This window comes from Muscardinus avellanarius, assembly GCF_963383645.1.
Source record: "Muscardinus avellanarius genome assembly, chromosome: 9".
NCBI classification, from domain to species: Eukaryota; Metazoa; Chordata; class Mammalia; order Rodentia; family Gliridae; genus Muscardinus; species Muscardinus avellanarius.
In genome coordinates this window covers 35,625,187-35,769,365 of record NC_137795.1, presented here as the reverse complement: position 1 = coordinate 35,769,365, position 144,179 = coordinate 35,625,187, and the positions used below count along the sequence as shown (strand labels likewise).

Here is a 144,179-nt window from a genome sequence, read left to right as displayed (position 1 = left end):
TGGTACTTTTCAGGGGTAGGAGTTGAAAATGAATGAGGAGTAATAACTCTGAATAAAAGGCTTTCTTTGGAATGATAGAATGTTGTGGTATTAAAGATAGTTGTTGAACTACATTGTAAATGTAATAAATGACAATGAATCATCTACTTTTTTTTTTAAAGAGGGAATTGTACCTAGGGACCTTCTACCTGCAAGCACTGCTTTATGACAAAATCTTGTTAAGTTGCTGAGGACCTTGCTACATTTCTGAGGCTGGCTCTCAAACCTACAATTCTCCTTTATCAGTTTCCCAGATACTGGGATTACCTGTGTGTGACATCAGGCCCTGCTGAATTATTAAATTAAAAAATAATAATTTACCAAGGTATAGTGGAACATGCCTATATTCCCAGTTTTTGGACAGGATAATTACAAGTTCTAGGCCAGGGCATGATAAATTAGCAAGACCCTTAAATGAAAATAAAATTTGCCTGGGAGTATAACTCAGAAGTTGAATGACACTGTACTAAAACTCCATTATCATAAAAATTAAGTATTTATTTTATGTTCTGTGAGATTTATGTTAATTTTAAAGGCATCTCTATCTATGAATATTAAAGTACAATTTATGCAGGTAGGTCTTGATAAACCAATATCCTGAGGAGAATAAAAGTGATCTAGCCATTTACTAACTTATCTATAAAAAACTGAATGCAGCCCGAAGCATCAAGTCAGAAACTACAGGACTGAGCTGAAAGAAATAATGAAAGAAAGAAAGAGAGAGAGTCTGAAACACAGCAGAACGTCCAATAATAGAGCAAAAGTTAGACTTCTGTTTTCAATAAAGAGGCCCAAATAGTTACATGCTGAAATAAGGAGAAACTAGAAGTACATCAGAGCCCAAATAAACTAGTACTCAGGTTCACATTTCTTCATTTCAATTGGATTAAGATTATATAACCTTCATCCTAAAAGAAAGTCAGAGGGAATTTAAATCCTTTCTGAAGTAAGATGAAATCATTCTGAAACTCCAATAACAATAAATGACTTGGGCATGATTGTCAGACTACAGATGGAGTCTAAAGACAAACTTAAAGTGAAATACCTGGGAGCAGCATGAGCATGAGGGCAGAGACTGAGGCAGCAGGAAGAGGCAATTTAGGTCCAAAAGTCTAACTTGGGCATCTAGAAGGATGGTAATGGCATAAACCAAATAGGATATAACATAGGTGGGAAGAGTGGGTTTAGGAAATGAAAGAGCTAATAAGTTTGGGTAGGGATTTATTAAACTTTGAAGTATCTATGGATTTATTCCAGGTGGAGATGTGTCCTGTTACAGAAAAAGTGTGTAGGAAAGTAATATTTTTTTATATGTCTGGACCTGCCTCTTTGCATTTGCCATCACTGGCAGCTTGAATACTTATAGTGTGAGTGTTTTGCCTCCTGTTACAGCTCAAATGACACAATTTTGTGGTGAAAGTCTAAAATACACAAATTGTCATGTTAGCAATAAGCTCTTCTAAGTGCAAAAAAGGCAAATTTATAAAAACAAAATGGAAGTATTGCTTCACATATCTGAAATAGAACTCATAAAATTTATAGTCAAGTTTCTAAAGCTCACAATAGCTTTCCCACTCAACTGGAAATTTGATGCTACTGAATCATCAGTATATCCTAGAAATATATTTGCCTATTTAGTTTATAATTGTACAGTAGACATTTCTATTTCATTTGTAGGCTACATACAATTATTTTAAATATTTAAAAACTAGATAACTATTGAGACATTTTCATTTGCTTGCTATCTTTAATCTAATTTATGAATATATTTATCTGAACATGCTAAATTCTATGCTATACTTCTCTCAGAATATTTATGTGAAGCTCTCCAAAAAATTTTATTATTTTCATGGAGAAAAAATAGTTTGTAAATTAGTCCTGGAACATATAAGAAAAAATTATGGAAAATGATTAATCTACTTAGAAATTGATTATCCAAGGTTAAATAGGCATATTTGTATTTAACACAAGTACATATCTTCTAAATATATTATTTTCTTGATTATAGTAAAGAAAGTATGACATAAATATAAAATAGTTTCTTTATTGAATCTACCCTTGAAGACTGAATTAAATGGGAAAAAGGAGTATATAAGTCATTCTATTACAGGATAAGTTTTCATTGTGGTTTTTGATAGAAAAACCAAATGTTCAATTTGTACATTCATTTTTTTCTTTATTGAATTATACCCACTTTTAGAAAAGTGGTGAAAGAGGATAAGAACCAATCCTATAACTATCCCAGCATCTGTTTTGTTCCTTGGACTTCATCTCCTGCTGAATACAGTATTGACTGCATTAATATATATAAATAATACATATTTTTTGACTTTAGTTGAGTATATTTATATAATGATAAAATACAGAATTTCTTTGCTTGGTGTGTTCTATATTTAGTGACTTGATTTTTACTGGCACCATGCTTAAATGTGAATTATTATTTGTACAACAATATTATTTCTTTTTATATTTCTAGAATTTGTGCTTCTGAAATGGCTATAAAACTTTAACTCATTAATCACAGCAGATATTTTAAATAATTATATAAGAATCTGAAAGCCTATAGTTGTGGATATGCATGTGTGAACATGATTACATGCGTTTTCTGCTAGCAAACGTAGTATTACCTGTTTCAAACTAAAATTTATTTTTGTTATATATAAATATATTTCCTCCACAGCTTTTAAAGCAATATATGCCTACTTCAGGCAAATATAGCTTTCTTGTGTCAGTTAAATGTAGTTATTAATTAAATGATCACCTAAATATACTATTTCCATTTTTAATTAATTTTATAGGTTTATTATAGTTATATATAATAGTGGAATATATACTCATATATTTATATATCTACAAATCATAATTTGTTCTATTTTATTCCCTGAACCTCCCTTTTCTTTCCCACCTTGTTTATTTTTTTCTAGTCTACTGGTCTCGATTTATTTTCATGAAGACCTCTTTATTTATTTATGTTTTCTCTGTAGCTAGCTTCCATATATGAGAGAAAATACATGACACTTGACTTCTTGACTCTTGCTAATCTCACTTAGCAGGATGTTTCTCAGTTCCATCCATTTCCCTATAAATTACATAATTTTGTTCTTCATGGAGTAAAACTCCATTATGTGTTTATGTCACATTTTTTTATCCATTCATTTGTTAATAGAAACCTTGGTTGGTTCCATAATTTGGCTATTGTGAATTGCGCTGCAATAAACATAGGTCTGCATGTGTCACTATAGTATACTGACACCAATTAGTGTTTTGGATAAATACTAATGAATGCTATAGCTGGGTGATATAATGGTTTTATTTCTATGCTTTTGAGAAACCTCCATGCTGACCTAATGCTTGTACAAATTTACAATCCTACTAAAAAGTATATAAGCATTCCTTTTTTTGCTGCATCCTTACCAACAATTATTATTTTTTATATTCTTAGTCATTGCCATTATATATGAAGTAAAATGGAATATCAGTAAAGTTTTCATTTGTATTTCCCTCATAGCTAAAATGTTGAGCAATTTTCATGTATTTTTTTTTTTTTTTTTTTTTTGCTTTGAGGTTTAGACCAACATTTTCAGTTATTTATTTACTTCTCTTTGCACTCATACTAACATATTTTATGACAGGTTTTTTAGTACCAAAATTCACATTTTAGAAATTCTCTCTTGGATATCTTAATGTTTTAATATAATATTCAATCACAATTCAAACTCAGTCAAGAATGCGAGCTAATACCAGCAAAAAATTTTTTTTAATTTTTTTTTCTTTTGTGTGTGTGTGTGTGTGTGTGTGTGTGTGTGTGTGTGTGTGTGAATCTGGGGATGGAACCCGGAGGCATTTGACCTCTGAACTACACCCCCTGCCCAAATTGTTATTCTTTATTTTGTTTTTTTTTTTTTGTTTTTTTTTAATTTATTTTTTATTGGTGCAATGTATTCATACATCATAGTGGTATAAAGAAAATACTTTTGTAGACATACATGCACATCTCGCCCAGTTAGCCCCTACCACGATCCCCACCCCATTCCCTCCCCATCCCTCCTTCCCACGCTTGGCTTACTGGTTGACATCTAGTATTATAGCAATTTATACAATATTAACATTGATAATCTCACATAACAGTTTCATTTGTCTGGTACCAAACTTTTGAAGACTTAAAGATAACATTTCAATATTTCTTTTTGCTTTCTTTCTTACCAGAGAATATTTTTTTCTTTTTTTTTTAGGTGAAACTATCATACATTTATTTATTTATTTTTCATAAAAAAATCTATCCTGATATGGAATATGGACTCTAGATACCCAAAACAGTCTCAAAGAAGAACAAAGCTAGAAGATGTATGTTTTCTGATTTCAAACCATATAAAGCTACAATAATTGAAACAGTGTAGTACTGTTCTAAAGGCAGATACATAAACCATTGGAGCTAAATAAAAGCCTAGAGATAAATTCTTCCATACATTGTCAAGTTATTTTTGACAAGGTTTCCATGAACTTTTGGTGGAGGAAATACTAGTCTTTTAACTAAATATTGTTGAAAAATAATAATAAATGAAAAAGAATAAAATTGGACCCTTACCTAACACATATACAAATATTAACTCAAAATAGATAAAAGACCTAAATATAAATCTTAATACTATAAGCTTTTAGAAGAAAATCTGGGTCATAAAACCTCACAACATTGAAATTGGAAGTGATTTCTTGGATATGATTTCAATGGCACAGGCAACAAAAGAGTAAATAAACTCCCTAAAAAATAAAAAAAATATTGTATATCCAAAGACAATGTAAACAGAGTTAAAAGTTACTGATCCTCTTCCAAGAGTTCCTCCTATGACCCATTTCTCCCTAACTCTCACATATTAGGGAAAGCATCTGATTTCTTATTTTTTGTGCCTGACTAATCTCACTTAGCATAATGTCCTCCAGTTCCATCCATTTCCCTGAAAATGATGTAATTGAGTTTTTTTTTTGATGGCTGAGTAAAATTCCATTGTGTACATATCCCACAGTTTTGTAATCCATTCATCTGTTGATGGACATCTTGGCTGGTTCCATAGTTTGGCTATGGTGAATTGTGCAGCTATGAACATAGATACACATGCATTAGTTTGGTAGTTTGGTTTCTTTTCTTTTGGGTAGATACCCAACAGTGGTATTGCTGGATCAAATGGAAGATTTGTTCCCATTCTTCTGAGGATTCTCCATACTGTTTTCCAAACTGGTTGCACTAATTTGCAATCCCACCAACAATGTCTTAGAGTTCCCACTTCTCCACATCCTCGCCAGCATCTGTTGTTGTTTGTGTTTTGAATGATGGCCATTCTAGTTGGAGTTAGGTGAAATCTCAGGGTAGTTTTGATTTGCATCTCTCTGATTGCCAGTGATGTTGAGCATTTTTTCATGCATTTATTGGCCATTTGAATTTCTTCTTTTGTGAAGTGTCTATTTAGTTCATTTGCCCATCTTGTTATTGGATGCTTTGTTTTCTTAGTGTTGAGTTTCTTGAGTTCTCTGTATATTCTAGATATTAGTCCTCTATCAGTGGTGTAGGTGGCAAAAATCTTCTCCCATTCTGTTGGCTCTCGATTGAGGTTCTTGATAGTTTCCTTTGCTGAACAGAAGCTCTTCAGTTTCATGCAATCCCATGTATTAATTCTCCTTTTAATTTGTTGTGCCTTTGGGGTCTTGTTGAGGAAATGTTTGTCTGTGCCTATGTGTTGTAGTGTTGGACCTATGCCCTCTTCAAGGAGCTTCAAGGTCTCTGGTTTAATTTCCAAGTCTTTGATCCATCGTGAGTTGACTTTTGTACAGGGTGAAAAAGTGGGATTAACATCCAATTTTCTGCATATGGTTAACCAGTTTTGCCAACACCATTTGTTGAAGAGGCTATCTTTTTTCCAGTGTATGTTTTTGGCCCCTTTGTCAAAAATCAATTGGCTGAAAGTGTGTGGACTTGTTTCTGGGTCTTCTATTCTGCTCCATTGGTCTATATATATATCTGTTCTTTTGCCAGTACCATGCTGTTTTTATTACAATGGCTTTGTAGTATAGTTTAAAGTCAGGTATTGTGATTCCTCCTGTGTGGTTTTTGTTGCTGAGAACTACCTTGGCTATTCTGGGCTTTTTGTTATTCCAGATAAATTTAAGGACCGATTTTTCTATGTCTGTGAGGAATGATCTTGGTAGTTTAATGGGCATTGCATTAAATCTATAGATCACTTTTGGGAGGATGGCCATTTTAATGATATTAATTCTGCCAATCCATGAACATGGAAGGTCTTTCCATCTTCTAAGATCTTCTTCGATTTCTTTTTTCAGTGTTTTATAATTTTCTTTGTAGAGATCTTTTACTTCCTTGGTCAAGTTTATTCCTAGGTATTTTATTTTTTTGTGGGAGATCCTGAGTGGAAGTGTTTTCTGAATTTCTTTTTCAGTGGATTTATGGTTGGTGTACAGGAAAGCTTCTGACTTTTTAAGATTGATTTTGTATCCAGATACCTTGCTGAATTTGTTGATCAGTTCTATAAGCCTTTTGGTTGAGTTTGTTGGGTTTTCTAAATATAGTATCATGTCATCTGCAAATAGTGAAAGCTTAAGTTCTTCTTTTCCTATTTGTACTCCTTTGATTTCCTTTTCTTGCCTTATTGCTCTGGCTAGAGTCTCTAGTACTATATTGAAGAGAAGTGGTGATAGTGGACATCCTTGTCTCGTTCCAGTTTTTAGGGGAAATTCTTGAAGTTTTTCCCCATTTAATATGATGTTGGCAGTGGGCTTATTGTAGATTGCCTTAATAATGTTGAGATATGTTCCTTCTATTCCAATTCTCTGCAGTGTTTTTATCATAAATGGATGTTGAATTTTATCAAATGCTTTTTCAGCATCTATTGAGATGATCATGTGGTTTTTGTCTTTGATTCTGTTTATATGATGAATTACATGGATTGTTTTTCGTATATTGAACCAGCCTTGCATCCCTGGGATGAACCCTACCTGGTCATGGTGAATGATTTTCTTGATGTGGTTTTGAATGCGTGTTGCTAGTATTTTGTTTAATAGTTTTGCATCCAAGTTCATCAGAGATATAGGCCTGTAGTTTTCCTTCCTTGAACTTTCTTTATTCGGTTTGGGTATTAGTGTGATGTTGGCTTCATAGAATGTATTTGGGAGAGTCCCGGTTTTTTCTATTTCCCGAAATAGTTTGAGTAGTATTGGGATTAGTTCTCCTATAAAGGTTTTATAGAATTCACTTGGGAAACCATCTGGTCCTGGGCTTTTCTTTGATGGTAAGCTCTTTATTGCTATTTCAATCTCTTTGATTGTTATTGGTTGGTTTAAGTGTTCTATATCTTCTTGACTCAGTTTAGGAAGGTTGTATTTATCTAGGAAGTTGTCAATTTCCTCCAGATTTTCCATTTTGTTGGAGTATAGTTTTTCAAAGTAGTTTCTGATAATCCTCTGGATTTCTACGCTGTCAGTAGTAATGTCTCCTTTTTCATCCCTTATCTTCATAATTTGGGTTGATTCTCTCTTTTTTTTTAGTTAGGTTGGCTAGTGGTTTATCAATCTTGTTAATTTTTTCAAGAAACCAGCTTTTGGTTTTGTTGATTTTCTAAAATTGTTTTTTTATTCTCTATTTCGTTAATTTCTGCTCTAATTTTAATAATTTCCCGTCTTCTGCTGGCTTTGGGGTTCAATTGTTCCTGCTTTTCAAGGGCTTTGAGGTGTGTCATAAGGCTATTTATTTGAAGATTTTTCTGTTTTTCTTATGTGAGCACTCAGTGCTATAAATTTTCCTCTTAATACTGCCTTCAAAGTGTCCCAGAGGTTTTGATACGTTGTTTCTTTATTTTCATTTGTTTCTAGAAATTTCTTGATTTCACCTCTTACATCTTCTATGACCCATTCTTCATTCAGAAGTGTGGTGTTCAGTCTCCACATGTTTATGTTGTTTCTCTGGGTCTTCTTATAGTTGATTTCTAGTTTCATTCCATTATGGTCTGAAATGACACAGGGAAGTATGTAACATTTTTTAAATTTGCTAGTGCTCATTTTGTGTCCCAGGATGTGATCTATTTTGGAGAAGGTTCCATGAGCAGCTGAGAAAAATGTAAACTCTGCTGTAGTTGGGTGAAATATTCTATATGTGTCCAACAGGTCCATTTGGCTAATGGTGTTCTTTAGTTCTGAGACATCTTTACTGACCCTTTGTCTGGAAGATCGGTCTAGTATTGTGAGAGGTGTGTTGAAGTCTCCCAGTATCATTGTGTTGGGATTTATGTGTGGCTTCATGTCACAAAGAGTTTGATTTATGAAAGTAGCTGCCCCTATGTTTGGGGCATAGATGTTGATTATTGTTATTTCCTCTTGCTGGACTATTCCTTTTACCAGTAAAATGTGACCTTCTTTGTCTCTTCTAATAAGTTTGGGTTTGAAGTCTAACTTGTCTGATATCATAGTTGCTACTCCTGCTTGTCTTCGAGTACCATTAGCATGGATTACCTTGCTCCAGCCCTTTACCTTGAGTTTGTTCCTATCTTTACTTGTGAGGTGTGTTGCTTGTAAGCAGCAGATGGATGGATTCTGGCTTTTAATCCATTTTGCCACTTTATGTCTTTTTATTGGGGAGTTGAGGTGTTTACATTCAGTGTGATTATAGAGAGATAATTTTTAATTCCCAACATGTTAAGATCTTATTTCTGTTTGAGATACTGTTTATTCTTCTTTGCTTAGTTGTCTGCTAGATGGGAATTCTTGTTTCTTTGGTTCTGGCATGAATTACCCATTTCCTCTTTGCAGTTAATCTCCTTGAGTATTTTCTCTAGCGCTGGTTTTGAAGACATAAATTCCTTCAGTTGCTGTTTGTCATGGAAGCTTCTTATTTCCCCATCTAATTTGATGGATAGTTTTGCTGGGTAGGAAATTTTTGGCTGGAAGTTGTTTTCTTTCAGAGTTTGGAATATGTTACTCCAAGCCCTTCTGGCTTTCATAACTTGGTTTGGGAAGTCTGGAGTGATTCTAATTGGTTTGCCTCTGTATGTCACATGGCCTTTTGTTTTTGTTGCCTTTAAGATTCTCTCCTTGGCTTCCACATTAGTCATTTTGACAATTATGTGGCGTGGGGATCCTCTTCTCTGATCCTGTCTAAAGGGAGTTCTATAAGTTTCCTGGACCTGTGTATCGACCTCTTGCTCTATGTTTGGAAAATTTTCTGCTATTACTTCCTTGAAGAGATTGTTGATCCCTTTGGTTTCACCTTCTTTTCCCTCCTCTATTCCAATTATTCTTAGGTTAGCTCTCTTGAAATGGGCCCATATTTCTTCAATGTCAGATTCCTGCTGTCGGGTATTTTTTTCTAAATTAGAAACTATTCGTTCATTTTTAGAATGATCATCTTCAAGAAGCGAGATTCTATTCTCCATGTGGTCTAATCTGTTGTTTATACTTTGAATTGAGGCCTTTACTTCATTAATTGCATCCTTTATCTCTTTTTGACTCTCTCTAAATTCTTTTCGAAAGTCCTCTATTATTTCTAAAGTTATTTTCCTAATTTGATCTTCTAGAGATCTTTGGGTTTCTGTGTTATCAGATTCTGATGTTGTGGTGTTGTTGGCATTCACTGCTCCATTGTTATTTCTCTTTCCCATGATTTTGGAAGTTTGTGCCTTCTCTGGGTTCTTCCCTGAGTCACTACGAGTTCACTTAAGATGCTCTGGATCTCTAGTCTATGGTATCTCAGTCACCACTACTCCTTTACTGTGTTGTATCACAAAGTCTCAGACCCAGGGAGTCAATCAAGGCTGCTTAGACCGTGGGGGGTGCCATGTTGGGCGTTCTCCAGTGGGGAGTTGTGACTATGGTATGATATCTCTGCCACTGCCACTCCCCCACTGGGCTGCACTGCTAAAATCTCCGACCCAGGGAGACTATCTGCGCAAGTCCCTGGGAGTGCAGTACTGGGATTTCTCCCCTAGGGGCCGCAATTTGACTCACAGTTGCTGAGTGCGCTGATGGAGCTGTAGTGAACTCGGTGGATTCGCTGCTGCCGCCACTGGCAATATGGCACCACTGCCACGCCCTCGGCCGTGATGCGGCGTATTTCTTCTCTGGTTTTGATCTCTGCTCTGAGTCCTTGCCAGTTGTGCTGCGCCCAGCCCTTGGGAGTTTTAGATGTTCCCTGCACCAACAAAACTGCTGACTGCCACCCGGCTGTTCAGCACCTGCTCACCTCGGCTTGCTGTCCACCCCTCCTCTCAGGCGCCTGGTGGCTGGTTGAGTGGGTTGGTCTAGGGCCGTCCGGTGAACTCGCCGCTGCCGCCAGCAGTAAGATGCTGCTTCTGCATCCTAGGCCGCGAGGCCAGAGTACCTCCTCTCTGGATTTGAGCTCTGTTTTGAGTCTCCCTCCTCTCTGGAGCCTGGTGTTGCTAGGGGAGATGTAGGCCGCGCCGCTCCGGCCGCTCTGCGCCGCGGCTCTGGCTGTTCCGCACCACGGTTCTGGCCGCTCTGGCTGCTCCGGCCGCTCTGCACCGCGGCTCTGGCTGCTCTGCACCGTGGGTCTGGCCACTCCGGCCGCTCCAGCCGTTCCGCGACGCGGCTCTGGCTGCTCCGGCTGTTCTGGCCGCTCCGCTCAGCTGTTCTGGCCACTCTGCTCCGGCTGCTCCGGCCGCTCCACTCTGCGGCTCCAGCCACTCCGCGCCGCCGCTCCAGCCAATCCGCGCTGCAGCTCTGACTGCTCCGGCTGTTCTGGCCACTCCGCTCGGCTGCTCTGGCTGCTCTGCTCAGCTGCTCGGAACCACGACTCCAGCTGCTCTGTACCGCGGGTCTGGCCACTCTGGCCGCTCCGGCCGTTCCGCACCGCGGCTCTGGCTGCTCCGGCTGCTCAGGCCGCTCCGCTCCGCGGCTCTCCCCAATCCGCGCTGCGGCTCTGGCCACTCCAGCTGCTCCGGCCACTCCGCGCCGCGTGGGCGCGGCACTTCGGGCTGGTTTTTTTCCGGTGACTTGTTTTTCCAGCCCTTTTTCTCTGTCCCTTGTATTTACCGTTTTTATTTCTTTGCTGTGGTGTTTTCTGGCTCTGAAAGGCGCTGGTTTTGAGGTAGTAGAGTTGGATTGTTAGCGGGACTTGTAAGTGCCGCTTTCCTCCATCGCCATCTTCCCGGAAGTCTATTTTTTTTTCTAATAGCAGTATTGGGAATTGAACCCAGGGGTGTCCTACTTCTGAGCTACACTCTCAGCCCTAATTTTTTTTTTTAATTCTTTACTTTGAAATGGGGTCTCACTTAGCTGTGGAGGGCCTCACTAAGTACTTGAGACTGGCCACAGGCCTGTAATCCTCTTGTCTCTGACTCCCAAGTACTGGGGTTTCCAGCGTGTGCTATGACACCCAGCTTTCATGTGTTTCTTGGTCATTTCTATTTCTTCTTTGAGAAGTATGTATTTAGTTCACTTACCATTAATTGGTTTTGTTATTTGGTCTTCTGGATGGTTTTATGAGTTCTTTTTTCTTGATATTCTCTGTCAAACGAGTGGCAGGCATGCTGGAGCCAGCCGGCAAGAGTACGGGTTCTGAAGAGAGGTGTGAGAATGAAGAATTTTTAATTCTAACGTGAGGGAGCCACCAGCCTACTATCTCTACTGGTCAACCCCTGTTCATGAGTCAATATTTTCTACTGGTCGACAACTACACCTGGATCAATATTCTCTATTGCGCCGATGCCGACTTTGTTTTTCCAGAGGTATTTATACACAGCTATAGGTCAATCAACATTCTCGTGCTACCACCACCAGAATACAATAAAGACCAATACAAAACACATACATTACAGATAGGCCTATCACTACCCTCTTGCCATCACCATCTGATCTTCTCCCCAAACCTTGTTGACTCTGGGCGAAGGACAGTCAGCTGAGTCAGAGACACTAATCTAGGGGAAAGCCTTAATGGCTCCCCACACAGGCAAAGACTTTCTCTCACTCTGTAGACTCTTTTTTCATGTCATTGATTGTTTCCTTTGCTGGGTAGAAGCTTTTCGATTTGATGCCTTGCCAATTTATTGATTCTTGGTTTATTTCTTAAGTTTCAGCAGTCTTATTAAGAAATTCGATGCCTGTGCCTATACGTTGGAACATTTACCCTGTGCTTTTTATTCTAGAAGTTATAAGGTTTCTAGGCTAATTCCTAGATCTTTTTAAAGTTTTTATTGATGCACTGTAGTCATACATTTTAATGGATTACAAGATGGTGGAGGCTTTTTGATTCACTTTGAGTTGACTTTTGTGCAGGGTTAAAGATAGACTTTTAGTTTTATTCTTCTACACATGGATATATCGTTTTACCAGCATCAATTATTCTTTATCATATCCTTTTAGAATGTTGCTCAAGATTCAAATGCCTATCTGTTTTTTTGTATCTCTAATTTCTTCCATATCCCATTGGTCTGCCTGTCTACTTTTATGCTATTGCCATAATGTTTTTGATACTTTAGCTTTGTAGTATAATTTGAAATCAGAAATTTTGATGCCTCTGCATTATTCTTATTTCTCAGATGTGTGCTGTCTATTCTGGGCCTTTTATTTCTCCATATGAATTTTAGGCTTTTTTCTAGTTCTGGGAAGAATTTTATTGGTATCTTTATGGGTATTGCATTGAATCTTTATATTGCTTTTGGTAATAAAGACATTTTAATAATATTAAATTTGCTTATCCAAGAACATGGAAGATCTTTCCATCATATTCTTCAAATTTTTCTTCAGTGTTCTATAATTTTTATTGTAGAGGTCTGTTTTAGTTTAAAATAAAATGTCCCTCAGAGTAGCTCATGCATTAGGTTATGCAGCCAGATTCAGAGCTTGGGTGTGGCTTGAAGCAGTGAATCAGTGCAGGTGTGGCCTTTGGGACTTTATCTGAAATTTTGAGAACTATGAACAAATAAATCCTTCTTTCTCTAAGTAATGATCATCAAGTATTTTAGGTCACAGTGTTATAAAGTCATATTAGGCCTTAGCTTGAGAAAGACTATGATGGTACTTTAGATTACCCCAAAGCCTGAGAACTAATGTTCCTCACCAGGTACCTTGCTAGTCACACCTAACTGCCTATTTGACTTCAGTAACTCTTGCTTAGCTTGCACCTGCAGAAAAACAAAGGCCATTAGGAACTTTTTTATTCTTAACACAATCAAAAGGTGAACAAGAGAAGGGATCAATGTGGGTTTTTGAGCTCCACCACAATGCTCTTCCTGGTTACTGTACTTTTCACTTGACTTGCACACATACACACACTGAAAGAAACTTTTTTGGAATTGTTCATATCTGTGAAAACCTAAACTCCTCACTTTTGACCTTGTGATTTTGATGTATAAAAGGAACCCTGAGAAATGGCTCGGGGCTGCACTCAGGGCTAAACACCCTGCAGTGTAGTTGTCTGCTGGCTAGTAAAGACTTTCTATTTGGCTTAAAATAAGTCTGAGTGGTCTTTTATTGTGGTTTCTCTGTAACAACAGAGTGAAAATGCTGACTAAAACAGATAGATTTGGTGATTATAGCAATCTTGGTTGACAGTTATTTTCATTTAGAATTTGGATTACATCCTTTCAAGATCTCCTGAGTATTTTAGTTTGTGCTAAGAAATCGGAAGTTATTTTTACTGGACTACATCTAAATGTGACTTGATGGTCTTCCCTTGAAGCCTTTAAGATTCTAACTATCCTCTCTATGTCAGGCATTTTAATTATATTGTGCTGAGCAGAGGTTCTCTTTTGCTCTTGTCTACTTGGGTTCCTAAACATTTCCTGTATCTATATGGCCATTTTATTCTCAAGGTTTGGAAAATATTTTGATAGTTTTTCAATGACAGGAGTTCCCATACCCTTAGCTTGTATCTCAAATTACTCTTCAGTTCTCATTACTCTAATTTTTATTTTATTGATGTTGTCCATTCTTTAAATATTGTGATTAGAGTCCCTCCTTTCCTCCTCCTTCTTCCATTAATGACAGTGTTCAGGATCATGTATCCTGTGTCTGAGGCCTGAAATCTGTTCTCTATATGGTCTAATTGATTGGTGATACTTTCTACAGAACTTATTATTGTATTTATTATCTTTTATTTCCAGGAGTTCTATTTGGTCCATTTTCCAAATCTCCATCCCATTGTTTATATGATTTATCCTCCAGTATTTTCTGTCTTGGTTCATTTCTTAAGTCTTTTGTATTCTTATTCATTTTAAACATCAAGATTTTTACTTCTTTGTTCATGATTTAATCCCTAGCAACATATGTGGGTTCAGTTATTGGGTGTGTTATAGATTTTTTGAGACATTTGGCTTGTTTTTTGAGGTTCTGTTTTTGCCCATCTATTGAACTTAATTCTTCTTTTCCTTTTATGTGGGAAACTTTTAGTGAGTTGTTATCTCTTTATAATAAGCCCTGATCTTAGAGTATGTCTTCCTGTGGCTTAGTGTCATCATGTCCAATCAGTTTATTTGCAGTGCCAAGTTCAGCTTTCAGAGCCACTTTGAGGCGAAGTATCTACCTGCCATTTACAGTGATAATGTAAACAAAACCATAAATCAACATATATTTAAAACACTTATTGTGACAGAACTTGGGATTAAGTCAAGTGTTGTAATTTAGTGAGAATCTGTTTTGAAATAAAATGAAAAAGATAAAACAGGGCTGGAGGCTTATCTCAGAGGTAGAATGCTCATGGGTTCAGTCCTCAGTGCCAAAAAAAAGGCAAACAAAACAAAAATTTATTGTTAGTATTCTCTATAAGCCCACTAACTAATGAAAAATAATATGGAAGAGGCTGAACAGTTGATCATTAATGATAATATACTTATTACTAAATTATACTGGAAGAAGTAGCAAAAATATAGAAAAGGAAAAAAGAAGGTGAGTGAGATGGAAGAAAATTGGGAGAAAAGAAAAAGGGAGGAAAATGGAGGTGAGGAAGAAGAAAAGTGGTATTAAGAAACTGAATTAATTATATTATATAAAATTAGTTGGACCCATGAGAAGCAAAAAAAAAAAACCTTATTATGAGGAAGAACAATAAAAATTTCATTACACAAAATAATTATTCCAAAAGAATTATAAAAAAGATTGTTTCTCCTTGCGGTGATATTTTCAAGTGGGGCTCAGAGTTGTGTTGGGGGGCACAATGGCATCAAGGGCGTGGCAGCTACTGATGCTGGTGGCAGATAGGCATGCTACTCCCCAAGCTTTGCCCTCCCTGTCATAAGAAGCCCATGGCAGGTGCATGCAGCTACCTGGGCTCTCTCTCCATTTCTTAGGTGCTCAAGGTATTGAAGGTATCAGAGGTATGAGCTACCTATTTTGTTGCCCACTTCCTTTGGCATGTGTGACATTTTTCATGCTCTACCCTATCTGAAAGAGACTGCAGGCAGTCAAGATGCAAGCTATCCTTAATCTCCACCCTCCATAGTAAGGCACTCTGTGTGTGTGTGGGGGGGGGGGGGGCTGGTCTCCAGCAGTGGCATATGCAGATTACTAGGTTTGGAACTCAGTGTAAAACAAACTCCCATTGACTGATGTTGGTCCGGGACTATGTAGGGATAAAGAGAGCCATGCACCAACAGGATATTAAAAAAATATATTAAAAGAATTTAGCATAGCCGGGCATTGTGTCGCACACTTGTAATCCCAGAGCTTGAGAGGCTGAGACAGGAGGATCGCACAGGTTCGAAGCCAGCCTCAGCTACTTAGTGAGACTCTCAGCAACTTAGTGAGACCCTGTTTACAAATAAAGTATAAAATAGGTCTGGGAGGATAGCCCAGAAGTAGAAAATTCCTGGGTTCCACCCCCAGTACCACCCCCCCAAAAAAAATTAGCATAAAACAAAAAGTACCAGCTAGCTGGGACTACAGACTCTTGAGCCAATTGTTAGAGCTGTGCATCCTTCCAGTCAGCCAAGCCCTTTTTTTATAAAGGAAAAACCATAAAACCCTTAACTATATTTGATATTTTTCCTTATTGGCTAAGCCCCCTTAAATGAGACAGCTATCAGTTTTTGGTTGGCTAGCCACCTCTTATGACCATATCTGGAAACCAGTCTGTCTTCTTTAGGTTTCCCCAGGGGAGGGTGGAACTTTGTACTGAGCAGTTTACCTGCAGAAGAGGAAGAGGGGTGATTACATTCAAGGGGTGGGCAAAGCATAGGTTAAATGGTTACAATTTTAGGAATACAGTGCAGAGGTTAAACAGGATTCCAGAGTAACAGCACTGAGTTGTAACAAAATGGAGTCTATACAAGATGGAGTCATGTTGGCCCTTCAACTGCCAGCATCAGAGGTGCATGCTGCTTTCTCTGCATCTCCCTCCTTGTCAGAGGTGCTAGTGGAGGTGCTCTTTAGTTCTAACACTCAACCATTCCTGCCACAGGTGCTGAGCAGTAGCAGCAGACATGCCTGCTGCTCCCTGGCTGCCATCCTTCCTGGAAGTGTCATGCATTTTCTGCCCCACGCCTCTCTCACAGCAGGTCATGGAAGGGGGCAGAGCTTGTCAGTGTCCATCCAGCTCAGATTTCTGGACCAGCCCACTTCAAAAGCATTACCTATAATAATAACTGGTATCTCCTGCAGAGATGAAACTGTAGAGATTTAACTGCTTCCTGAACAATAAGCTTAGGCAGGGTTTACTCTGAGATGGCTGACCAGCACAGTTATATACCAGGAAATTAAGAAAAGCAGAACATTCTCAGTCAGCACGTGGTATAGCAGCTTCTGTGTCCCAGCTTAATTCAATTTGATTTTCTCTTCCACGGCAGTGGCTGAAGTAAGCCTCTTCGTGCAGGTGTTGGTTCTGGGTTATTATGGTCTGGATTTAAGAGGTCCTGCAGATTCCTGTAGTAGAGAAGGCAGCCATGTTGGAGGTGGGACTTACTTTCTGAGGAGGGGTTCTTGGGGGCATGGCCAGGAACAGTGTTTCCTAGGCTGGCTGCTGAGGCTTCCAGCACTTTCCTCCATAAGCTGACACAAGCTCTTTCTTCCTCCTTCTGGTCCCCTATTGTGATGCTCTAAGGATCTTCAGCCTTGGCTCCCTAAAATGGATTAAAACATGTTTTGTGGTACTGAGGACTGAACCCAGGAGCATTCTACCTCCCAGCTACATCCCAGCTTGATTTTTTTTTAAGGGTCTCACTAGATTGATAAGAGTCTCACTACTTGCTGAGGCTATCCTTAACCTGTAATCTTCCTGTCTCAGGCTCCCAGATACTGAGATCACAGGCATACACCACCAGTCAGGCTAATTATAACCTCTGAAGTCTCCAGAATCATTAGCAAATAATTTTTTCTTTCTCTAAATTGTGGCTGTCTTGTATTCTGGGTCATAGTGGTATGCAAGGTAAGACACTGGTTAACAAATTCTTTCCTATTGTGTTTTCTGGTAACCAAAATTACTGAGTCCCTCCAAATTTCTGAGTTTCCAGTATTGTATGTGCTACCTTCTGTCACCCACCTCTTTGATCAGCTGTTCTCTCTTTTATTCCAACCTGAGAAGAAATTGAGATTTGTCCCCAACCTCCTCTCTACTATCTTGTATCTTTTTTCTAAATTTCAACTATGTGACTTCAGATAATTAAAGCATATGAGAAAGCTGGCCTCAATATATTAATATTTTAGAAATAGGCTTTTTCACTACCTAAATTAAGAAGGCTACCTTATGGGAGCTCTCAAAATTAATTATAAATTTAACATTTGTTTCTTTTTTTTGTTTGTTTTGGTTTTTTTTTTTTGGTGGTGGTATTGGGGTTCCTGGAAGCCCTTCTACATCCGGGCTACACTTCCAGACCTATTTTATTTTTGGAAATAGGGTCTCTTAAGCCAGCACGGCTTACTTCGAACCTGTGAGATCCTCCTGTCTCTGCCTCCCAAGAGTGGGTATTACAAGCGTGCGGCAATACACCCGGCTAAAGTTATTTTTAATATTGAACAATGCTCAAAATTTATTATTATGTCTTGACAATTTAAAAAAACAACAACTTGGTTTTGGAAAATCACTATTTTTTTTAGTAGTATCAGATTTTGAACTCATTTCCAGGGCTTTAGATTGAGGTCTGGGGTGAAGCCTGAGAATTTGCATCTCTAAAAACTTTCCACTGCAGTCAATTATTCAATCTATACATCATAATAAAACAAATCATCTTACACTGCTGTAATACAGATAATTTTTATGTCAATGCGAGTAGCTAAAATTATTTTCATTATTGTTCTCTATTCCCCATGGATATTTAATCTGCCAGTTCTTCTGTTCATATTCCTGTGCTCAACAGCAAAACCTTCCCACTTCTTATCTGGTATCTCTATTCACTTCAAAAATAAGCCTCCTCATTTGAGGAAGGTCATGTGGTACTTTTTCTTTTTTGGTGGTGGTACTGGGGTTCCTGGAAACACTTTAAACTCCAGGCTACACTCCCAGACCTAATTTTTATACTTTTTTATTTGGAAACAGGGTCTCTTAAGCCAGCACGGCTGACTCTGAACCTGTGTGATCCTCCTGTCTCTGCCTCCCAAGCACGGGGATTACAAGCATGCACCACCACACCCGGCTGTGATGGACTCATTTTATTTAACCTAATAGTCTCCAGTTTTATTCATGCTGACACAAATAGTAGGATTTCATTTGTCTATATGACTGAATAGCATTCCATTGTGTATATATACTAATTTAAAAAATGCATACACATATTAGTGGGCACTTTAGAGTGGGCTGATTTCATGTCTTTATTATCACAATTAATGTTACAAGAAACCTGGAAGTGCAGGTATCTCTTTGACATACTGACTTAGTTTCTTAGTGTTCATTTAGATTGTTTTAGTTTTCCATAATTATAAGTAAAATTTCTGTTGCAATTAACTTGTAAGAATAAAAGGCTATTTTGGCTCACAGCTTTGAAGGTTCCAGTGCATGACTGAGTTGACCTGTAGCCAGGGATCTGTGATGAAGCACCACACCATGGCAGGAGCTCGTGGTGGAGCAAAACTGCTCCCCTACTGACCAAAAAACAAAGGAAAGAATGAAGAGTCGGCCAGAGTCCCACAGCCCCTTTGAGGGTATGCCCCATGACCCAAGCACCTCTCATGGGACCCCACCTCGCAAAGGTTCAACTACCTCCTCCTACCACCTCTCTAAGGACCAAGATTTAACACATGGACCAATAGGAGATGTCCAACAACTGACCTATAGCAGGTATATACCCAGAAATGGAATCTACGGATCATATTGTAGTACTATTTTTAATTTTTTGAGGAGGTGGTAAAAGGGGAAATTAGTCAAGAGGTATAAAATTATAGTTATATAAAAGGATCCATTTCTGATGTTTGTTACACGGGAGAGTGACCAGAGTTAATAATAATGGATTATGTATTTCACAAAAAGCAAGAAGAAGGAATTTTTAATTTTTTTCATCTCAGATAATGATGTTTGAAGTGAGAGTTACACTGATTGACTAGACTTAATTATTATACAATGTATACAATGTATAGAGACATCACACTCTACCTCTAATCTTGCACAGTTACTACAGGTCCAGTAAAAAATAAATTCAACTTAACCAGAAAAAACAAGACTCTTAATGTAAGTCTCTCACATGCACGATGAAAGAGGGGATTTTAAATTTCCTGTCAGGGCCAGGTGTGGTGGTGCACACTTGTTATTCCCATGCTTGGGAGGTGGAGACAGGAGGATCGCGCAGGTTCGAAGTCAAGAGACCCTGTTTCCAAATAAAAAAAACGTATAAAAATAGGTCTGGGAGTGTAACCCGCAGATAGAAGGGTTTCCAGGAACCCCAGTACCACCAAAAATAAATAAATAAATAAATAAATAAATAAATAAATAAATGTCCTATCTGTCATTATCTGCCTTTCCAAAAGTGGCTGAATTATTGAATATAAGAAAGTGATAAGTAAATTATAATCATTTATTATGATAATGACTTTTCCTTTGAGATTAGATGAACTAGTAAGGAAAATACTTCACCTTATTTGCTTGTTTGGGGAAGAAGATTTTTCTGCATTAATCAGACACAAACTTTAAGGGTCACTAAATATAGAGATATAGCGCTGTCATTTACTGGTATATGTAAGATGCTTCAATTTAATAAACTTCAAAAATATTGCCGGGCATGGTGGCGCACGTTTGTAATCCCCGCACTTGGGAGGCAGAGACAGGAGAATCACGCAGGTTCAAAGCCAGCCTTGCTGGCTTAAGAAACCCTGTTTCCAAATAAAAATATAAAAATATGTCTGGGAGTGTAGCCCTAAAGTAGAAGGGCTTCCAGGAACCCCAGTACCCCCCCACACCATATATATATATCACCCGAAGCCTGGGGCAATACTGAAACCTAATTTACAGAGTTGCTGAAAGGATTAAATAATGTATTAACCATATTGCAAATAACAAATAGGTTGCACATAATGAACAATATTAAATTTAAATTCTCATAATAATGAGAACCTTTTATTATAATAGCTATATGTATACATATAGAGATATACATATATATGTATACACACACATACACACATATATTCTTTGATAGTGCATGGTAACACACTTGTAATACCAGAACTTGGGAGGCTGAGACAGGAGAATCACATGTTCCAGGCTACCCTCCTCAACTTAGCAAGACCTTCTTTCAAAATAAAAAATAAAAGGAGCTGGAGGTTTAGCTCAGAAGCAAAATGCCCTTGGGTTCAATCTGTAGTGCCATAAAACAAAAACAGAAAAGCATACTTTGAAATTTTTCTACAATACATTTTATGAATTACTTTATCAATTAGAAGTATCAAATAAATTATGATATGTATCTTGTAAAATTGAGATAGAATATTACATTCTAATAATTAAAATCAATTAGAAATGTCAAATAAATCATCATATGTATCTTGTAAAATTGAGATAGAATATTACATTCTAATAATTAAAATATTTAAAGAAATAAATTGGTCAGTTTTGCTCTGCAAGGAACTAAGAAATTCTATTGGTGTCTATTCTACTATATAATGCATTCCAATTAATAACTATGGAAGATTAATTTTGACTATTTAAAATGAATTCACACCTTTTAAAATGGATCATCATACTTTTCGGCTCACTGTTTCTTCATCAGCTTTTTAAAAATATGAAGATATGATTGTGAATATATTTTAGTGAAGAAGTATATAACTTTGGTCTAGCCTACCGCCTTGATTCCAAGTAAAGTTTTCCTTTCTTGATGGTGGGAGTAGTTTGAAAGTTTTACAGTTTGCTATGCAATCTGACCTTCACAGCACCCCCAGAAATGGAAATGTTTACATGCTATGCTTAAGTTCTACTTTAGAATATGGTATAGCATTCTTTCTCAGCCTAACATAGTCATTTCAGGCAATTGTAAGCTTGACACCTGATTTCACTTTAACAGCGCCTGCCCAGAACATAATTAGCAGTCCATTTAAAAAAAAAAAAAAAGGACTTCCATACTGTACAGATGGTATTCACCATCCCAGACAAGCAACAATATATGTTGGAAACCAGCCAACCTGTCTGCAAAACATTGTGAGAATTTCAAGACAGGCACCTGAATGGAAGAAATTTTTCCCTTTGCCTCCAACCATATATGAACATCTGTTAAAACCTGGTCTTAGCTTTTGTATCTACCTTTTCTCTTCTGACTTTAGCACAATTTCAAAATCAAGAACCAGATTTTTATTTGGGTTTGTGATAGATATACTTAAAAAAGATGTTTAGGGACCTTTTTCAGCTATAGTAATTTAGATTTACAGATATGTGTTTGGATGTAGCTCGTATCATTCCTTTCATGCAATTATTCAAAATATGTATTAATTACTGTAAACTGTCCAATTTTTTTTTTTTTTTGCGGGTTTGAGGAGGGGACCCAGGGGCATTTGACTTCCAAGCTACACCATCTGCCCTATCTTTTACTCTTTATTTTGAAACAGGGTCTCACTTAGTTGCGGAGCGCCTCACTAAGTAGCTGAGGCTGTCTACGAACCGCGATCCTCTAGTCTCAGCCTCCCGAATGCTGGGATTACAAGTGTGCGCCACCACACCCGGCTTAAACTGTCCAATTTAGTTAGTACAAATTATGCACTGCACACCTCCAAGAAGTGGAATTTGCTTGACAATCACCATTTATGATGATGATATCCAGGCCATGATAATTCAGTATTTTGAGGCAATACTGTGCCCTTTCCTAATTCGTACAAATTCAGATTGTTGATAGGTGCTGGGAAAATTAGGGTCCTTTAAAAGTGTTAGAGATATAGAAATGAAAATAACAGACAAAGTTCTTGCTCTCATGGAACCTATATTCAATAAGGGAAAGAAATCAGTAGATACCTATTTAATGATCAAGATGAAAGCCAATAGGACTTTTAAAAGGGTAGAATATGACAGTTGGTGCCCTTTTATTTAAGAAGATAAAGGCTTGTCTCTAATAATGAGGAAACTCGAAAGAAATGAGAAAATAAGTCAACACAGATGTGATGGGAGAGAACTCCAGGCACCCAGAATAAGGAATTCCAGGCCTGCAAGTAAGGAGTGAATTCAGTGTAGAGAAGCTAAGCAGGAGGCCAGGAGTGTAGAGGGCTGAGGACATTCAAGCAAAGTGTCCCCATATTGTATGACCAGTGTGTGGGCAGATTCTAGAGTGTCTTAGGGAATTCTACGTCATTGAAGTATTTTGTGTAGAGAAGGGATATGGTTTCATATTTCTAAATATATACACATTTTTCATTGTTAGCCTGTCACTTAGAATTTTAGAATTTTACATTTGCAAAAGCTACCAGAAACCATTTATTAATTAATCTGACTTTTAGAATGACCACTCTGGCTGTAGTGGGTGTAGAGAATGGATTATGTACTGCAGCAGATGAAATGAAGACAGGGAAAACATCTTTTTTATGTATTAAATTTTCTTAGTTTGCAAAGTATAGTACAAGGTCAGTGCATTCTTTTGTCCTGCTCAGGGAACCACTTACAACTTCCATTACCACTTGAAAAACAATCATAGTCTTACACACTTTAATAATAAAATCCTTTTATAAATTGCTATGGAATTTTTAAAAAATTTTGAACATTTTCATTAAAATATTGAATATATTTGCCATGTTTGCATAATTGAATATAATCAGATTATTGATTTGATGGATCAATACAGGGAGCTATTATATGCTAATTCCTAAAGCAACTTATGAGAAACAAACTTTTTGTGTGCTCTAATAACATTTTAAATATTAATCCAAAGGACTTTTAGTATATAAATATATATTCAAAGAAAGCAATGTCAAAAAATAGAAAACTAATAATCAAAATTAATTTAAAATATGGATCAGAAGTCATCACAATCCTATTCTGTTTTGCCACAGTATCTTGATAATTTGTTAAAAGAAATGTAATGATAGTTGTCGGGCATGGTGGCGCACGCTTGTAATCCCCGCACTTGGAGGTGGAGACAGGAGGATCGCTCAGATTCGAAGCCAGCTGCACTGGCTTAAGAGACCCTGTTTCCAAATAAAAAAGTATAAAAATTGGTCTGGTAGTGTAGCCCATAGGTAGAAGGGTTTCCAGGAACCCCAGTACCACAAAAAATAAAAATAAAAAAGAAGAAGAAATGTAATGATAGTTGCACATGCATAAAAGATGAGACAAATGTCAGCCAGCCTATGTCAACTGCTCCTTTACTGAAAGGTGCCCAACTATTGTTCCCACACTGAAAGGTGCCCCACTATGACTACCCAGCACTCAGAGGGATTAAATGGTTTTGTGTATTAACCAAAAGAATTAGACTAAAGAACATTCATAGAAATGTTTAATAAACAATTATTTTAAAAGTACTCCAGTATTAAGAAATATGTTAATATAAATCAATAACAGCAAATACAGTGTTGGTTGAGCAGATCATTACACTTACTCAGAAGATATTTATAGAATGAGCTTAATTAACTATTCCCCAAATATTGACCAAGATAACCTAAAATATCTTAAGCAAATTTATGGTAAATTTATTTTGAACAAATTCCTTGGTTTATTAATTTTGTAACATCTCACTGTTATGTATGCTTTTCTATAAAGATAATTTTTAATAATTTAGATTGTGTTATTGGAATGAAGGTATATGTTTTAAAAGTTTACAAACCAAAGTATAGAGGATTCAAAATGGCGACTGAGGGACACAGCACTTCTCAGTAGCTGAAACAAATAGAGCTCAACTACTTAGAAAGCAGTGTCTTAATCAACAAAATAAATACATCTCAGGAACCAAAACAGATTCAGGTACCTCGGTGGAAACCCTGAACTCGAAGAAGAAGAAGAACAAAGATCGGGCACCAGACCGGCTGCAGATACAATCGGGCCGCCCACCCTGGTGGCGGGCTGCGCGGGCTGCCTGTATGTCCAAACTGCACTCCCGAGCCCTGACTGATACCACCGTGGCAAGATAATCTGAGACTGAAAACGGTCATAGAGCCTCATCTTAAGCAGCAAGCAGCACCCACGTCAGAACCCTGTGTGCGCAGCAGAGACGGGATCACAGCAGCACAGGGACTCCCACGGACACCTGGACCAAGGAAGCCAAGTACCTGAGTGTGTCCAGGGAAAGTGCGGGTCCTAGCATGCGCCCCAGGCCCAGCACTGGCCTGGGGCATTTGTCCCATGCCTCAGAACCCAGCACTGTCCTCGTGCACCCTGTCTGTGCCCCGGACCCCCGCTAGTAGCCAGTGCCTGCGCCATCCCCACCCCTAAACTCAGAGCTTACCTTGTGCGCCTATTTCCCGCTCCCCACTGGAGCCCAGGCCCCTACCTTGCCGGCGGCCTGCTTTCCAGGTGGCGAAAGCTCTGTGCGCCCGTGAGATCTCCTCAGGCCCCCAGCTTCTACACCCTGTGGGAGTCAGAGATCATTGCTGGACACCACACAGCGCCTGTGCCCCCGGACCCTGTGCACCTATCCTGCACCCCTGGCCCACCGCTGGGAGTTGCCGCCTGCCCAGCAGCCTGAGACTCAGTTCTAGTCTAGAGCACAGCCCAGTGCACCTTGGAGGAGCATAGAAGCAGGCACTAGGCATCTGCACCCACTCACTCCTGGGTCCAGTAATAGCAGTGCACCCAGCCTGCACTCTTGGAACTGGCAGAGCTCTGGCAGTAGGTGTGTGCGTCCAGGAACCAGCAACCCTTTGCCCAGAGTACATCTTGGGACCACACCGGCTACCGGCTAGCCCAGTTAGAATTTCCAGAGAGACAGAAAAATCCATCGAGACACAATATCTGCACAGGACCTCAGGGGGAGGTTCCAAGTCTACTTTGGACATCCTCCACTCCTGCTGTAAGGAAGCACAGGCCGGAGTCTAGAGTGGTGAGTGCAGAGGTGCTGATTACAGGTGGGAATTATGCAGACCCTGAGAATTGTACAGAATCTAATAATAGCAATACCAGACATCCTGACACATAAACCCAAAGCAGTTAAAGAAAAGAAAGGTGTCCAAACACCCAGAGTGACTTAAGAAGATAAAAATAGAGTGCAAAGAAAACTATGAGACATTGGATAATATTCTGAAAGCTACCAAAGCAATCAGATATTCAAATATTGTATGGACCTGACCCGATATTCGTAAATAAGTAGGACTGTTTTTTTTACTTTTACTGTTGATGTTTTGTTTTGTTTTGTTTTGCTTTTACAGTGCTTTTGTTTTGTTATGGTTATTGCTGTTTTATTTTTTCTCCATCCTTCTTTTACTTTCACTTGTTGCTTTTTTATATATATATTTGATAGTTTGCCTTGTTTTCTGGTTTCATACAGCTGCTAGTACCTTTTATTTTATTCTTGTCCTCTTTTCCTCTTTCTTTCTCTTTCCTTCCTTTCTTTGTTTTCCTCTTTTGATTGTTTTTTCTTTTCTTTTTCTTTGATTACATAATAGTCTTGGTATCTTGTGTGGATTTTTTTTTTTATGTTTTTCTGCTCCTTCCATCACCCCTCTTACAAACTTCCCCACACTAACCTATATACTCTTTTCCCCCAAAACTTTCCCCATAATATACCTCCTTGTTTAATACTCAAAGTATTTCATATCTCCATACTTACTCTACTAACTACAGGAGTCCTACTAGTTAACTCTCTCTCATTCTCAGCAAGATATTACCTTATCATACTTTCTCAACCTAAACATATCCTCTACCTAATCTGACTCCTTTACCCATCACCCCAGCTCCTCCCCCATCACCCACCCTTAACATTGGAAAAGCTCTGCTGATTTGCCGATACCTCTAAACTCCTAATACTAAGATTGGACTAAACATAATACTCACAAATGATGGGTAGAAATCAGAAAAACAGGACAGAGAATGCTATAATTATGAGAACCAGGAATAATGAAGAGACAACAGAAATCATGAGTACTGACCTACAAGAAATGGAAGAAGGGAAGTTCAGAATCTTGATTTACAATATGATGAAAGGCTTTAAATCAAGTCTAAAAAATGAAGAGGAAATTGAAACACTAAGAAAGAATCAAAAAGAGGTCTTGAATGAAATGAAAGAGTCAATAAGTAAAATGAAGACAGCAATAGAAAGAAATTTTGGAAGATTAGATGAAATGGAAAACAGAATATCAATGTTAGAAGACATTACATCCAAAACCGAAAACACAGTCAGCGATATACAGAAATCTTTACAGCAACATACCCTAAACTTCCAGAAAATATGGGATAATATGAAGCGTCCTAACTTATGGATAATAGGCATTGAAGAAGGGATAGAGGTACAGACCAAGGGCATCCATAATCTCTTCAAAGAAATAATCTCAGAGAATTTTTCAAACATGGAAAGAGACTTGGATCTTCATGTCCAGGAGGCATACAGAACACCATTGAGACAGGACCAAAGAAGGACCTACCCATGCCACATAATAGCCAAAATGACCAATACAGAGGCCAAGGACGGAGTCTTAAAAGCAGTGAGAACAAAAGGATGGGTGACATATAGAGGCAAAAAAATAAGAGTCACCCCAGACTATACAACCCAGGTCATGAATGCTAGGAGAGACTGGTACGACGTGATTCAGACCCTGGAAGAAAATAACTTCCAACCAAAGCTTATTTATCCAGCAAAACTACTATTCAAGATCAATGGAGAAACAAGTCTTTCAGAATAAACAGAATCTTAAAAATTTCATGAATTCAAAGCTAACACTAGAGAAAGTTCTTAAAGAAATAAACCATAAGGAAGAAAAAAGAAGCAGACTTCAGAACCAGAGAAGAAAGGAAGTTAATAAGTGGGCCATTTAAGTAAAGAAGAAAGACAAAACCACCCAAGAGTAGACAGAACACAAAATGGCAGAAAACAAAAAAAAAATTTTCAATAATATCTCTTAACGTCAAAGGACTTAACTCATCAATCAAAAGACATAGACTGTCAATGTGGATTAGGAAACATAATCCAAATATATGCTGTCTGCAAGAAACTCACCTTACAGCCAAAGACATTCACAGACTGAAAGTGAAAGGATGGAAAAAGATACACCATATTATTGGTGACCAAAAAGAGCAGGGGTAGCAACTCTGATATCCAACAAAACAGACTTTAAACTAAATCACATCAAAAGAGACAAATTGCGGCACTTCCTTTTATTAAAAGGAACAATACACCAAGAAGATGTAATGATAGTAAATATTTATGCCCCAAATGTGGGTACAACCACATTTGTAAAACAAATCCTTCTGGACATCAGATCCCAAATAGACCCAAATACAATAATTCTGGGAGATTTTAATACACCTCTCACACCACTGGATCAATCTTCAAGGCAAAAGATGAGTAAAAATGCTTTAGAACTAAAGGAAACCATAAACCAGATGGACCTAATAGACATTTTCAGAATATTTCAACCAGGAACTACAGAATACACATTCTTTTCAGCAGCCCATGGAACCTTCTCCAAAATAGACCACATCTTAGGACACAAAGAAAATACCAGCAAATTCAAAAGATGTAATAAAATTCCTTGCATCTTTTCAGACCACAATGGAATAAAAGTAGAAATCAACAACATGAAACTCGAAAGAAAGTATTCAAATACATGGAGAATGAATGATACACTATTGAATGATGAATGGGTAAGAGCAGAAATTAGGGAAGAAATAAAGAAATTTATGCAAACAAATGAAAACAGAGACACAACCTACCAAAATCTATGGGACACTATGAAGGCAGTATTAAGAGGAAAGTTTATTGCATTGAGTGCCCACATAAGACGGACAGAGAACCACCAAGTAAAGAACCTAATGACACAACTCAAAGACCTAGAAACTCTGCAACAGTCTATTCCCAAAGCCAGCAGAAGGCAAGAAATCATCAAAATTAGCACAGAAATAAATGAAATAGAGAACAAAAAACAATTAAAATAAAATAATTCAATAAAACAAAAAGTTGGTTCTTTGAAAAGATTAATAGAATTGATAAACCCCTGGCCAAAAGAAAAAGAGAATCAACTCAAATTATCAAAATTAGAAATGAAAAAGGAGATATCACCACAGATACTGAAGAAATTCAAAAGATTATCAAAAACTACTTTAAAAATTTATACTCCAATAGACTTGAAAACATGGAAGAAATTGATAGATTTCTAAGCACAGTTAACCTTCCTACACTCAGCCAAGAGGATATAGCAAGCCTAAACCAACCAATAGCAACCAAAGAAATAGAAACATCAATAAAAGTTCTTTCACCAAAGAAAAGCCCAGGCCAAGATGGGTTTCCAGCTGAATTTAACAAAACCTTCAGTGGACAACTAATACCAATACTTCATAACTTGTTCCAGGAAATTGAAAGAGATGGAACTCTCCCAAATTCCTTCTATGAAGCCAGTATCACATTAATCCCCAAACCAAATAAAGATACCTCAAGAAAGGAAAACTACAGACCAATATCCTTAATGAACATACATGCAAAAATTCTAAAAAAAAGTACTAGTTATACACATTCAAAACTATATCAAGAGAATAATACATCATGACCAAGTCGGTTTCATCCCAGAAAAACAAGGCTGGTTCAACATACACAAATCAATACATGTTATTCACCACATAAATAGAACCAAGAACAAAAACCACATCATCATAGCAATAGATGCTGAAAAAGCATTCGACAAAATCCAACACCCATTTATGTTAAAAACACTGCAAAAAATTGGGATAGAAGGGAAGTACTTCAACATCATTAAAGCAATACACTGCAAACCCAAAGCCAACATTATATTGAATGGGGAAAAACTGCAAGAATTTCCGCTAAAGTCAGGAACAAGACAAGGATGCCCACTATCACCACTCCTTTACAATATAGTTCTTGAGACTCTTGCTGCAGCAAAAAGGCAAGAAAAGGAAATCAAAGGAATTCACATAGGAAGAGAGGAAGTAAAATTATCCTTATTTGCAGATGACATGATCCTTTATCTGGAAGACCTAAAGAACTCAACCAAGAGACTGCTGGAGTTGATTGACAAATTCAGCAAAGTTGCAGGATACAAAATCAACCTAAAGAAATCAGTGGCTTTTCTTTATGCCAACAATGAGCCCACAATGAAAGAAACAAAGAAAACAATTCCATTCACTATAACCTCAAAACCAATAAAATATCTAGGAATAAACCTAACCCAAGATGTAAAAGACCTCTACAACAAAAACTATAAAACATTAAAGAAAGAAATTGAAGAAGACCTTGGAAGATGAAAATATCTCCCATGCTCATGGATAGGCAGAATAAATATCATCAAAATGGCCATTCTGCCAAAACTGATCTATAGATTCAATGCAATTCCCATTAAAATATCAGCGAAATTCTTCAGAGACCTAGAAAAATCAATCATGAACTTTATATGGAGAAAGAAAAGACCCAGAATAGCCAAAGCAATTCTCAGCAATAAGAAACATGCAGAAGGCATTACAATCCCAGACTTCAAACTATACTATATAGAAATAGTAGTAAAAACAGCATGGTACTGGCATAATAACAGATATACTGACCAGTGGATTAGAATAGAAGATAAAGAAACAAATCCACACATCTTTAGTCAATTAATCTTTGACAAAGGGGCCAAACTCATGCTGGAGAAGACAGCCTTTTCAACAAATGGTGCTGGGAGAACTGGCTAACCATTTGTAAAAAGATGAATCTAAACCCCTATATCTCACCAAGCACAGGAATCAACTCAAGATGGATCAAAGACTTAGACATTAGACCTGAGACTGTGAAGTTAGTAGAGGAGAGCATAGGTTCAACACTACAACATATTGGCACAGGCAGTAACTTTCTCAACAAAACCTCCAAAGCTCAGGAAATTAAAGCAAGAATAAACAAGTGGGATAGCATCAAACTAAAAAGTTTCTTCTCGTCAAAGGAAACTTTCAACAACCTAAAGAGGAAGCCTACAGAATGGGAAAGGATCTTTACCAGCCACCATTCTGATAGGGGGCTAATATCCAGAATATACAAAGAGCTCAAAAGACTCTACACTAGCAAAACAAACAACCCAATTAAGAAATGGGCAAATGAACTGAATAGACACTTCACAAAAGAAGAGATACAAAGGGCCAATAGATACATGAAAAGATGTTCTTCATCACTGGCCATCAGGGAACTGCAAATCAAAACTACACTGAGATTCCATCTAACCCCAGTCAGAGTGGCAAGCATAAAGAAATCAAATAACAAAAAATGCTGGCGAGGATGTGGGGAAAGAGGAACTCTTTTACACTGTTGGTGGGAATGAAAACTGGTTCAGCTACTATGGAGATCTTTGTGGAGATTCCTAAGAAAGGTGGGAATAGATCCACCATATGATCCAGCTATACCACTCCTGGGTATCTTTCCAAAGGAGCTGAATTCAGAGAACTACAGCAACATATGCATACCTATGTTCATAGCAGCACAATTTGTAATAGCCAAAATATGGAACCAACCCAGATCAGAATCAACAGATGAATGGATAGCAAAACTGGGAAATACACACAATGGAATTCTATTCAGCCATAAAGAAGAACAAAATTATATCATTTGCAAGAAGATGGAAAGCCCTGGAGAACATTATGTTAAGTGAGATTAGCCAAGCACAGAAGGAGTACATATGTTTCCTCTAATATGCCTAAACTAGGAAACACAAAGGATACCAGTGGGACTCCAGATAATGGAGGGGAAATACCAGCAAAGTTTGAGTGGAAAGATAGGAGAGGAGGAAGGCTGATCTTGATTAATGATGGTCTACATCTGAACATGTGTAAAATTATGAATATGACATGGTTAACCTGGACAACCATTGGTGTGAGGGGGGAAAGGAAAATGGGGGTTGGGGGAGAGGGCACCAAATATAGTTTAAATGTATATCATTTATGTTCAATAAAAAAATTTGTTTAAAAAAAAACCAAATTGTAAGGAATATAAAATAATGTGTTATATATTATACTTGTTTTTCTTTATAGCACCTTTTAATGGTTTTCAAACATTGGAAATTTTTAAATAGACACTGGATTTTGCTGTCACCAGTAATCTCATTAATAACACTTGGACTTATACAAAATCTTTAATATTTCTGGAGTCCATCTTCATTGTTTTTTTTAAAACAAATGAAAGATGAAAATTTTTCCTCAGAATATTTCTTTCTCTTTTGTTAAAAATACAGGATTTCTACCCCCATACCTGTCCTCTTTATCTGTTCCTACTGAAATCATGGGAAGGGTACTACCAAGGGCATGTTTTTAGATGTAGATTTTTATTTTTGCACCTCTTTCATTTAATGTTTTCTCAATTGCAGATGTGACGTGATTAGAAGGCATGGATGATTATTTCTAGAGAAAATTTAGATTATAAAGATATGTAATCATTAGAGAATATTTGTCATTATGAAAGGTAGTTTTATTCTTCCTGTTTTTATTATAAAAACTGGTGCTAATTTTACATTTTCAGGAATATACTACTTCCAGCAAAAGGAGATAATATGTTTTAAGAGACACATCAAAGTTTGTATTATTGTCGTTATCCCCAAACCAAAGAACTTAAAATTTTTAATAATTATTATATTTTTATAATAAAAATGTAATAATAATAAATTTATTTATAATAAATTAAAATAGCTACATGGCCTACCATTAGTTCAATTAATAGTTTTTTATTTTATGTCTTAATTAAAACACAAACTATTGACTGAATTAAACATTTTCAATCTATTGTTTACATGTGTAAGAAATGAGTTATAAAACTGTAGGTTTTTATTTGTTCAATTTCTAATTATTAACTATTTAATTAAATAATTAATCATCTACTGCTTTTTAAAGTAATCTATGCTGGAAAATAGTTCTATAGAGAAGTAAAAGCTATATTATTTGTACCTTTATACTGACCGGCAACAAAGTGCTGTCATAGATTTTTCATCAGCTGCAAAATCGTTAATTTCTAACTTTATAATGTTATAAACATGTAATATATTAGAGACAAATGGTTAATATTGTGCTAATGTGAAAAGTTCTTATCAATGCATGATATACACAAATAAAAATACTGATGATAGGATCAATGGTTTTTAAAACACAATTATTAATAAGCACATCAATATGATAATTTTGTTAGAAATTAAACAATACAAATTAAATGTGCCTTTAATTAGATTTAAAATAATTGAAAAGGAGTTAGGCACAGTAGCACATACCTGTAATCCCAGGATTTGGGAGGCTGAGGCAGGAGGATAAAAGTTTCCAGGCCAGCACATGGTAACTTAGTGAGACCTCATTTAAAAATTAAAAGGATGAAATAGAAGAAGCTGGGCATAGTGGTATACACTTGTAGTATCAATACTCAAGAGGCTCAGAGGCTGAGACAGGAGGATGGCAGGTTGACTGCCACCTCAGCTACTTAGTGAGGCCTTCCATAACTTAGTAAGACCCTATTTTAAAACAAACAATAAAAAATAATGTTGGGTAGGTCTAGCTTGGGTAGAATGCCCCTGTGTTCAATCCTCAGTTCTGAAAAAAAATTGAATATTCTAAAAAGTCACAATGTATTTTTATTTTGATTTCATAAATTGTACAGTAATTAGATATATTATTTCAGAATCAAATGAAAACTATTTCTCTCCTCTGTCATTTTTAAGATATGGATAATTTACAAACTTATTCTATTTTTACAAGTGTTTCTGAAAATTTTTCTTAAGAAGAGTAAACATGATCCGGGTGTGGTGACACATGCTTGTTATCCTAGCTTTTGGGAGGCTGAGACAGGAGAATTGTGGTTCTTGGAAGGCCTCAGCTAGTTAGTGAGGCCCTCTGCAACTTAGACCCTTTTTCAAAAGAAAAAAGAATAAAAAATAGGGCTGAGTGTGTATCTCAGAGGTAAAATGTCCCTGGGTTCCATCCCCAGTACTGCAAAACAATTTAAAAAAGAGTCAACATTATTTTAATAAAGGACAGTTGAGCTGGCTAAATACAGTATGAATAAAAATTTTTCTGAAATTTTTTACTGTGGTTTGAAGTTGGATTTGAATAAAAATTAGCTTACTAAGGGAAAAACAAGACATAAAAATTATCTCTTAATTGTATTTAAGTATATATAAACATTTTAAATATCAAGGTGAAATAATTTAAACCTTCCTAATTACTAAGTTATGATACTCTACTGTCTTGTAACTGATTTGTTTTAGCTCTATACTTCCTCAAAATATTTCTAAGAGGAAAAATTAGTATTTATCATCATAAATATCCCATTAACTTAAAAAATGTCTTTGAACTGAACTGAATAGACACTTCTCAAAAGAAGAAATGCAAATGGCCAACAAATATATATAAAAAAAACATATACAACATCATTAGCAATCAGGGAATGAAAATCAAAACAACACTGTGGTTTCATCTAACTCCAGTTAGAATGAAAACCATCAGGAATAGAATAATAAACAATAATAAATTCTGGCAAGCATGTGGGGAAATAGGAGCCCTTATACACTGCTGGTGTGATTATAAGTTAGTATAATCTCTATAGCAATCAGTGTGAAGGTTCCTCAAAAGACTGGGAATGAAGCCATCATATGACTTAGGTATACCACTGTTAGGGATCTTTCCGAAGAAACTGAAGTCAGAATATTATAGGGATACATGCATACGCATGTTTAGAGCAGCACAATTCACAATAAACTATGGGATCAGCCGAGGTATCTATCAACAGATGAAAGGATCAAGAAAATGGTATGTAGACACCATGCAATTTTATTCAGCCTTAAAGAGCAAAATTATCTGCAAGAAAATTGATGGAAATAGAGAATAATATGCAAAATGAGGTAAGCCACTTTCAGAAAGTCAAGGGTCATATGTTTTTACTCAAATGTGAAAGCTAGAGGGAAATTAGGAAACTAAAGGTACTTTACATGTATGGAGATGCTTATAGAATAATGAATAGTGATTTAAGTAGGGAGGTGAAAGGGGAAATTTAATGATGGAAACAATTCAAAGAATATTATGTGCATATATGAAGTATCAATACCAATTTTAATATTATGTACAAGCACACGAGGAAGCAAGGTGGGATCCAGAAGGAAACACACCAAGTGCTGTGTGCATGTATGTTTCTATCATGTTCAATCTCATTATGATGTATAATTACAATGATCAATATAAAAAGTTCTTAAAGAATAGTGTCATTAAAAATGTCAGATATTTAGTTTTATAATTTGCTTTTCTCTCTGCTATGTCCTAAGGAAGGCCCTTATTGACTTCCTTGTCATTCCCACTTTTTAAAATAATGTGATTTACTAAGGTATTAGAGCCATGGTTGGCACTATTTTAATGCATTCAGTTCATTTTTAAAAACAGAATTGCAAACCCAGGTCTCATATATGATCTCTGAAGAAGGAATATAGGTTGAAAACTCGAGGTAAACATGGAAAATAAAGTGTAATTAGGATCATATTAATAAGAGGTTAAAAATATGTGGACTAGCTTTCAGGGAACTTTCTAGTGCTCATCCTTCTGAGTCTTGCTGAAAAGAATCACCCTACATTTCCATACTATTTTCAGAAGAAGGATGTTTCCATGCGATTATGAGTTTCCACAGAGTAACAAGATCTGAAAAGTATTATGTGAAAAGTTCATCAAACAATAAGTTACTAAGGGCATGTCAGAATTCCATTAAAAATAAAACAAGTAGATTAGATTTTTTTCTTAGATTCTTGGCACTTCCAGAACAAATTAAACTTAGATAGAATTTTATGTAGCATTTTGAAGGTAGAAGAAAACTAAAATACTGCAAAAAGATGATTGCTAATTAGCATTACCCTGCCTATTTATTGTCAATGCATTGGCAATGTGTTAATATACCCAGCATCTTACAAGGTAGATCATTTTAATTTTTCCTAAATCAAATCACGTCCTTTTTGGTCTTCACATGGCCTTTTCTATTTCTCTGTGATGGCTAGTACCTAAGTTCATTTTAGGTTAGGTCACAATTTTGTACTAAAAGCAGAATCTATGCTACATATGCCTCGCATTTCCTAACCATCATATTCATTCAAAATCACTTTCCCTAATTTATTTATCAAGTAAGTTGTAATTCTTAATGTGTTTCTATTTAACTGAAAGCCTTAGCTCTCTCTTTAGCTACTCCTAAGCAGTCCTTTCCTGTTATTTCTGGAAATTATTTTCCTGCCCAAATGAATTATACTCTACTTTGTGCCTATTGAACTTAATTTGATTTATATCTTTCCACTTCTCCAATTTGTCAAGATGTTTTGAATTTAAATACTATTCTGTAATAAAAAGTCAGTCCACACAAGTAGATGTCATCGGTACAAATGTAGTTTATATACATTCAAGTGATTAATAGACAAATATATGTTTTATGTAGCTCTGAATGGTATCTCCCACTGTTAATTTAGAAATATTGTTAACTATTGAGGTGATACTTATTTCACAAAAGAGAAATGTGATACAAATAAAATTGTTCATTTCTTGAATACTCTATCATGTTAGACTAAGTTAAATCAATTTTTGTTAATCATTCTAAAACAAATTGAAGCAAATAATGGGGTTTGGGAATATTTTTACTGATTGGTTTTATTTCTATTTGTAATTAATTAGCGAAGGAGGTGATGTTGGTGTTGTTTCCAAGTACTTTTCCTTAAAACATTTAATGAAAGCTGGGCGTGATGGCGCATGTTTGTAATCCCAGAATTTGGGAAGCTGAGACAGGAGGATCGCTGTTTGTGGACAGCCTCAGCTACTTATTAAGGTCCTTTGTAACTCAGTGAGACCCTGTTTCAAAATAAAGAATAAAAATAGGGCTGGGGTTATAGCTCAGAGGTAGAATGCCCTTGGGTTCCATCTCTAGTACCACAAAAAATTTAATAAATGAAATATAATCTGATAAATGTATAAGTATGAATTAAGCATCCAGTCACACATGACACAAAATGCATTATTTTTTTTTTCTGGTGGTACTGGGGTTCCTGGAAACCCTTCTACGTCCGGGCTACACTCCCAGACCTTTTTTTAATGTTTTTATTTGGAAACAGGGTCTCGTAAACCAGCACGGCTGGCTTAGAACCTGCGTGTTCCTCCCTAATCCACCTCTCAAGCGCGGGGATTTCAAGCGTGCACCCCCACGCCCGGCAAAATGCATTAATTTAATAACCCTTGGCTTAACGCAGTAATATCCACTAGGAACAAAAAATTCTCATTAGTTTATTTTGCCTATATTTCAGATAGACTCTGGTTATTCTGGCTTGATGGACTGGGAATGTAGCTTAGCCGTAGAGCACTTGTCTAGCATGTGTGAGGCCTTGGGGTGGACTCCAAACATTGGAAAAGTAAAATGAAAAAAAAAACTATTGAAGTAATTTATGTAGATAATACATAATTATTAAATATATAACTACTTTATTTCACTGGACTGAATATTACAGTTCCCTCATTTTACTTTTGATTTGTAAAGTACAGAAAGAAATGAATTTGACATATCCTTTAAAATAGAGAAATGGCTTATTATAAATGCTTATTGTTAGATGCTTTTTGGTTATCTAAGCACTGATCATCTTTGCTATAATAAAATATTTCAGAATTAAAATAATGGGGCTCAGTCACTTTGATCATTTGGATTGATGATCAAACATGAATTTGAAACTTTCTTAAGCACTGATATGAAAATATATAGGTATTGAGGAAAGCACAGTATGGAAACCAACATTATTTACAAAGGATCATTTATTAAACACTTTTTGTACAAAATACAATGATTGTTGTTCTGTATGAATACATCACATATGAAAAATAATGCATTTTTTACTGAATTTAAGTTGAAGACATTCAGAATTTTGTCATCTGTCCACTTGAAAAACCAACTTTGTTCTGCACCTTGTTTAACATTTTCAATAAAAAGAACCCTTTTCCTTATTAATTAAATCATATTCATAACAGCCATCATGTTATAGAAATAAAGTCAAGACAATTCTGACATACAAAAGCTCTTTCTGCAAGGTAACTGGTTTGCCTATGATCCTATTTTTTTTCAAGCTATAAGATAGGAAGAATTGAGGAGCAAGGTAAGTTTTATAATAATGTATTAGCAGCAGTTGATAGTAAATGCAACATAAGATTTGTTTTGTCTGTGGTACAAGAGTATGTCCTATCAGACTCTACTGTTTATTTTTCTCTACTTGAACACAATTAAGCACATACTGATTGTCTCTGAATGACAAAATGTATAAAAATACAACAAGAAGCTGTTTCTGGTTTCATGTGAGTGCCTATTTTTATCAGCTAATATGAATGCTTTGCTAAAATTAGTGAAGACAGGAAATGACTTCGGGGTAATATATACAGAGTAAAAATACATTTCTTAAATCCACTTGGTGATTTCAGGCACTGTGGCTGTTCAGAATAAAATAATTCATGATTTATTCTTGATAGCAATTTAATTTTCAGTGCAAGCAAAGCAAATACCTGCCAAATGTCATACGCATGACCTTGTACATTTGGATTCTTCAAAGCAAGTTCATTTTTTGCATCTTCACTCTGGAGGCATCTTGAATAGAAACACCTTAGAGTTTGCTCTTGGTAGCAATTTAATTTTCAGTGCAAGCAAAAGCAAACACACACCTGCATGCTGCCATGCATGTGACCGAACATGTCAGAAATATTCAAAGCAAGTTCATTTTCTCCATCATCATCATGGAAGCATCTTCAATAAGTGGCACTTAGTGTATACCCTCCATACATCGTAAGAAACAGGAGATGCCCGGATTTAATAGTGTGAAACAGCACTGCCAACACTGCCTCTCTGTGTAAACTCCGTTTGGGTAAGGCTTGCCATCGATCGTTTCTTTCCTGAGAATGGAGCTGGTCCTCTCGGCGTGGATCATAAGTGTGCGTGCTCTGAGCTGTGGTCACTGTCGTGACTGTCTTCATTTGCTAGAGAGTCCCCTGTCTGCTGGAGGGTGGCTGCGCCAATTCCTGACAGCTCTGAGGGGAGAAGCGTGCCCTTTTTCACATTCACCAGTTCCTTCTCTCGAGCCGCGGCTCCTTGCTGTCCCCCTTTTACTCTCTTCCACTTCATCCGCCTGTTCTGGAACCACACTTTCACCTAGAAGGAAAAGAATGAAAGAGCAGAACGACAACAGTGAGAAGAAAAATTACACTCTTATTCTGTTCTCCTTTATTACACTAGTGAAAAAATAATTCCTCAAAGACCAACGGACGGCCACCGTAAAGGAATGATTATAAAAATAATTCAACATTTAATCTAAAGTTTGTTAATAATTCATGATAGTGTTAAAATTAATAATATGTTTATTATAATAAATTTTAAATTTGATAATACTTCATATTTTAAATATTTAAGTGTTCAAAATATGCATAACATTATTATATTTTATTTTTGACATATATAAAGATAGAGGCATATGAGTGGGAATTCTATCATTTAAGGCTGCTTAAAGATTCTGACCCTACAAAGAGTTCCTATGAATTAGGTATAACCTATTTGTTTGGGTTAAAATTTTTCCACCCTCCTGAGTTTGTTTTTCACTTGAGAACGGTCAATCCCTGAGCCAATTTAAACATGCTCAGGGAGATACTGACAAAGCTATATCCAAAAGGCCCTTCTGTGTCATTAAGTGTCTTCCTCCACTCATGATGGAGTTATATCCAAATCAACCCATCTAAGTAAGTTGGAACATCATAATTCAAATTTCTTCCCTTTACATGGGATCACAGATCATATGCTGGTAAACACATTATAATACTGAAAAGCAGTAAACTGAACTGTCCTAAGCCAAGGACCATTTCTACCATCAGTGTAGCCCACTGAGTATACTCACAAAGATTTTATATAAACATTACATCTCATAAAGAACTATTCTTTCTTTTTTTTTTTTTTGCCCTTAGCACTTTCCTTTTACCTTGCAAACAGTGCTCAAATAATTTTCTAAAAAGATGGTCATAATAAAAATGTTATCAAGTACTAATACTGATATTCTATACTATACAATTGAAATCAACTTTATAGATGTTTTCCTTTTAAAAGCTTAATAAAAATTGCCAAATATTTTTATATATACACATATATACATGTTAAGTATATATACACATATATACATGTATGTATATATACACACATATACATATATAAACTCAAATTTAATGACCACCTATTATCAGAACAAGAATAATATTTACATCACTGCATCTTAATATTTAGGAGAAAATCTGTTCTTCCCATAGTGCCTTTCTCATTGTAAGCTAAATGTTGTTCCTTTAACTTTATATTTCTGTGTCCATCCCACCCATAATTACCACAAGCCTGAATTTTATATATTAACATCAAGCTATATTTATGTAAGAAAATAAAAGCTCTTTTGAATAGCATAAACCCTTAAAATACAGTATTTAATTTTGATGTGTTTCATACTTCTCAAAATAAAATATTCTTAGCTCTGGTTAAGGGCATTTTGCCCTATCCATGTTTCATTATTGTTTGTTTGCTTGTTTTTTATTGGTGCACTGTAATTATATACCTTGATGAACTTCAGGGTGCAGATGACATGATCCTATACTTAGAAGACCTACTAAATTTAATAAAAAGAAGTTTAGAAATGATTAACATATTTAGTAAAGTTTCTGGATATGAATCCATCCAAAAAAATCAGTTTATCTATATGACAACCATTAATCCAATGAAAAAATCCATAAAACATTTCTACTCGCAATAACTTCAAAAACAATAATATACTTAGAAATAAATCTAATGGAGGAGGTAAAAGACTTACACAATGAAAATTATAAAACTCAAAATAAAAAAATTGAAGATTCTAAAAGGCAGAAGGACCTCTCATGCTCTTGGATACACAGACTAAATGTCATCAAAATGGCCATCCTTCCAAAACGTGATCTACAGATTAAATTCAATCTTTATTAAAATACCATGGTTATTCTTCACAGATCTAGAAAAATGAGTCCTTAAATTAATTTGAAACAGCAAAAAAAAACCCCAGAATACCCAAAATAATTTTCAGAAATAAGAACTATGCAGGAGGCAGCAAAATACCTGACTTGAATTACAGAGCCAAAGTAATTAAATAGCAATGATATTGTCACAAAAGCAGATATGTAGACCAATGGAGTAGAATAGAAGATTGAGAAACAAATCCACACACTTATAGGCAATTAAGTTTTGATTGAGGGGCCAAAAAAAATACCCTGGAAAAAAAAATAGCCCCTTCAAGAAATGATGTTGGCAAAACTGATTATCCATATGCATAAACCAGAAAATCCCACTTTCTCACCCTGCTTCAGAGGCAACTCAAGATGAATCAAACACCTGGAAATTAGGCCAGAATCTCTCCAGTTACTTGAAGAGGACATAGGATCAACACTTCAATATATAGTCATGGGTAGAAACTTCCTCAACAAGATGCCCTACTCATGTTGATTAAAGAGATTGCATTCATTTATTTCTTACTATTGCATACTATTCCAAAGTGAATTTATTAATTTTACTGTCCATGGACTTTTGAAATGCTTCCCCCCTTTTATAAATGATGGTGTTATAGACATTTCTGTACTTGTGTTTTTCTAACTGTGTGATAGAACTTCTTCGTATGTATAATCAGTAGATGCATCAATGGGTCAAACAATACATGAACATTCATCTTAACACTATTGATACAGCAAATGTGTTTTCCAAGATTATAGCAATTTAATTCCCCTGTCAGTTTTAGTGCAATGGAGTTCTGACTAATCAAATCTTCACTCACACTTGGAATTATCTGTCTTGATATTTTCTAATGTAATAATCAAATTGTTTTCTTACCATGTCTTTTATTTTGAATTTCCTTATTGCTAATGAAATAAACTATCTTTAAAATGTTTACATTGTGCTTTGTATTTCTTACTTTGTGGAAAATATCTACATGTCTAATCAGCATTGAATGATTTTAAAATTTAATCTTATTCTTATAAGTTTTAATTTTTAATCTTATTATTCATAGGTTTGCCTTTCCAAATTATTAATCAAATTAACACTGGTTTTTCAAAAAAAAGCTTGAATTTATTTTTTATCAAAAATAAATTTTCAAAGATATTTCTGTCATTGATCTTCAAATCACAATGCTTCTTCAATATTAGTGCAGTTTTCTCAAATGCTTGCACAATATAATATTGAATTGAGATATAAACTGCACTTTTATTTATATCACTTTGACTCATAATTGTATATAATGCAAAGAGAAAATTGAAATTTATTTTATTAGATAACAAGTTATCCTAAACCATTAAATAAATTGGATACCACTTTTTTTGTGGTGGTACTGGGGTTCCTGGAAGCCCTTCTAACTCCAGGCTACACTCCCAGACCTATTTTATATTTTTATTTGGAAACAGAGTCTCCTAAGCCAGCGCGGCTGGCTTCGAACCTGCGGGATCCTCCTGTCTCCGCCTCCCAAGCGCCACCACGCCCAGCTGTATACCACTTTTCTAGTGGTCACTGTTTCACTTGGCCATAAACTAAGTTTCCATATATGCTTTTACCATTTTTCTACACCTGTGACAAAATTTCTCTATCAAATTACAATAATGTTATGAGTCTACATACTGATATAGTTCTGCTTCCTTTTTCTACAGCAGAAAGATTTTGAATATTCTCCGTTCTCATTTTAAAAACAATTTCAGTTTCTATAAACATAAAGTGCCAAGGAGAAAGTAAAGAGAATTATATTAAAATTTCAAAGATATTTATATCATTGATCTTCAAATCACAATGCTTCATCAATATCAGTACAGTTTTCTCCAACACTTGCACAGTATAATATTGAACTGAGATATTTTTCAACTTTGCACTTTTATTAATATCACTTTGACACATAATTGAAATAATATGTCACATATTACCCACCTATATGCTAATCCATTTGACAAGAAAGAATAAAAATATAGTTAAACATACTGATTAGAAGCTATTTGATGGAGGAGTTTGGTGGAAGTAGCACAGTGGTAGCATATGCTTAGCATGTGGGGGGCTCTCAGTTCATTCCCCAACACTGTAAAAACTAGAACCAAAACAAACACAACTAGCTGATGAGTGTTCACATGTTATTACTATTCACTAACCAAAAGGATCAGTAGTCGAATTTTATTTTATACATCCTTGCAGAGAGGTAGCTACATAATATTGTCACCATTTATGCATTATTTCTGAAATACATAGTTTTTATTTTTGTTTCTTTTTATTTTTTATTGGTACATTGTAGTCATACATCTTAATGGAGTACAGGATGGTAGAGGCATACAAGCACCCATCATTCATTTTGCCTTTCCCCAATTCCCACCCCATTCCCTCCCACTCCTTCCTCCTCATGTTTGATTTAGTGATTAACTTCGATATGCTTGTGAATGTACATCAGGTACATTAGGTATAGTTCTTATAAATATTATTGACATTATTTTTGTACATAATGAAGTTGAGACAAAGGTTAAGTGACTGGCCTAAGATTACACGGATGGAAGATATGGTGCCAGAACATAACATTGGATTTGTTTGATTTCATAATCTGTTTTTAATTTTATTTTCCTTTTATTTTTTAATTCCTGTTGTACTTCAAACTCCTGTTTTTAAAGCATTTAGACTTTTATTTTTAAAACAGAAAACATGTAAAGTATGTGAACTCAATCCATATGATTACTATCATTCAGGTAATTCTCCTGCTTGATATAATTAGGTTTGTAAATATGACACTATTTTCCTGTACTGTAATTTAGGTAATTATACTACTCAGTTTAATTACCTTTGCAAGCTTGACATTGCATGTTATATTAGATCTATTCCACATGAGCTGGGCTCTACTCTTGGCTTCACTTCTGAGTTTTTGCATGAATTTGAGAAAATTACACTCCATTCTGCCTCAATTTTCATATTTGTCGTATTGGAAAAATGAGCCCTTTACAATTCTTTGTAGGGATGTTTTCCCTGTAGACAATTCCAGATGGAAGAAACACATAAATCAGCAGAAACATCATCATTGTCACCAAAGGCTAAAACCGTCTATCAAATTAATCTTTGCAAAAAAATGGGAGGAGTAGATCTCTTAAAATCTACACCCAGTTCCTTTTCAGGAGAAAGGGTATAGAAATTCTATAACAATATAAAATGTTTAATTCTAAATGAAAAAAGTTTCAGAATATGGTATTAATATTAAGAATAACAGATTATTTTGTACTTTACCATTTTATTATTTTAATTTTTTTAATTGGTGCATTGTAGGCATACATCTTAGATGGGATACACCTACAAGATGGTGTAGGCATACATGCAGACATCACCCACTTAGTCCTTACCCAGTTCCCACTCCATTTCCTTTCCCATCCCTCCTTCTCAGGTTTGGCTTAGAGATTGATTTTGATATGTCTGTTAATGTACATCATCTACACTAGGAAATTTCCCTCTTTCCCCTCTCATGGTCCTCAGTTAGGTTGCCTTATTTGCTCATCTATGGTATCTCTTTCTTCGTTTCGAGTTCCTCCTATTTATTTTTTAAGCAGACTCAAAAAAGATTTTACATTGGTCAACAGCATAAGATATATGTATGTATACACATATACATACATACATACATTTAAAGATATACATATGTAAATATGTAGATATAAACATACACATATGTAAGTATAACATTTAATTATTATATAATTCTAATGCCTGATTCTATTTTAAATGTTAGATTTCATATTTAATTCTAGACTCCATAAAGTTAATAATCGAACAAACAAACAACAAAAAAAGCAATAGACACATAGTGGGCTTGTTTTTTAGACATGGGAAGGAAAAGTGCAAATCTCCAAAAGCCAATGATCCTGGATTTACTTCCAAATAATATGCTATAAACTATTCAGGTGAACAAAATCAGGGAAAGAATTTTGTGCAAAACAAATTTACTTACTAGCAATTTATTTAAGTTTTACTTAAATAAATTACAAATGCAATCCAGATTATACATCGATATTGCTTTATAATAATAACAACACAGTATATTTATAAAGAAACTCTACAGTTTAGTATCACCTCATCAGTCCAGCTCCAATAGCTCAAATAAAACGTGTTTTTTATTTTTTTAAGATGGCTAAAAGTATAATTTTCTAAATAGCTAACACTGATGATTTTTATAAAAATTTACAAACACATTTCATGTAATGATTGAAATTTATAAACTATGCAAAGTGAAAATAATCTCACATCTTGATGACTTGAGCTCTATTTATGTATTCATACATTTAAAAATACTACAAAATGTGCAGTAACTGGTCCTGTGTTAGATCAGAGATGAAAGTAGTTGGAGGACACAAATAAATAAAACACAGTGCCACCCTTAAGGCATTCGCAGTCAAGAAAAGGGCAACTTGTAAATAACTGGCACTTTATTTGCTGTCTCTGAGGCTTTTGGTCTATAGTGGAGCATGTAAAGGTTAGCTTCATATTTTATAGAATATCCTTAAAGTATATGCTCTTCTAGTAGGCATAACTGATACTCCCTGTGAACAGAATCTCCCAAAAGTCCCAGACATAGTCCAGAACTCCACCCAGTTCTTAGCACTGTGCATGTTTCTGTTACTAGACAATTCTTACAGTCAATGACTTTTTTCTCTGAGAATCTCACACTTCTGTTACTGACATTTTGTAAGCCTTCTGAGTGTTTTCGCTAGTAATCCAGGTGGAATGCTAGGTTCTAGGAAATTAAAGTATCAGATATTTTGCATACAATTGAAACTTGAAATTGATATACTTTGTAAACTTTAGTTTATTTGTGCTTCAGGTCAATTGTATGGTCTGCTGTACAACTTTTCTGGAAAATGCTGGAAAGTTAGGCTTTTATTAATATTTCTTTTTTTAAAGCTTTGATCTAGTTCAATATTCCATATAAATTTTTTTACATAGTATATTAACCATTCAGATAAAATCAAAGTTTTATCCCAAGCATCTGAATAATGGAAAATTCTATTTTCTTTCTTTTTTATTTTTTGTGGTACTGGATGTGGAACCCAGGGGGATTCTATGTCTGAGCTTCACCCCCCAGCCCTATTTTTTATTCTTTATTTTAAAACCAGGTCTCACTGGGGTGCAAAGGACCTCATTAAGTAGCTGAGGCTGTCCTTGATCCACGATCCTCCGGTCTCAACCTCCCAAATGCTGAGATTAAAAACGTGCACCACCACGTCCTACTGAAAAATTCTATGTTCATGAAACCAAAACAATGTAAAGTGAGCTTAGGTTTTCTATCTGCATGAAGATATTTTTCAACAAAATCTTCATAACAAAAATAAAGTGTTTAATACCTTGATATAGTGGTTGCTAATATCTAAAATATCCAGTTATAGACTTTAATTTTCAGAGCATTTTAATGATGTTTTAATTTTTCTCCCTTAGTCAACAAAAACTTACTATTTTCATTTCTGTATGATTAAACTACTCTTTAAATAAATGTAAATACATTTATTCCCATCTTAACTATTTTTACAAAAGAAATTAGTCAAAAGAGTTTTCTGCAACAAATCTGTTTGGATGATGTATGTCAGAATTCAGAACTCTTATTTTTGACCTTTATAAAAATATAGTAAAGGCTGGGCATGGTGGCGCACGCTTGTAATCTCTGCACTTGGGAGGCAGAGACAGGAGGATCGCGCAGACTCGAAGCCAGCCTCACTGGCTTAAGAGACTCTGTTTCCAAATAAAATATAAAAAATGATCTGGGAGTGTAGCCCGGAGGTAGAAGGGTTCCATGCCCAGTACCACCAAAAAAATAACTATAAATATAATATATATATATATATATATATATATATATATATATATATATAGTAAAGAAGGAATATTGTTGCCAATGAATAAATACTGATTTTAGCACATTGTTCAACCTATTTGGTCATTCAGATTAAAGTCTGCATGTATAAATTTACAATATCTATCCTCTCAAAGCTTTCAGCACAGCACAAGAGGACAAAAATTAAATATGAATCAGTGTTGTTTCTAAGGTATTCAGAGACAAATAGGTTTTTAAAATTTTCAATCTATGTAATGCTGTAACCCATATTTATATAATACCATAAATGTCTGTCTTTTGCGAGAACAGACATAACACCAAACATCTGGATGCAAACTGAAAATTTCAGTGACATATCCAGATGTCTCCAAACATCTGGAAATGTAGACTTAATATTCCAACTGTTTCCATTTTTATCTGGGCAGTTGAAATATTGTAGACACTGTCTAACAAATATTTATTCACATCTTTAAGATGTGAAAACATGCAAAGGATAATTATACAAATGCCTTTTTTTAGAATTTAATCATCACAACTCCAGTGACTTAAATTTAGTCATGGCAGTTATCTAGTAAACCCAAAGTAAATAGGAACTAGAAAGATACAACAAAGTAATTCAGTGACAAAGACAATAGTTGAACTGAACAATTAGAACCAGGAATTCTGTAAGGTATGGATGAAAACTTAGGAAAAAGAAATCATTGGTACTCTTCCCCTCTAAATAAACTCATATTTGATTAAAAGAAGGAAGCCTTCACCTTTTTCCAAGAAGCATGGTGGAACCACTAATTGACAGTGCTGATTCCATAGCAGTATGTTGGGGTTCAGAGATGTTTGCGTGCATACTGGAGATTGTGGGGTTTAGAATGTATTTCATGCTGAAGACTGAATTCCTGTTTTGGGGGCTGCCTTTTGCCTTTATCTTCCATTTTAGTTCAGTGTTCATGACCTGAGAACACTCTTCCTGACTCTGTAATGTTCAGTTCTGAAGTCTCTTTTTTATTTTTAAGTCTTTTGAATCAGGTTCATTAATATAGTCATAAAAATTAATATTTCTGGCTTATAAACAAATTGAATACACATTACCTATTGTTAGCCATAGGCAAAAATTTGTTCAATAGAAATAATTTTTTCGGGCGCAACAAATAAAGTCCCCCATTGTAATAGTTTAGTATTATGGACACCATTGCATACATTATAAGTCTCATTCTTTTTTCCAAAAAAATAATGCCAAGGTAAAAGTCACATGATGAACAAAGTTTTTAGAGGACTGATTCCATTTAACTTGCCTTTTAAAAATGTCACATTGATAGAAAATGGTAGTAATTATTCCCTCTTTTGTCATGTCTGCTGAAATTAAACTCCTATGGATTATTTCATTAATATAAATTTATATTGAAAACTCATTACCTCCAATCTTAACATTTTATACATGATTTTAGAAATACACATATTTTATGCTGGGTGTGGTGGCGCATACTTGTAAACCCTGCGCTTGCAAGGCAGAGACAGGAGGATCACGCAGGTTTGAAGCCAGCCATGCTGGCTTAAGAGACCCTGTTTCCAAATAAAAATATAAAAATAGGTCTGGGAGTGTAGCCCGGAGGTAGAAGGGTTTCCAGGAACCCCAGTAACACCAAAAAAAAAATATATAGATAGATAGATAGATAGATAGATAGATAGATAGATAGATAGATAGAGATAGATAGATATAAATATAGATATAGATATATAAACATACATACATATTTTTCAGTTACTTTAAGTAAAATATTATTTACTTAAGTATGTCATAAATAAATAACTTTAGAAAATTGAGAAAAAATATCAAAACCAAATCAGGCACTTATCTCTGTTATTGTGTTACAAAATTCCTAAATAGCAATTCTTGAAGACATAAACTTTGGATATTCTGAGCCTATACTTGGTATTTATCATATTAAAACTACTGAGACCAACTAGAATTATGGCCTTTGTTCTCTATCTCCAGCTAATCTCTGACATGATGCTAAGAAATAATTAGCAACATATTATCATCAATATAATATTTGATTCACAGCTTCTTCTAATCACTAAGTAAAATCTAAATATATTTATGTTACTTGAAACAAAGGATCTTGCTACTTAAATAAGTTAAAAAACACATAGAATACTGGCAATTTACTATGATTCAATCTAATTAATTAATATTTTGATTGTTTAATTCTTTATGAAACTATATACGAGCCTTTTCTACCTAGTCATTTCATTTATTACATTTAGAGACCATTGCCTTATATTCAAAATTATTATAGGAACTTATAAAAATGTTACCATCATTTAAATACATATTTGCCCTCAATAAGGTTGATTTCAATAACCAGAATTAGCTAAACTATTTAAAATATTATGATAAAAATTGGAACTGATAAAAGAATTAAGAGTTCAAAATGTATCCTAAGTCGAATGCATCTCTGATTTTTCATAAGGAGGTATGGGAATATGGAGAAAAACTGATACAAAGTCTTCTAGAGCCAAATCTCCAGAAACTGTCATTTCCATTGGAGCTGGGTTTATTATTTTATCAATACTATAGGACATTGCACGTATTGCTCTATATGTATAGAGATAATAGAAAATCTTCTTAAAACTAAAGATGCCAACAGAAAACTTGTATCAGATTCTCAAAATTTTCGAAGCTTCTCAGATTATAAATCTTAAAGAGTATGGAAGGATGGTGTAAAAATAAGAGTGCATAAAGTGATTATTTCAAAGCAGAAGATCTGTAGCTGTATACTTCAAGTGATGATTCTGAGATGCAATCCAGAATATGTTTCAGAGCATTATTGTTGATTTTTCAGTTAAATATAAATCAATACATATGAAGAAATTGGGGAATATAATATAGCAAATTGCTAGACTAGTGGGAGAAGCTGTCCTTATTCCTTTTCTTATACCAGTTTTATGAATGCTTATAGCAACCATCAGTAGAGCAAATTTCAATGTTTTTCAAATAAAGACTCATTTTACATATACATACATATATTAAGTACATATGTAAGTATATGTGTATGTGTGCAGAAAGAGATAAATATATCTCTAGTTATCAATATCTCTAGCTATCTATATGTGTCTATCTATGGAGAAAAACAGAATTTTAAAATAAATTGATTATAGATTCACAAAGTGAGGCCTTATTTATCTAAGAATCAGGTTTATGTTATTTCCAATTTGAATATTAGCATTTATAAATAATTAAAAGTCAGTTGCTCCTTTCGCAGTCTTTACACAGATAATATTTCTGAAAAGTAATCTAGGAAAGGGTTGAAACTTTGATTCGCTCTGAATAGGTTTTGTTTTATTATTGATCTTTCTCACATTACTTTTCATATAGCCTGTTTTTATGAATCTAAGGTAGTTTTGAGTCAGGCTCTTAGATCTCACAACACATCACAAATATGCCATTCATTCTCTCTTTCCTTCCTCCAAAAGAATGTAAGTGACAGCTTTATTCCTGCTGTCCTTTCCCTAAAGGAAGAACACAGATGCTATTTACATTCTAAAGAATCACCATAATGGAACTTGGTGGCTCATGCTTAGTAATCCCAGCATTTGGGAGGCTGAGACCAGAGAATTGCGGTTCACGGACAGCCTCAGCTACTTAGTGAGGCCCTCTGCAACTCAGTGAGACCCAGATTCAAAATAAAGATTAAAAAATAGGGCAGGGGGTATAGCTCAGAGGCCAAATGACTCTGGGTTCCATCCCCAGACCTACAAAACAAACAAACAAACAAACAAACAAACACAAATATGCCTTTTGAATATTAACAGAATTATCTGGAATTTCTTTTCATTTCAAACTAATATTCTTTCTTTTACATCATTAGCCTCTCCTCCCTATGCTGGCTACATTTTTTTCATTTTCAGCCAAATGATATTTAATCTCTCAAAATTACTGGCAAACCAATAATTAAGAAAACATCTTACCATTACTATAAGTAACTGCCAAATACTGTTATAAAGAAGGAAATATTCTAAAATCATAGTATTTAATCAACATGAATAGACAATATTTCCAGTCATAGGACAACTTGTTAACTAATAATTAAATGCATTCATGTCAATATATATAAATAAACCTTCAGCAGAGAGAGAGATCGTGAAAAAAAAAAAAAGCACAGTAAAAGACAAACCACCTCATATTTGGCACACAAAAATTTCTCCTTTATAGTCGTCCAAAAAGCAAGTCGCTATTTTGAAAATACCTGGCACTGGTCCATCTGATGACTTATGAGTAACAAGCAAATATAATCTCTCTCATTTCCACTAATGGAGTATGATCGAACTAGGTGGGATTTTCCATTTATTTTGGTAATTTTAGCTAGTTCACAAATTTGCAACATTGCACCTTTGATTAGCTCTGTGAAAAAGCTTCTATAAAGTGGAAGGATCTCCTACTCCTATATTTGGCAGCCTTAACTCTATAAAAATGTCCATTTTGCTACTGGTCTTATATTCTCACGCAGCTGCTTTCTCCCCTCTTCCTACTGTGAGATCTTAAAAATCTGGTGGGAGCTTTCTTCAAATTCATCTGGATGGAGAAAAATAGCCAGGATAATTTTGTCCAACCTAAAATACCTTGTCATTGGGGGAGTTTTACGTTTTACACTGGCTCTGCAAAGTTTTCTAAGGGTATCTGACCATGAAAAATTGCTAGCTGTTGGTTTTGAAGAGTATATGAGAATGTGTTGCAAATTGAAAGCTGTAAGTTGAAAGCCGAAAGATTTCTGGAGTGATAACTGACCTACAAAACAGCAATATACAATTAAAAGCTTAACTCTGTTCTAAGGTCTCCATTTTTATTTAGTGTAAAATACTTTTATTTAATACCTACTTGCTCACATGAAGTTACTTTGCAGGATAAGCCTTTTTCCTTCTTTTTGGCCAGATGAGATTCAAAGAGAATAACAGACTATAAAGAAAATTATGGACTCCCCTAGCATTGCATTATGAAAGACACAAATGTGTCTCTCTTTGTGAAATTTTATGACTGGGCTTTGAGTAAGAATTGGAGAATTCAAATCTTGAGTGATATGTAAGGATTTAATATATCTTACTCTTCTTTAAAAGGACTCCTGATCATTATTGTGAATCTTCATAATTATATACAGATGGCCTGTAATGAAATGCATCGCATGTGTACCAATCATGATATGAAGGAGAAGTGACTACAAATAACTTATCAGTTTAGGAATGCACATTTTAGAGGAAATAACATAAAACTTTTAGATAAAAGTGTGTTAAAATATAGTTCTGATTATAAGATATATTTACAAATAGGAGAAAAATATTTAAAACAATTCTATTAATTTAGATAATTTAATATTTGTTTTTTCCTTTTATAATACACATATATATATGTGTGTATGTATATACTCATATATATGCATATAATATATATTATATATATGTACATTTGGATTTTGAAAGTTCTATCAGTCAAGAAAAACGTTTTAGATTTAGAGAATACCATGAGTGGTGGTGCATGCTTATAATCCCAATACTTAGGAGGTTGAGACAGGAGGATCACAGGTTCAAGACCAGCCTCAGCAAAAAAGTGAGACTTTGAGCAAGTGAACAAGACCCTCTTTCAAAACAAAAAAATAAAATGGGGCTGAGTGTGTAGCTCAGAAGTAGAATGCCCCTGAGTTCAATCGTCAGTACAACACACACATACAAAAGAAAAAGAAAAGAATGATGATTCATAAATACAGTATTCTCTGATAAGTTCAGCACAGTAAAATTTATCCCAGAGAATATTAAAGTCTTAAGATTTTTAATTTATAGTGAACACAGAAGTAAAGGAATAAAATTCACATTTGGCACACCCAGCAGCATTCTCCTGTACAGCTCTTTCTGTGATTCAGCAGTCATCACAATTGTTATCAGTTCCTCGATTTTTACCTCTTTGGTGAGTTCTAGCAATGACTTCTCTAGCTTATTGTGATAGAATTTTATTTCTAGCAACTAGCTAGTCAAGTAGTTGTTTTACAAATGAATTATTTCAAGGTGCATTTCAGAGCAAAGTTATTTCCCCTTCGGGTGATAGTTGTGTTTTAAAGTTTATGCTAAAAATTTTTTCATATTCATGACGACATAAAAATATGAGTAGAAGAGAGAATAGGTAGTTTCTATTTTGCACTTCAAGGAGATGTTCACTTTTTCAAAATATGCAATCGTAAGTGGCAAATTTTTTATTTTTATTTTTATTTTTTTATTTTAATACAGTTCTTTCTGACATAAACATAGTAATCCTCTAAAGACTCTGTCTTTATTAATAACTTAGATTTCACATGCATGCATCCCCTTTTCCTATTAACTTGCAAAACTGAGAATAACTTATGGACTAAAGCAATAATTTTTATACCACATGAAATTTTCAATATTTTCAAAACCTAATTGTCTTTCAAGTTCTCTTGTTGGTATTTTTCCTTATAAGGCTGTTGTTAGGTTATTTCAGAAATGGCTTCCAGTGGCTCTCAGAGTGACACAGCATGCTCACATGATTTTCTTTGGAATATTAGTAAATATCATACAAGCAGAAGCTTAAAAGGCCCTTGCACATTGGGGTTTTTCTTTCTAGTGCTCCTAGGGATATTTCTATCATGCACTGAAGAATCCTAAGAGAGATGATAAGAATCCCAGGCTAACCTAGTAGAAACCAAAACTATACTCTACATAAACTAACTGTTCTAGTTGAGACTCAAGAAGCTTTAAGTTTTGGGATCTGCTTGCTGTGTTCCCGTGATGGATCTAGGAAAGACTGACAAGACCATCCAAAACTCAGTCATATGAGCAAACTGTTGGATTTGCTTGAATCTACTAATATTTGGGATGGTTTGTAACACAGCAAACCCTGGTTTAATGAGTAAATAATGAAAGATAACTATAGACTGTCCTATAATTTTTTATGAATTTGAAGTAAACCTTAGTTTCTTATTTCCATCACATTTTATATAAAACATGTTTGCATTTCCTGGATTTCACTATCTCCATATAGGGACATTAATATGTAATTTCATCCCCCTTCCTATTTTTTGTTCTCAGTGAAAAATAAACAAACAAACAAACAAAAATGAAACAAATGTATGATGATGGAGAATTTGGATCCTGCTTTCCAATATGTGAACTGCTGTACAATTATAGAGAAAACTTTGTGTGTGAAATTGAAGAGGAGGAAATGCACTCCATAACTTAAGTACTAGTCAAAATATTTAACAAGATATGAGCTGCCAATAAATAAAACCACATAAGAAGTATTCCTCTGTAGATTTCCATGACCCAGAAATAACATACCGAAGCTTAAATCTAAAAAGTGACCAAAATAAGATGATTTAAGAAATTGGATAAAATAACTTGCTGTCATGAGATATGTATTCATTTGTCCACACCCTGTTAATATTCCCTCAGTTCCAGTGGGACCCCTGGAGGAAGTATGTGTGGTGAAAGAGGACATGGAAAGTGCCATTCTCCACTGCACTGTCCAGACATGTTTGCCTTTGCCTTTCAGGAATGTTTTTCTAAAGATGAGCAACTGTTAACTATCAGGAGGCTAGATTCTCTCAGAGAATTCTCTCTAGATTCTCTCAGTTTTTACTTTGTGAGCGCTAATGGAGCAAATCACTTGTCTTTCAAAAAAGATCCAATAAAGGGACCTAAAAGCAATTAATTGAGAGACTGAGATGGGAAGATCATACATTCACAGCCAACCTCAGCCACTTAGTTAGGCCCTCTGCAACTTAATGTAACCCTGTTTCAAAATAAAAAATAGAGCTAGGGATATGCCTCAGAGGCAGAATGCCTCTGGGTTCAATCCCCAGTACCACAAAAAATGATTAATTGTGGTCCTCATTAATAATTTCAAAGTGTCCTCTGAGTACTAGCAGTTTGAGCTACTGAGATCAACATAATTTCAAAAATATTCTGGGTAATGAGGAATATTTCCCAATGATCTGTGTGCCCTTCCCTCCCATCATTTCCCAGAATCTAGTACCCACATTGCACCACTTGACTCTTTCTGAATGTGAGAGTGTAAATGCAAGTGACAGGGGTCACTTCCAGGTGAAAACATTTAGAGGTCAGTGCATGAACTTCCAATTCTTTTATACCTCCTGGGGCTACAAAGGATACCACATGTGGAGATGCCAGGGCATCCGATTGGGCCTATGAGTGATTATTTGGAATGCTGGACATTAGAGTTCTTATGGAGAGTAACTAAACAATGAAGAGTTCTTTTCTTAATGTTATGATATTAAAGTTTGGTGGTTAATGTGTTACTGCTACATAAACATCCTGACCTGAGTAGTATAGAAAAATAATCTGGGGTCACTCACTTTTTATTTCACCAAATTGTAGAAATGTAGTTTTCTTTAAAACATCATTATCTTATCTTTCACCTGGTCATTTTTCTGGACAGAAACTGCACCACAGAATGATATATCCAGACTCACAATTAGTAGTTAAGAACCCTAGATCTAGACATTTCAAAAATGGCAAAATAAGGTTGTTGACCCAAAGCAATGACAGCGATCAGCTTTACCTGTCTCTCAGTGAGGTCTAGATTCACTGCTATCTCGTATCGCCTCAGCCTCGTCAAATAATTGTGATGGGCAAACTCTGCTTCAAGCTCTCTGATCTGCTCTTTGGTAAAAGCTGTCCTTTCCTTTCTGGGCTTGCTGTTGACTTCTGATTTGTAATTTCCTTCTTGAGAGTCTGAAAGAAAAAGTAAAAGAGTACTACTCTTAAAATGTTCATTCAAACACATGCAATTGCATCATTTCTAGCTATTGAGGAACTCCTTTTCCAGGCACCGTGCTGAACAGGTGAAAAAGAGAACAAAGAGGGTAACACAGATCTCACCTCAAAGGAGGAACATCCATTTCTCATTTTTTCAGTCTCGCTTCCACTAACTGCCTAATTAGGGAAGTGCTTAATTTGTTTTCTTAGAATATATAAGCAAATATTTTGAATGCTAATATGATATTATAATAATGAGGAAACCAAACCCTCACTAGAAAACAATTTTAGGTTTGAAAAGTTGTCATAAAAGATAGATTTGAAGTTTAAATATGATTGAATACAGAATTTTTTTTAAAAACTAGCAACCCAGACTGGGACTATTTTAGCAACCAAATCATTAGCAACTGATCCATGAAAAAGAAAGCTCATACTGAGTGCATGTAAAAGTATGTGTGATACTTACTGGCCATTTAATTTCTACTTAAGTATAAAAACAGCTATACTCTTATTGTACATCATATTTAGTTTAATGTGAAATATATTAATAAAATTTTGTCCATATGACTTAAAATATAAGCAGTTTTAAAGTTTTTATATTTTGACTTTATATATATATATATATATATATGGCACCAAACATCAAATATCTACAACAACATTAAGAATATAAAGCTTTTCAGTCCATCTTTTTCTTCAGGAATTCAGTAGGTTAGAAGACATTCTTAATACACAGAATTAAGATATAGTTAACATATAATTTGTTGTGGTATTGGGAATTGAAACCCAAAGCTTTTTACCTCTTAGCTACCCTACCAGCCCTTTTTTAAAAATTTTTTAACTTTTTTTTAAACAGTCTTGCTAATTTGTTGAACCGGCAATCCTCTTGCCTCTTGTCTAATTCTCCAATTACTGGGATTACAAGCATGTGCCACCACACCCAACAACATAAATTTTTTATTTATCTTTATTTTATATATCCCTGAGATGTGAGTCAAAATTCTTCTTAATACACTGAAGAACAGAATGTTTATCTTTAATAGGGGAAAAATCTACATATACCAATTAGTAAGTCATCATGCCCAGCTCTAGTAAATCATGCTACATTTATCTTAAGTAAAATATCAACATAATTAAGGTAAAGGGCATTCTAGTGGTCTCCTAAAAAATTATTTTTGTTTTCTATTTCTTTTATTTCTTTTTTTTCTTTTTTTTTGTGCTACTGGAGATTGAACCCAAGGATATTCTACCTCCAATCTATACCTTCAGCCCCATTTTTTATTCTTTACTTTGAAACAGGGTCTCACTAAGTTTCAGAGGCTTCACTAAGTAGCTGAGGCTGGCTGTGAACCTGTGATCCTTCTCTTTCAACCTCCCCAGTACTGGGATTACAGGCTTGCGCCACCATACCTGGACTATTTTTGTTTTCTAATTACTGTTGAGCTATAATATCTTTCTCAGATGAAACGACTATTAGTTTTCTATGAGCCCAACTGAGAGAAGAGATTCAGGAAAACTTACAATTAAGCAAATGTTACAAAGAATGACATTTAACTTATTTTTAATTGATACATATAATGTGGTATGTCTTATAATGGCACTTTAAACTACATTTGTTTTTTCATCCAGTGATGTTAAATTATGCCCCAGAGCACAAAAGTGATGTGTGTGTGTGTGTGTGTGTGTGTGTGTGTGTTCTTTTCTGTCTGCCCAGAGGAAGTCTAAGTAAAAAGAACCATGCATAATGGAAATCCACTAAACAAGACACTTTAATGTAAACACATTTGTTTTGACTTGTACTAGCATCTATGCTGACCAGATGTAAAGTTGTCTAGGTCCTGCGGCAGCAGCTGCATCATCAGCAATAGTTTACATCAACATCTTGGCACACTGACCATTCCTTTTCCTCCGATAGATCACAAAGTACATTTCCCTGACTGGTACCCTGGCACAGTCTAAAATTCTTCATCATTCACTGAACACACTTCTGGGCTTGCCACTCAACTGCATGGTCACTGGCTCCCCACTTTGGCAAAGCAGGTGGGGGGAGATTCCAGTGCAGAGAGTATTTTGTGATATATCTCACATAGGTTGATTATGCCCCATAAGACACAACCAAGACCAGGTGAATTCCATAACAGGTGAAGTGTGAGCCAGCCTCCACATTCAGGATTCCTAGCATTGTGTGAACAGAAATTTCCAATGAATGATTTAAATTTTTTTTTTCTCTATAGGCTGTTCTGGCAGACTAGGAAACTCAGTCACATTACAGAAATTCTGATAACAAGTCTCGCATAAGCATACATGTTCTTGTATGAATTGAAATTTTTTTGCCAATTTGGAGTCACTATGTGCCTGAAATCTGTGGCTGATTATCCTTTCTCTGGAGACAATTCTCTTTTGCCTTCAGTCAAGCAGCTTTGGAAACTGACAGCAAAGCCAGCATACTTTTTCTCATGAGCAATTCAAGTTGAATGATTCATGGTTAGCACATTCCCTTATGTAAGCATGAATGAACGAATTCACATTGAGAAAAGCCTATTAACTTGTATTTATTTTTGTTTCTTTGAAACTGAACTCCTCCAGCTTTTGCAATATTCAAAAGTCTTCCATAAATACCCAACATAACGCACAAACATACAAAACATGGACTACTGCTTGGAAAGACGGTCACATGTAATATATGAGTATCCATTATCAATAGAAATATACATCAAGAGGTTTAGATAGCCAGTGGCTGGATTTAAACAAATATCTGGCTATAAATCAAAACTTAAATCCAAAAACAATTTCCTAAATGCCTGAAGTCCAAACCAGAATTGCTCAAGAAATGAAATCCAGTGTCTAAAGTGAAATGAGCTAACACACACTCACATTTACAATAGTCACAGAGAGAATCACACTACATTGCAATTAATATGACGAGAAATGGTTATGTGTTTCTTCACACCATCACCGGAGACAAATGTCACTGCAGCTGAGGCAGCACAAGTGAGGATTAGTTCAGAGGAGACTTTTATCATGGCGTACAGATTTCCATTGTGGATTTTACCCAAAATGCGCTCTCTCTCTCTCTCTCTCTCTCTCTCTCTCTCTCTCTCTCCTCTCTCTCTTCCTCCTCCTCCTCCTCCTCCTCTCCTCCCTCTCTTTTCTGTTTTCTCATAGAGTTTCCAAAGTTTATCATTTACTGACTTTAAGGTCTTTACTGTTATCACCCTCTCAGCTATTCTTTGGTGGACAGATGCTAGGATTGAACAAGGTTTTTGGCCCATTTCTTATCAGCATTCATCTGTCTCCCAGCTGTTTCAACTGAGGCAAAGGGCTCAGTGGTTTCTCCAACTTCCCATACCCTGTGCCAAATGGTAGGTGTTGAGGGGAGGGGGAGTCTAGAAACTGCCTTCTTTGCTTCCCCACAACCACAAACAAAATGCCACCATATGTACAGTACATTCTAGCATAAAATAGTGCAATTGTTGCTTTTGTTTCAGATACTTTAATGCACTTGTGGGTGCAGACTCCCGCTCTTGCCGCGTGGAGGAAATGCTGACTTATGTGCTCATGTATGGCTGGTAGTCCCAGTTCCCTGACCTTTGGCTCCCAGGGACCATGCTAATGGAAGAAGTCTGCAACACTTCCGTGGAGGATAAAAATTACCCTCCAAGGATCACTTCTGTCTAGTGCTTCGAACTTCTCCACATGTGACTTTTTATTTCCCCTAGTGCAAGAGGAAGCCAAAAGACAATAATGTTTTATTAAAGACAAGTGATGTGAGGGCTGGATCTGTTCATTCATGGCACAGAATGTTTTTAAACAAAAAAGAAAAAGAATGATTAAGGCTGTTTTTGGCTACTCTGGGCAAACTTATTAACTTGTTTAAATGAAGAACATAATTTACATATGTCTGCAAAATATTAAAATGTAATGGAACATCTATATAGCTTGTTCCAAAATGAAGTTTTATTTTATATACTGAAGAACAAATAAATTATAAGGCTCAACATATTTGAGTCCTTGGTAATTTCATATATCAATGTTTTATAAATGATTCAAAATGAGAGGTATTTTGTTATTTATTAACAAACCACACAACTTTGTAGGTGCAGGAAGCTAATAACCTCCTGTATATAGGCATGGGTATTGTGGATGGAGGCAAGGAAATGTATAAAATAATCTTATTTATGATGGTGATTTTTCACATTTAAACAGGAAATTACCCTCCTTATGGGCATTTATCCAACTTGCTACTCCAGCTTCTTAATGAGTAGGCATTCCAGCCACTCTTCTTTTCTGTTTTGTTTTGATTTCAAAGTAAGCGGTCTTCCCCAAGGTTCCTAAATCCTCTTGTCAATCCATTTCCCAGATTTGAGAACTGTGATCATAGCAAGCTACTATTACTAATGAATGTGTCTCTTTTATGTTGAGGTATATACTGTGGGAAAAAATAGGATTGAAAGCCACTATGCTAGCTCTAAAATAGAATAGCACCCACAACATCCATTATTTCCTGTACCTCTGATTTTAAAAATGTGAAGCAAACACAAAACTGCATATGGCAAAAAATTTTAAAATACACAGACAGGTATGGGGGCCCACTCCTGTAATCCTAGTACTTGGGAGGATTGCAGGTTTGAGGACAGCCTCAGCTACTAGTGAGACTCTCATCAATTTAGTGAAACCGTTTCAAAAAATAAAATAGGAATGTGGGTGTAACTTGAAAATATAATGCGCATGAATTCAATTCCCAGTGCCATAGAATAAATAAATAAGTATATATAAAAATAAATAAATAAATACATATAAAATATACTATCATGATAACAGCTGTCTTCCAGATGCAAACACTCTCTACCATTCCAGTCCTGGACCAGTGATTGTCACTCGGTGGCTGTGCGTGTTTTTACCATCCAGCCTCATTGTTCATCACCTTTATGATTATGTGTAGAACTGTCTTACATGCTTTTAGAGGGAAAATAACTCAGATAAATTCCAGTTTAGTGGAACTGAAAATTGATTAGTTTTATTACATTTATGCAGGAGATCGTATGCCCGAACAAAGAATTTATGAAGAATGTAGAGAATTCCTATTTATTTCTATTAAGAACATTTAAGTTCTTACTTGTTCAATTGTATTGAAAGATTAACTGTGCATAGCTAAAAATGTATGTAATAGTGCTACATTTTTAATTTATAGACTTGACTTTTTTCCAAAACACTTTGGCTTATTTTTATACAAGTGATTCTAAACCTGATATTAGTCAAACTTTAATGTACATGATTGTGTCGATACTACTTATATAGGAAAATATTATGTTTGCTAACTTATAAAACAATTATTTAAAATAGTGATTTAAAGCAGGGGCATGGTGGCTCATCTCTGTCGTCCCAGTACTTGGACGGTTGACACAGGAGGATGAAGACCAGACTCAAGGATGTAGGAGACCTTCAGTTACCTATCAAGGCCTTATTGCAGAGTAATTTTTTTTTTAAAGAAGGGCTGAAGGTTGCCAGGCATGGTGGTGCACACTTGTAATCCCAGCATTTGGGAGGCCGAAACAGGAGGATTATAGTTCTCAGCCAGTGTCAGCTACTCAGTGAGGCCTTTGTAACTGTGCGAGATCCTGTTTCAAAAATAAAGAATAAAAAATAGGGCTGGGTGTATAGCTCAGAGGTAGAATGCCCCTGGGTTCCATCCCCAGTACCACAAAAAAAGGGGGGCTGAAGGTATAACTCAAAGTTCCCTGAATTTAATCCTCAGTACACAACACACACACACACACACACACACACACACACAATTTTTTTTTTTTGTGGTACTGGAGATGGAACCCAGAAGCATTGTACCTCTGAGCTATACCTTCAGCCCTATTTTTTAGTCTTTTTAGTTTTGAAATAGGGTCTCATTGAGTTGCAAAGAGCCTCACTAAGTAGCTGAGGCTGTCTGTGAATCATGATCCTCTGGTCTCTGCCTCCCAAATGCTGGGATTACAAGTGTGTGCTGCCACACCCAGCTCACAAGAATGATTTAAATGATAAGACTATGAAGATTTGAGATGACTTATAAAATTTATAGAGCTTTACATTGCATTTTATTTTTTTTTTCATTTCTTTTTTTTATTGGTGGACTGTATTCATACATCATAGTAGGATACATACTTTTGTAGACATACTTGCACACTTTTCTCAGTCAGCCCCCACCCAATCCCCACCCCATTCTCTCCCTATCCCTCCCTCCCATGCTTGGCTTAGTAGTTGACATCTAGTATTATGGCAATTTATCTAAAATTAAAAATGGTAATCTCACATAACAGTTTCATTTGTCTGATACCAAGCTTTTTATGACTTAAAGATGACATTTCAATATTTCTTTTTGCTTTCTTTCTTACCAGAGAATATTTTTTTCTATTTTTTAGGTGAAACTATCATATATTTATATATTTATTTTTCAGAAAAAAATCTATCCTAATATGGAATATGGACTCTAGGTACCCAAAACGATCTTGAAAAAGAACAAAGCTAGAAGATATATATTTTCTGATTTCAAACCATATAAAGCTACAATAATTGAAACGGTGTACTACTGTTCTAAAGGCAGATATATAAACCATTGGAGTTAAATACAAGCCTAGAGCTAAATTCTTCCCTATATTGTCAAGTTATTTTTGACAAGGTTTCCACGAACATTTGGTGGTGGAAATATTAATCTTTTAACTAAATATTGTTATAAAATAATAATTACATGGAAAAGAATAAAATTGGACCCTTACCTAATCCCATATACAAATATTAACTCAAAATAGATAAAAGACCTAAATATAAATCTTAAGACTATAAACTTTTAAGAGAAAATCTGGGTCATAAAACCTCACAACACTGAAATTGGCAGTGATTTCTTGGTTATGATTTCAATGGCACAGGCAACAGAAGCGTATACAAACTCCCTAAAAAATAAAAAAAATTATTGTATATCCAAAGACAATGTAAACAGAGTTAACAGTTACTAATAGAATGGGATAAAATATTTCCAATTGCTATATCTGAAGGTATATTAATATTCCAACTAGAAATCCTAAAAATTAACAACAATAAAGGCAAACAATACCATTTAGAGATAGGTAAAAGACTAACAAAAATAATGAATCTCCACAGATAACCAATCTTAGTTGTCTGTTGGATGGAAAATCTTGTTTCTCTAGTTCTGGTGTGTGTTACCTATTTCTTCTTTGTAGTTAATCTCTTTGAGTATTTTCTCTAGCGCTGGTTTTGAAGACATAAATTCCTTCAGTTTCTGTTTGTCATGGAAGCTTCTTATTTCTCCATCTAATTTGATAGAAAGTTTTGCTGGGTAGGAAATTTTTGGCTGGAAGTTTTTTCCTTTCAGAGTTTGGAATATGTTACTCCAAGCCCTTCTGGCTCTCATAACTTGGTTTGGGAAGTCTGGAGTGATTCTAATTGGTTTGCCTCTGAATGTCACTTGGCCCTTTGTTTTTGTTGCCTTTAAGATTCTCTGCTTGGCTTCCACATTGGTCATTTTGACAATTATGTGGCGTGGGGATCCTCTTCTCTGATCCTGTCTAAAGGGAGTTCTATAAGTTTGCTGGACCTGTGTATCGGCCTCTTGCTCTATGTCTGGAAAATTTTCTTCTATTACTTCCTTGAAGAGATTGTTGATCCCTTTGGTTTCACTTTCTTTTCCCTCCTCTATTCCAATTATTCTTAGGTTAGCTCTCTTAAAATGGGCCCATATTTCTTCAATATCAGATTCCTGCTGTCGGATATTTTTTTCTAGATTAGAAACTATGCGTTCATTTTTGGATTGCTCATCTTCTAAGAGTGAGATTCTGTTCTCAATGTGTTCTAATCGGTTGTTTGTGCTTTGAATTGAGGCCTTTACTTCATTAATTGCATCTTTTATCTTTTTTTGGCTCTCTCTGAGTTCTTTTCGAAACACCTCTATTATTTCTATAGTTATTTTCCTGATTTGATCTTCTAGAAATCTCTGATTTTCAGTTTTATCGGGTTCTGATGTTGTGGGGTTGTGTGCATTCATTGCTCCAGTATTATTCCTCTTTCCCATGATTTCGGAAGTTTGTGCCTTCTCTGGGTTCTTCCCTTGGGTCACTATGACTTCACTTAAGGTGTTCTGGATCTCGAGTCAGTAGTATCTCAGACCCCACTACTCCTTTACTGGGTTTTATCACAGAGTCTCCGACCCAGAGAGTCGATAGAGGCTGCTTTAGACTGTGGGGGGTGCCAGGTTGCACGTTCTCCTATGGTGTGATATCTCTGCCACCGCCCCTCCCCCACTGGGTCAAGTCCCAGGGAGTACAGTACTGGGATTTCTCCTCTGTGGCCCGCAATTTGACTCACAGTTCTTGAGTGCGCAGATGTAGCTGTACTGGCCTCGCTGAATTTGCTGCTGCTGCCGCAGGTGGCAATATGGCGCCGCTGCTACACCCTAGGCTATGGGGCTGGCGTATTCTTCTTGGTTTTGATTTCCACTCTGAATCCCTGCAGCGTGTGCTGAGCTCAGCCACTGGGAGCTTTAGACGCTCTCTGCTTGGAGAAATCCCGCCTGGCTGTTCTGCAGTGGCTCACCTCGGCTTGCTGTAGCCGTCCCGTGAATTCGCCGGTGCCGCCGGCAGTATGGCGCTGCTGCCGCGTCTGCCGCGTCCTTGGGCGCGAGGCCAGTTATCTCCTCTGTGGCTCTGTTCTCAGTCCACTTTCTCTCTGGAGCCTGGTGATTTTTTTTTCACTGGTGATGGTGTTTTCTGGCTATGAAAGGCGCTGATTTTGTGGTAATGGAGATTTGTTGTTAGCGGGGCTCTTAAGCCCTGCTTTTCTCGGTCGCCATCTTCCCGGAAGTCCCATAAGTCATGTTTTTATCGATCCTACTTGAACCTGTGATCCTCTTGTCTCAGCCTCCCAAATATTGGGGTCACAGGCACACACCACCATGACAGGCAGGACTTTCTGTCAGACGCTTTCACACTCCGATGTTGCCAGAAGGTCTATAAAAATGTCATTGTCTCTCAGCTGCCGGTGATTATATTACCCTTTACATTGGCTTCATCCTAGCTTCTAAATCTTTCCAGCGTGGTCATTCGTGTTTTGAGTTACTTTAGGGGACAGAACATGTTTGGTCCAGTAAAAAAAAGAGGGACTCAACCACGGGTGCCCTCCTTGGGAATCCATGCCTCAATACACATGCCCAAGAGTGGAGCGTTTCCCAGCTGAGATTGCACTGCTGGTGGATGCAAGACGACCAAAAGGCTTTGACTTAAAGGGCTCCAAGACCTAGAACCTACATTGCATTTTAGAATGAAAAAAATTCTGATTTCCAGAAATATCTTAGCATTTATTCAGCAAAGGCTATGAAATTTTATCAAAAGAAAAGAATGAGCTAAGTTCAAATACGGTTCTGGGAGTGGGGGCCCAAGGTGAATCAGAGACAAAGAGAATGCCAAACATAGCACAAGATTATTATTTTGTTTGTTTGTTTGTTTGCTTGCTTGCTTGCTTGCTTTTGGTACAGGTGATTGAATCCAGGGGCTTTCTATCTCCAAACTACATCTATATCCCTTATACTATTTTTTTTATTTTGAAACAGAATCTCACTAAATTGCTGGTTGAGGTTGGCCTCAAACCTGTATACCAGAAACTGTGTCAGCTTCCCAAGTACTGGGATTAAAGACATGTGCCACCATGCCTAGCAAGATTATTCTTCAATAGGTAGAAGATATAATGCTTTAGCATCAATTGTATATAAAAAATTAGAAGCCAGGTGTGGTGGCGCACACTTGTAATCCCAGCATTGGGGAGACTGAGACAGGAGAATTGTGTTTTACAGACAGCCTCAGCTACTTAGTTGCCCTTTGCAACTCAGGTGAGACCCAGTTTCAAAATAAAGAATAAAAGATAGGGCTGGGAGTGTAGCTCACAGGTAGAATGTCTCTGGGTTCCATCCCCAGTACTGAAAAAAAAAAAAGTAGAAATCATACATCTTAGAATTTATATAACAATAAAATATGCAGGCCTCTGAAGCCACTTGGACCTTGAATTGTTTCTGACAACAGGGATTTTAAGTGGGACCAGGAACCCCTGGTGGAGTTTTCTGGCATGCAGAATTCCATTCCATTTTCTTTTATTCCATTCAAGAAGACATCCCTCCTGTGAACTCTCATCAAATTCTTAATGCATTCCTGTAATCCCAGTACATGGAAGGCTGAGACAGAAGGATCTTGGGTTCAAGACCAGCCTCGACAAAGTAGTGAGAACAGCCTTAACAATTTTAGTGAAACCTTGTTTCAAAATAAAAAACAAAATAGGGATGTAAGTGTAGTTTGGAGGAAGAATGTCCCTGGGTTCAATTTCTAGTATTACCAAAAAAAAAAAAAAATCTTGTTTTGTTATTAAATTTTGGCCACATTTTGGCACTTTGTGGATGCTTTCTACCTTCTACTCAAATGAAATTATTGATGCCAGCTATTGTTCTAGGTTATTCAGACATGAGGTGTAACTAAAAAAAAAAAAAATGTTCTTGTATACACTTACTAAAACAGGGGGAGGTACTGGGTAATGTGGTAAAGAGGATTCAAACCTCTGCATAGGATCACTTCAACTTATAGTCACCTCTTATATCAGTAAATAGCTCAGAGTTACTTGGCATTAGTGTGTCTTTGGGGAGGTGAAGATGGAAAGAAACCATTTTCACAAATTAGGGACAACGGGCAATTTGGCAATGGCCAGCTGTCACCAGAGATAGAAAGACTACTGTTTTATGACAAAAAAAGAACATACAGATTTGCAGTAAGGTACCAAACAAATCAGTACCGATGCTGATAGGTAGTAGCTTAGAAAAATCTCTTGGACAGGTAGCAAAATTTTTGTAGTTTTTTTTTTTTTTTTTTTTTTTTTTTTGCGGATCTGAGAATGGAACTCAGAGGCATTCGACCTCCGAGCTACACCCCCTGGCCTATTTTTTATTCTTTACTTTGAAACAGGGTCTCACTGTGTTCCGGAGGGCCTCTGTGAACCGCGATCCTCCTGTCTCAGCCTCCGAATGCTGGGATTACAAATGCGCTCCATCACGCCCAACTAGAGATTTCTTTGGATGTCCTAGCAGAGAAGTTCTACTACATCTTTTCAGAGTAGGAAGGTTTTTCTTTACACCATGATTCTGAGTCTACTTTTCAGCAAGTTATCATAGTGACCTTAATATGTTTTTATAATAGTTAATTCTAAGTTGCTGAGCTTTTTCTATTTTCATGTTTCTCTTACTTATATGTACTATAAATTCAAGGAAAATTAAGATTATGAATTCTGCATAGTTCACTTTTTAATTAACAATGCTACAATACTATTGAAACTCTGTTGGATTTTTGTGTGTGTGCCTTGGTCATGGATTAGAATTTCAAAGATAACCCTAAAAGCTGGGTATGGTGACACTCTAATTCCAGTATTTGAGAGATTGAGATAGGAGGGTCACAAGTTCAAGTACACCCTCAGAAACATAGCAAAGCCCTCAGCAAATCAGTCTGTTTCAAAATAAAAAACAATATAGGCTGGGGTATAGCTCAGAGGCAGATTATACCTAGGAAAAATCCCTAGTACCACAAAAATAAAATTAAATAAAATAAAAAGATAAAGCCTAAGAGATTTTATTCTGTCATTAGAATTTAAAGTGAACATCAACTTATTTTTTCTTTTTTTTTTTGTGTGTGTGTGTGGTACTGGGGCTCCTGGAAGCCCTTCTACCTCCGGGCTACACTCCCAGACCTATTTTTACATTTTTATTTGGAAACAGGGTCTCCTAAACCAGCATGTGCGGCTGGCTTCGAACCTGCGCGATCCTCCTGTCTCCGCCTCCCAAGCGTGGGGATTACAAGCGTGCGCCACCACGCCCGGCTAAAGTGAACATCATCTTAAAAATCAGAAGCATCACTCAATATTGTGTTAGATAGCCTTTTTATCTTTTTTTTTTTTATTTTGAAACAGGGTCTTGTTAAGTTACTGAGGGTCTCCCTAAATTGCTGAGGCTGGCCTTGAATCTGAAATCCTTCTTTCTCAGCCTCCCAAAAACTAGAATTACAGGCATGTGCCACTACACCTGGCTAAGATTAACTTTCAAAGTGCTTTTACAAACTTCTTATATACTTTATGGAAGATGAAGACAAGTAACCTTTCTTTCATTTTTACATGTATAATGATAGTTTTAAATGTGTTCAAAGAGAAAAGTGTCCGTTAAAGGCACTAAGGTAAAATTTAAAACCCAAAGGACTAAATGTTATTAACAAGTGAAAGAATAGGATACACACATACCAGACTTCCTAACCTGAGCACTGTTGACATTTTGGGCTGGATAATTCTTTTTACATTTCTATTTGATGAAATACAAGTACATTCAAGAAGGTAGTAGTGGGCAGGACTGTCCTGAGCATCATAGGTTGCTTAGCAACATCGGTAGCTTCTCTTCACTATACATCTGTAGCAATCCTCAAATCCAATTTTAGTGTTGAGAGATAAAATATTGGACTTTCAGTTCAATATAAATTTCTCATAAACAAAAATAATATTTTATTATAAATATTGCATAGGTAATATTTGTATTGGATCATTGGTTGGAAATCCAAATTTAACTGGGCATTGCATCTCTTAATTGGCTAAATCTGGCAAGCCTATCCTAGCTATGACATTAAGAAAGGGCTCTGAACACTGCAAATGTACCTGAAAGAGAAAAGTCACTCCAAGCTGAAAATCACTGCATACGACTAGGACTCAGGACAAGACATAAATAATCCCAAATTACACATTTCTCTATGCGAATGACCAACCTGATCCTTAAAGTAGTATGGGTCACTTACAAGTGAGTAATACCACCTTTACACCACAGTCAAGTCTAATCTCCACAAAACAGTGACTGTTGTTTACTGATAAAATTGCTCAAGGAGAAAGTTCGTCAACACTAATTTAACTAAATATACAACTACAGAGTAAGTGCCTCTAATGACCTCAGAAAATTAGCCACACAGGGAATAGTTGCTGTTCACTTGTTTTTAAGGACAGGAAATTTTCCTCCTTAAAATACAATTCAGGTGCTGGGTGTGGTGGCGCACGCTTGTAATCCTCGTGCTTGGGAGGCTGAGACAGGAGGATCGCACAGGTTCGAAGCCAGCCTCAGCTACTTAGTGAGGCTCTCAGCAACTTAGTGAGACCCTGTTTCCAAATAAAATAGAAAATAGGTCTGGGAGTATAGCCCGGTGGCACTGGGTTCCACCCCCAGTGCCACCAAAAAAAAAAAAAAAAAAAAAAATACAATTCAGTCTAACGTCTAATCAGTGTATAAAGTAGTGACTGTGTTCCACTTTGTATTTAAAGATGCACGAGCCCCCTAACAGATCTCTATGCTATGTTAACAAGTCTACAAATAAAGCTGAAAAATAAATTATGATTTTCCATTGAAACTGGCAAAGTGGTACCCTAGGAGGCCCTGTAGAATCAATGTATGAATTTTGTTTCCCCTCAAGCCTTATTAGAAAATTTGATGGAACTTATTCAGACCTGGCACATACAATAAATTGGAGCCAAGTGTGTGTCTATGTATGTGTGTGAGTTTCTCTGTGTGCGTGTGTGCCCACATGCATGCTCACGTGTGTGTGTGTGTGTGTGTGTGTGTGTGTGTATTTCTTTTCCTGTAAAGAATCCTGGAAAATAGATACATGGATTTAAGAAGATAGGAGTCACTTTCTGCCTAGATGTTAGAAGATACAAAATGTTTTGCTATCACTGCTTGTTTTTGTTTACGTGCATGATGCACTGGGGATTCCAGCCAGGGCTTCACTACTAGGCAAGCGCTTTACCACTGAGTCATACCTGCAGCTTTAACTGACACTCTAAAGTGGATTTCTGAAAAAAATTAAAATAAGAACTATTTGCTAAAAGACATTTATAATATTGTTAGGAATAACTTTTGTGGTATTAAGAAAAGGCACGTGTTTGAAAATTGCTTTGCAAGGTGATTTTAATTTTTGCAAAAAACGGTGCTACCAAGTACTCCAGAGAGGAGAGAGCACACCTGACAAAGAACCAGGTGAGTCTTCTGTCTCTGACTCTGAGCTCCTCCTGCACTGAACTCCTATTGGTGGAAGTTACAGCTTCATGTTCTTCTTGGTCAGCTAGAAGAAGATCAGGGAGAGTCAACACCTGCAATCTCTCTTTTTAAATTTATTTATATATTGTTTTTGTGGTTCTAGGGTTGGAACTCAGAGGCTTTCTACCTCCCGGCTATACTCCCAGATCTATTTTATATTTTTTTGGAAACAAGCTTTCACTAAATTGCTGAGAGCCTCACTAAGTAGCTGAGGCTGGCTTCGAACCTGCGCGATCCTCCTGTCTCAGCCTCCCAAACACCGGGATTACAAGTGTGTGCCACCAAGTCTGGCTCTGCAATCTCTTATGAGATGCTAATTTTACAAAGAAATGTAAGTTCCTACCAAATTACAAAATAGTGATTTAAGTTTAAACTATTTCTTTGACAGAAAAGACACAAGTATATTCTCACAGTGTTGTGGTCATATTTGTTTACATGAAAATATCTATAATTTTCTTCATAAGAAGGATTTGAGAAAGAAATGACTTAGATATCTTTTAACTTCTGATAATCATATGGAAAGATTATTGGCTGATGATTTATTTATTTATTTATTTATTTGCGGGTCTGGGGATGAAACCCAGGGACATTCGACCTCCGAGCTACACCCCCTGCCCTATTTTTTATTCTTTATTTTGAAACCAGGTCTCACTGAGTTGCAGAGGGCCTCACTAAGTAGCTGAGGCTGTCCGCGAACCGCGATCCTCCAGTCTCAGCCTCCCAAATGCTGGGATTACAAGTGTGCGCCACCACACCCGGCTTGGCTGATGATTTATAAGTTGATTTTGCTTTAATTTTATAGTACCAAAGATGAATTATAGAAATGATTAGAAGTAATAAAATAAAAATATCTTAAAAATTTTAAACAGGTTGGGGTTCTGACCCTTGTAGCAAGCAGCCCTCTGGTAGCCTGCTGCTGGTTAAGGTCAATGCTTCATAATCTATTTCTCTTTTGGCAGCTGAACTGGCAAAAAGGAAAAGAAACTTCAGAGTAACTGGTCTGCATTAAAGTGAATTTGTGATTGCTTTCCTAAAAAGATTTCCCTGGTTATGAGAAGCTTAACATTTTTAAACTTACCTTTATAAAATAATACTATTTAAATATCTTCTCACAACAGAATTCTGCTCACATTGACTAAGTGGTACTTATTGTTTCAAAAAGTCAAATCAATAAAAAAATCAGCACTTTACATTAAATTAACTTAGTTCATGATTTAATAATTTCCTGGTGTGATATAAATATGTGTGAAATAAGTAAGTTTGAATATGTGTGCAAAAGACAAAAATCACTGACCTCTCAAAATATACAAGTCTCTTCCTCCTCTTCTTCCTTCCTCTCCTCCTCCTCCTTTTCCTCCTCCTCTTCCTCCTCCTCCTTCTCCCCCTCCTCCTCCCCCTCCTTCTTCTCCCCTTCCTCCTCCTCCTTCTCCTCTTCCTCCTCCTCGTCCTCCTCCTCCTCCTTCTCCTCCTTCTCTTCCTCCTCCTTTTCTTCCTCCTCCTTTTCTTCCTCCTCCTCCTCCTCCTCCTCCTCCTCCTTCTTCTCTTCCTCCTCCTTTTTTTCCTTCTCCTCCTCCTCCTCCTCCTCCTCCTCATCCTCCTCCTTCTCTTCCTCCTCCTCCTCCTCCTCCTCCTCCTTTTCTTCCTTCTCCTCCTCCTCCTCCTCCTCCTCCTCGTCCTCCTCCTCGTCCTCCTCCTTCTCTTCCTCCTCCTTCTCCTCCTCCTCCTCCTCCTCCTCCTCCTCCTCCTTCTCCTCCTTCTCTTCCTCCTCCTTTTCTTCCTTCTCCTCCTCCTCCTCCTCCTCCTCCTCCTCCTTCTCTTCCTCCTCCTTTTCTTCCTTCTCCTCCTCCTCCTCCTCCTCCTCCTCCTCCTTCTCTTCCTCCTCCTTTTTTTCCTTCTCCTCCTCCTCCTCCTCCTTCTCCTCTTCCTCCTCCTTTTCTTCCTTCTCCTCCTCCTCCTCCTCCTCCTCCTCGTCCTCCTCCTCCTCGTCCTCCTCCTTCTCTTCCTCCTCCTTCTCCTCCTCCTCCTCCTCCTCCTCCTCCTCCTCCTCCTCCTTCTCCTCCTTCTCTTCCTCCTCCTTTTCTTCCTTCTCCTCCTCCTCCTCCTCCTTCTCTTCCTCCTCCTTTTCTTCCTTCTCCTCCTCCTCCTCCTTCTCCTCCTCCTCCTTCTCCTCCTCCTCCTCCATCTTCTCCTCCTCCTCCTCTTCCTCCTCCTTTTCTTCCTTCTCCTCCTCCTCCTCCTCATCATCATCATCATCACCATTTCTTACCACTTTTATGCATATTCAGTTGGGAAAAGCTTCAGTGACATTAATGAGGAAAAACCTTTAACTTTTAAGTTCCAAGCAAAAATGATAATCCAAAAGGACTTTTGACTATAAAGTGTTAATTAAGAATGAGTGGCTTACCCCAAACAGAATGTGCAGAGACCAGTGAGGTCAAAAAAGTGGCAGTGGTCTGGAAGATTATGAACAAGAGAGGGAAAGACAAGGCTTTAGAGTACACATGCTACTATGGAAGATGAAGAAAGGAGTTTAAGTTGGAAAGACTGATTCTGTTGTTCCACTTCTTGGACAAAGGAGGTTATGAAGAATGATAAGATTTGGGAATTGCTTGTCTGCGAAAAAGGAGGTAATGGGAACTGACTATATTGTGGTGCTGTGGAGCTACAAGGCTCAGAATTAAAGTATCTTTTCCATAAAATATCGATACTCTAATCCATTTTAGAACCATGTAAACATAGCCTATACTCTAGTGAAAATGTGATATGTGACATACAGATATGAATAATTTCTGTGTAATTGCTGTGAAATAGATTAATATAACCTAGTATCTAACCTATGGTAGTTTGTTTATAATCAACTTGAGGGGAGAGGCTGCTTGAGGTGAATACATATAATTTAAATAATTATCATAAATGTTAGTTTTAAAGGTAGTAATGGCAGTTTTGTGTTAAAAGTTGATATATTTGAATTTTTAGTCTTTGTTTTTGCTAGATAGCTTTATGCAAAATACCTAGATAATAGCACTATTATTTTCTCCCATGCAGGGCAGTTATAGAAAAACACATTTATATTTGCATATGTATTAGACTCTAACCATCTATCCATGAAGACTGCTTTTAATCTCACATATAGTATGAGAGTTTTTGTAATGCCTTAAGAATTGCTAGGTATATGGTATAGGAAGAGTCTAAAATAATTTTTTATAATTTCAAATATAATTATTCATTAAATATTTAAGATGGAGAATTTAAGTAAAGTTTTTATCCATGCATGCATACTTTAGAAGGTAACTTGAATGTTATACTCATTGAATTTCATAAAATAATATTCACTGGTGACTAAAATAACCATTTGCTCCTAGAATATAATTTTCTTACACACATACACCCAAAGTCTAAGTCTATTACTTACTAATCTTACAATAATTCTCAATTAGTGAAAAAATTCATGACAGCAGTAAACTTTTTGTGTATATGTGGTACTGGGGTTTCTGGAAGCCCTTCTACTTCCGGGCTATACTCCCACACCATTTTTATATTTTTATTTGGAAACAGGGTCTCTTAAGTCAGCAAGGCTGGCTTTGAACCTGTGTGATCCTCCTGTCTCCGCCTCCGAAGGTGGGGATTACAAGCCTGCGCCACCACACCCGACAGCAGTAAACATTTTTAAAGTGATATATTGGTGAAACAAAATTTGTAGCCAGGCATGGTAGCAAGCCTAAAACAGGAATATTACAGTGTTGTAGCCAGCCTCATCAACTTAGGCACTCTGAATTTAAATCCTCTTTCAAAACAAACAAACAAACAAAAAAAAACCAAGAAAACAAAAAAAAACAACAACAAAATATAGGGCTGAGGGTATAGCTCAGTGGTAGAATGCCCCTGGGTTAAATCCCCAGTATCATATTTATAAATAGATATGCAAATGTTGCAAGCAAATATATACAACTTATATATCTTAATTATATCTACAGTTCTGCTGATTTTGATTTTTAATACCAGGGAATCAACCCAGGGACATTTTACATCCGAGCTACACTGCCAGCACTAGTTTATTATTACTTTTTAAAATTTTTGAAACAGGGTCTCCCTAAATTGCTGAGAGGCTCACTACACTAAGTTGCTGAGTCTAGCTGAAACATTTGCATATCTAGAAGGAAAGAAAGGCTTCCGATAGCAGATGGTGGGAGAATGCTCATTCCAAACAATGCACTCCAACTTGGGCAGGCTGCTGGGGATGACACTCAGAGCTGCTGCACATGCTCAAGTCCGCGGAGCCTCTAAGCTCCAAGGTGGATGAAGCTGTGGGGGTGCTGTAGCTGCTACCGCTGTTGCTACCTCACAGACAAGGGAAAACCCATCCAAGCGCCAAATAACCCCTTACCGGACTCAGCTTAAAGTTTGAAGAATTCCTAGTTTGCCCTATGAACCTCAATATCAAGAACCACAAGTTGTAAATTTAATAGGTTATTTTGTATCAAAAGGTCAATTATGAAGTGCCCAGAATTTTTCAATTAAAATAATATATTTTCTGGGTTCTGGTACGACCCAGACAGTGTTGACTTTTATTGTATTGTGGGTTTTGATCCCCCCCCCAAAAAATTGGTTTTATTTGATATACCCAAGTCTTAAGCTTCTCAATAAAGAAAAATCTCCATAACAAAAAAAAAATGGCTTAGGAAAAATTACAGGAGCTTTGAAGCCAGGGGAGTTAAGTTGGATCTGTTGTTCCTATTTCCTAACTGTGTGGTCTTCTAAGCCTGTTAAAACTTTTGAAATTCAGATTCCCCATCAACAGAACCCTCAGGATTGTTGTAAAGAGGAAAATTAGGGAATTTAACGTATGTATATTTAAAATATGGTACCACTCAATAATACTCATCTATTATTAATAATACTAAACTAAATGTGCCATGAGTAAGAGTTAATTAACTGAAATATTTACTGTCACATTTACTGTTCTTTTAATTTTATTTGAATCACCTGTCATTTGACACCTAGCATTTGGTGAAATGCATTTTTATTTTTTTAAGAAATTTATATTAGAAATGAGTTGATTTTATTTTCTAGATCTTTATATCAATATGTAATTTAAAAGACCTGGCTGTTCTCATAATTTCCTTGGCAATCAAAAAGAATTAAATATATTTGCTTTTAGAAAATAAATGGGTTTTACAGGACTGTGTTATGTCTCTTATATTTTTTTATAGATTTGCCACTAAAAAGTAGAGTCAAAATTAAAACATGAGCTGCTTTTTTGAATCTAACTAATAACATGGTATATTATTTTCAAAGTCAAAATAAAATGAGAAAATTTAAAAGCATAATATATCTGCATTGCAATATAGAAACTGAGTAATTAAACAGAAGTTTAGCAATCTTAAAAATGAAATGTGAATATATGTTTGTCTATCTATAGTTTAAACATTTAAAATATATTGTCTCATTGAATCATCATGGATCACACATGCATTTAGTCAAATTCTAGCAAAGTTGTTGTATCTGTATACACATTAAGAATTCCAGGTTTGGGGGGCTTTCTTCCTTTTAATTTTATTTATATGATTATCAATGCCAATCTCAATATCATGTATGGGGAGGGGAGGGAATGGGGAAGGAGCCAGGAGGAAGCTCACTAAGTGCTGTGTCCATGTATGTCTCTATTTTTAATATACTTTATTGGTACATCATAATTATACATCATTAGGGCTCAATGTGATACACACATCCATGTCAGCAGCATTCAGTGTGAACCACATCGGCACTGTTTGAATCTCTTTTTAATAACAGAATGAATTATGCACAGTGTGCTGGTAGGATGGGGAAGTGCTTTGATTTGTATACTTTGCTACTTTAATTGATGCAAAAACACTCACCATAGTGAACTCCAACCCAGTTTGCTAAAGTAATTTCAACCAGCTCCAAAACTTTTTGAAAATCGAACAATGAGCACCTTAAAGCACCTAGTAACTGATCCCAAGACTACGTCATACAGTACCCCTGGTGTTCAGTTATTATTAAGTAATCAGCACTAAAGTCTTAAATTTTAGTGATAGCCATAAAACTCAGCGGCAATAGACTTAGGATAAGAGCTTGACTTCTGTTGCCTGTTCATTTCTCTAATATCTGTAGCTTCTGTACTTTCAGCTTACAGCCATACTTATAGATTTCTTACATGGACAAATGGGATAATATATGTGAAAGTATTTTATAAACTGCCCTGTACATAAATACAGCACTATGAAAATATGTTGATGATATTATTTTTTTGCTCCAAACTTCATATTAAGTCACATTGGCTTTCTATATTTATACACACCAAATTCTTTCTACTCTGGAAAATACAATTTCTTAAGAGAAAAAGAGAGACCCTCTGCATAAGAAATGAAATTTGGGGGCTTGAATTGAAAAAGTATGTGAAAATTTAGTAAAACCCATGGTATTAAAACTGTAGAATACTGAAAATAGTTAATTACATTTTAAGGGCTTAGTTTTATCTATCACATGCTTAGCTTCAAAGCAATACTTTTTTTTTTTTTTTTTTTTTTTTTTTTTGGTGGTACTGGGGATCCTGGAAACCCTTCTACCTCCAGGCTACACTCCTAGACCTATTTTATACTTTTTTTTTTTTTTTTTAATTTGGAAACAGGGTCGCTTAAGCCAGCGTGGCTGGCTTCAAACCTGCGTGATCCTCCTGTCTCCGCCTCCCGAGAGCGGGGTTTACAAGCGTGCCCCACCACGCCAGATATTATTCAGTTTTAAAAAGTCACATTGACATAAAACTAATATCAAGAGCATGAAACACATATATATATAAATTAGCAAATTATGTACGCTTTCTCTCTGAGCTAATAACTGATTTAACAAATGTTTTCTTTTTATTGATATCCTATTATTCTCAGGGTACTATATTAAATGTGTTGCGATGCTTATGTCAGAAGATACTTACCATATTAAACAAAATTTGTATAGATTATTATCCACATGTTCAATGTGTTTTCTTAGATGGCCACACATATTGAGAAAAAAATATAGCAAATATACTCATTATGTTAAACCATATCTACAGCTTAAACTTGGGCTAATATTCATGAATAAGACTAAAATATTAGAAAATATTATTAACTTAGATATTTAATCGCTAATTGGAATAACGTTTTATGAATTTAATTAAGGTCATTTCTTGTCTATATCATTTTCTAAAAATACTGAAGTTTCCAGTGAGAAAAAGAAATCATCATCCAATTTCTACAAATCTATAATACTCATTGCTGATTTTTAGTAGTAATCTAGATTTGCCTCAAGAACCCACTATCACAGCATTTTAGGGAGGTCCCATTGCTTTCCACATTAAATAGTAAGATGTTTCCAGAAATGTAGCTCAAGAATACATTTTAATCAGTTCTGTAACCAAGCTCAACAAGGATTATGTGGATAGCTGAATTTGCTCTTTTCTTTTTACACCATCTCATTACTTCAGCATGTTATGCATTAACACAGAAGTTCTCAAGAATCACAATCTAGGCTCTATGTTGTGAAGATGATGTCCAGACAAGAAGCTCAATCTCATGGGACTTGAAACTAAAGCAGCTGTAAATACTCACTACATTTCAGTGACAATGCTCTGTGACTGGAACTATATTATTGTAGGACCAATAAGAGCACACCATGAAAAAGTTTTACGACTGCAATTTTTTGGAAGTTGATTGCATATATTTTTCTCATTTTAAAAGATAACCATTTAATAAAATAATAGGTCTTCCAAAATTAATTAAATTTGAAAAAAAACTATATTCATTTCAGGTTATCATGAATGCTTTAGCTCACTATATAAAGAAATGACTTGAGAACTTTTCTCTGGTGCTGAGGATGGAACCCAGGGACATTTTACCTCCAAGCTATACCGTCAGCTCTTTTTTTGTTGTTTTGTTTTGTTTTGAAATGGTCTTCCTAGGTTGTTGTTCACCATGGTGCTGAGGCTGTCCTCACACCTATGATCCTCCTATCTCAGACTCCCAAGTACTGAGATGACAGCAGTGTGTCACAACTGGCTACATTTATAAATTTTTAAATTTATAATCCATGCTTTTTGAGAGTTCATAAGATGAAATCAAATAATGGAAATCTAATAATGTCAGAAATTTCTCCTTTACCATTCATTGAAGTAATAAAATCTGAATTCAATTTTTCTACTATTCATTTATTGATCCTATCAGGTGAGAGATATTCTCATACCATTCAAAGTCATCTTTAGTGACAAGTTTTTAATTAAATTAACCCAAATTAAATTAATATATGAGCAAGCTTTGTCTTTTTTGTCTTTAAAAGTCATTAAGATGTAATATTTAATGTAACATTTGCTTTTCTGAATTACCAACAGCATGAATAATGGGTTTACAAAGAAAACACAGCTACTTAAAATAAAACTTTAGTAGCATAATTTAGTAGAATAAAGTCACAAAGTTTGAACCACATAATTGAGAGAGACAGCTTTTTTCTTAAAAAATATGAACAATCATACATGAAAATAATTCTATGCTATTTTTGATGATGGTTATAAAATGGGCAGCACACATTACATAAATGAAAAATTGTATTTGGAAGTTTCAAGATGGCTCCTCTTTGTAAACTGTATAATCATTACTCGATACAGAGAAAAGAATAGCAGGCCAGAGAAAAAGATCTGGGTCCTTTATTGTTACCATTAAAGTCTTACATAAAACTGTCTCCATATTCCATAAAAATGCCATAGTACTTCAGGAAAAATACAGACCTGAGACAATAGTTTATTTTGGCTGGAACTAAAGTTCCAGAATTGAAGAGTTACTGCCAGAAACAGGAACCAGCTTTGAGAAAAAATCCACTGACCTAGGACACCACATGAGCCTCAGCATTCATAAGGGGCTTTGGATCGAATCAAGGGTCCTTTGTTAAGAACCTTGCAGCATAATTAATTACCTAGAGGAAGCCAAGAGGCTTGAGGTTGTAGTCTAGTTACCCAGGGAATTCCCTCTTCCTCTGGCACCCACTTGCCAGCACAGCTCTAAAAGAGGAGCAGAAATGTTTCACTCTTTAAATGATTAATAATAGCTGATTTACATGAAACCACATTGCTTCTAGCTAAGACACAGTAGACCCAGAATTTGGGAAGCCCTCCTACCAGCCTCTGAATGACCAAAGCAAGTCACCATCTCTGCGATTCCTCATCTCGGTTACCCCACAAAGCTTTTTAAATTCTTTTCTTCAAAAATAGTTAACTTTCTAAGGGCTTTGATAACTTGGATCTTTTTTATAGTGTTGATATCTTAAACAGCTCACCGTTTTAAGATGTTAACTACAATACCGATCTCTTCTACAAATATTTACTGAATAACTACAAGATATTATGTTAACTACTAGGAAACAAACTGGTAAGTAATATGTAACTTCATCACAGAGTTTGTAAAAGTAGTGTGGGGAGGGGAGAGGAGGGAAAGGCATCAGGCAAAGGAATAAAAATAAATTCCCAAATAGCTAAAAACCTCAAAGAACATACTTGGTGGCAGAGCTTCTTATATTCATAATTAAAGGATGAGAACGATCTAAAACGGGAGAATCATGAAAAGTTTCAGGAATAAATCACATGTCAGAAGGCTCTTGGAAAAACAAAATAAAGGCAGAACTTCTTCAAAGGAAGAAGAGTTTTCCAGGTAACAGGAAATTAGGAAAATAGAGCAGAAGCTTCAGGTAAGCGACCGGTGGGTACGGGAAACAGTGAGTCCTGGAGTGTGGAGTGCAGATGGGGAGGTGGTGGGGTCATTTCATAAAGAGAGGTCAAGGTCACATGGTGCCTTGAATGAAAAACAGGTTGAGGGAGGTGGTTAGACAGTCTGAGCAGAAAGTGTCCTTCCTCCACAGCTGCAAGGAAGGGGAGTGGTCAGAGTACAGGTGCCTGGCCTGGGGGTCAGGCAGCCATTAAGCGTAGATCAGGACACTGGGCTGCTAACAAACCATCAAAGAGCTCAGGAAAGGACAGAGTCTGGTATTTCTGGTTAAGGCCAAGGTTCTCACCGAGCCAACACTGCAGACTTGAATCCACATGTTTGAACTGTTGCAAAATATTCATTCTAAAATCTCAACATGGGTGACTGTGTAAGCCTTAACCTTCAGATTAAAGATTTTTGAGGATCTGCAGCTAAGTAAGATTGGACATCGCCAGAGTTCTCACTATCTCTTCAAAGTGCCTATTTGGGATTCCCACTAGTATGTTTTGCCATCCCCTACCTTTCCAGAGGTTGTTAATTCAAATTTTCTTTAAAAAAAAATCTCTCACTTGCTTCCTTCTCCAACCTATATCATAGGCATAAGGTTTTGTTTGTTTGTTTTTCTTTTTTGTGGTACTGGGGATGGAACCTTGGGCATTCTACCTCTAAGCTACATCCCCTATTTTTTATTCTTTATTTTTAAATAGGGTTTCACTAAGTTGTGAGGGCCTCACTAAGTAGCTGAGGCTAAGCTTGAACCTGTGATCCTTCCTTCTGTCTCACCCTCACAAGTACTGGGATTACAAGTGTGTACTATCACACCCAACTAAAAATTTTTCCATTTTGAAACTCAAAACCTTCACAAACTTTAAATTTATATCACTTCTCTCTGTCCATCATAAACTACTAGTTGTAATGAATGACCTGTGTAATATTTTTGGAAATGGCTAATAGGGGCATTCTACCTCCACGCTACACCTCCAACCCTATTTTTTAGTCTTTTTATTTATTTTTTATTTAATTTAATCATATTTTTGCGGCACTGTAGATGGAACCCAGGGGGATTTACCTCCAAGCTACGCCCCCCCCATTTTTTAGTCTATTTATTTATGTGTTTATTTATTTATTTGGTGGTACTAGGGGTAGAACCCAGAGGCTTTCTACCTCTGGGTTATACTCCCAGACCTATTTATTTATTTATTAATTTATTGGAAACAGGGTCTCACTAAGTTGCTGAAAGCCTCACTACGTAGCTATGGCTGGCTTCGGACCCGTGCGATCCTCCTGTCTCAGCCTCCCAAGCGGGGTGATTACAAGCCTGTGCCACAACGCCCAGCTAGTCTTTTTATTTTTGAAACGGGGTCTCAATGAGTTGCAAAGGGCCTCACCAAGTAGCTGAGGCGGTCTGGGAACTGCAATCCTCTAGTCTCAGCCTCCCTAATGCTTGGATTAAAAGTGTGCGCCACCAGGCCCAGCCCTATTCAACTTTTTATAAAGTTGTTTTCTAGTTTATTTTTATTCTACCTCTTAAAAATATCTCTACAGTATCATAGTAAATATCATCTGTGCAAATTATGATATCTCACTACCAAATCTCGAGAACATTTCAAATCATTCCCATGTCCTGTGAGTCTATCATTTATAAAATGTTAACTGGGTGCTTCCTCTATGCAAATAACTACGTAGAGCAAACGGGGGTTATAAAGAAAAACAAAAAATGATTATATTTTGAGTATTTTAAATTAGAATAAGAAGAATGAGGCAAAGTAAAAGGGGGAAATATTGGCACCTATTATTCTCTTCTTTACACTTTTTATATTTTAAAAATTTAACTTATTGCACCGGGCATGGTGGCACACGCTTGCAATCCCTGCGCTTGGGAGGCAGAGACAGGAGGATCGCGCAAAGCAGCCACGCTGGCTTAAGAGACCCTGTTTCCAAAAAAAAAAAAAAAAAAAATTTGGTCTGGGAGTGTAGCCCGGAGGTAGAAGGGTTTCCAGGAACCCCAGTACCACACACACACACACACACACACACACACACACACACACACATTAACTTATTAAAAAATTGAAAAAGGCAGTAGAATGAAGAGGAGGTGAAAGAGTCGAGGAATTTCTAGTCATCATTTGGTATTACTGCTAAATTTTTTAGTTCAGCCTTCATGATAAGTGTGTAGAGAGGTCTCAGTGTGGTTTTCGTTTTCCCCTCCCCAATAGCGTATCACACTTAATACTGTGTTTATTGACCATCTCCACATCCTCTGTCATGTAATATCACTTCCTGTTCTTTGAACAATTTCAAATCTATTTTTATTGTTGATATTTGAGAGCTCTTTCTATATGTAAATATTAGCCCATTAGCTATGTAGTTTGATACTAATGTTCTTCCATTTTTGTGGTTTGTCTTTTCATCCTTTCAACAGGGTCTTTCACAGAGAAAAAGGTTGTCACCTTGAAGAAGTCCAATTTCTCAAATTTTTCTTCTATGGATCATGCTTCTGGTGTTGAGTCTAAAAACTCTACCTAGCTCTAGAGACTCAAATGACTTTCCCAGATGTTTTAAGTTTCGTAGATTTATATTTTACATCTAGAGTTTTGAGTTTTTAAAATAAAATTTATAGTTTTTTTATATAAGTAGACATGTCTCCCGCAAAAATGATTTTTTAAAAAATCCTATATAATTATAAACATCTTATTTCTTTTTCCTGATTTATTGTATTAGCTCTAACTTTTACTATTGTATTGAATAAGAGTGATAAAAGAGAACATCATTGCCCTTTTTTAATTTAAAGAAAAAGCATTGAGTTAGCCAGGCGTGGTGAAGCCCACCTGTAATCCCAGTACTTAGGAGGCTAAAAGAGAGGGATTGCTTATTTAGTATATCTGTTTTGTATGGAGTGAGTTGCAGTAGTCCAGGCTTTTCGTGCAACTGGTTTATTTCATCTACGTTGTCAAATATATGTGTGTGTGGACAAATGCACATTATTCTTTTTGTCATTTTAATGTCTGCAGGACCTGTAGTTATAGCTCTTGTATAATACCCGATATTTGTATTTTGTGTCTTTGTTTTTCATTGTGTATCTTGCCATAAGATCCTCAGTTTTATGGACCATTTTGAAGAACCAGTTTTTATTTCAAACATTCTTCTCTATTGCTTTCCTATTTTCAGTTTTATTGATTTCTGCTCACTCTTTCTTTCTTCATTCTGATTGGAGTTTATTTTGACCACCTTATTCTAGATGGTGAGGTGGGGGTTTAGATTATTGTTTGGGAACTTTTTATTTTTTTAACATGCATTTAGTGCTATAAATTTTATTCTCAGAATTGCTTAGATGAATCCCAAAGTGATATTTGTGTTTTTATTTTCATTCAGGTTCATGTATTTTTAAATTTCCATCAAGACTTCTTTTCGGCACATAAAGTACTGTGCCACTTATTTTTTAAGTGTATGGAGATTTTTCTGTTATGTTCTTGTTGGACTTCATTGTGTGTAACACATTCTGTAGGATTTCAACTATTTTAAAGTTTAGTTAGGAGTGTTTTATGGCCCAGGTTATGTTCTAGACTGATGTATGTTTAGCATGTTCTGAAAAATAGACATTGTACTGTTTCAGAGAGGATATTATATAAGTGTTTATTAGATCTCCTTGGCTTGTGGCTTAAATTAACCTTTCTCTATCCTTGATAATTTTTGGTTGATTGCTCTACCAGCTATCGAGAAAGTATATTAAAGGCTTTGAATATAATTATGAATTCATCTATTTCTCCTTTCAGTTCCATAAATTTTTATTTTACGTACTTTTAAACTTTATTTTGGGAAAGTATAATGGGATTAAACTCAGAGGCATTTTATCTCCAAACTAAACCTCCACTCCTTTTATCTTTTACTTTGAAATACGGTTTCAGTATGTTGTTAAGGGTCTTGCTAGGTTGCTGAGGCTGTCCTTAAACCTGCAATTCTCCTGTCTCAGCCTTCTAAGAACTGAGATTACAGTCATGTGCCACCGGGCCTCGCTGAACTCTATTTTTTTAATGAATATAAATTTAAGACAGCTAATTTTGGTGTGTTGATCCTTTATCATTATATATCTCTGTCTTTGGTAATTTTTTGCTCTAAAATCTATTTTATGGTGATAGTGATCTCTTCTTTTTAAAAATTTTATATATGTGTACTTATAAATTTATGTATAGTATTTTACAGATATGCATATAAAGTTTTTATTATCAATCTACATTTATTTTTGTATTCAAAGTAAGTTTTTTAAAGACACAAAGCAGGTATTTTTTGTTTAGTGGTACTAGGGATTGAACCCAGGGAGCATTCTACCTCCTAGCTACAAGAACCGTGGCCTATTTCATTGTTTTTGTTTTTGAAACAGGATATTGCTAGGTTGCTGAGAGTCTCTTTAAATTACTGAAGCTATCCTTGAACCTGCGATCCTCTTATCTCAGCCTCCCAAATTCTGGGATTACAGGAATGTTCCTACAGTCCTGACTTAGTGTTTCTGTCAAATTTGGAAAATATTCAGTCATTATTTCTTCAGTACTTAACCCCCCCTCCTTTAATTTTAGAATTCCAATCACAAAAAGATTTGATTTATTTTTGTCATAGGTCTACAGACTCTTGGGGCACCTTTCTCCTCTGGAGAAAGGAGGCCACAGCTAGAGTAGAGAGGTTTTGTCTTACATCGTTATACTTTAAGTGGATGTGGTGGCACACACCTGTAATCCCAGTTGAGGCCAGCCTCGGCAACTTAGTGGAGCTCTCCTCAACTTAGTAAGACAGTGTTTCAAAATAAAAGAATAAAATAGGACTGTGGGTGAATTTTAGAGGTAGAATGCCTTGCATACAATCCCCAATACCAAAAAAAAAGTGTTTTTCTTTATCATTTCTATGCTTTATGAAGCTACCCTTATCCTGGGCCTTTACCTAAAGACCACAGACCTTGGTTAGAGGGTTTTTTGTTGTATTTTTTCTCTGACAATTTGTATTTGGTAATTGCTGAACTCTACTTCAAGTCTGGGATAGATGCGTCAAAAAGCAAACAGGAAACCCACCACCAGATCATTTATTGGGTCACCATGTTCCTAACCTCTCTGGAAAAAAGGTTTACTTCTTTCAAATTCATTTGTTGACTCTCTGATCCCTTATTTGAGTATCTGGAGACAAGCCTGTAGAGAGGTAGTTAGATCATGCCAGTACATCCTTCTGGAATGGGATTTATGTCCTTCTCAGACAAGACTCTAGAGACAGGATCGCTCTGGACCATCACGGTGAGAAGATGAACCTTGGCAAACCAGGAAGAAGGTTCTTGCCAGTTACTGAATCTGTTAGTATGCTGATGTGGGGCTTCCCTGCCCCCAAAGGTGGGAAAAATAAATGTTTATTGTCCAAGTTACTCGGATTGTGCTGTTTTCCTGTTTGCCTGAACTAAGACACTAGCCATTCTGTCTCTCTCTCTACACATTACAGAGTCTCTTTATGTTTGTTTTACATAGAATGCCTAGCAGTTTTAGTTACCCTTAGTGGAAGGAATTGAGAAAGTACATTTACTCCACCTTTCTGGAAACAGAAGATCAAAGATTTACTTTTAATAAATAAACTTATTTATTAAGGAGTCATTGTTATTTTAAGATGAGTGGTGTGAAATTATAATATTGTGTTTGTTTTATTGAAAGAAATTTTTACGTATTTATTTGTAAGTACAGAGATTAAATGTAGAATAGTGAAGTCTAGTGTGGTTGCGCACACTTGTAATCCCAGCATTTGGGAGGCTGAAACAGGAGGATCGCAGTTCACAGGCAACCTCAGTTACTTAGTGAAGCCCTTTGCAACTCAGTGAGACCCTGTTTCAAAATAAAGAATTAAAAAAAAGCAAGACTCCGTTTTCATATTATGGAGTCTGGGAGCCAGAGAGAAAGAGAGAGCAAGAGGAGGAGAGAAGCTGATATAATCCCCAAGGCCACACAGTCAACAGACCCCTTCTTAGCAACCAAGCCCTGTTTCCAACATTGCTAGCATGTTCCTATGAGGGCTAGGAAGACATTCTAAATCTAATCATTATAATATCAAAGGATGTCTTATGATTAAACCCTGAATTTTAAACATTTGAGAGTAAAAAGTATCATTTATTTATTTTTGAAAGTTCCATGCAGCATACAGAAACATTATATATATATATATATATATATATATATATATATATACACACACACAAACATATGTGTGTAAAGCATATATATATATATATATATATATATATCTCATTTTCTTTCTGCAATTATATAGGTACTTCTATTTATTTTAATAAAATATTTGAGTAGAAACTCTATACCAGTCATTGTCTTCAGGTCTTAGAGCTAAAGACTCAAATCTGTGATACAATTTAGGAGATACCAGTTAAAAAATAATTTTAATACAAAATGACATATTTCAAAGTAGAAAAATGCACAACAAATCACAAGATCAGTGAGAGGAAAGACTGAATACCTTTCTTCCACTAAGTTAGGAATGACTTCAAGAAGGATTGACACCTGGTCTGGGTCAAAAAGAATAAATAGAATTTCTGTAGATATGGAAAGATACTCCAGACAAAGGAAATAAGAGGAGAACATAATTCTGCTCTCCTAGGATTGAAACCTGAAATATGAAAGATGATGGAAAACAGGAGAAAAAGTAGCAAAAGAGTGTGAATCATGACTACAAATACATTCTCTCAAAGATTTTAGTAGGGCAGAGATGGATCTGGCTGAAGAACAAGAATCTGAGATTATTCTTTAGGTATTCTCCATCTCCACCTCTCCAGATTTCCTCAACTGTAGTACAATTGATGAAGCAGAAATTTCCTTGTTGTGGGAGACTGTGCTGTATATTGCAAGATGTTTAGCAGCATCCTTCATTTCTAATCACTAGACACCAATACCACTCCCCACACCTCCAATTTATGATAATAAATTGCATCTTAGTGTTACCAAATGTCTCCTGGGGGACGAAAATCACTGGCTTTGAGAATCACTAGCCCTATCTTAAAGTTCTGGTATGTGTGTGGCACATAGTGTTCAACAAGTAATAGGTAAACTTATGTTTGTGATGATTTTAAATAATGAGAAAACATTGAGGTAAACTGAGGATAAACTGTTATAATAAGTAAAAAGCTTCATTTCTATACTAAACAATTTTCATACTAAACAGTTGTTCAAATTGTAAAACTGGTAGAATTTGATAACTATAAGCAGATGGGCTACTTTTCTATTGTGACTATTATCTTTTCTTCCCAAATTTACCATGGTCTATACCTGAGATAATTCACACATTACACTAAGGAGGGAATGCACCCTTATTTCTGAGTTTTCCTAGAACTAAGTTAATGGTTTGAGAGAGAGATATTCAGATATTCTCATTTCCTCTCAACTGATTAATATACTAATACATATACCAAGTTAAGTTGGTCAAATAGGCACTTTTATTTTAAAAATGGGGTTTGAGCTTTCAGAATCCTTTTTTTTTAAATCAACTACACATTTTTTTTTAGAAGTACATAACTTTGCCAGTAGGAGGCATTCAATACACACTTTATAAACATTTGAATATCTTAAGTAGTGGGACATGGATTGATCATCCTACAAGTATGATCAGCTATTTCAAAGTGGCATTCTTGAATGAGCTCTCCATTTATAGCTAGCTAAATGCACACAGTTTACCACGTAACACAGAATTCATCCACTATATACCTGCTATGGCAGTGCTCACTACAAAGAAAGTTCTCTGTAAGAAACTAACACCACAAAACCTAAGCCTATGGTTTTGACATTCTTAGAACCACTCTACCTGTTTCAGCTAACTGAAAAATTTCCCAGTAACAGATCATGACTGGTAGGGGTAGCAGATGTAGGTGCTACAGGCACCATAGTTTTATAATCACATGATATGAGAGAGCATTGTGCATTGAAAGAGTCAAGTTAAATAGAAAAAGTAAACCAGGTGTAGTGACACGTGCTTGTAATCCCAGCATTCAAGAGGCTAAAACAGGAAAATTGAGGTTCGCAGACAGCCTCATCTACTTAGGCCCTTTGCAACTCAGTGAGACCCTATTTCAAATTAAAGAATAATGCTCAACATCATTAGCAAACAGACAGATGCAAATCAAAACTACTCTGAGATTTCACCTAACTTCAACTAAAATGGCAATCATTCATAACACAAACAACAAATGCTTGCGAGCATGTGGAGAAGTAGGAACTCTAAAACATTGTTGGTGGGATTGCAAATTAGTGCAACCACTTTGGAAAATTGTATGGATAATCCTCAGAAGAATGGGAACAAACTTAACATTTGATCCAGGAATACTACTTCTGGGTATCTACCCCCCAAAAAAGGAAACCAAACTACAAAACTAATGCATGCATATCTATGTTCATTAGCTACACAATTCACCATTGCTAAACTGTGGAACCAGCTAAAATGTCCATCAACAGGTGAATGGATTACAAAACTGTGGGATGTGTACACAATGGAATTTTACTCAGTCATAAAGAAAAACACAATTACATTATTTACAGGGAAATGGATGGAACTGGGGGACATTATGCTAAGTGAGATTAGTCAATCACAAAAAATAAGAAATTGGATGTTTTCCCTAAAATGTGAAAGCTAGGAAGAAATGGGTAACAGGAGGAACTCTAGATGAAGAAGGAGATTTGAACGAATAAGGCAGCCTAACTGAGGGGATGGAAGGGGGGAAAGTCTCTAAAGCACATGGTATACTTAAACATATCAAAGTCAATCACTAAGCATGGAAAGGAGGGAGGGGAAGGGAATGAGGCAGGAATTGGGTAAGGGCTAATTGGGTGATATGTGCATGTATGCCTCCACCATCTTTTATCCCATTAATATATATGACTACAATGCACCAACAAAAAATAAAAAAATATATATAGTAATATTTCAATATATTTCAGTATAATCTTAAAAAAAAAGAATTAAAAAATAGGGCTATGGGTGTAGCTCGAAGGTGGAATGCCCCTGGGTTTCATCCCCAGTACTGAAAAAAAAAAAAAGAAAGGAAGAAAGAAAGAAAAAAGAAAATTATTTTTAAAGCTAGATATAATTATGCAATGTTTACTATCCCATTTTTATTTTTAGCAAGAACATTCATGTGCCCTGGAATGAAAACAAGGAAAAATCAGTGCCCTCCCTCTTCTCATACCACATGCTGCCATTTATTCATTCTCTCTCTCTCTCTCTCTCTCTCTCTCTCTCTCTCTCTCTCTCAATCTCTCTCTCTCTCTCTCTCTCTCTCTCTCTCTCTCTCTCTCTCTCTCAGGTAAAGAAGTCTGGAACAGAAAATCAGCATCATTACTGTTCTTTGTCTTCTGGTTAATTTTTTGAAAAGGAAAATTGAAAACATTATTTTCAGATAATTCTAAATTTAGCAACTTTGAGGTCTTTGAACAAATGTATCCCACTAAGATAATATGCAATACACTTTAGGGATATGTGTGAGTTTTAGTGGATTTTAGTTCTCTGGTTTTTTACACTCCAGTTTTTTAAGCACAGTTAGGTAGATATGTAAAAACTCACCAAACATCTTTCCTTATAATCGAAAAAATAGCATATAGACTAAACTGCTACAAAACCAAGAATATCAGGTACATTATAATCCAATAAGATTTGAACCATCAGCAAATCAGAACCTTCTAATGATAATAGATTCAAAATAAGGAATAAAGACAGAAAGGCTGGGAAAATTGAACATATTTTGTAGTTGCCAGGCAATATTATTTTCAAGGTTGAGTAATGCATTAATCTCCTATAGAAATAAGCAGACTTTTAGTTTCCATAGTGTTATAAGCCAAATTTTGATGTTTTGGGCTTAGAACAATGGAAGGCCCCCATTCCTTCAAAGTTTTTCCACATCCTCTTTAATATCCACACAGTGCAGTAACTGAGAGTACTTGTGGTAATTTATTTGTATTTCATCCTGAGATTTATAAAGAATGAAATCACTCCAAAAGATTTATGATTGAGTGCAGTGCATATGAAAATTTAAAAACTAAGTTCCGTTAAACCAATCAATGTTTTTTATAGTTAGAAAGCAAAAACCTAACATATGATGCACGGTTCATGTTCTGAAATCCAAAGCATAAGGTGTTATCAATATTACGAGAGCAAAAGTCCCAGAATAAAAGTTCTTCATACCTTTTTATTAATAACTCAGAGCTATAAATATCTCAAGCCCCACCCATTTTAATCTATTGCTCATTTACACATTTGTAAATAATACATCAGCAAATCTATTCTATGAATAGAATGTCAACATTCCTATTGTGGTTCTCAGTGACTGAGACCACACAGAACTGACTCTGTAGCATGACATTTTCTCATAGCCACAAACCATGTCTTGTTTATAAAAATATCAGGATCCTCTAAAAACCAATATAATTATAAATTATTGATGAAAGTTGATGAGTAGAAGGATTCAATGATAATAATTCAGACTCAACTTGTGGCCAAGTATGTTAAAGTCAAGCAAGAGAAATAACCCTTAAAACAAGTGATTCAACACTAAATTTATTTATTTATTCATTCATGCATTCATTCAATTATTCATACTTTCATTCATTTTTTTGTGGTGCTAAGGATAGAACCCACGACCCTGTGCAGGCTAGGCAAATGCTTTACCACTAAGCAGCCTACCCAAGCTTTTTTTTTTTTTTTTTTTTTCTTTTTCTTTTTTCTTTTGTGGGACTGCGTCATTCTACCTCTAAGAATTCTACCTCTGAGGATAACCCAGGGGCATTCTACTTCTGAGCTACCCCTCCCCAAGCCTGATTTTATTCTTTATTTTGAAACAGCGTCTCACTGAGTTGCAGAGGGCCTCACTAAGTAGCTGAGGCTGGCTGCAAACCTGTGATCCTCCTGACTGAGCTTCCCAAGTACTGGGATTATAAGCATGCACCACCATCCCTGGCTCTAAGCTTATTTTTGAAAGGAAAAAAAATTGAATGTCCAGGCATGTTGAATTTTGGAACTATTATAAATAATGGCACGTGACTGGGATACTGAGAAAAGAATTTTCACAGCACACGCAGTAAGAAGCAGAGGAGCCCAGGACTTACAGCAGCAGCATCTCTTCAGTTCCTGAGCCACTGGCAGAGACAAAATAACTCACTATTTGATCTTCTTTGTCTTTTCAATACCTCTATTTGAAAAGAATAATATACGTATGTATATTTATATATTTATACATATGTACATATACATGTTCTCAGATATATATCTATCTACATATATACATACATATATGTGTGTTAAGAAGTTTATCAAATCCTGAGGCCAAAAAAATTTCAGTTTAAACACAAATTTTACTCCTGTTCAAGCATATTTTGTTTTTATGTCTGTTTTTGTTTAGTGCTGTGATTGAGAACATTTAAATGACAGTTCATTTGCTCAAAGAGGCAATGATTACATGTGAAGGGGTCGGTTAAGAGACATTTTCTCTGATGGTAAGATAAATAAGTTCTTTAATCAAAAGTAAGAAATTAATATAAAATGGGAAATAGCCAAATATTTTGCTTTTAGGTTTAATTTGGGGATATGCTTCAGTTTTCCTTTTAACGGGTATTTCTTTAATATCGTCCTTGTTTTTATTTGTTGTTGTTGGGTTATTTGTTTGTTTGTTTGTTTGTTTTGCGGTACTGAGGATGGAACCCAGGGGCATTCTACCTCCGAGCTACACCCCCAAACTTATTTTTTTTTTATTCTTTGTTTTGTTTGGTTTTGTTCATGTTTTTTGTTTGTTTTGTTTTGTTTTTGGTGGTACTGGGGTTCCTGGAAACCCTTCTACCTCTGGGCTACACTCCCAGACCTATTTTATATTTTTATTTGGAAACAGGGTCTCTAAAGCCAGAGAGGCTGGCTTCGAACCTGTGTGATCCTCCTGTCTCTGCCTCCCCAGCACAGAGATTACAAGTGTGTGCCACCACGCCCAGCTTTTTATTCTTTATTTTGAAACCAGGTGTCGCTGAGTTGCAGAAGGCCTCACCAAGTAGTTGAGGCTGTCCGCAAACTGCAGTCCTCCTGTCTCAGCCTCCAGAATGCTGGAATCACAAGCCTGTACCAGCTTCTTCCTTGTTTTTTGATCTTCCTGGGTGTGGTGGAACTTGGTTTCTCATTTTCTCTTGCCTCTTATCTGGCCTTGTGTTCTATAGAGAATTGCTGGCTAGAATGTACCTACATTGACTTCAAAGGAATTCATTTCTTTAAATTGAGATAAAATAATAATGAAATAAAATTCTGGAACTTTCTGAAATCAAACTTTCAGCCAACAACAAAAACCTCCCAAACCACGGATGCTTGATGTTTACTCCTTAATGAAAACCCTACTTTTCTAACCAAAGTTTTTATATATGAGGACCAATTATTATTTTACTTAAAGTAGAATATAAAATGATTTAAAGGTAAAGTTAATTCACGGCTAACTCAGTTGAGGACCACAGACCTCCAGAGAAAATTCCTGTTGATTCCTCTTCCAAATCCCTGTGCTCCTACAAATCAAGTTTCTTACTTAAGAAGTTCCCAAGGGCTATGCCTACTTGTTTTGCTCTCAGCTTAGTCTCCACACTTCTGCTGAACATGGGAGTCTGAAGTGTGTTTGAAATCCTGCTCTCTGGTATCTGCTGGGCTTTCTAGCAGGTGTGAAGACCCCCCCATACACACACTCCTTCTGGCTCATCTCACTTTCACTTATGAAGTACTTTATCTTGGAGGATGAAGCAAAAGTGACTTTCGTTTTCCTGGCAGTCTTCTGTTTCAAAGAACTCAATGGTGATTTGTTTATTTCAGAGGAAATGGAGACCAGTTAGTGCTGACAGATTTATTAGTTAAGTGGACATCACCAGAAAGAATAAAAAAAAAAGGACTTTTCTTACAGTTCAGGCTTCCTTTTAACCACACTCTAAATATTTAAGACAATGTTATACATTTTGGTAAATCAAATCTATGTGATTCAATACAGTGAAATTTGTGTGTGATCTCTTTTACATATACTTAAAGGTAACCTAAGGGTAAAAAAAAAAGGCAAAAAGATCCAAGGTTACCCCACATTAAGAGGAAAAAATTTTCCACCCTAATGAATTGGTAACACTGAATATATTTGCAAATAATTGAAGAGTTTAACCCAGAGCTATTTTACCTGTGACCGATAGCCCCAACCCTTTTTATTATTTTTATTTTGAAATGAGGTCTTGCAAGTTGCTGAGACTGGCCTCATCCTCCAATTCTTCAGTCTTAGCCTCCCTAATTGAAAGAATATATATATGTATGTATGTATGTATGTATGTATGTATGTATGTATTTTACAGAGCTGGGGATTGAACCCAGGGACATTCTACCGTCAACCTTTTTGTTTTTATTCTTTATTTTGAAACAGGGTCTCACTAAGTTGCAAAGAGCTTCATAAGTTGCCAAGGCGGGCAGCAAACCTGTGATCCTCCTGTCTCAGCCTCCCAAGTACTGGGATTATGTGTGCCACCACACCTGGCCTGAAAGAATATTTTTTAAAAATATGAATCATAAGGATTCAAGAAGATATCTGGTATGTATAAAAAGAAGAGAGGAAACTTCTCATATTTCAGATCATAGAGTAATGTCAAGCCTAACAGTACTATAGGTTTAAATGTCCTATTAACTTTTGATAAAATATTGTTTGATGTTCATTCCAGTTTTCACAGTAAATTTGAAGAATTTAGATGGTCCAAGTTATTCCTTCTAAGTGAATAATCAGTTTTAGCAGGGAGGAAGTGTCATACAAGGCAGACATTAAGAGCTCATCAATGAAAATTTTATTACTTCCAGATTCAACTAAAAATATACTGGCAAAGTGATGCTTAGTATTCACTCAAATCAAGGGACACAGTGATTACATAATAATACTGCTGGATTGGGAAAATAGATTTGTATGCTATCATTACCCTTAATGCTAAAATCCTCAAAAGTGAAAGTTCAGCTGTCTGACATCTGAGTAAATAAACAGGATAAAACTCTCAACAGCAAATCTTAGAAATAAGAGAATTGTACAGGTTACAGCTCTGTATGCTGATCTTAAAGGTACCACTCTCTTAGCCTCAATTTTCTCTTCTTTAAGACCGAATGGATGATTTTGATAGATTCTAGAATCCTTTCCAATTCTAACATTCTATGAATGTGCTCATAGAATCTGAACACAAATCATTTGTGAACATTAAGTCATTTGTTTACCATATTTTGTTTATCTAAATTTTACCTTCAGGAAAGTCTAACAGCTCTCAAAATAAAGATGGAGGAGGAAATGTCAAGGGGATCAAAGAAGGAAAAACTAGGAAGTGCTGAAAGTCACATCACTTGCTTCATGATTTGTACCTAGAGTTTGCCTTCGACAGATCATACCTATGCCTAAAGATATACTCACCAGCACTTTCATGGACCTAATCCTTAGTTGCTGTATCTAGATGACATTGGTTTCATGCCAAAAGTAATAGAGCACATATTTAATCAGTGAGAAAAATCTCATACTTTTTACTATGATTTTTATAAAATATGTCTTAGAAATTTATCATTATTATTAATTATTAGAATTCAACCCAGGACTCTGCACATATCAGCCAGTGCTCTACCACGAACTAAATCCCCATTCTTGAAATAATACTTTTGAATTGCAAAGTTCAATTATCTTGGTTCAATTCGTTTGGTGAATGGATGAAGAAATGTTTACATAATAAAAAATTGAGGATATTAAGGATAGCCTGGAAATGAAGTTTATGTATGATTCTAGGAACCTAAAACCTATTCTGTACTTGGTATCCTCATTTGACCAGGCTCCTTTTACTTTTCTCTAAGGGCCACAATCTAAGGATTTTCATGGACTGGTCACTTCAGAAGTATAAGAGGTGAGAGCAACGGAGACAGGCATCATCCATTGCAGGAGACCTCCTTTCACTTCTCTGGATCTTTTCAATACCTTTGCTGTGTTGTATTCATTATCACATTGTTGCAAATATCTTTTCCATTTTCATCTTGCCTATCTATCCCACCATTGACCCTTCCAGGAACATCAAATCATTTGTTTATCTTATTTTGTCCTCAGCAGAATGTCATAATAGACACATAAGGCATTTAGAGGATTATGTATGGGTTTGTGAATTATAATGCTACTGAAATGGCTACTGCATTGGTAAGAGGGTAGGTGAGCTGTGGTGAGACAGGCTATAATTTGACATCAGTATACCACTTATCAAAATAACTCTTTTTGGGCTACCTTTTTAAGTAATTCAGCTTGATCTATATTACCAATGCTGCTTCTTGAGGTTAATAAGTGATTTGAAATGAAGTATTTCCATTAGAAAATGTAAGATGAGAAAGTTAAAAAATATTTAGAGAAGTGTAGTGAAAATGTGAGAAGATATTTATGTCTGACCTGAGAATAACACAACTACTTCATGAGGAAATCCTTTAATAATATTCTGCTTGTGCCTCTTGTGGTAAGTAGCCCCTCCCTAGCTCAGCACCTCCTTAGGACACAGTTAAATTATGGATCCACTTATTCCATCCTCTTCAAATAACATATTTAAATTTCCTACTGGTTTAGTTTGGCTTTCTCACATCCTGGGTTTCGAGGCAAGCCATTCAATGTGGAAATAGCCTACTTGTACTGTATACTAGCACGTCTTTAACTATGCACTGCTTTTAACAAGCGTACTTTAATTGGCGTCTCTAGTAGAGCTGCTTCACATATGAAGATTAATTCTAAGATTTTTCCCTTAAGAAAAATATCGTCTTTACTCATTAGGTCTATGGAAAAATCAATAACATTTTTTTTAAAATGGGAGAAATTCACATTTATTAATATTAAGTAAAAAGCAACGGGCATAACTTACAAAGATTAACATATGTACACATTTACACACTGATGGCCACCAATAACATATGCTCTAAATTTCAACATAAAAGTAAACCCATAAATTTTACTCACCAAAAACGAAAAATGTTTTCTCTACTCCTCTTTCTCTTTATTTGGCCAAGACTTATTCTGTTCCCCAAACTCCTCATAAGCAATGATAGTAGGCTACACACTTATTTATGTTTATCTCAGTGCCGTTATATATCTATATTTTTTTTCTCATTGTTTCTAAGATATCCAGAATGGAATCATTAAATTTTTTCTACATCCTCATACTTTAATGCATACGCTCAACTCATAAATCTAACATGAATGTATCCAGGGATATCTTTGCTAATGTGCAATGTTAATATTCCCTTTTATACCACAAATTGCTAGCAATTTAATCCTCACTTAATTCCCAGTTAATCTCTATTTAAAATCGAATTTACTGGCAAATAGTCTCCAGCTTCTCACAGACGCAAAAGTCTGTGGTTGTGGCCACCTAATCACATAATGTATGGCCACAGCCAGACAGGCCCAGGTGTTTCCCAGTATTCACGTGAGGCTCCCTCTGCTTCATTCTTCCACTTGTGCTTTTCTAATTTCAAGATGAATACTCTATCCCTATCTTCATTCTAAAACAACTAAAACTTTCCAGTCACTTCTGTTTGTCAACTACCTGCTTTGCAATGCTGGAATTCGGACCCAAGCTTACAAAGACCAGATATTTTGAAAAACTCTGAAAGTTAATAATTCAACGTCATTAATTGCCACTGTCTGATTCTATTAAGTTTTCATACTTTCCCCCTGGAAAATCTAGCCTAGTTCCTGGCACGTTCCCCACTCTTTCCCAGAAAAATGTTCTCCTCCCTATTCCTCAAGAGGCCTGGAAGAATCTCCCTAGTTGACCTTAACATTTTTTAATATGCTTTTATTGTTTGCCTTGCCATTTCCAAATCTTTATTTTTAATAGTCATATCCATTGTTGTGTTCCACTTTATTTTAATTTTCTATCTATATTATTATTATTATTATTATTATTATTATTATTATTTGCGGTACCAGGGATGGAACCCAGGGGCATTCTATCTTCAAGCTACACCCCCAGCCCTATTTTTTATTCTTTATTTTGAAACAGGTCTCACTAAATTGCAAAGGGCCTCACTAAATAGTAGCTGAGGCTGTCTGCAAACCACAATCCTCCAGTCTCAGCCTCCCAAAGGCTGGGATTACAAGTGTGCACCACTACGCCCGGCTCAATTTAATTATTTAATATCTCTGATTCTTGTTTTTATTTTGATAATTGCCCAAATCCCAGGTTTATACATTATGTTCAATTAATAATTGTTTTAGGATGTACTTTAGCTGCTTCAAAGCCATAAATACAATTTATTCCAATGAATATTTGGTTTATAAAATAAGCATTTATACAAAAATTATTTAGTAAAGTAGTACTCTTTAAGCTGGACGTGGTGGTACACGCTTGTAATCCCAGTATTTGGGAGGCTGAGACAGGAGGATCACAGTTGACGGACTACCTCAGCTACTTACTGAGGCTCTTTGCAACTCAGTGAGACCCTGTTTCAAAATAAGGGACAGAAAATATGGCTAGGGGTGTAGCTCGAAGGTAAAATGCCCCTGGATTCCATCCCCATTACAAAAAAAAAAAAAAATAGTAATTTATATTTTAGTTTCAAATATGCTTCAATTTTATTTTTGGCTTTCTGTGGCATTTGATTTATCATAATACTTTTCTCTGTTCATTAGATTTCCATTCTCAGTGCCTCTTATAGTAGCTAAATAGTTGGTCTTTCTGTTTAGAAATGCTTTCCAATTGGATTTTTTACTAGATGAAAATGTTCTATATTTTTACATCCCAATACATTAGTTAGCATTTACATGTAACTATTAAATACTTAGAATGCGGCCAGTGGAATCTTGCAACTAAATGCTTAATTGTACTTAAATTTAAATAGCCATACACAGCTAGTGGCTACTGAACTACACAGCATAAGCAAGAATTATGATTATTGCTAATAACCACAGATCTACAAAAGGCTATTTCTAGTGAATCTGTAATGCCTTTTTGAGCAACCATGTGCACCATTAACCTCCATGTGCTGGGGAAAAAACACAATTTTTAGAACAAAAGGTCTCTGCCTCAGAATTTTCAGCTAAAAAACAGGACTGTTCTAAACTTTGTAGTTCTCAACTCTGGATACACATTGGATCCATTGATAACGTTTATAAAAATATCAGTGTCTGGATGAAATGCTGTCCAGATAAATCCAGATGATCTTAACTATAGTCCATGGGACAGTTTAATCATAATCTATGAAACATCAATATTTTCATAAAAATGCCCATAGCATTCCAATGTAATATCAGTGTTAAGAACTAATGGTCTGAATAAAAGTAATGTTAAGTACATTATATTAGGCAATATAATAATTTACTAATATAATATAATTCATTAATATAATATAATAATATATTGTTTATATTATATATCCAATATAATAATAAAGTAATATAATGATATGTTAATGAAAAAGGCCAGAAGCATGGAAAAGCTTATGATTATCTTTATTTTTCAGGTTTGGGGATGGAACCCAGGGGCATTTGACCTCCGAGCCACACCCCTGCCCTATTTTTTATTCTTTATTTTGAAACCAGGTCTCACTGAGTTGCAGAGGGCCTCACTAAGTAGCTGAGGCTGTCGGCGAACGCTATCCTCAGGTCTCAGCCTCCCGAATGCTGGGATTACAAGGGTGCACTACCACACCCGGCTTATTTTTTTTACAAATGGAAAAAAATGGTGAAATAGAATCGACCTCAAAGTTATAGATAATAGAATTCTAAAATAAAAAAGCTTGCCAAAATGCCTTGTAATATGGATTGACTGTAGCTTCCTATAGAAAGAAATGCTGACTCATTTGAACAGGTAGACTTACTTCAAACTTTCCTCTCACCACTTTGTGACTCCGGTAAGAACTACAGGTGAGGGATGAATTTTAGCTAGTTCAGCCCTCGCCATCCCTGTCCTACACCATCTTGGACATAAGTGTTAATACATGTCAAAGTCTTAAATGCACAGTTTCTAATCCAGCAGTGTAGTTTGGCTTTAGCCAGTCACACTTGAAGCAGCATGATACAATACAAGCATTACAAATTAAATCAGCATCATTGTATTACAGTTCTCAGAGAATTTTTTTTTTAATTTCTCATTTTAAAAGTATTTGAGAATAACCTGTTTTTTATTTTCAAAACAGCAACTATTGCCGGGCGTGGTGGCGCACGCTTGTAATCCCCGCGCTTGGGAGGCAGAGACAGGAGGATCGCGCAGGTTCGAAGTCAGCCGCGCTGGCTTAAGAGACCCTGTTTCCAAATACGAAAATAGGTCTTCGAGAGTAGCCCGGAGATAAAGGGCTTCCAGGAACTCCAGTACCACAAAAAAAAAAAAAAAAAAAAAAAAAACAACAACAAAACAGCAACTATTTGTGCCACTGTCAAAAATCATAATGTGAGTAGGTGGAAATCTAGAATCACAGATTCATAGTCAGCCTCAGCAACTTAGAAGGGTCCTTTGCAAATTAGTGAGACCCTGTTTCAAAAATGAAAAGAAAAAAAAAGAGAGACCTGGGGATACAGCTCAGAGGTAGAACACAAGAATACACTTGGGTTCAATCTCCAGTACCACAAATATACACACAAAAAATAATAGACATTAAACTTAAAGAATTAAGTAGCAGAGAGCATAGGACTAAACACAAATAAACACACACACACACACACACACACACACAGGAATGTGAATGCATGCAAAACTAGTGCAATTGAGTAATTTTGGTGGGTTGTATCAATATCAATTTCCTGGTTGTGTTATTGTGCTATAATTAATAAACTATTTCTTCTTGGTGAAAACTGGGTAAAAGATGCACAGGTCTCTTCATGTTATTTCTTATAACTGCATATGAATTTACAATGCTCTTGAAATAGTTTTAAAAAAGGAATAAGCACTAATGAGTCTGTTGAAAATGATTGGTTGAAACAAAACTTATAATCGATTAAAACAAAACTTAATATCTGCAAAAACCTACCCAACGGGTCAATAAAAGCTTTAATGACTGGGTTGAGACATTATAGATGAAAGTCTATTTATTAACAAAATTCTATTAAAGGAAATGAAGTACTAAGATATGGCATGTAATCGAGGGCTCTTGATTAAAGGAAGGCAGAAAATCTTATGAAAAACTTCTTGAACGCAGCTACAACTACCAATAGTTAGGTAGCCACATTAGAAATATCAGAACATTGACTTAATCTCCTAACATTTAGAATTGTATCCCAAAGACTAAGTGAAAAGATCACTTTGCTTAAAAAAAAACACCACTCTAAATAAAGATATCAAATTTTAAATAAAATTTATTTGCACACAAAAAATTAGTACAAGTAAAATCTAGACATTAGCCATGTTATGTGTCAGCTGTATCAAAGCCTATAATTGAACATTAATATTATAAGCATACAAAAAATTACGTTAATATAATAATATAACATTCAAGAAGAGGAGTGGTACCTGGGCGTGTTAGTGCATGCTTGTAATCCCAGCATTTGGGAGACTGAGACAGGATTATCACAGTTTGTGGCCAGCCTCAGCTACTGAGTGAGGCCCTTTGCAACTCAATGAGACCCTATTTCAAAATAAAGAATGAAAACAGGGCTGGGGGTGTAGCTCAGAGGTAGATTGACCCTGGGTTCCATCCCTAGTTCTGCAAAAAAAAAAAAAAAAAAGATAAAAAAGAGGAGGAGTGATAGAGTCAAGTATTAGCCTGTGCTGTAGTAAAGGAATTAATAGTGGGAAGGAGAGGCACCAAGAGCATGTACACGTATGTCATCGTCAACATGATTTACATTATGATGTGAGACTATAATGCACCAATAAAAGCACAAAAGAGAAATAATAATAAATAAATAAATTTAAAAAGAGTAATGCAGAACAGCTTCCTAAATGAATCAAGGAAGAGCTCATGGATTCTCTGTTCTGTCTCTTCATTTTTTATAAAATATGATGTCGTACATTTTAAAAGATCATATTATTAAACTAACCCAAAAAGAAATTGATAGGATTCCATTAGGGAAAAAGGAAAAAGATGTTCAGTACAGTTACTTCAAAGTCCTGGGAAGAACAAAGTGAATCAAATCCAAGGGTATAAAAGGAGTTGAAATATAGAGATGATAAGCTGGGTGTGGTGGTGCACGCCTGTAATCCCAGCATTCGGGAGGCTGAGACCAGAGGATCTCAGTTCGAGGACAACCTCAGCTACTTAGTGAGGCCCTTCACAACTTAGTGAGACCCTTTTTTCAAAATAAAGAATAAAATAACAGGGCAGGGGGTGTAGCTCAGAGGTTGAATGCCCTTGTGTTCCATCCCCAGACCCGCAAAAAAATATATAGAGGATTGATAGGTAATAGATGGTGATGATGAGAGATAGATAAATAGATAGATAGACAGACCAACAGACAAAGAGAATGTGTTTGGACCATTAAGACCATTCTGTGAAGGATGAATCATTGTGATTGAGACTTGAATGTATGTTTACAGGAAAAGCAGAAAACATCTTAGACAAAAAAGGAAAAAATTTATGAAATAATCAGCTGTATCTTTTCTGTTTAGTTTTGTGTGTTTTTTGTTTTGTTTTTGTTTTTTTTGTTTTTTGTTTTTTGGTTTTTTTTGGTGGTACTGGGGTTCCTGGAAGCCCGTCTATCTCCGGACTACACTCCCAGACCTATTTTATTTTTGGAAACAGGGTCTCCTAAGCCAGCACGGCTGGCTTCGAACCTGTGCGATTCTCCTGTCTCTGCCTCCCAAGCGCGGGGATTACAAGCGTGCGCCACCACGCCCGGCTAGTTTTGTGTTTTGAGAGTGTGGAAGTACTCAGGGCCTAGAACAAGTGTGCATGGGTTATTTAAACCTGTTCCAGAGGCTGTGTAGTTCCTTATATTGGGGAGGAGCCAATGAATCTAGTGTTTGCAGATTGTGGGGATTGTGGGGAAGATGGTTGTGAACAAGAGAGAGAGAGAGAGAGAGAGAAGAGGAAAGTATTTCTGGTCAATATAAATAAAATGTCCAGTTGTTTTGAATATCTGTGCAGTAAGGCTATAATTAATTTTAAAATTAATAGTTATCTAAATATGGAGAATTAAAAGCTTGAGACACAGCAGAGTTGCTTAGTGTCTATTTGTAGCTGTTTTTTTTTTTCTTGTTCTGAACACTAAGAGCCATATATGCTATAGATAAAATATATTCTCCAAAAATTTAAGCATCTTAAAACAGGGAACAGATTCTTCAATTGATGCATGTTTACTAGGAATAATACTGTTATTTATAACAAAGCCATCTGCACATTGCCAGGTATTAAACTTCAAAATGCTATTTTATACTTCGGAGATGTAAAATATATCCAGGCATTTTGGTCATTGATAACAGTAGCAAACTCATTAGACAATTAGAAAATTGAGGCTAAAAATGTGCATCAGTGTCTATATTCATTAATCAAGAATGAAAAGCGAGTGAGGAACTGGGCATGGTGGTGCACGCTTATAATCACAGTACTTGAGAAGCTGAGACAGGAAGATCACAGGTTTGTGGCCAGATTCAGCTACTTAGTGAGGCCCTCCACAACTTAGTGAGAACCGCTTTCAAAACAAAAGAATAAAAAAGAATACAGCTGGGGTGTAGCTTGTAGGTAGAATACTCCTGGATTCGATCCTCCTTACCACACACACACACACACACACACACACACACACACACACAAAAGAAAAAAAAAAGACTGAGGGAATCATAAAAATCAAAATTAGCAAAGGTAGTTTACACCCAAGTACAGTATTTTGTCAAAGTGCATTTGTTCACTCAAAATCAGTAGCCAACATTTTAAACGATGCTGAAAATTATTTTTACTGGGAAGAATACAAACTTAAGGTTTTGAAAATTTTTATGAGATTTTACTTTTAAGGACACTCGGCTGAAGTCAGGATATGGAAGTTCAGCTACCACTACTTGGCAGAATGGGTAGACGTTACTTAACTTCCCTGGGCCTGCTTCCTCATCTAGAAAGTATATTCACTGAACTCAGTGATGTCTTTAGTCCCCTCTAGCGTCATGATCTTATGGAATTTGATGATCAGTTTAAACATTATAGATTATTACTCATTGAGAAAACTTTGACAAATGGAGCCTGTTTTGAAATCAAAGAGTTAATGAGCTGGGCATGATGCCACATGTCTGTAACCCCATTCATTACCTAGGAGGCTGAGACAGGAGGCTAATTGATTCAAGGTCAGCCTCAACAACTGAGTGAGACCCTATTTTGAAATGAAAAATAATATGGATGAAGGTGTAGCTCAGAGGTAGAATGCCTCTGGGTTCAATCCCAGGGACCAATTAAATAATCAAGGAGTTAATGAGTTAGTTGATGCAGTTGGGCATTTCTTGCTACTTCTGTGCATCACTAAACATTTAGCCTTCTGTCCTCCTGTACCCTTCTCTCTGCCTCCCTCCTAGCTCTTCTATTATCAAGCAGAGAAGTTATCACTAGTTCTTTGAACTTCTCTCATTTTTAGGGGTCAAATTGCTATAACTCTGTAAGAGTTTAATTCTACATTTGGGATTTTAATACAGTGTTTGATTCTTTGTCGATTCAAAAGCAACTGCTAAAGAGCACTACATATAATCCTTTAAATTGTTCTCAATTGGATTTCCACGTTCTCCATAGAATACAGTGGGAATAAAAGTAGGAGCAGAAACTAAGCTGAATAAAGTGAAAGCGACGAGTCCCCCAAAATTTGCAGCTCCGGGAAATTTTGCCATTCTGTGTTGCCGCCACCTAAGTCATTATTTCTCAAGAATTTATTAACCATTCACAAATAAGCAAATGAACTATTTGCCTTGCAAAAAGAAGTTGTCACCGAAAGGAAACTTTTCTTAGGCGATTTATGTAGGATATGCTTTACTTTTTAGTTACATTTGCATGGAAGTCATTAATGAGGGTCTTCAAATGAAACTGCAAAAAAACAACAAAGAATGACGACACATAAATTTTTCTGGAATAAACTATAACACAACAGGAAAATATCCCTTCTATCCTCCTTGTTAAGGATTATAGCAGAAAGAGAAAGTTTCATTTTGATATTTGAATCCACTCAAATGTTGCTTCCTTTTGACTAAATGCCCCCACTGTGTAGATTTTTTTATAAGAATTTTACGCTTTCTTTTATTCAATATAGACTCACTGAAATCAGGGTTTGATGGGGAAGTGGCCAGAAACACCTGGGAACGGGAGATAAAAAGGTCCCTAAGTAAATGAAGTTACAAAGTGGGGATTTTGAGGGTCCCGAAGGCAAGTTGATCTTGTTATGTTACCTGATTAAAATTCATCGGACATTTCAGGAAAATCTCACGCAACCTACAATTCTAGGGACAGTGCAGATCACTTTTAAAACCATAGAATCACTCAGGCAATCAACACTTTTTTAAAATCTCAATATTTGTGGTAAAATAAAAACAAGTACCGTACCATAAGACAGAGATTGTTTTGGAGCACTCATACCCACATACTTTAGCTGATAAACATGACAACTAACATTTACTGCACCAGATGCTGTTCTAAGTGTTTGGGGAACTAAGGTACAGAGAAGTTATATTGCTAGCCAATGGTTAGCAGCTAGTAAGAGAGAGAGGGAGGGTTTAGCCCTAGCTGTTGCGTTCCCCAGATCTGCTCTCCGCATGGCCTGTGGAGATCTGTTCTTCGTAGCCTGTGTTTCTTAGGTTGACGTTTCTGCATTTCACCCGTGAGACCCCTATGCACTGGCTTCTGATTAGGTTTGGCATATGGGAGGCAGCAGAAGGAGACTGGAGGACAGGAGGACAGGTTAAAGGACTATATTGAGATGAGCTTCATTCATTCACCTGAGGCCTCAACGTGGCCAGAAGACTTTTGTCCTATTGCTATCACTGGATTCTCATGACAGCTCCCTCTATTTGACCCTTCAGGTTTAGGGGACCGAGTATTTTCCAACTGTGGAGAGGGATCCTAGGTGATTTGTAATTTCTGGTTCTTTCCCCACATGCCAACCACCATCAAAGTATCATATCAAATTATCTTGAATTATCCCATCAAGCGTGCTCCCCCAATGTCTTTGGCTGATTTGCTGACCAAATTATAAAACAAGTTATTTATTTTTTATCAATTAGTGGCTAAACATGTGAGCAAAAAAAGCAGTGTTGCTCCCGTTGCTCCTTTATATTTTCCCAAACATTTGGGTATCTAAAAAAATTACTTAAAGCTCCACTTATAGAAAAAAGAATGATCCTGGAAGAAAGAGTATCTATTATTGCTTGAAATTTGAGCATGAATGTCCACAAAATGTTAATCCTGAAAACGTGGGCAGCAGCAGGCCCCCAGATTTGGATGCCTGAAATCTGACTTTTCCTGTCATTTCCAACTGTCTCAAAAGTTTACATCTACATGCCATCTAGTTTAATACATCCAGACCCGTTTATATTTCAAATAAAAGAAAGAGTTCCCATGTAAACATACCATATAGTTTGGGAGATTTTAATTGTTCAAGATGGTAAACATACTATGATTCCATTTTATTTTGGAAAAATATTAAATAAGAACAGATATCACTTGATTTCATTCTACCCAGTTAGTAGAAATATATGATTTCCATGCTTCTTAAAATGTAAAAACCATTTGCTATGTCGCTGATGTCCTACAAAATCAAAGCTGAGTTTTCCACTAGTTGCCACTGTGTTTTGGATTACACGATCTTATTTCCCTGAACCCTTTGTTTTAGTTATGAATATAAATCAATTATTTCCAAAATTCATTTTGTATTCCTTTTTCGTTTGATGAGAGTCACAGCCCATTTTAGTTTATTTTTTCATTTAATGAGAATATACTTCAGTTTAGTTTGCTAGTTTTTCAGGAGGCTAAATCATAATCATCCAAATGTTGATTGTCCAGTCCAGAAAATGCAGTAAGCCATCTTTGTGGACATTGAATACATTTCACCACTGTATTTGCAAATAACCATCACTTCACAAAAATAAGTTTTTATTTGGGTGTCATGTCTGGCAATGCTTTAAAGCCATATTTTCAAATAGTAAAATGCCCGGCCTTTTAAATTCAACTGAGATTTTCCAACCTGAGTTGGACCCTCCTGTATGTTTCCACAGAGCCTGAAAGATGACTTCATCTTAATTATTTCCTTGCCCACAGTCATGTAAGATAACCAGAGGGGTTTTTTTGTTTTGTTTTGTTTTTTGGGTTTTTTACATATATCATTACGGGAATCTCTTGAAGTGTGTGAAGAATAATGAGCTAGAAAAAGAGAAAAACAAAAGAAAACAAAACCGCAGGGGACTTGGCAGGTTTGACTTTTACGACTATCATTGATTACCAGTTCCAGCCTGCTGGGCTCTCCACACAGCTGTACATGTTGCAAGCCTAATATTTTATTCTGTAATTGGAGCATTTAACATCATATTACAGCATTTAATGTGAATGCCCTAATTCATATTTACTATTAGAAATCCTGTTTTGAATTTTATTAATATGCACATATCTATGTATTAAAACCAGATATAAGTACATTATTTTAACATGTGCCTTAAATACATATTCCACATCATAGCTAATTCAGGACTTTCTCTGCTATTTTTTTTCTTTGCAATTAACCTGTATACTAAAATACATCAAAAATGAAAAACTATAAAAATTAAGCACTTCATAATTTCAATCAATATAACCTAAGCAAGCTCTGATTAACAAATTTATATCATCTTAGAAAGTTCATGTTTACAAATAGCATGGTATTTAAACATATTTGTGACATATCAAACAAATTGATTTTTATATTTTGAGGAGTGACGGCTTTTGAATATAAACCCTTAATCAACAGTCTAAAGTTTCCACAGAGTTTTTAACCTAGTAAAAATGTCTTTTTTAAAATAAAAGTAAAAATTTCAAATATTTAAGTAGGTTACCAACATACACAAATATCTTAGAATCATTGAACTTCTAAGTAAATGTTAAATTTAAAAAGTGCCACAGTAGTAATATCATAGCAGTAAGTTAAATGTATGATTTATTAGTTTTTAAATCTATCTAGTATAGGAAAAACAAAATGGTTATTTCAACGATTATTTTCTCTCTCTAACACAAATCCTTTCCAAAAATGAGTAGCTTGAACAGACACGTTACTTGATCATTCTTGTTAATATGCAGATGTAAAAGACCAACAAATATACAAAATATGTTCAGAGCTGTGTAAAAGTCAAAACACCAATACAAAGCACACAATTTATGGATAATAAAATGTATAATTTCAGAAATATTATGTTGCGGTAGAAAATATAACATTAAAATGAACATTTCATGGATAATGTAATAGTTTTATTGTATTAAAATTTTCAAATGTAGAAGAATATTCATTATTAACTATATGCTTACCAAATTACTTTGTTAATTCTATAATACATATGTCAAAAACTTTAAAATATAAACACTTATTCTGAAATATAAAAATACCTGAGGTTTTCACAGTTAGATCAATAGATGTGTCATTGATCAGTATGTATGACAAAATACTATGTAACAAAACTTTCTTAAAGGGAAAGCAAATTCACCACACTTTTAGGAAGTAAAGAAAATAAAAGGGCACACAATTTAGATTAATTCTGCCTTTAAAGAGCTAATGCAAATTGAAGGCTGATACCTCAATGACCTCTGCCATTGTGAGTTTTAATCTATAAGAGCAGAGTGTTCCGTAAGATTTTCTCCAATTGGATTTTAAACCTCATTGATGGCAATGATTTACAAGTAAGGTTTTCCAACCAACTATTTTTGATGCTATTACTCCTCTTTGACTTGGGGGGTGGAGGTGGTTAGTGTAATATAGCCATTCAAAGTTGCAATAAAATGAGTTGTCAGGTAAGCAAGTTAAATAGGAAATACATCCTCCCTACCTTAATTACTAATGTGCGAACCTTGGTCTTGGTGTGTGTTTCTTTCTTAATTACTTTCTTATCTTCTTAGTTTTAATCATTAGAGTCAGTTGCCAATACCATCAGCAAGGAAAGGTAATTTAACTGGTTAGTCTAGAAAGAGTCATTCTTATTTTATAATTACAATCAAAGGGGGAGGAAATGCTACTGTTGACAGTCTCACTTCATATAATAACCCCCTTCACAAAATTTGACACTATTATAAAAAACAATATGGCAAATTGAAAACATTTGAGACATTGAAATTTGGGAGCAAGCCAGGCATGCTGGCGCACACTTATAATTCCAGCATTTGGGAGAATGAGACTGGAAGGTCACAGTTCACGGACAGCCTCAGCTACTTAGTGAGGCCCTTTGCAACTTAGTGAGACCCGGTTTCAAAATAAAGAATAAAAAATAATAGGGCGGGGGGTGTAGCTCGGAGGTCGAATGCCACTGGGTTCCATCCCCAGACCCGCAAAAAAAAAAAAAAAAAAAAGAAAAGAAAGAAAAGAAATTTGGGAGCAATAAACCATCATGGCTATTAGCTCAACAAATACTAGGAAACGCTGATATATAATTTATTTCATAAATTTTTCTGGGTTTACCATTTACTGATCATAGAAATCAGAGAGAGGCTGACTGAACATAGAGATCACGTAGCAATGCCTAGAAAAGATACAGATTCTAAAATTTTAGATATAATGAAGTGAGTTGGGCCTATAACTAAAATATATAGTATTATATTGTTTTTCTCACTTGAAATGAAAATCTAAAAGGTCTGCATATCTTTGTTTTGTGTCAAGCTGCAATTGTAAATATACTAAAGAACAAAATTGCCTGAGCGAAACGGCATGACTATGCCAAGTGTGTGTAGTAGAATTATATACGGGAACTTCTTGCATAAATCAGGTATTCAGCCATAGGTTGACATTTTTCAGATGAAACAAGTTAATCTTTTCATTACATATGGAATTAGTTTTCTGAATTTTCCTAAGTCTAGGAGAAACAATTGAACCTTGCTGTTATTTTTACATAAAGTTAATTCCGAGTGATTAGGTCTTATAACAAATTTTATAAGATATATATTCCACTTTTAGATGAAGGGTCTATATTTTCCAACAGAGAAGGAAAATGCGGTAATTAATGAAACACATTTAGTTAATTAGTGAAAATAAGCTTACAGGGTGTCAACATAATTGTTTCTATAGATAATTACTAAAATTATTAAATTCTTAAGTACTTGGTATGGGCTTTAATCTAAATAAAAGTGTGTATGTTGTACTGCCTTGCCTTCATGCTTTTCCTCTTCAAATAAACTATAAATGAAGAGATTTACACAGAACAGGAAACTATTTGTTTTTATTTGTATTCTTTCCATTCATTGCTCACTTAAAACCTTCAATAATTAATTCTGAAGGATTGCTGCTCTTGATTTTTTTAAGTGTAATCATTTAAGAACACTCATGTTAGGTCAATGATACTTAGCATTATTAGTTTTTATGTTAGGTCATCACTTTAAAATGTTCATGCCTAAAACTAAGCTACCATACAAGTTAAATAACAAAAAATGATATTTTATATTCCATAGCTTTGAGGCAATTAATATTATTCAATATTGTCTTATAATCCTCAGGATCTAGTAAACTATTTTTATTCTAAAGCAAATATTGAAAAGCCATAATGCAATAATACAGAAATAAATAATAAAAACCACCATTTTTCTTTATAGAAAACATGATGGTTGAAATATCTTGAAAAAACTTAATATAGCGCCCAAAATAGTTTAATGAGACATTACTCTGGGTTTAACTTTCAGCATATTAAGCATAATACTTGGTTGCCATTCTGTATAGACTATATACAGAATAGACTATAGATTCTATAGACTGACAAAAGTTTGTCTATAGACTGACAAAGTTTGGAAACAAATGTTTTATGATCTTATAACTATAAATAAAATATTTACCATTTTACTGCTATCTATTATTATTCAAAACCTAGTAAAATCTACCTCCCCAAATCACTACCCTCCCTTTTTGGTGATATATTTTATTTTTAAATATAATATATACTTGTTTTCATTTAACTAATTTGAATAGGAAATATTTGCATATTTATATTGTATATTACCTACATAAAATCTAAAGTTAGACTGATAAATTTTATGTATTTTAACTAAAAGTAGGCAATTTATACCTACTACTACATTGCTTGAAGAACAATCTAATGTAATTGAAGCCAAGTAATTCACACCATTTATAGACATTTTTTTAGAATCACCTGCTTGGTACTGATTGTTTTTAGTAAAGTTGTAAAGTTTTGATTTTAAGAGGCCCTTTGAAGATGTAGCAGATGTTGGCTTTACTAATAATGCTGGAAAGCATAGCAGGCTAAAAGTTACAAAAACATTTAACGTATAAAAAATAATGGCGTACTTTTCTATTAAACTTGGTTATTCTTGATTGTCAATAAACTATAATGGAAGCCTAAAGTCCATAAATATTTGCGTCTAACCCTTAAGCTAGTGTTCCTGTATGTTTGTGGCAGGTAAATGTATAGAAATATATGCTGAATATGTAACATATTGTAGTTTTAGCATCATTACTATTGATAAAAATGTAAGTTTTATAAATAGTTCAGTTGCATCAATATTTGATTTAAGTAAAATTCTATTGAAATTTAAAACTTTCATGAACACATACACATAGAAACTGGGTGTGAGTTGCAGAAATACAAAGAGTTGGTTCCAATGTTGCCTTAGATTTATATATTTTATTTACTCTCAACTCTAAAGACTTGGTAATTATAAACTGCCTAATAAAATGCAAATGATTTCTACTATGGATGACTTGGTTTTCATCTAGTATAATATTTAATTGCAAGAGTTAATATATCAAGTTAATTTTATTTTTTAGAAATATTGATTTTTAACTGTTCTATAAGCAATAAGGAATATTTTTAATATATTAGTATCATAATCAATTTATGTTGTTTTATTTTCTGTTAGATCCAGATGTCCTTACAATGAATATTATGGCATGAAGTAATGTTTAAAATATACTATGGAATATAAAATGTAATATCGCTACAGGAGAAAGATATCTTGAATTTAAACCTAGCGAAAGATCTAGCAAATAGTAACTCAGACTGTGAAATTGTCAAATTGAACTTTAATTTAAATAAGTATATATTGTGCAAGGATTTTACAAGAAACTATATTGACATTTGCTTTCAGTTAGTCAAACTTTTAAAAAAAAATCCATAAAAGAAAAAGCTCATTCTAACAATGTGTAGTAATTTTACTTCCTACTTAACTTGTAAATTATTGATATGTTATGCAACTGATACAACTTTTTGTTTTTTCAGCACCCTAATTATCAGATGAATGTGTAAAACTTATCATCTTCAATATGTAAAATATTAGCAGCTTCAATATGTAAAACTAAGCTTTATTTTCTTGTTTTGTTATTTTTCACTGTTGAAGGCGATAAGTACTGTGGAATTAATCAGTTTTTAAAAGAAAGTTTTATTAACATAATTTAAAGGAGTCGGTGTTTGAATTCTACTTTCTATGTTTTCCCCAGCAAAAAATAAATGTCTGTATCAAAATCTCTTTTGCTCTAAGAAAATAAGGGTATTGGTTCAGTTCGGAAAACATAAGGAACAATCCATCACATGGGTTTCTCAATGCAAAAAGTAGAGTGCACAGTAAGACCTTCTGGTAATTACCAAAGAACTCTGACCAACTTGCACTGAGATCTGCTTCCAAAAGTTATTCATCTTTAATGCCCAGTTCCTGAAACGCATTCTAAATTTGACTTCCCCACCCCTACCACCACCACCAATGAAGATGGAAACTTTGCCAGAATTAACTTTTCAGTTCATTGTCTTAATGGAAGTTCATGTTTAGTTAGTAAAATCCATTAAAAAAAAAAGAGTGAGAACACTGATAATTTTCTTCGATATAAACTATCTTGTGAAGTTCACTCCTGACCTTTGAAAGTAAAAGTTAGATATGTTGAGACAGTGGCAGAAGAACCCAATCTGTCCTGCACATCAATGCTGAAAAACGATTGATACCTTTGCTGCAAAATAATATCAAATACAAAGGTAAATTATTGTAATGTATGAAACATCTTGCCTAAAGTTGTATGTAGGAGACCTTTTTCAATTACTCAAAAGAAAAATATTCAAGAATTTTATTATCAATATACCTTTATTGGCGCAGTGTAGTCTCACATCATAATGTAGTTTAAAGTAATAGAGACACACATGCACACAGCACTTGGTGAGCTTCCCCTTCAAGTATTATATTCAATAACACCTTCCAAAAAGACAAAACCCAAGTTGCACTATAGCTCTAGAGGAAAACTGAAGACTTCCTTCATTGTAACTTTTAACAATTTATAATGATACCAATAGCTAAATGCCTTGAAGAGCTGCCTGGACATTTTTCAATGTCTCTATGTTGTTATAATGTATTCCGTAAAGTGCACCTTCCAACACCAGAGTTCAGGAAGGGTCTCAGTAAGGGAGGCCGCTTCTTGAGTTATATGAGCAGGGATCAGTGCCTCCTGTGTGCATGCACCTTCAAGCAAGAAACCACCTCTACCCCAGGGGCTCTTTGCTCCTCAGGACTTGTCTGGATATTACCTAATAGAATGATAATTTTATTTTCCACTTTTTAACTTAGATTCTCTCATTAGATTAGCATTGCATCAATAGCAACTATGACTAAGAAGGCTTCTTCAAAAGTCTCAGCATCTATTTATTAACATTTCTCTGGCAGATTCCTTGAAAATTTCTAAACTCCTTGACAATGTCTTCTTCCTCACGAAAGGGAAAATTTTGCCTTTTAGAATAGGGTGCTATTTAAGGAAGTCTGAAATCAGAATGTTATAAAAAAAAAAAAAACTAAAACTTTTTTTTCTCATGCTCTCTGCCAAGTTCCACTACAAGTTCCAAATATTGTGCAATAATTTGGAAATCCGGTTAACGATGGGAAAAATCGAGCCACCGAGAGTCGGGAATTTGCGAGGGAAAAGTCAAGGAGCGGCACCCGCACGCACGCAAAAGTGCCCCAAAGTCGCTGGTGCATCCCAGCGCTCACACCCCTGCGGGCTCTCGCTCACTTGGAGGGACTGTCAAACTTCCCAATCGATTTCACATACTGTCACTTACTTGCCCTTTTCCACAACCTTCTGGTAAACTAGTTTGGGATCTTGGAGAGCCTAGGGTTGCTGGCTGTCTATGTGTTACCCTCGGAAAAACACGTGCCCCCCAATAACAGGACCAAAGTTACACCGCCGAATTTGGCCACGGGGAGCCAGAGAGGGCAACCCATTTCTCACCATCCCCGTCGCCTTCCGCAGGGCGAGAATCTTTCCTGGCATCTCCCCGCCCCCTTTGCCACGGGCGCGCACTCTCCCCGCGGGTGCCCTGCACTCCCTTACCTGAGCTGTCGCTTTTTCTCTTGCCGCCGCTTCTCTTCTCGGCCTCCGCGGGTGACAGCGCTTGGCGGCCATAGTCCCCAGGCGCGCACGCTGCCCCCGTCGGGGTGCTGGAGCCCAGGCTGGAGGAGTTGGAACACAACACCGGCGGGCTGCTCCCCAGCTCCGGGGGCCCTCCCGAGTCCGGCTGGAGGCAGAGGCTGTGCCGAGCGGCGCTCGGTGGGGAGGACATCTGCGGGAGGTGCCAGTTGGTTTGCAGAGCCTGGTGCTGCTGCTGCTGATGGTGGTGGTGGTGGTGATGGTGGTGGTGGTGGTGCCCCCTGTGATGCTGGCTGGCAAACATGCCCTCCTCGTTGGGGTATCCCGCGATTATGCAAGACGAGGAAGAAGTAGACAGGTCGGGGTAGGACATATGGTCAGATCTTCCATGCAGGGCGAGAGAGGACTGGGAGAAGGCGTGTAAGCCCTGCGCGGTGGCGTGGGGGCTGCGCAGGCAGCCAAACAGCGGGTGTTCCATAGCCTGCAAGTCTCGGGTTCCGGGCAGAAGACTTCGCGACGGCTCCAAATGCCACCACCCGCTGTCACTTTTCACTGGAAATCGTGTGGCTTTGCCCCCCTCCAGAAGTGCCAGCCGCGCGCGTTTCCGCGGAGCTCGGATAATCCCGGTCCTGAGCCCTAGAGGACAGTCTCCTTTACATATAAACACTCGGACCTGGAGGAGCTTCCTTGGCTGCTCAGATGTCAAGAGTGGGAGCGATTGAAGCCAAAAGAAGGTGGTCCTAGAGAACTGCTTTCAGGGGGAAATGGCTCTGAGAGGTTATAAATAGAGTGTAATGTGAGCTGGGGGCTGGCTTAGAAGCCCAGCGCTGACCACAGGCAAACTCCCTCCAAAACTCCCGCTCAGTCTGCGCCACCACGCGCTCTCAGTTCCACTTCCCGTAGCTGGCTGGACAGACGCAGCGTCCACGCCCGCTGGACCCTGGCATCCGCCAGGGCTGCGAGCGGCGCGCCCGGCGCCTGCCCTGGGCCGGGGTGGGCGGCTCCGCGCCCCGGCTCCGAGACCCCGGAGCCCGGCTCGCCGCGCTCCAACTCGCACACAGTCCGCTGCCCGGCTCACTTGGCCCCGGAAATGCAATTTGCTGGTGCCAGTTGTGGGCACTGTTACCTGCAGGAAAGCTAGCATGGGGGGGAAGTAAGAAGACTGAAGGAAGGGATAGGAACTAGTTTGATGCGCGCTCCGGGAAGTTTTACAAACTTTGTTCCCAGCGCTCAGGGGCGCGCCTAAGCTTTTTCATTGCTGGCGTCTGTGGGTAGACTTCGGACGCCGGGTCGGAGGATGGAGGGCCATGCACCATGAAAAACAAATGGCAGGTCTAGGAGTGGAAAGGAGAGGACCCGGTTCGCTGAGTTTGGGGAAAGCGTGAGGCGGAGATTGCGGTGACAGCGGGCGCTCTGGCATCCCTAAAGGCATCGCGATGCCCAGTGGCATTCCTTCCTCCGCTTCCCCCCGCGCGGGTCGTGCTCAGTTCCCTAGCCATTTGTCCACCAAGACGTTTTCCCTGGTCAGGAATACTCGGAAGCACCTCGGTCCCCATCACATGAAATGTGTAGGCTGCGCGCAGATTTCTAGCCTACCTCTTCAGGAGCCCATTCGGGTCTCTACATTTCCTTCCAGTAGTCCACCCTCTCCTTCCCTCTAAAACCAGCAAATCACGCCCATCCCCACTGTCACATTTACTGAGTCCCATTTACTTAGGAAGATGACACTTCAATCCCCCCCCCCCCCAAAAAAAAAATCACTCGGCTGGAGTGCTTCAGGTCACCCTCGTTACAATTTACATCCCTGAAAACTGTGAGAAAACTTGCCACCGGTGAATTCCTGAGAGCCAGCCGCTGGCCTGGGGAGCGACGCGGCGGGGCAGAGTCCTTTGCGCAGGACCAGCCAGCAGCAGGTAATGAGCTGCAGAAAGCCTGGTCCTGTTTGGGAAGTGCGGCATCAGGAGAATATCTGCAGTCACCTATCCCGCCTGCCCCAAAGTGCCACCAGCACTGTCGCCCCGTTATTTACATTGTCTCGGGTGTCCAGAGGATGGTGACCAGGTCTTTGAAGTTGCTAATGGGATTAATGGGTATAGCAAACTGGGCTAGACATCTGGTTTGAATTAGGGGAAAGTATTGATTAACCTTGAAGGGATGTCCCCAAGGCAGAACCCCCCACCCCCTTGCTCCTTTCTCCCTCTGGCTTCAGCCAGAGTCCCTTTTCTTTTAGAGGAGTGCTCCAGAATAGTGGCTTCAAAATAAACTTTCATATCCCTCTGAAAGATCGAATTGTTTTCCATTTCTGAGAGGTGGGGCGGAGTGAAGGGGGGTGATCAGGAATTCTGAGATTTGTAAGCGTAGCTTTCTTTAACGGAAATTGAGCCTTATTTTTTGAGGGAAATTAGTTTTGCAGACATCGTTAAAAAAAAAAAAAAAAAAAAAAACTAAAACTTTTGTTCACCAGCTGCTCCACTTCTCAGTCTGGGGCTGAGCTGGAACCTGCTGCAAGCCTTTGACGGTAAGACTTTCTTTGCCGATATTTCGGGAATCTAATATTGTTTTAGCTTTTGGAAGGGGGTGTTCTTCAGTTTGCACGTTCCTGGGGGGGGGGGGTTACGCACTGGCAGGATGGCGTCCAGGACTTAGATCTTAAGAATATTTCTTCTTGCCACTCCCCCTGCCCTTGGCTCTTTACGAATAAGGGAGTGGGGGTACCCTAGTCCAATATTTTCGGAATAGTTTTTGAATTTTCATTGTGTTTATGGTTTCAATATGTGTTCTGATATTAAAAGTCCAAGTACAAAGAGCAACACTCCACTTCCCTAACTACCGTTGCTCCTCCACAGATTCTGGGTGAAGGCACTAAGATTTTATTCCAGCTCAAAAGAAGGCAGCCACCTCCATAAACACAACCAGAAATAGGAGGGAGGGAAACCCTGTCAAGGAGAAGCATTGCAGAAAACGCCAGACCACATCCAATAAGAACGTACTGCATCTGGAAACATCACTAAAATCACACCCAGACTGGTCCTTTTTGTTCACATTACGGGGATTAAAAGGTAGCTAAGCAGTTAGGAAATGAATGGATGCAAGTTAACCAGTGCTTTGTAGGCAGCTAGCAACCTGCAAACACAATTTTCCTCTTCTGGAGCTGTCAGCTCTGAACCTTCCCAGTAACTGGCTGGCTTTTCTTTTTCGCTTTCTTCCTCCCCCCCCCCCTCCCTTCCCTCATTCATGCATCAGATGTTAAACAACATGTCCAGAAAGTTCCCTACAACCTGCCTCAGTCAGTCACCATCACTGAGGTCAGCAATATAGTGGGGGAAAAATGATTAAAAAAAAAAGAGAGAGAGAGAAAGAGAAAGGTTGGAAAGAGAAGGAGCTGCTTTGATTCCAAAGGCAATTAAAACCAAGCTAGCAAGAGAGGTCTTTTTGATTAAAAATGCAAAGCACAAAACTTTTAATATCAGTAAAAAGTATGAAGTCCAGATTTCTAATAGAAAGCATAATATAAGCAAAATACTACGTGGAAAGGAAAATAATTTATAGAAGAAATAAATAAATGGGAAGTCGTTTTGCATTCCAGGTTTAAAAATGACTTCAATTTTTCTGTCTTTCTAAATATATATTAAGTATCCCATACATTTTTAAAGTTCTCATTTATTAGAATATTTGGAATAAAATAGAATGTTGACTTTTATTTTAGAGGGTACACAAAATGTTTTTAGTGTAATAACATCAGAATAAACTCTCCTACTTCCTATAATAGCTATTTAGGTGTTTACATCTACAAAATCTAATGTTCAATGATGTCTTTTAAGTATTAATTGTATTAAGATGAATGGTAAAAATTGCATTTATTATAAAATTTCTAGTGGCACTCATTTTAAACTATATATGGCAAAGTATTACTCCTACACCAATAATATACATGAGTTTTTCTGAATATAACACTAATATCAATATATTATGCAAGTTTTTCTATCCAGTAGCACATCATACAGAGATTGATTATATAAAAATGTCACTGCTTGGTTCTAGAAGTGAGTAATGAAATTATTTTAAACATATGCTAAATTCTTTAAACTAAATATGCAAACCTATTGTTCCTTCTTCTTAAGTGGAATCATATTCAATAATAAGGACAGGAATTTATTTTTGATATGGGACTTTTTAAAATGGAATAGATCTTACATTAAACCCCCCAAAATTTAATATTAAATTACATTTAAAGATCTTATGATAGTTGTTTTTAAAGCTGCCCTTCTTCTATTCATTTGTAACTTAAGGAATGATGAGAATAAAATATTTAAATTAAAATATGTTAAAACTTCTATTTGCACTTTATTGGATAGATGCACTTGCCTTAGTTACACATATTCAAAACATGTGAATTTAATTGTGGATATTGAATTGAAATTGGAATTTTTCTCTGAAAGTTTTATTCCATACAGAAGTATTTCAACTAAGAAATACAGGTATATCCATCATTTGGCGGTTTTAAATTAATTACTTTGAAATGTATTCAAATATATTAAATAGCCAATGGTAATGTATGTGATTTATAATGTACTCCATTTTATACAACTAAGGAATTAATTGCCTTACTCCAGGAATTATGCATTATAAAATTTCAGGAAGAGATCTTTTATTGCAAACAAATGCTATTTAGTGATTTTGTATGCATCCCCAGATTTTCAAAATGTTAATATTTTTATATAACACTAATTGCTAATCGGTGCTTTCATGACAAAATTGTTATGTTTCTGTAATATTCAAAGTAAATATTTAAACTTTCCATTTGAAATGTTAAACATTATTTAACATGATTTGTTTTCTGATTTCTATTTAGATTTATGTTTTATTTCAGAAATTGGTGGTTATCCTCAAGTAAATTCAAGCACCTTATAGTAAAAGATATTGTTCTAAACAGTAAATGAGAGTTCTGCCTTAAGCAATAAGTCAAAACAAAATATACAAAAATTAGAACATTTTAATAGGAAACATTCAAAAAACATAGTTATTATAAATAAAATTAAATGTAAAAGATTGAACTAGAAGTTCAAAATATATTTGATCATCCATAATTCTAATTTTCTTCCACATAAAATCATAAAATTTATAAAATTATAATCATTTTCTCTCTCTCTCTCTCTCTCTCTCTCTCTCTCTCTCTCTCTCTCTCTTTCTCTCTCTCTCTCTCTCTTTTTTTTACCCTGGTTGGAGTCAGAATTGGGAAGCCATTGACTACCTAGATTTCAAAAACTTAACTACACTTTTCTTTTGTTCACCTGCTTTAAATCAGGACTTACTAAACAGTCGCTTTATAATGATGCAAATAGGGAAAAATTGCACTCAATCCCTATATTTCCATCTGCTTTTGCCTTGTATGTTGTTTTTATTAACCAATGCAGGCATTTCCAAATTAGGTAATTGAAAATCGCCTTCTTTCCATATCTAAGTAGGAAATACACCAGACTATAATACATGATAGTTCTATAATAAAATGCTATTCATTACATTTTATATTCTTTAGCATTCAACTCATAGCAATTCCACTTTTATGCACAATTTAAAGTAATTAAACCAATTATTTTCCTATGTCATAAAAAGCAACGTTATGCATACTTAAGTAGAATGAATGTAGAACAAATTCATAAATCACAGAGAACAAAAGTTCAGTTGAAACTAAAGATGGAAATGGCAGGTAAATCCTTATTCTTCTGTTTTAAGTTTTCTACCTTGAAGAATTTACTGTGATTATAGTAACTGGTTCTGTAATGTTACTTGATTGTTTTTAATTTTCATACTTCATTAATATGTCTTATTCTTAAAGTGCTTTTTCCATTTTGAGCTTGGATTTATGATTTGAATCACTAAAATTTCTCATTGAGCTGTGTTAGTATATTCTTCTAAAATATTTAGTTTCATACTTTAATTTTATATTATTTGGACTCAACAAAGAAATATTAGTTTCCTTCAATGTCAACATTTTTGTTCATAAGTAAAAGACATAAATGTATATTCATGTACCAAAAAATGGAAATTTAAGACTGAATATTTAATATTTTAAAAAATTCTAAAAGTCTAATATGGGTAATGTGACTTAGTTCAGATTTTAAAGTGACTTATAAGAAGTGACATGGAACATTTTATAGAGGGTAATAACTATAGATTTGAATCAAGGAATGAAAATGACTGTATATATCTGCTTATGTCTCATTTAAGCAAATAAATAAGAAAGATTATATAAAATAAGAATAGACAAAAGGAAAACCAGGAAAGAATGGTTAACAGGTTAAAAGGCAGGAAGTAAGGTTATTATTAATATAAGGAATATTAAAGATATGGAAAGTAATTTTTATTTGTTAATATAAATGTGTAAAGCATAAGCTATATACACTTAGGATAATGGTAAAGCAACCCCATGTATCTTAATTTAAATATTTTAAAAGTAAAGAATCATAAAAGCTTATATTTAACTGTATAGTATATATATTTTTGATAGAAACAATAATGATGAAATATAACTTTTTCAAGAAAGTTTTAAATGATCACATGTGCATGATATTGAGTAGAGATGTGGTTAATACCTAGACATGTAGAAACTACTTAACATCTGAAGTACTAAGTAATCCCTGTATTTTCATCTTACAAATTTGTAACCTGAAACTTGTTGTCATTAAATACTTTTACTAAATTTTATTTTTTAAGGTAATGCTTTCAGCTAAATTGGTATAAAAGTATATGAAAAGGAAATAACTTGGTTTTCAACAGTTGTCTGTGGCTGAATTAAAAAAAAAAAAAAAAAGGATTGGGTCATCAGCACCATAGAACACTTCAAAGCACCAGTAAGAGAATTCTGGTAGCACTACATTCTACCCAGAACTCAGCGGGCACACTCTTTGAGCTCAAGGGCCCAGGGAAAGGCAATTCCTTGGACCAACCATACACAGTCATTTTTACCCAGAATTGTAATCAAAATTTTCTCCACACTCCATAAAAGTTCATAAATATTAAATAAAAACTCTTCAGCACTTTAGGGGCTGGGAAAGTTCTTTTCCTCCACATAACAATAATTTTGCAGGACCCTTGCTCTGTAATCTCTGAGTTGCCGTATTATCTCTGCAGTGCAGGACTATGCCTTAACCCAATTTTGTATTTCTATTTCTTGATGATACAAATAACTAAAGGCCAGAAAAACCGAGAGTGACTGATTCAGAAAATCTTGGGATACTTTCTGATAAAATACAATAAAACTTACTACTGATGTTGAAAGAGGCCTCAATGAGTAATGAGAAACCCGACTGTTTCTTTCCTCTAATTTAGAGCATCTGCAGTCATCTGCAGCAGCATTTCTGTGCTAGTTACTGTGAGATTGATGAATCTATGAAGACATACTCAAGGTCAAATTAAATAAATACGACCCAAAATCAAATGTAATAGCCTCTTTTTATTACAATTTTAAGACTATTTCCCTGATATAATAAATATAGAAAAATGAAAATAACACAATCATAACCTTTCAGAATAATTGCTTCATATTTTTTCTTCTCACAGCTACCTCTATGGGCCAGTGGTACCTGTCAATAACTTAGGAGATATTTGAACACCTCCAAACTTTGTTCTTAACTGCCTCTCATACCCTACATTATACAGTTAATGAAGTGATTTTATCAGAGTAAAAATGTGAATTCCTTTGAAAAAAAATTTTTTTGGTGGTACTGGGGTTCCTGGAAGCCCTTCTACCTCCGGGCTACACTCCCAGACCTATTTTATATTTTTGAAACAGGTTTCTGTTCGAAGCGGCTGGCTTCGAACCTGCGAACTTGTGTGATCCTCCTGTCTCGTCTCCCAAGTGCTGGGATTACAAGCATGCGCCATCACGCCCGGCTTCCTTTGAATTTTTAAGGTCACATCTTCCAAAGAATGTGGAATGCTATTATCTGAAAGACCCTGTAGAATTAGCTGGCTCAGGCTTACAATTCTCCCAAATCCAAAGACAAGCATATAACTATAAAACTGAAAAAATTCTCCACTATTTTATGTGTGGTGACAAAGCTTAGAAAAGACATAAAAAAGCACACAGAAGCTTGTAAGTGTTATGCACTGTAAATCTGAGGTTGCTGAGTTAACTACTAGAGCTCCTCTTTCTGTAACAGTATTGAAGATGCCGGTCTATTCACCCTTCTGATACGTAGATGCCATTTTTCTTCAAAAGCAGTTGCTAAATCACTATCATCTGCCATTTGTGCCAAATATAATGTAGACATGGTTTAAAAAAAAAGTGGATTAGTTCCTTGTGCTGGACTAGCAATTCCAGTAATTAAAAAACATTAATGATAAATCCAAATTTCAGGCTAAGACCCATGTTAGTCTCTCTCTAATGCGTAATTGATAACTCCGTAACTTGAGTCAGAAGTAAGAACCCACCCTGAACCTCTTTTTCCCTTTCCTCTTCCCCTTCCCTCATACGCCATCAATCATCAGAAGAGTATTCCCAATTGCATTCCTTTAATGTTCATTATCTCTCTCCATTTCTCCATCACCAATGCCATCACTTTATTTAGGCCCTCATTCTTCTTGCTTGAATTCTCCGAGAGTCCCAGGGTACTACACTCACCTAGAATATTGCTCCAATTCCAAAAGCAGGATGGAGAATGGTCAGAATATTAACTATCTCACTTTCTAATTCTTTGAACATATTCTTTGGTATCTCAAAAGAATATTGTAATAAAGAGATTAGACAATATTATGAGTGTGCCTATCTTACATGCTGAATAAGTTTAGATGACATCTGGAGCTACACTACCCAGGACAAGCTCATGTGATGACTGAGTGCTTATAATGTAGATATTCCAAATTAAGATTCAATTTAAGATTAAAATGCACACTAGACATCAAAGGCATCATGTAAAATTAATGAAGTTTTATATCCATCACATATGCAAATTATCATTGTCGGATACATTGGGTTAAGCGCAATATGTTGTTTAAATTAATTTTCTATATTTCTGTTTTACTTTTTAGTATAGCTACTAGGAAACTTAAAATGACAGGTATAGCTGACATGATACTTCTGTTGAACATTGCTGAGCTAGAGGATGTCATTTAACTTTTTTTCCCATTTATTCCTTCCCTTACAAATAGGTACCAAATTACACATAAGTCTGTCAAAATGATGTAGGACCTGAAATCTCCCTGTAAGTTAATCCTCTTGACCCCATGATTAGGAGCCTCACAATGTGCTACCACACCTGGAAGCCTCCAGATCAAGACCTCAAGGAAACACAGGAAATTCCTGGAACAGCAAAACATCCTACTTGAAGACATTCAGTTATTCCTCTGTGTATTGGGAGCATCATTGTTAATTAACTGTTGGTGTGCTTAAAAGATTTTGTTGGGCAACAGCTTTTGTGAACAAAGAAGAGTGAGGTATATCTTTCAGGATGCACTAGACAATGCTGTCAGGATGAGTTAGCCTGGACATCTTATTGCCTTAGCAAATGTTTAGTTCTTACTTCTGAAAATTCTGGTGCCAGACACTTGGCTCTCTGGTTAGCAATCGATCTTGTGAATCAGTCATCTCAGCATGTGACTCCAAGATACCACAGCAGGGGAGAAAGGGTCACATACTTGGTTTTGTGTATTTTGGTGCAGAGGTAATACGTATCATTTCTACTTGCAGCTCATGGGCCTGAACAAAGTCATGTATAACTGCAAAAAGACTGGAAAATACTCTGGGGCACATGCTATTTGCTGAGCAGCAAATGTCTCTATTATACCAGGCTGTGACAAACTTTGAATTTGTGCTCCTAATAGAATTTATTTATACCACTACACTCTACATATCTTGAATTTTTCTGGTATCTTATGTTGGTATTTTCCAGTACAGTGTCTGGCACGGAGTAAGAATTCATTAAATATATGCAACAAAACATTTATTTTTATTTTTGTGGTCCCAGGAGCCTCTGAGCTATATCCTCTATTTCATTTTTTATTTTGAAACGGGGTCTCACTAAGTTGTGGAGAGCCTTGCTAAATGCTGAGGGTGGTCTTGAACCTGTGACTTTCCTGTCTCAACCTCCCAAGTATTGGGATTACAGGATGAGCTACCATGCCTCATTGCAACAAAACATTCAAATCTGCTAGTTCCACTTTATCATTAAAGTATCCATGCAGCTATGTTTCACATCAGAAACATGTTAACTGCAACTACAAATGCAAAGAAATTTAAGATGCCCAGCCTGTCTTAATTTGTGGGGTATTTGTTTGGGCTTCTACATTTGTGGTTTTTGCTTTGCTTTCTGTTCTAGAGCAGAGGTTCATTTCTAATTTTCCTTGGAAATAGAACAACAGTTGTGTCCAGCTGCAATGATGGTGGTTCAAATTCTTGGGAGAGTTTGCTTGCAAGTGTCTTCAGTCATGTTTTAACATAAGTATCTATTTGTGGAAATACATTCAACTTCTGTCAGATATATTTTATTTTTGATACATTTCAAATGTGAAAATAATATCTGGAGTTGTGTCTTGTTTTGGTCACTTACTGGCACTTTGATTGTGACCAAGTTAAATGATATTTTTGTCCAATTAGCACTAGTACCTTGAGAAATCTTATCTGTGATGTATATTCTACATAAATGTATTTTGAATGAGTAAGTAATGTGCTAATTGTAAATGTTACTTTGATATAACTTTAATTTATAATGTTTAATTATATTAAGCTTTTTGATAATCATATATTTAGATTGACATATTTTACTTGACTCTTCTACTTTCTCTAAAATAAAACTAAGACAATAACTCTCAGCATATAAAATCTAGACAGGAAAAAATGCAAAAATACTTCATGTATTTTAATTGTGGCCACCAATTAAATTCTAAGGAAGAAGATATAAGCTATTGTTTATCTATAGCACTTTGGGATGGGTTCATAGTGATATCTGATGTTTTTTATTTGGGGTTTTACTTAACTTTGGTTGAAAAATAATGAATAATCCTTAAACAACTAAGGCTTAGTGGTTCCATAACTACTGGAATAATACGACTCACAATTTAGTATCTTATTCAACTTCCTTAATTCCAAATAATTAGCTGTACTATCAGAAATGAAATACCTCTCAAACGTCACAGAACTTAAGATTTAACATGCACTTCCATTAGATGCTTGATTCACATTCATAGGACATATGTTATGCTAAAAGTAATCTAGTTGTAGTGTTAATACTGATTCAAAATGTGCTTTATTTTATAATTTAATTGTTTCTAGAATGGGTTATGGTTATTTATATTGAAATTTGGTAAAGCAATATAAAATAAAAATACAAAATTTTTTCAATCAGGGGTTTTAAAGTCTTAATTATCGGGAGACCTCTTTTTAACTCTTTTTTTCCAAAGAAGTCATTACAGAACCCAGCTATGTAAAAAGTAAAACACAGAGCTGTATGAAGGCTGCAGGTAAGGGGACCCGGGTACCACTCACTCAAGGTTTTCCCTTCTTCCAACACAGGGCAGTTTCAACTGTGGCAGGTACAAAAAAAAAAAAAAAATAGATTGAAGATCATAGCCTGAAAAACACTAACCTCTTCAATACATGCAAAATGTCACATCTGTGTGCTCTTGGTCAATCAATTCAATTGACAGGCGCACTGTGGAGGCAAATATTTGAGTACCATTTTTCATTATTTTGTTCTCAAATATTCAGTTATAAATTCCCTCAGATTTTTTTTTTTTTCAGTTTTGGGGATGGAACCCAGGGGCATTGTTCCTCCAAGCTTCACACACACACACCCCCTCCCAAGCTCTATTTTTTTAGTCTCTTTATTTTTTGAAACAGGGTCTCAATGAGTTGCAAAGGGCCTCGCTAAGTAGCTGAGGCTGCCCGCGAACGACAATCCACCATTCTCAGCCTTCCGAAAGCTGGGATAACAAGCATGCACCACCATGCCTGGCTGAAATTCCCGCAGAATTTTAAATATTTTTAATTATTATAATCTTATTGATGTCTTATACATCATAATGAGATTCAAAGTGATTAAAATATATATGTGCACATCATTTAGTTGTGTTTTTTTTTTCTCCCTTTTTAGATCTGGGGATTGACCCCAGGGCCTCACATATGATTTCCAAGTATTTTATACTGAGTTATATCTCTAACTTTTTCTATTTTTTACTTTTTTATTTTTATAAGGTCTAAGTTGCCCAACCAAGCCTTGTGATTCTCTTACCTCAGCCTTACAAGTAGCTAGGATTGCAAGTGTTCACCATCATATCTGACTAGGTATTTTTTTAATATATAAAGTTAAATTGCTAAAAACTATAATGTAGCAATACATTTAACAGAAAAAATAATACACCCTTGTATTTATTGAGTCTAAATTAAAATAAAAATGCCATATAAAGAACATCCCTATAAGATTTGAATAGCAAAATACAAATGAATGAGAATTCAATTTTACAACTATTAAAATGATAAAGATGAAAACTCAGATTGTGATGACAAGGATTTAGGAACATAATAAATTTATGCACTACTGATAACAGCGTAATTAGAGCAGATTCTACAAGTAAATTAGCTATCAGTAAAATGCTAACTGTAATTCAATAATTCAAAATAGGTTAATATATTAAAAAGAAAGGATCATGGCTGGGCGTGGTGGCGTATGCTTATAATCCCCGTGCTTGGGAGGCTGAGACAGGAGGAATGCACAGGTTTGAAGCCAGCCTCAGCTACTTAGTGAGGCTCTCAGCAACTTCGTGAGACCCTGTCTCCAAATAAATTATAAAATAGGTCTGGGAGTATAGCTCAGAGGTAGAAAGCCTCTGGGTTCCACTCCCACTACTAAAAAAAAAAAAAAAAGAAAGGATCATGTATATAAAAAGATGGATGTATAATTATGTATCTAAAGTGATATTTATAGTATTGAAGCTATCAAACAATAAAATTCATTAAGTAAATTATTTCAAATTATTATGATAGGTCCTAGTGCAATTATTAAGAATCAAGTAAGACTGTCAATAACAATTATGATAAGGGCTGCAAATGTAACTCAGTGGTAGAGCACTTGCCTGGCGTACGCAACACCCTAGTTTTGCACCCTCATAACACACACACACACACACACACACACACACACAATTATGATAGAATGCTATAAAAAAGCAGATTACAAGCATATGAATAAATGACTCAAATACCCTCACATATGCATGTTCTAGTATATTATATACATACATATATTATTTAATATAAAAATATTTACTCAAAAGTGACTACAATTTGAGTTTATTACTGTCATCTCAGGTTCATGGGATTTATGCATATTTATATTAATTCCTAAAGTATTTCCAAATTGTTTTATAAATATTTAGAATGAATATATATACCTCATTTTCAGCAAAATGACATTATTTCTTTTTTTATTTATTTTTTATTTTTTATTTTTTAATTGGTGCATTGTAGTCATGTATCACATTGGAGTACAAGACTTGAGAGGATATACAAGTATACATCATCCAATTAGCCCTCATCCAGCCCCCATCCCATTCCTTCCCCCTCCCTTGATCCCATGCTTGTTTGGTGATTAACTTTGATACATTTGTTTATGTTCCTCTTGCGTTTTAAAGAGGCTCCATCCTCCCCTATTCCATACCCTCTGATTTGTCACCTTAGCTGCTTCACTATGGGGCCCTTTCTATAGCTCGACCTCTTCCTGTTGCCCCTTTCCTCCTAGTTATTGCTGATTAGGGGAAGCATCTGATTTTTATTTTCTGCGATATTTCTCTGTGCATGCCGTTTTGCAAGTACCGATCCCACTCTTGACAGCCCCAGTAGTGGCCTGGCTACCCGGTAGCCTGATCCAGACCTCGCTGGCTCAAGCAGCGGCCTTGCCTCATGGGAGGCCCCGGTTCTGGGCTCGCTGGCCCCGACACCAGCCTAACCCCTCAGCTGGCTCCGATCCTGGCCTCGCTGGCCCCAGCACCGGCCTAACCCCTTGGCAGGCTCCGATCCCAGCCTTGGAGGCCCCAGTAGCAGCCTTGCCTCCTGTCAGGCTCCGATGCCGGCCATTGGCCCTGCCATCGGCCTAACCCCTCAGCAGTCTCCGATCCCGGCCTCAGAGGCCCCAGCACCTGCTTTGCTTCATAGCAGGCTCCAATGACGGCCTGGCTGGCCCCAGCCCTGGTCTAACCCCTCGGCAGGCTCCAATCCTGACCTTGGAGGCCTCAGTAGCGGCCTTGCCTCACTGCAGACTCCGATGCCGGCCATTGGCCCCGGCACAGGCCTAACCCCTTGGCTGGTTCTTATCCTGGCCTCAGAGGGGTGTGTCCTGGGAAAAGATTGTGGTGAAGGCTGTCTTGCTTCCTGTTTCAAGACTGGATCTCAGCTTTAGGGAGGTAACTCTTTGGTAGAGTGCTTGCCTAGTGTGTGAAAAGCCCTGTTTTTTTTTGTTGTTGTTGTTGTTGTTTGTTTGTTTTGTTTTGTTTTTTGGTGGGTCTGGGAATGGCACCCAGGGGTACTTGACCTCTGAGCCTCCTCCTGCCCTGTTTTTTATTCTTAATTTGAAACAGGGTCTCACTAAATAGCGGAGGGCCTCACTAAGTAGCTGAGGATGTCAACAAACAGTGATCCTCTGGTCTCAGCCTCCCTGATGCTGGGATTACAAGCGTGCGCCACCATGCCGGGCTCAGCCGTGGGTTTTTTAAAAAAATGAGATGTGATATCTTCCTCACATATGTTCCCACCATAATGTGATTTAGCCAAGAGGGTCCTCACCAGAGCTAGTGCCACACCCCTAGCTTCCAAATCTGTGACCTAAGAAACTTCTCCTTTATTTTTATTTTTATACACTTAGTGGTGTGTTTTAGTCGTGCAGTCTTACATCATAAGTTCATGGTGACAGTGGCATACATGCACACAGCACTTGGTGGACTTAGTTCCCACCCCACTCCCTTTCCCACACAGGACACAGAGATTGACATTGGTGTTTTCACATATACATATAATGTCAATGGAAGTTTTTCCTTCATTAATTCTCCCTCTCCCCCCTCAACCTTCCCTAGATTATCTTCCTAAATCCACTGCAGTCTCTCCTCTGATACCCAGATTACTTCCTAGCTTCCACATAAAAGAGAAAGTTATGAACTTTCACTTTCTGTAACTGGTTAATCTCATTTAACATGATGTTCTCCAGGTCTATCTATTTTTCTGTAAATAACATAATTTTGTTTTTCTTTATTGCTGAATAAAATTCTATTGTGTATAGCCCATAATGTTATAATACATTTTTCTGTTGATGGATACTTAGATCGGTTCCATAAAACTTCCTTTTTTTATAAAGTTAGTCTGCCTTAGATGCTTTATTACAGAAATGCAAAATATACTAAAATATCTTTGTTGGAAAGAAATTTGGAGTTCATCTAGCTCAACCCTCTTTAATTACAAAGAAGATTCAAAGGCTGGTGAAGTAAAATAATGGAAGCAATGGAATTCCCCATCATCCTGAAGCAACTGGCTTGATTAGATGATAGAATGGCCTTTGAAGATTTAGTTATAGTGTAAGCTATTTGCTAATACCTTGCAGGCTTTGGGCAAGGTTCTCCAGAGGGTTGTTAAGCTCCCAATCAGTATTCAATACATGTTGCTGTTTCTCTTACAGTAAAAATTCACTAGGAGTGGTATCATTCACTGTTAACCTAAATATCCCATTAGCAACATTTTTGCTCCCTGTTCCCATGGCTTTATGCTCTGCTACACTATGGGTCTTAGTTTCGGGAGAGAGATGTTTTCACCAAGAGACACAACAATGATTCCACCCAGACACTTTGCTGTTCTTCAGACCATCAACAGGCAAAGAGGATAGTTTATGTTGTTGGCTGGGGTGGATTATATGAACCTCTAACTGGAAATTGCACTACCACCCTACTATGAAGGCAAAGAAGAGTGTTTCTGAAATACAGGAGAGCTTTTAGGCAACTCAGTATTCCCATGCCATGTGATCAAGGTCAATGGAAAACCACACCAACCTAATCAAAGTAGGACCACTAAAGACCAATATCCTTCAGAATCAAAGGTTTGGATCATCTTATCTTGTAGAAGGGAAAAGGAATGCATAGAATGGGTAGTAAAAGAAGATATAAATATTATCTATAACCTTTTATTTGATCAGCTGCAGAAATAAGGACTGCAATTGTGACGAGTATTTTCTCCTTATTTTGTTATATTTGTATGTGTAGATACAATCTAAAGCAAATAGCTCAGTTCTCTTTCCTTTCTGATTCCCTAATAATATAACAAAAGATGTTTAGCTCCAGAAAAGTGTTTCAGTATTGCTAAATTTATATCATAGTGTTTAGATTATAGGGTATCAGAAGAAGAGGAATAATCAATCAAAGACTTTCTTCCTCAGAAGAGTTTGTGTATGTTGGGGTGCTTCTGAAAAAGGTTAGCATTTGGATCAGTAGACTTGACTAAAGAAGATTGACCATTACATAATGGTTGGGCTTTAGATGATAGGAGGTTGTGTTTATAACAAATATCCATATTTGTGTGTGTGTCGGGGGGGTACTGGTATTAAATCCAAGGACATTTTTTTTGAAGCAGGGTCTCAGTAGGTTGCTGAGAGTGTGTGTTGTTGAGATTGGCCTTGAACCAGTGATCCTCCTGTCTCAGCCTCCCACGTACTGGGATAATAGGTGTGTACCATCACACCTGGCAAATTGTTGGACTTTTAGCATAAGGTTTTAACAAATAACATTAATATCATTAACAATGTACCATAAAATTAAATTATACTTTTAGTCGAAACATGATAATACTGAGTAGGGTTTATTCACTAAAATAAAATTAAACCACATTTTGTACTTTTCAAAAGCAAATATTACTGTTTTATTTGAGAAGTAATATACATTTAAACCATGTCCATTTTATTACTGTGTTTAGTGCAAACAAAAATCAATATGATGTTAATAATTTTATTAATTTTTATTTTTTTGTGGTACTGGGGGTGGAACTCTGGGGCTTTTCTACCTCTGGGCTATATTCCCAGACCTTTTTTATACTTTATTTGGAAACCGGGTCTCACTAAGTTACTGAGAGCCACACTAAGTAGCTGAGGCTGGCTTTGAACCTGTGTGATCCTCCTGTATCAGCCTCCCAAGCGCTGGGATTACAAGCATGCGCCACCATGCCCAGCATAATTTGATTTTTAAAATGAAAAAAAAAATACAGTTTCTAAAGTAAACTGTTATATCTTGAAATAAAATATATTTGGGTATATTTGTAAAGACAGAATTAATGCTCACTTTAATATGACTAAAGTAAACTGTACACTTGTAATCCCAGGGTTTGGGAGGCTGAGAATCAAAGGTTCAAGGTCAGAGTGCAATAAATTAGTAAAACACTGTTTCAAAATACAAAACTAAAAAGAGCTGAGGGTATATCTGAGAGTAGAGAGCACTTGGGTTCAGTTTTCAGTAACACACACACACACACACACACACACACACACACACACTATCTAAAGTACAGATTCTTACATTTGTTGCCATTTGATTTTATTGATTCTTGTCTAAAATAAATGACACTGGATATCATTCCAGATGTTTTCTTTGAGCTTTTCCCCATCATAACTCACCATTTTATTTTAAATATATAGTTTAAAATTACTAAAATTTTTTAGCTTTTTGTTTGCTTAAGTTACTAAAAAATAATTTGCCTTTATTAAAAATTGTTGATTATCTAACAATTCAAGTAAAATAGGACCTGATAAAATTTGACAGAAACTCCAATGAAGTGTATGGACTGATGCCTCTCCTAGGGGAAATCGTGAATTTTTATTTTTTAAATTTTTTTAAATTTTTTATTTTTGGTGGTACTGGGGTTCCTGGAAGCCCTTCTACCTCCGAGCTATATATATATATATATATATATATATATATATATATATATATATATATATATATATATTTTTTTTTTTTTTTTCTTTTCTTTTTGTTTTTGTTTTTGAAACAGGGTTTCTTAAGCCAGAGTGGCTGGCTTCAGACCTGCACCATCCTCCTGTGTCCGCCTCCCAAGCAGGAGATTACAAGTGTGAGCCACCATGCCCAGTGAAATTGTGAATTTTTAGAAAAGCAAAATTTACATACATGAAGCAGCTAGAGAAAAACTTAAGGCGAGAGAGAGAGAGAGAGAGAGAGAGAGAGAGAGAGAGAGAGAGAGAGGAGTGTATTAGAGAGTGACTTTATGAAAAATATTAGTTTATCCTGCAAAAGCTCTGTAGGAAGATCAGACAGTACAAATCTAAAGAATCTTAAGAATGTTTAAAAATATACATTTATTGCTGCACTGGATTGTACATCACAGTGAATTTATTCTTTTACTGGTGTACAGCTAGAAGTCAGAAGTCATCTGTGGGCAGGACCACGCTCTTTCTGAAAGTTCTGAAGGTTCTGGGAAATAATTATTTGCAAGCTCTATGAGCTTCAGATGGTTGGCAGCCCTTCCTATTTTATTTCTTTTTCGTTTTTCTTTTTCTTTTTTGTCTTAGCTTTGTCCCTCTTATCTCTTTTATTGGTCTTGTTCATTCTCCCTCTCCTCTTCCTCTCTCTCTCTCTCTCTCTCTCTCTCTCTCTCTCTCTCTCTCTCTCTCTCTCTCTCTCATTCTGTTTTATAAGAACATCAATCATATTGATTTAAAGTCTGTCCTAGTATGACTTCACTTTAGCCATTACATCTGTAAATACCCTATTTCCTAATAAGGTCACATTCTGATTTTTCAGGTGGGCCTGAATTTTAAAGGAATACTGTTCAGTCCAAAGTAGTGTATAAAATATATTTTAAATGTAGATATCAGTAAAAAATCAACATTTTAATTACATATATCTTATTAATTTCTTAGCATTAAAAATAAATACATTAAATAATAAGTCACTATAACTCCAAAAGCTTACATCCCAAGTAATCAAAATCTTTTTCTTGTATCTTCCTATTGAAAACAAAATGACCTTGTATTCTGGCACAGTCAGGTAAAAAATGGTTTATTACAACAATATTAGACATCCACCCAGAAATTTTTCTTTGAGCTAGAGAAAAATTAATGTATTTAGAGCAGAAAAATGAAACTGTTCTTAAAGTGACAATTACATGTGAAAATATTTACATGGAAAAGCAAAAATAAATATTTCTGTTCCAAATAAAGAGCTCAAATCTAATTTGCCCAGTTAAATCTCCTTGGAATTTTAATGAAGTTTTCATATCTTTTCCCTCTAATGACAGATGTATACCTATTCTCATTCCTCATTAGATGAATACAGTTTGAAGATAAAGCAAAATGTCCTTTTTTTGCATTTTTTACTCTCTGCTTTTTTTTTTCCCCTGCTCTCTATGGTCTAGAAGATTAAATCCAAAACTCACTTTCCTAGAAAATTTAAATGATATATTTACTTATTCATCATCTACTTTTAAAAATAACTCATACACAGGGAATAGTACTCAGTCAATTTACCAGCAAAGCCTTTACAATAATTTGCTCAACTTCACATAGTTTTCAGAGGCAAGGATTGTGTTAAGGCCCAGCACTTTAAAATTACAGCCAATGCCTTCAAAGCATGAGGCTTTATTGATTTTCTACTTTCCTTAAGCCCCTCCAGCATTTATAATCAATAACGTTAAAGTAGAATGTGTTTCTTCCTAATTGTTTCAGTTCTGCTTGTCTTAATCTCCATGGATTCCCTAAAAAAAGCAGAGAGTAAAAAATAATAAACTTGAGACGAAAGGACTTAAAAGCTGGTCAGGGTGATTAGATTTGTAGTCTATATTACTACATTCTAGTTCCATGGCCTCGGGCAAAGGACAACTCACCTCAGTGCCCTCCTCCTTAAAAAGGACAATCACCTGAAGTATTGTTGGAGGGAGGATTGAATGAATTGGTGAATGTTTTGTAATTATTCACCATTGTCCTATAGCCCTGCAGCTTAATCATGCAATACACATCATGCACATATTTTCTCTCTTTTAAAGGTCATTGAGATACTTGATTTGACTTAAAGCTAGTTTAATGCTGTTAATTTGAAAATTAATTGAAAAATGTATATCCTAAATGTTATTTTAGTGAATTTGAAGATTAATAGCTTATGAAGAAGTGAAAATACACATAATTAAATTGTTCTATATATTTGCTTCTAGGCACTTTCTTTCAGGTGCTACAGCTTTAGCTTTGCTAGTTCCCTCTATTAACTTGCAAATTTTGGGGAAACATAAGGCACAGAATCGCAAACTGGACTTCAGTCCATCGTTCAGGAATATCAGTTGACTTTTATATGAATTTTTTATGAAAACACTAATGCCATTGTGCGGTTGACACAAAAAGTAAATATTTAATTGTGTGTGATACGTACAGTTTCAAGGTATAGACTATAAACCTGTGGAAACTAATATATGAGAAGGAAAATCAATATTACATCAATGAAGCATACTATTTATACCTCATTTATGGAAAGTAATGAAAATTCCTATGGAAGGAGAATTACTACTTAAATGAAAATAGCACGAGGAATCGAAAGCCTGGGGAGTGAGGTCACTGAGAAATCTGAAAAATATTTTACACCCTTTGAAATAAAAATTTAACTATATGCATATTTACATGATACAAGGACATTCTCTACCAGAGTTCACACATTTAGGGTAAGTGAAATAGATAAAATGCATTTTAATTTTATTCACCATATCTGATCAGTAGGGAGACTTAGGACTTAACCCTTTCTGGAATGCCAGTGAGATTTTATAAAATGTATATTTCGTGGCATAGAATTTTATCATTTCATAATTTATAATCATTGATACTTGCAGTAGTCACAAGGAACTGAAAAATTTAACTAACTTTATTCCTGGTATATTTGCCTCCTCTGCCCAAGTAAATCCTTAGCACAAACCATCCAGGGCTTCATATTCCAGTCAATCCATTTTTACTGAGATAGGAATATGCTACCTTAGAATCTTCCATGTCTCTTAGACTCAAAAAGCTACCAGTTGTCAAATACTACCCATTCTATCTTCTAAATGTATGCTGACATTTTGTTTATCTTTACAATTAACTCTCTGGGTAAGTTTGTAACATAATGTCTATGTTATTTTGCGTTTAGTTTAGACCTTTATCAAATCCAATCTAAATAAACTGCCAAAAGAACAAAATCCAAATATGTTTATGATTATTTGAATGCATACATACATAGATACATACATACATAAAATTGATTAGAGGCAGCACCTGGATATGGGATATTTTTCTTGCTTTATTTTTAGTTGGCACATAAGTATACATATTTATAGTGTAAAATGTGATGCTTCAATACATGCATACCTGTGTAATGTTCAAGGTAATTAGCATATCCATTACATTGAACATTTACCATTTCATTGTGGTGAGAACATTCAAAATCCTTTCTTCTAATTACTTTGAAACGTACAATGCATTTTTGTTATAGTACCCTATTGTGCCAAAGAACACCAGAACTTATGCCTTCTATCTGTTAACATTCTACCCATTTACTAATCTTTCTTTATTCCAATGGATGAATGGATAGAAAAAAATATATAGTATATATGTGTATTAAATGGAGTACTATTCAAATGCTGTCATTTGCAACAATATGGATGAGCCCGGAGAACATCATTTTAAATTAAATAAGTAAGGCACAGAATAACAAATGCTACATGATCTTGCTCATATGCAGAATCTAAAAAAGATTGATCTCATAGAAGTGTAGTGCCAAAAAGAGGCTGGGAAGAATTCGTTTTTTGAAACTTTTGTACTATTTCTAATGAGAAGTTACGGTTGACAGCTCTGCTCTACTGTGCCACTGGCCACACCAAACTGCTCATATGCAATTGTCTTTCTCCTCCAGGGAGCTGTGAGTGTCTCAAGATAGGACTAGTATATAACACCTTAGTAACCTGGCTACTTAAAAGAGTGCCTGACGAGCAATCAGTGCTCAGAAGTTACTGGACAAACAGAAAAAGTTTGCATTTCAAAGGCCAGTTGTTTGATTCAGTTTATCACCTATTAATCAAATGCCTACTCTGTGCTGGACTTCATATAACCTGTACAAATGTAGATAACAGTGTTGGTCTTTGGAGAATCACTATTCAGCTGGGTGCTCCAAAAATCATCAAATATTGAGCTGGGTGTGGTGGCACATGCCTGCAATCCCAGTATTTGGGGGCTGCGACAGGAGGATCATAGGTTTGAAGCCAGCCTCAGTAACTTAGGGAAGCTCTCAGCAACTTAGAAAGATCCTGTTTCTAAATAAAAATATAATCAAGCTGAGGTACATGTAGCCCAGAGGTAGAAGACCCCTAGATTCTGCCCCCAGTACCACACACACACACACACACACACACACACACACACACACACACACAAAATATATCGACAAATATTGGTAGTGATGGTAGCAAAAGGCTATCGTATCTTAAATTTCTCTTCTAGAACCTCCAATATTCAGATTAACAGAAGAAATAATTATTTCCCTAAGTAATATGTCATTAAATTATTAAATACACAATTTTTAAAATGTCTTACATTGAAAAATGTCTTATTAATATGCAAAATCTATCTAAAATTTTCTCCTTTTAGTTTTTCTTTATTCAAGTATTTAATATGTTCCTATTTTAACCTGGACTACAAACAAAACCCAAACAGTTTTACATGAGTTTAACACCCAAGGAAAAGCAGGTGTTCACTAAATAGAATAAGAAAATTGAAAGCAGCCTAACTACAGAAACTCCTTCTGAATCACAAGTTTAAATTTTTAATGGTTTTACAACCTTCTCAAGCTGTCAATGGAAAAACGTGGCTTGACATTGAACACATACCAAGTCAGTAGCATAACTATGTTATAATGTCTGATTGGTCATTGAAAAAATGTTTAAAATTCAATCCATGTGATGGAAATGCCACTTAGAAAAAGACCATTCATACTGCAGCGCTGCAGGAAAACTGTGGTTATAATAGTTCCCATTTCATCCTGTAGCAGAAGGAGTTTTAAAGACTTACAAATGGAATGGTTCCTAGAATATTGCATGTTGAGTATTACTAATATAAATTTTACTATCGTAAAAGATCACCATCAGAAAAAGAAAAAACATTTTTCACCTTTATAGCTTAAAAAACTTTATGTGTTAAAGGAAGATTTTTCAGGTTTATTTATGGGAACCCTTTGGGAAAGTCCATTCATAATTCCACTAGGTCATTCATTCATTCATTCATTTAACTGAAATGTGTTGAACATTTGCTATATTGTTTCTTATAGTGGAAAGGGTTTTCCTAGTCTACTGTCCAACTGGCATTCATATTATCATGAATTTTGTATTCTATTCAAGAAGATTCTCAGTAGATGTTAATGGTTATAGATTGAAAAGTACAGATTACCCAAAACACAGCTGATGCTCCAAAGAATTTATATATTGTATTTTAACAGTTAAAGTTATCAAAATATATCAAATGGTGAATTTTTTAAAATCAAAACTATTCTCTACAATTATAAAAATTATTATTATTGTTGTTGTTATTAGTTTTGGTAGTACTAGGTATTAAACCCTAGAGGCATTCTACCTCTAAGCTACAACCCCAGCTTTGTTTTATTTTCTTTAAAATTTTTTAAATGATTTTATTTATTTATTTTATTTGGAAATAGGGTCTCTTAAGCCAGCAAGGCTGGCTTCAACCCTGCAGGATCCTCCTGTATCCACCTCCCAAGTGCAGGGATTACAAGCGTGCACCACCACACCCAGCTATTTTTTTAAATTTTAAAACAGGGTCTTGCTAAGTTGTTGATAGCCTCACTAAATTTCCGAGACTGGCCTTTAACCTGTAATCTTCCTGTCTCAGTCTCTCAAATACTGAGATTACAGGCCTTTACCACCATGCCCTGCCAACAGAAAATTAAATGGACTTTATCCAGGTTTAGGAATCAGATTCATCTCACACATGTCAGTACCAGACAATTTTTGAGAAAAGTAATTTGAGCGTTTGCATTTCTGCTAATTTCAACTAAATTCTTTTTTTTGGGGGGGTGCTGGAAGTTGAACCCAGAGGCATTCTATTTCTGAGCTACGATCCTAGCCCTATTTTATTTTTCTACTTAGGATCTGGATCTCACTAAGCTGTGGAGAGCATACGATGCAGGAGCTGGTGGTGAACCTGTGATCCTCCTGTCTCAGCCTCCCAAGTACTAGGATTATAAGCATGCTCCACCATGCCTGGCTTCAACTAAATTTTTACTACTTTTGAGAAATCCAGATTTACTTATTTTTCTTGATTTTTCTTGAATGTATAGTTTCCTATGTTCTATATTTTTTCATTGTCAATTTGTAGTTTCAAAAGGGCAGGGAAAGGAAACAAAAGCAGAATCTAGAAAAGAAAGCATTACACAGATCGAAAATAATTTTCTCTATCTTGGTTTTCATCTCTACCAAAATGATTTAGCTAAAAAGAAAGGAGAAATTAGTAACAGAAGTGAAAGCTTCAGACAATATATAGATCTCCAAGAGCTCTTTTAAACTCTTCCCTCATTCAATGCAGAAAATCAAGAATTAATCCTACCATGTAATTATTTAAAATTTACTCATGTTCTGATTTCTAAGATGAACTTAAGCATTAGAATGTATTTCAATGATTGTTTTTGCAACAAGCAAGAGATCCTGTGAAGTACTGACAAGCCTTCAAGGACTTAGTAGTGATGAGACACTGAGTGTAGAAATTGCCTCATGACCTGGGAAGAAAGGTACTTTATTGATATATATATATATATATATATATATATATATATATATATATATATATTATAAAATATATATTATTCAATTTACTTGATTACTTTAAAGAAATTATCATCCTAAGGTCGTGTGTGTGTGTGTGTATGTAATATACATTTAGAGCAGTTTTAGATTCACAGTAAAATTGAGCAAAAAACATAGACAATTTCCTCATGGTTCTTGCCCCTCAAAAGGTACAACCTCAGCCAGAAGTAAGCGTGTAGCACCAGTATAGCATGTTTGTTACTATCCATAAACCTACACAGATATATTGTTTGCAAACAAAATATGTATTCTGTATTAGTATTCACTATTGGTATTTAACATTCTATTACTTTTGACAAATATATTAATTATCATAGATAATATTTTCACTGCTTTAAAATACCTCTCTGCTTTACCTATTCAGCCCTTCCTCCACCCAAATTCCAGGCAACCTCTACTGATCTTTTAACCATCCCCATAGTTTTTCTTCTTCCATAGCATGTAATTAGAATCATACAGTGCAGAGCCTTTTCACATTGGCTTATTTCACCTGCTAATATGCAATTAAGTTTCCTCCATGTATTTTTATGTGTTTGCAACTAGTTGGTTAGTTGGTGATGGGCTTGAACCCCTGAGCATTCTACCTTTAAGCTAGACACTAAGCCCTATTTTATTTTATTTTATTTTGTGGTACTGGGGGTAGAACCCAGCGGCTTCCTACCTCTGGGATATACTCCCAGACCTTTTTAAAAATATTTTATTTGGAAACAGGGTCTCACTAAGTTGCAGAGAGCCTCACTAAGTAGCTGAGGCTGGCTTTGAAATTGTGCAGTCCTCCTGTCTCAGCCTCCCAAGTGCAGGGATTACAAGTGTGTGCAACCACTCCTGGCAGCCCTATTTTATTTTAAAACAGGGTCTTGCTGCACTGCTGAGACTTTCCTGGTGTGTGAAATTCTATGTCTCATCCTCCCTAGTACTTGGATTACAGGTGTGTACCATCATATCTAGCTTAAGTCATTTTTTTTTCAGATGCCAAATAATATTCCCATTGTCTGGATATACCACAATTATTTTATCCATTTGCCTACTGAAGGATATGTTGACTTTTTCCAAGTTTGACAGGTATAGATGAAGTTTCTGTAAGCATCTGTGTAAAGGTTTTTAGTGGACAATTTTAGCATCTTTGGGTGAGTATCAAGGAGTAGGATTTCTGGATCATATAAAAACATGTTTACTTTTGTAAAAAAAAATCTGCCAAACTATATTCCAAAATATCTGTACCATTTGCAACCCCAGAAGAAATGAATAAGAGGCTCTGTTTTTCACTATCCCATTCTGGATTTGGTCATTCTAAAACTAGTGTCATAATATCTCATTCGTCTTTCCATTTGCATTTCCCTGATGAAACATGATATGGAATATCTTTTCAAATGCTGATTTGCCATCTATATATCTTCTTTGTTGAGGAATCTTCTTTGTTTAGGAATTTGGTTCAATTTTTTTTAAAGCAGAATGTTCATATTACTGAGGTTTTACAGTTCTTTATGTAATTTTCATTGTGCATTCTTGTAATAAAAGTCAACACTTGTGATATGTGCATGTATTCGTATCTACATATGCTTTTATTATATATATAAAGAGATACAGAAAATTTTTTCAGGATCAATGCCTTATCATAAGCCAAGCATAAAATTTGACATGAAAATAGTAAAATCTAATAAGAAAAAAAGGGGAACAGAAATTAATAACAAGATTGTGTGCTATAAAGAGGAGCTAAATATTTGTAAAGAAAAGTTAAAATGGTTAATGTTTCTTGGATATAACTCCATACATTCATTATTTCCATAGCTTATCCTTTGTTGAAGAAGAGGACGATAAAAGAACACATTTTGTTTTTTGTCCTCGGTATATTATTAAAATAAGCATATTTCTCCTTAGTCTTCCCTCTCAACTCTGATATATTTTCCAGTCCCCCACTGATTCCATGTCAGTGTGCCCTGTTTTGGACTAGACAAATAATATACAGATTTATTTCTACAGAAACAATCTGGTAAAATCATAGAGTGCCTACTTGAATAATACCCAAAAGGTAAATCTGTGCTTTCCACAGGCCAGAAATAACACAGCAAATGAATCCACAAAGCCGTCAATAGAATACTGTAACCCTCTTAGGGGAGCAATTGTTCTAGGAGAGAAATGGATGGGAGGCAGTGAAGCCATCTTTATTACACACACACACACACACACACACACACACACACACACACACACACTGTTATGTAGGGGTAAAAATTATGGTTATGCTATTGATCTGTAACTAATTTTCAAGTAAAGTCATGTAGTATTAGCCTAATATTCCTTCCATTTATATTGTACAATGGTGATAGCTTATTGAAAATAATTTTTGTTTATTATTAGTGTAAGCACAACAATAACTTGGTTGACAATAATTCAAAGCCAAATCTTGTTATTTCTTAGATAAAAATCCATAAAAATTGGAAATTTGATACTATGTGACCTATGTCCCTTAAAATGAATTCTAGAATGTATTTGAAAGGGAAAGGAAAAACACAATGCTCAGAATTTTGTATTTCTGGGGCCGGGCGTGGTGGCACACACTTGTAATCCCCACGCTTCAGAGGCAGAGACAGGAGGATCACAGGTTCGAAGCCAGCCACACAGGTTTAAGAGAACCTGTTTCCAAATAAAAATATAAAAAATAGGTCTAGGAGTTTAGCCCGGAGGTAGAAGGACTTCCAGAAACCCTAGTACCACCAAAAAAAAAAAAAAAAAAAAAAAAAAAAAGAATTTTGTATTTCTGGGATTAACTGGAAGCATTAATTTAACAAATTTCTTTCACTTAAGTCACTTCAAAATTTTGGGGCAGAGTGAGAGCTGAACTTATGGAAAAGTGAAGATGGAAATTGAATTTTTAGAAAAAAAAATCTCAAATTGATTACATAGGGAAAAAAATTGACTTTCCAAGTTAGAATGTATGGCTGTTGTTATATCATGGTTTAGCCAATCTTCAGGTTCATTGTTTTATGCTGACATGCATTAGAATTTTTGTGTTATTCTTGGAAACTCTCACACTCCTGTAACTTTCTCTGAATATTTTGGAAGAGTATGTAATGTGGCTAAGAATATAGAAAGGCAATACTTTTAAGTAGATCACTGCACAATTAAAATGGGGTCACATTCTCAATATACTTCTATCTAATTTAAATATGTCCTTTAACAAGGTCCCTTAAATCAGGCATGGGGGCACATGCTGGTAATCCTTGGGAGGCTGAGACAGGAGTATTGCAGGTTAGTAGCCAACCTCAGTAATATAGTGAGACTCTCCACAACTTAGTGAGACCTTGTTTTAAAATAAAAAAATATAAATAGAGCTGGGGTGTAGTTTGGAGGAAGGCTTCCCCTGGATTCAATTTCTTGTTCCAAGTAAAAAATAAAATAAAATAAAATAAAATAAATAGAGACCTTAAATCTAAATGCTGCTAAAAATTAATGGCACTTCTTCCAGGTTAAAATTCAAAAAAAGTCTCCTCCCCTTTGGATATACTTATTGTTTCTTTGTAATTAGAAAGCATAGCGAGGTTTAAAGTGGAACAAATATACATGCACACGGCACTTGGTGTGTCTTCCTCTGGATCTTACTCTCCCTGTCCCCATACATATTAAGACTGGTAGTGATATAGACATACATGGACATAGCATTATTTAAACTGTGTCCTTTATCTAGTCTCCTTTTCTTCTGCGCATCTAATTTCTGGGATGGTCATGGTCACATTTTTTACTTCATCTTCATTCGCTGTCAGGACTGGCAGTGACGGAGAAGAAGGTGAAGATGCACCTTTTGTCAGGAATGCAGCCCGACAGCTGACAGGGCTTGGCGAGATGATGAGTACCGGACGACTCGAACACAAACCCACGAGCCGGGAGTCAAGTCAAGCGAGATCTCATTTATCTCCCTCCAAGCCATCCTTTATATAGTACCAAGCCACGAGGGGAATTTCCATGAGAAATAGCCTAGCCTATCCGGGATAAAGATCACTAGCACGTAGTTTACAGCCAATCCCAGGCCAGTACATGAGCCATTCATGTGTGCGGAAAGCTCCTTTAAAGGTAGAAAGGGAAAAACTGCTCAGTCTCCCCACCCATAATGAATGGGGAAACCACGCCTTCCTAGCTTCCTCCAGGCGCCATCTTTGCCCATTTTTTGCTGAATCACTTTACTTAAAGTTTTGCCTTAGGCCGTAGGCCGCTCAGGCTGAATCTCCTTAGGCGCTGTATAGACACACCCCATCATATCTCCCTTTTTCTTTTATTTTATCGGGACTGTGCCTGTCTTAGGTTGTTCCCATCGAGTACCAGGGTTTACCCGTCATTGGATAGTACAGAGCGATGCTGTACTTCCTGTCTTAGGTTCCATGCCCCCCTTGAATCTTACCCGTCATTGGCTACCAGCCCTTCAACATGCTTTGATTTTTCCCATCTGGGGAAATTGTAAGGCGGGAGAGGTGTGGTCATGTTCAGAGCGCCAATCCTAAGATTTATTTTCTGTGCTGGCAAGCCTTTGGTAATGCACTTCTATTTGGTTGATTTTAACAGAAACTGGACTAATCTATTAAAATAACAGGGGTCTACGATGCACAAAACTATGATAAACAGCAAGGGGCCCAACAAAGGAAGAAAATCGGGCAAAAGTCCATGAAAGCCAGTCCAGAACGGATTCTCCTGAAGATCTCCTCGCCACCTCTCCAGATCATGTTGGAGCTGCTTAATCTTATCTTGTTCCCTGCAAAAATAAGCAGATGCCTCCCTTTTCGGCTGTTAATAAATCCAATATCCATCTTTTTTGTGATACCACATAGGCTAGGGAATCTAATTGGGCTTGTAAGTCTCAGACAATTTCTGAGACAGACTTAACACCATCAATTATTCGGAGGGAGTCTTCTATGTAACTCAAAGGCCATCCCAAGGCCAGCCACACCCATGGCAGTTCTGGCAGTAATCTCCAGGCCGATTAAGAGCAGAATGGCTTGTACTGCTCTCCTTTTTACGCCCTCCCCAATCAAAAAGGGGGGAGATGGGCATTGATTTCTCCTCAAGGATAATATTTATATCGGAGAGCAGGGAGGCAAGGGTGCAAAGGCCTGCATTTAATATTTCCCTTGCCTTACCTGCGTCTCCAAAGCCTGGCATACTATACCGTATTTGCAGGGACAGGATGACGAACATTAGGGTTTTTATGACTATCTTCTTTTAAAATAAAAAACAAAGGACTAATTTCAGGGATTTCCTCTTCCCTGGAATCATAATTACCAGTTATTGTAGGCAAGTGTTTGATATCTCTTGCTGGGACCCAAAGTGGTCTTTTATCATCATAGGGGAAGACACACCCAAAGCCCCTTCCTGCAGTTATGAGGGGATCTGGGCCCCTCCACATTCCCGTCAGGGGATCTCTCCATTTTACTTTGATGGAGGAAAAGGGAATCTCTGTGGTCCAATGCCTATGAAAAGGGGACAGGTTGGAGTCTTTTGAAAAATTTAAAATATTTAGGGTTAATAATGCTTTTCTTAATTGATCATGTGGGGGTAGTAACTCCCCCTTTTGTTTTTGTAATTGAACCTTTAGGGTATGATTATATTTTTTTTATTAAGGCTTGTCCTTTTGGGTTATATGGAATGCCCATAGTGTGAATAATTTTCCTTAATTGTAGGAAGGAGACGGAATGTTGACTAATAAAACAAGGGCCATTATCAGTTGATTTGTTTAGGAATATCAAGAATAGCAAAACAATGAAGAAAATAATTTATAGCATGTTTTGTCTTTTCTCCCGAATGAGCTGAGGCCCAATTAGCCATGGAATAGTTATCTATAAAAACAAAAATATACTTAAGTTTTCCAAATGGTTGAAAATGAGTTACATCCACTTGCATAATCCATTGGGGTGTAGGCCTCTCGTATTAACTCCAGACGATTGAAGAGGGGGTAGTTGCAAGATGGATTGACATGATTTACAAGTGCGAACAATTCTTTTTAAATCCTTATTAGGGATTTGAGGATATTTGTGTTTTAATCCCCTCCAATTTACATGGGTTCATCTATGAAAATCCATGGCCTCTTTTACAGATAGGGCTTGAACTTTTGTGCAGGCCATCGCCCGTCCCTTCTGAACGCCCGTCCCTTTTGAACGGCACTCGCCAATTTCCTTAGGACCTACTGTCCCATGTGCAACTGCTGTTGTTCCAACATGCCAGAGGCTGTTTACCTTGGAGACCTGCTGCGGCCCAGTGCAAAATTTACACCCTTTCCCCCTGATTTTCAAGGGCCAGTGAGAGCTCGCTGGACACCACCGGAACCGCAATGCTTTCCAAGGCACAGGCCCCTCTCTTGGGGCGAACCCATTCCAAGGCGCCCTGCTCTTTAAAAGAAAAGAGAACTCTCCCCGGGGCTCCCGCCGGCTTCTCCAGGATCCGGTCGCGTTACCGCACTGGATGCCTCCCGGCGACCATCTCTGCCACTTCGGATTTGGGGATCTGAACCCGATTCGCTTTCGATCGGCTCTAGAATCAATTAAATATTTAGAATTTTTGTCTCCAATTGTGACGACCATCTTGGGTCTTAACCCATTTTTTTACCGGGACTGGGGGAAGCCCCCTTGGGAGGTTAAAAGCTCCTCCTTTTAAGTTAAATTTGGACCGGCAGTCCCGGGCCCAATGAAAGCCCTTATGGCATTTGGGGCAGGGTGTCCGGGGAGTTTCCCCTTTCTTCCCTCCTCCCATAGGAGGCGTCACCTGGGACGGGCACTCTCGGCGGAAATGGCCCTCCCTTCCGCATTTGAAACACGTTGGGTG

The 144,179-nt window shown here is 36.1% G+C and overlaps 1 protein-coding gene across 1 annotated transcript; it reads right to left on the bottom strand.

Annotated features, from left to right (window-relative positions):
- Window positions 1–38,441: 38,441 nt before the first annotated feature.
- Window positions 38,442–112,997, bottom strand: MEOX2 (mesenchyme homeobox 2; the record flags this gene model as incomplete). Its single annotated transcript, XM_080701770.1, has 3 exons — window positions 38,442–38,666; window positions 54,968–55,140; window positions 112,484–112,997. The coding sequence occupies 3 exons, from the start codon at window positions 112,995–112,997 to the stop codon at window positions 38,442–38,444; spliced, it is 912 nt and encodes a 303-aa protein (XP_080557896.1).
- Between the last annotated feature and the right edge of the window lie 31,182 nt (window positions 112,998–144,179).